Source organism: Copadichromis virginalis, linkage group LG6 (assembly GCF_057382275.1).
Source record: "Copadichromis virginalis isolate Kocher_CV1m ecotype Utaka linkage group LG6, C_Virginalis_male_GT1.1, whole genome shotgun sequence".
Taxonomy (NCBI): Eukaryota; Metazoa; Chordata; class Actinopteri; order Cichliformes; family Cichlidae; genus Copadichromis; species Copadichromis virginalis.
Window position 1 is genome coordinate 38982175 of NC_140623.1, and position 144179 is coordinate 39126353.

General features: G+C 41.5%; 1 protein-coding gene across 5 annotated transcripts; it reads right to left on the reverse strand.

Moving 5' to 3' along the window:
- Positions 1–19598: 19598 nt before the first annotated feature.
- Positions 19599–112267, reverse strand: LOC146708452 (axin-2-like). Of its 5 annotated transcripts, none has more exons than XM_085460337.1 (16): positions 112071–112267; positions 97195–97396; positions 83331–83545; positions 83102–83156; positions 78737–78854; positions 53484–53540; positions 33656–34599; positions 30982–31122; positions 28206–28308; positions 26260–26400; positions 25234–25655; positions 24999–25148; positions 24679–24912; positions 24439–24543; positions 23933–24058; positions 19599–21410 (listed from the first exon to the last, which is right to left on the reverse strand). In XM_085460337.1, exons 7-16 carry the CDS (start codon positions 34486–34488, stop codon positions 21284–21286), a joined length of 2382 nt encoding a protein of 793 aa, XP_085316463.1. In that variant the 5' UTR covers positions 34489–34599; positions 53484–53540; positions 78737–78854; positions 83102–83156; positions 83331–83545; positions 97195–97396; positions 112071–112267; the 3' UTR covers positions 19599–21283. The 5 variants fall into 5 exon arrangements, with proteins under 5 accessions (XP_085316463.1, XP_085316462.1, XP_085316465.1 ...); XM_085460336.1 differs by lacking the exon at positions 112071–112267 and adding an exon at positions 109789–110095; XM_085460339.1 differs by lacking the exons at positions 53484–53540; positions 78737–78854; positions 83102–83156; ... (1 more) ...; positions 97195–97396; positions 112071–112267 and adding an exon at positions 35998–36283.
- Positions 112268–144179: the final 31912 nt, after the last annotated feature.

Below are 144179 nucleotides of genomic sequence, written 5' to 3' on the forward strand. Positions count from 1 at the left end.
CAGTTGTCCAAACACATCAGGCCTCTGTTGCTCATAGGTTCTTTGATGCTCGTAAGTTCGTAGGCCAAGCCAATTAAAGTGACCCCCCTACCCCCCTAAAAACAAACACACTCGCACATACATACGTCCACGGGGCCTTGTTTATACACCCTGTCTCAGCAAATGTATCAATGTGTGTCCTATGTGCGGCAGCTTCTAATGATGCTGGCCCATCACGATAGCCCAGTCAGACACTGACAGCCAAGCGCTAAAGTGGAGGAACTCCAGCCGTTTCTATAGCTACTGTGGAGTTCAAAGGCGGCCATCTTTTTCTAAGCATAACAAGAAAAGAAAGAGGCCATCACAAAGCAGGAGACCAAAACGACCTCCGGGGTTACACGTCAAACCTAGCCCCCTCGACCCAGAGACCCTCGCGGATCCCCCCCTGCCTCCTCCCGTACCTCATGGTGTGAAGGCATTGTCCCGAGATGTGCGGCTGGGCTGTCAGAAGCTTCAGACGGGGTCAGCAGAGCCAGGTAAAGATTCTCCTATCAGTATTATATTAGCCCACTTTCTTAAAGCGCAGGCTTTGAAGTGACACCAAAGTCTGTTGCAAGTATCTCTCATCTTATGTCCTTTTTTCTAAAACACTGCAGTGTCGACATTTCAAGCATCTTTCTGCGTTTAATGTTGAGCCTTTGATTTTTTTTTAAGACACTAATTTTAACATCTTCAAGAGAGAAGTGAAGTCTCTGCGTTTGGGTCTTTTGTCTGCTGTCTTCTGCCCTTTCTCTCTCTTTATGATATGAAGCAAGCTTAAAAGCAGAACTTGTTAAAAGGCGGATCTCCATCAAAAGTAACGCAGAAAGCGCTTTTTGGTGACATTTTTGCTACTTGGCCATTTTAACATGATGCCTGTCATCCCAGGGCTACTTTTTCTCCTCTCAAAAGGGAATTTTTACAAAGCGTACAGACAAACACTGCATTTCAAGAGGCAAACAAACTTAGATTGGGAAATCTTTGATATATTATCATGCAAAGTTGAACAGCAACCGCTACAGACAAAGGCCGTAAAAAACCTTAAATGCACTGTGAAATTTTAGGTATTCAGCATGGAGTGTTGAGACATCTGCCGCACATTTGCTAGAGAAATCATCTCAGTATCAGAGGAAAATATGGATGTTGAAACAGAGAAAGTCACATCAAACTTTCAGTCAAGTTTCCATAACTCTATCTAACCACAATGTGAAGACTGAATGCTCACACAATAGATGTAGATGTATTATAATCTTTTATGTAGGCTGAAAAATCAGACTTTTCTCCTTAATAGCAGTAGAGAGATTAATCTCTCATTTTAAACCCAGTGAGGTCCAACTTGTAATAGGCAGCAACTCTAATCCAGTACTTTGGAGAATGTGAAAACTGTGACTTTTTGGCTTTTTTAAAAACAAAATGTGAGTAGTTTTTATCTTACCTAGAATCATTGTACTTGTTCCTTGATTTCCAGGATTTGGGAGAACTGTTGAAGAAGAAAACTACATAGGGTTCGAAACAGGGTTAAGCCTGGAGTCGTTACCGGTGTCAATGTAGATCTCAGAGGCGTCTAGAGCTTGGATGACCTGGATGACTGAGAACCTCCACAGACACGATAGATCTCAGAGGGTTTCTCCATTTTTAGGAACAATGGGACATCATTTCAGTCTATGATTTGTGCAACAGACTACTCCAATGATGCATCATGGACATCACCATTCACATATATTGAACAAATATTAATGGCATATATGCAAATGTGTGTTCCTGGTTCTTAAGGACAACACGGTATTTTTCTCTATAGCGAAAAGTCATGGTGATCAAATGATAGAAATTTTTTCCAGATTTATTAAATGCTGTGTTTTCTTTTTAGTTTATTGAAAAACTGACTTTTTACTGTCTGAAAAACCTTCATACTCATAGATCTGTTGTTCAAGCTGGAGTTCATTTATCACAGTAAATTGTTTTATTGACTGGTGAAGCTACAAAACTCCCCAGCAATGAATTCTTCTGGATTGTTTTGGGCTGTTTGTGGAGAACAGGGTACCTTTCACTTCCTTTCCCCTTTCCTTTTTAAGTCACAGTGTTTCCTTACAAAGCCACGGAGAGGGAGCAAACTTCCTGCTCGGTCACTGGATGGGGAGGTCATCGATAAAGCTCACAAAGTCTTGCAGCTGCCTGATCTGAACAAAGCAAAGCATTTGTATTCAGCTATTTTACAGTATAATTTCATTAGTAAAGGAATATTTCAAGGCCCATATGGAGATGACAAATGATTATAGTGATTAGTAATTCTTTCAACATATGTGACTGTTGGTGGGGGAGGAGCAGAGCTTTCCCTCTAAATCGTATTTGCCTTCTACTCTTGGCTCAGCAACACTCTGTAACAGGTGTGGTGCAGCTATAATGTCAGACCTGTCTTGTCTTTCCATCTTCCTTTCCCCTCTCTGCTCCTTTTCTCACTCTTTTCCAGCCAAGGATACCAGTTTGTATCTATGTATGAAATCATCAAACAAAAGTGAGCTTCACATCACATCAGATAAAGAAGGCATGCCTGGGCACTTCTAACAGCCTCCCAAAGATGCCTGTTTCAAGTCCTCACAAGAAGGCTGCCTCTCACTGAAGTTCAAATGGATAGCTCTTGGGCACAAGCTTTCCAGGGGGGAGGGAGGGAAGCGTGCTCACCTCTGTACCATACTCACACATCCTACCAGGGAGCTACGTGAGGGGGAAAAAATTAAAAGCGCAGCTCATGGGCAAACCAACTGATTCCCTCTTTTCTGTCTCTCAAGTAGCCCCCCTCCATCTCCTTTTATCACCCAGCTGCCCCACGCCACCCCCATGCCCTTGAGCTGCTACTGCAGTGTCAACAAAATTGAGTTTGAGAATATGGCCGTCTGATGAAAATCAGCTTTGCTCCATGAGATCTCTCTTTATGAGCCCCATCTATCACGAAACTGAACTAATCGCCTGGTTATTGGCCGCGTTATCCACAGTTTGCCCCTTCTGAATGGTCTTTTGCCACGAGGACATGCCATTGAATGAAGACAATTAAACTACAAAGGGCTCGATTACAACTGTACCACTTTGATGAGGGAACAATAATTCTGCCAATACGCATCCTTATGAGTTCCTCCGGGTTAAACATTTTGGGAAAACAGTGTTAAGCTGTATCAAATTAAGTCAGAAGGGGGAAGTTCATTTAATAGCTTGGAACTCCAGACTCAAGATTAAATATCTTTTCCCATGAGCCTTTGCCCACTGTGCCCCTCCTCCCTCCCTACAGTGAGGCCTAATTTTCCTGTTTTCAGCAGGAAGATTTCACGGTTCACAAGATCAAAAGCTCGCATAAGCTCTGTGTTTGTTTACATCAGCCTACACCCAGGCAAATAAAGCACTGCTGAATATCTTTCCTGGCTTGCGCTCGTCCGCCATCGCATATGACCGCCCACCTCTGTTCGCTGCACATGCTCTCATTCACTTTCATTTTGCACTTCTAACAATCCCAAGCGATAGATAGAATCTCAACTCGGTCCATATTCATGAAGGGATCCCAAAGAGTTTACAGCTAAGGCTAATGCTAAACTTGGATCCTCTGAAAATGCCGTCTCTATCCACGAGAGCGACTGACAACTTCTTCCCTGTCTCCACATGGTGCATTTTGACACAGCCCAAATGAGGTCCTTTGACATTTGAAATGGAAGTGTGACAAGAGGGACAAAAACAAGCACCAAATCAACACATGAATAAATAATCTGTTTGCCTTTTCAGCGTCCCATTTCGACAAACCGCAGGCCATCCCTCCTGAAAGATGCCTGTGACTCATTTGGTGCTGAACTGTTTTGAATGAACACGTCTCTTTGATGTTCGGCTGAGTTTTGACATGCCTTTATAGTTCTATTGTTTTATACAGTAATTTTCCAGTGACTGGAGTCATTTAAACAATAACAACCAGACAAGCAAGCATCTTGAACAAACTTGTTGAATATTACATATTGCAATAACTGAAGTTACTCACTTTTGCACATTTCGGTCCTCATGTGTATATGTAGTTGCTAGTCAAGCCACTTTTTTAACTATGGAAACTTAAGAAATTAAGTGAATCACAAAGAAATGTCTCAGGCTGCAGTAACATCTTCCCACAGTGCAGGTTAGAGCAATAAGTAAGTAAGTTAAAGACAACTTTTCAGTTTGCAAGACAAACTCTATTTAAATGCCTGTACGTCTGAGAACAAGGCAGCTAGTCCTGACTAGAGGACAAGCAGCTCTGCTGAGTTACAGCTGAACCACCTAACAAACACAGGAGGACAGGCATGATTACTTAACTCATTTCAAAGGTAGATATCAAGCAACACCTATGAAACAGTCCAATTTTACCTGCCGCAGAATAACACCTCCCGGTGGAGAAGGACTTCCAGCTAGCAGGAGACTAGGAGGTAAAAGGCAGACATGCTGTAGAGATTAAGTCTCTTGGATGACTTGGGATTTCTAAATAGGCCCTACAGCATATCAACACACTTGGGCTTGCTTTGCAGCCACAGCCATTGACTATGAACTCAGTATCAAAGTATAACAGGATATCATGCAACAAGATAATTATCCCATAGACACCACCAAAAGTACAACAGAATGGCTTAAAATGAAAGGAAACAAGGTGTTGCAATGACCCAGTCAAAGTCCAGACCTAAACTTGAAATCCTCTGGCATGGGCTGTAAATAGGTGAATGCCCACAAACCTCAATGAACTGAAACAATGTAGTAAAGAAGAGTTGGTCAAAATTCCTGCACAATAACGTAAGAGTGATGAAATAATAACCTGAAGTTGTTGCTGCTGAAGGTGGTTCCACTCGCTGCTAAATCACAGGATGCACTTACTTTTTAAATTCTATTTTTTCACATCACTGTTTGAGGATTTATTACTTTTTTCTTTCAGTCTCTCAAATTGATTTTAAATAATCCCAATTGTAGTTCAAATAAAGTATTATTTTGGACATGTACTTTTATTTGATTTATAAATTTATTTAAAGCAGTATAATACTTCCCAAATTTTGGTGTTTCAGTCATAATAATGACTTAATACTCTTGACCAAACTATCTCACTTATATTCAGGCTATGTAATCCTGGAGGCCTTGTCATCTCATGCAGCCCTCAATACTCTGCTTCTTACACAAATAGCCGTTACAGAGCTTTGAGATGTGATTTAGTGCTGGAAAACTAATGATGGTCCCATTAAGCTCAGACTAGATGGGATTGTGCATCCCTAAGCGGTGCTGTGGAAGCCATACTAGTTAAATGCTGCCTTAAATTGGCCTTAACCAACAGTCACAGCTCCTCCTCTACATATTCTACATATTCAAACGTTAACCTTCACCACTTCTCACAAAGACGCAGCATCTGTAACATGAAATCTCAAATTAGACCAAAAGACCAAAGTGCATGTTTCCCCGGCACAGATGTCCACTCCAGTTTCTTTGTTCTTCCTCAGCAGTGGTGTCTTTGCAGCAGTATCAGCCATGAAGGCCCGATCCGTGTAGTCTCCTCTGAACAGTTAATGTGTCGACTAACTGTGGAAAGCTGATTTGGGCTGTAATCTGAGGTGTTTACTTCTCATCAGAGGTAACACTTGTCCTTCTAGTTGTGGCCCTTGAGCCAGCTTCATCGCACTGTTTTATTCTTTTCTGACACTCAACTTGAGGAAACTTTGAAAGTTCTTGAAATTTTCTGTATCAGCTCTGTTAAAGTAATGGAAGAGATATTTGCTATTAACCAACACTACATGAATTTTCACAACTTTAATTCAAACAAGGCAAAGGCATTCACCTGTTATCAGTAAGAAGCTCAAAATTCTTCTTCTTTTTTCCCCCTTTTACATCTGTTGGTACCACATTTGTTAGCCTGACATGTCATCATCTGTTTTCAATCATCATGGATCTTTCTGCATGCAAACGTTCTTTCAGCTGTGAGCACGGAGATGTTTAACCCTGCCAGATTCCCCGAAAACAATCATTAGAAACAGCAGAATAAGCATTGCATGTGCATGGATGAAAATCACTGTTCACAAATGACTGATTGCACTGTGGTCTTTGCATTTCTGGTGTTTGTTTTGATTTGTGAATGTGTCAAAATGAGGAGAGTCATCTCATGCTGCAAATTTAGTGAAATAGGTCCCAGGTTGGTTCCATATCAGGTCCAAAAGATTTTACTGTCATTGCCAAAAACTGAAACTTTGACAAGTTGAAATGATTGCAGATTTAGAGCTTAACTGAGTGTAGACTGATTGTAGACTGTACATCATTTTCAAATTACGGTAAGTATTTTACACCTGGAAACAATGTACTGTTAATCGGCAATGACCTATTAGGGCTTTTCCCACAATAGTCAGCCAAAGACTGTATATAAAGGATGGATGTAGATGTGCATTGCACAAATACCTGCTAATTAGTAAAAATGAATAAAATTAAAAGAGGCCACCTGCTGGTCATTAAAGATAACACAGAAACCTTTCAGTCTCTAGTAGTAATTTTATACTGTCTAAATTTTGAAGCCAAAATGAAATACTTGCTTAAAAGAACTATATTTTTTAGCAGGTGTGAAATCTGTGTTTTATTCTCATTTCAAATTAGAAGTTTTGCAATAATTTCATGCATACAGTTCTGACAAATGTGACTGCAACTTTGCCATGCATCATACAGCTTTTGCTTCTCATCAATATCTTAAAAATAAACATATGCCTTTTTGTGAGTGTGTTAGCCCTCTTTTGAACAAGCTTTACTAACAAAGGCAACAAAGACAGGCGTAGCCATACGTGCCAGAACAAGCCCATCACCACTTCTCTCAAGAAAGAGACTCTCCTGAAACAGTAAATATACCACATTTGTTTTTTAGTTCTCCCGACACACTGATGGATATATTAATGATTTCTTAATCACAAACACTTTCTCTTGCCTAGGTCTAAAAACATATTTCCACTTCATCTGAAAGCCACTTGTACAAATAAAAGCTTTTCAGACATCAAAACCATGTGTAGTGAAATTATTTAGTGTCAGTCCCACATAATCAAGAACGGATGACTTTTGTTGACTGTTATTTGTGCTTTGATGTCTAACAATGATAAAGTGAGAACTCAATAAAAAGCAATAAAAGTATTGATTTTGATAAATGATGCAAAACAGCCACACGGTTAAGAGGTTATGACTTAAAAAGGAAATCTGGTTTGATTTAAGGATCTTGAACTTTGAATCATAAACTGCTACAGGTGAAGTGCAGTAGGTAAAGGGTAAATTACGCAGCTTTCCAAACACTTTTGCAACACTAACACCTGGAATGCTCAAGGCTGCACTTCCGAATGAAACCAGGCATCCAAGATCTTTACCTCCCACAATCGATTTAAAGGATCTCATTGCATGTAAAGTCTGGTCCTCGGCAGATTACAAGCCAATTGCACAAAGGAAGAAAGCAATGCCTCCCACGCCCCGACTCTCACTACCTCTCCTACAAGGCAACTGGACCACCACCGACTGGTGTGGATACACCTCAGACACAGGAGAGGAAGAAGGAGAGGAGAAAAGTGTGTGGTTCTCATGAAGGCTCCTTAATGGCAAGGCCAGTGCCAGCAATTTGAGGTGCCCAAGGCAAGTGAAAGGATTACAGCAGGGGAGTGTGAACCGCTGAACTTGAGCCAGAGAGCGAAAAAGAGACACTGAAGCAATCAGAGTTCATGATAAGAAAACATGTTGACTTCACAATAAAACTAAAATATGTCTTTCAACAGTGACAACCTAAATTTTGGGTGCTTTCAACAAGATATACATACATGTATATGATCTAATCCAAATATCCCACATTAAGGACGACTCTATCAATTGCCAGGGGAAAAGTCAGATTTGAAGATGATTAGGCCAACGTACTTCCCTCTGCTCATCGCAGGAAACAAACAGTCCGGCTCTGAATTTAATTCAACAAACAAGAACCATATGCCTGTCTTTCTTCTTCCGTCATCCTCTTCCACCGCCCTCTTTTCCATGAGAAACATGTAAATACTAAGACCTAGAAACACATGTGGTTAGTCATAAAGCTGGAAATGCAGCCCCCGCTCCCACCCCTTCTCTGTTTTCCACCCCCAGCCTCGACCTCCTCACCCAACAAAACCAACCCGCAAGAAAGCGGGCGAGAGAGAATAAACTTAAAGGAATCGGACAAAACCAAGAACAAAGAATGTTGGTAGAGCAATCACAGCATTGGGAAACTGACTTAACTGCCTGTGTGTGAAAAGCAAAGGAGAAGAGGGACAAAGTGGCGACAGAGAGGAGAGAAAAAAATAAATAAATAAAAAAATCACACAGGGCTGCTCTGGGCTCCTGCTGACTCTAGATCCATTTCCTCACTATGGTGGACTCTCGTTAAACTAAGGAGTCCATGCTGGTCCATCAGGAAGTTACGCGAGAGACGAGGAACATAAACCAGAAAAGACAGCGCCACTGCAATCCTCATTAAAAGACTGTTGTCTAGTTTGGACAAAGAAAGATTCCTTCAGAGACAGCCATTTTGTTCACACAACTTTCTACCTTCTCATCTAACTTAGTCCCTTCCCATCATCAGGGCCGATTAGCCTAATCGTTTGTGCTTCAGGGGTAGTTATCTTCTTGGGTGTTAGATGAAAATGGCTTGCAGCTGGGTTGTGTAGAATTCAATCTCTAACAGGTGCTGGGCTCTGTGGGTAAAGAGTAAACAATGGTGGCTAAGCCCTGAGCTTTGCCAGGCAGAGTGTTTAGGGTGGGAAACAGTCAGGCTTGAGGGCTCGCAACGCAGGTGGCTTTCAGAGGTTCATTTAGGCATGTGTAAACTCTTAGTGTGGCTTAACTTGTTTTGGATGATGAAAATCAGTGATAAAATAAATTTAAAAGGTAAGTTTAGATATTTTACAAGTTAAATCTTAAGTGTGAGGCAAAAGACAGAAGATGAAAGTGTCATGGAACTGTTAAACAAGGATCAAATCTGTGTGTGCTAGAATTTCTTGTAGATTATAATATTAAGGAAGTTGATGAAAATCACTTGTTGCCCGGTCTTTCCCCTCTTCGCTGGACTCTAGTTCCGCAAGAATCACATGACTGCATCACATGACAGAGGTTTTTTTTTTTAATCCCTGTGGTTTCTGGGAGGCTTCCAAACCTAGAGTGGCCTCACCACATTTCCCACAGCCGTCTAGGGAATGGACTGCGGACCTGAAGGTATGTGTGAGGCACAACACTGAAGGACTATGGCTGTCTTAGGATGAAAGCAGAGAAATTCCCCAGTTTCTAAAAACAAGCGCAGTTCAATATTTTCTGAGGCAGCCACACCCAAGCAAGACAACATGTACGGACAACAACGTTTGGTCGCTGCTGCAGATTCTTTCTCAGGATCTTGGAACACAAAGTTTTTTGACTTGTAAATCTAGAACGTGACCGCATCAGTGTTTAGTTCTTCTATGCTACTTATCAACAGTGTTCAAGGGAGGTGTTACTGCAGTAACATGCATTGTACTAAATTTAGTACTCATATTCTAGTTACTAATCGATGAGTTGTGTTCTTCTGTCTTCTACATGATGGATCAATAGAAAAAACCAACAACCAACAACCTTGTTTTGTTCTGTGTACACTGATGCAGCCATTGCTTGACCTTACGGCATGTAAGAGATGACAAAAATGACAGAGTCATCTACAACTTCAATCATTTTTGCATGTATGACTATGCCAAGGTTTGCTTGGGCCTGTGGGACATAAATTTTCCTCATCAGATGGTGCTTACTAATTTCTACGACCGTGAGGACTCATCCACAGAGGCTCCAAATATATGTCCTTCATGTGGACTTCAAAGAACAATAACAGGAATGACTTCTCGTCCATGGTGACTGCAGCTGTCTTTGTCCATGCCCCCAACCGAGTATATAATCCTCGTCTTGGGGAGAGAGACAATTACTGTTAATTTTTTGTGCAAAGGGGCAAGAACATGACATTAAAGAGCAAACTGTGCTCAGTCGACGAACAGCAATCCACCGCTGTGGATACAACATCAAAGCTCTAAGAGCAAAAGCATTATGGTAACCTCCTTTATGTGCAACTGATAAATAACACAACCACATGGTGGTAAGTTGTGTTGCCGGTTTGAATCCACAGGCGGGCTGGGACTCTTCTGTGTCAAGTTTGCATGTTCTTGTTGTGTTGGTGTGGGTTCTCTGTGGGTACTGTGGCCTCCTCCCACAGTCCAAAGACATGTATGTTAGATTAAGTGGTGATTCTAAACAAGCCATAGGTATGAATGGTTGTCTGTCTGTGTATGTTAGCCCAACAATAAAACCGTTCCCTCAAAGCAAGAAGGTCTTGAGTTCAAATCCACCAACACTGTGTGGCGTTTGGATGTTCTCCCTGCATTTGTGTGGGTTCTCACTGGGTACTCTGGCTTCCTCCCACAGTCTAAGGTTAGGTACATTCATAATTCTAGATACCCATAGATGTGAGTGTGAATGGTTGTGTGAATGGTTGTTTGTTTCTCTTTGTTAGTCCGGCCATACACTTGCAACCAGTCCAGCGAGTACCCTGCCTCTCCCCCTATAGCAGCTGGGACAGGCTCCTCATGACCCTGAATTGGATAAGTGGAAGAGAACGGATGGATGAAAACAAAATCCACCAACACATGAAGGGGCATTAACTGTTGGTAATTCAGAAGTAACTCCAATGAGTTACTTTCTCAGTTGGTAACAATGTAACAGATTATTTTCAGCTCTCAGAACTGTTACCATGTAACAAGTTACCTTTTAAAAGTAACTTTAGCCAACACCACTTACCATCCTGAACAGCTCAACAAAACAGAAACAGTGACAGGTAGTACAACCAATGTGTGAGTATACATATGCGAAGAACAAGCTGTTTTATTGTGTGCTTTTTGCACTTTTGATAAAGGTAAGCAAAACCATAGTAGTAATGTGATGATAGCAGAAGAAAACCAGTTTGCACTGCCATATCTATAGAGAAGTGGAAGAGTCCACATCTTTGACCTCTTTTCTCTCATGCAAGTGAAACATAATATATGGGTTTTCATTTTATTGTTTTCAGCCATACACGTCTCTCACACCTCCTCTGCCTTGAAGCACTTTTCTCAAGCTGTTAACATTTTTCTTTCAGATTTATCAAGTAAGTCTGGTGCTTTTCGGGTAAGAAAGTTTGGGTTTTATGGCTATTGACAGATTTGCTCCATGAGCTGAAGATATTCTACAAACTTGTTTCCACTTGTGATTCATTTATTTCCTCTGTGGCTATAAAAGATGCAAAATCTTTAATGACACCAGTGCTCTGACCATAATTGTCAACATGTTTCTATCTAGTGCTCAAATGCAAGACCACCCCAGTTTTTTCAAACATAATAACCAGGAAAATAAAGAAAAGAAAAAAAATCTTATGAGCAAGATGGCAACAGCCAAGATGATCATTTCAAGCAGGTCATCAAACCAGTGGGCTGTGTCCATCTTTTTTATACAGTCTATTGTTTGTACAAAAGAGCAAGAGAAACAAAAAGAAGAAAAAGACATTGTGAGTTGTCTGCAAGACAAACAAAACAACAACCACAACGGCAACAATGTAGCGAGTCTTGTCCAAGAGACCGCAGTTTTATTGTTGCTAAAGTTTAATGGCTTCTTGACAAGTGAATGAGTGTCACAGACATCTGAGTCAGCTTTTCTGCTAAACTTACAGCAAAGACAATTTTCTACAAGTGATTACTTGTCAATTACTTGTCAACCAAAAACGCTGCTAGAATCACAGAAGCAGCTTTTATCCGTAAAGGATTGACATTTTCCTTCTTGTCTACACCACCAATTCATGACCAGACTTCATAGGCGACAGACTGGTACTGGTTTATGGGTCGCATCCATCCCAAATATGTCTTTATTGTAAGAATATGTTTAGCTTCAAAGCCTTTTCTGACCCCAAACTCCAAACCAGTTCTCTGTTTGCATACCAATCTGCCCACTGTGTAATGTAGGCCAATGTGATAACAAGACTCTGGGTTGCCATGTATTGACACATTAACATACTTTGTATATGTACAGCGTCCCTAAGGGAGTTTGAGTCAAGCGTTCATGTGAAAAACCACAATACCTTAATCAATGTATTTTTAGAAAAGTGCCTCCCAATATTCAGGACGGTACAAGAAAAGAGTCCAACGGATTCAAAATACACCACACACCCTCCAAACTGAGGCCACAGGCGAAGCCTTTCGAGGGACTGCATTCCTCGGTCACTGAGGAATGTGGACAACGTTACGTGCCATGACTAACTTGTGTTATCGGATCATTTGGCCATTCTGAACTTCTAAACAATGGCGGTCCAAGCAGCGGTCAGAGTAGACCAACTTTGGGCCGCATGGCATAATTCTATCTGTTTCTGCTTTTGAGATCTGAGAAAGATACCGTCCTGTGGTGTTTACTGACGAAAGAACATTGCTAAATGGAGCTGTGGCTCACCAATCTGTAAATATGGCCCTAGCCAGCCAAATTGTTCCCCTTGTTGACAGTGGTTTTGGCCCGAAGCTGTATCTTGCCCAAAGAACACAGGCTTCCCTTGGGGGTGGTTGAGACCCAACAGGGGATAGTTAGACAAAATAGACAATGCCTATCCACCGCTGACACAGAGTTGGCACAGGTAGAGAGAAAGGGAAAGAGACGGATGGATGAGCCCAAAATAAATGAACGAATGCCATCCAAAAAGAATGCTCTTAAATCCGAGCCGAGTGGGCCGGAAAGCTGCTATACACTTCTTTGAGTTTGTGATTACTGTAGGCACAGAAAGAGATAATTAATGCCATCAAAAGAATTCTGGAGAATTTTTGTAATTGCATTTAAGGTTCAGGCTTCCAGAAATTCCAAGAAAAGAAATATATCAAGTTCCTCTTACAAGGACAAAAAGTTCATACTTGTATCTTTTCCAGTAGCGAATAAAGGATATCCTTTGAGGCCCAAACTTTCAGAAAAGTTGGTTAGTAGCTATTTTGGTCCATCAAGCTACTAATCATCTGCTGTTTTGTAAAACTGTTGAATCAGCTTTTTATTTTTCTTAGATCAGAATACGACTTTCTGGACAGCAAATTTGTCTGACAAAATGTTTTATCTCATGCACTCCTGAACTTTTCTGGGACTTATCTGACAGAGGTGCATGTAAAATGTCAGCAGCTCTTTTTCTCTGGCCGGGGGATGTCAGTTTGTTGCAAAGAGTGAGTGGGGCAGCTAATATTGTAGTGCATTCACTACTAGCAATTGGGGATTGTGTGCATGCTTTATTCTGGCAGCATCCTGGCATGAAGCACAAAGAGTATTCCCAGTTGTGCATCTAAAGTTATTATTTCCTGCTTTGTGCGCCACGTGAGTAGAACAACTATGTGAAATAATATCAAAAGTTCATTATCCCTTTAATTAGATAGATTATTTAGAAATGGGGTTGGCTGTACCAATGAAGCACATCAGCACAGTTGAAGTGGACTCTGACACCTCCACCTTGCTTACAGATTGCGTTAAGGCTTCTGTATTTTCCTGAAAATGTATTTGCTTGCAGGTAGTTAATGAACTATAAATCCGGGTGTCATTGGACTACCAGTTTATTATTTAACTAGAAAAAAAGGATTGTATCAACAGTCAAGAAAAATTCCCTTTCGTTCTAGCCTCCTGTCTTTCTCACATCATTGTACATACCAGGATTTATTTTTGGGTCTGGTTAAGTCAGTAAATAAAGTAGGGCTATGTACTTGCTCAGCAGGCATACTTGCTAGTCAAGGTTATGTTGAATCTAAATATTCCCTCCAGATAACAGAAACACCCTCATCACCCACATACACATCACCCTCATAGTAGAATGACAGAGAAACAAGATAGTTCAGGGAAGCTGGGAAGATAAGCAAACCTGACAACACAAGAGAAAAGAGGAGAGTGGGTGAGAGAGACAGACAGACAGACTGGAAGAGAGACAGAGAGAGATCTCCGACAGTGCCAGCCAAAAGAGGATCAAGGTGGTCTTGGATGAATTTCAGAGGTAAGCTGCAGTTAAAGCTGCTAGCTTGGACCGTTCACACGCAAAAGCCAAGTCCCACCGCACACATCATGAAACACGAGACAGCATTCAGGTGTTTGGTGACAGCAGCGAGGACAGCTTCCACTGTTTGGGGTGTTTCACGAATGCAAATGTTGCATTGTTAAGTCCTGCAGAGGAAGTAGTCTCATATTTTTCTCCACTGACTTGATGCCAAAATCTTCCTACTTTCATATCATTTCCAGTGTGTAAATGTTGCCAGCTGTAGAAACAAAAATCCCCAAATCGTATTTGTTTATTTTGATTGCTTTTTCTAAATGAGTAAAGCAAGATTTTAAATCTGTTGCTGCTGCACAGTCGGTGGTTTCTTACATGCTTTCACAATTCACCCACTTTTTCAGCCGTCAGCAGTAAAGCATAGAAAAATTGTAGCTTATTTAATGCAAACTTCTCCAAAATGTATAGTTTTAAACAGGTGACACATGGAGTTTTTGAGAAATTACTAGTTTACTAAAGTTCACTAAAGTTAATTAAAACCATAAAACCAAAATGAAATTTAAAAAAAAATACAAACCTTTAACTTAGCTGTACAGTAAGCAGATTTCAGTCCAATTGAGCACCTTTGGATGCAGTGGAATGGAAGATTGCCATCATGGATGCGCAGCTGACAACTGTGAGACAATATTAAAGTCATTATGGTGCAACACACCTTTCTGTGCCATGAATTAAGGTTGTTCTGAAGGATATAAGAGGGCCTTGTATATTCTAGGTAGCTGTGATGGTCAGCAGTGAGTGCACATAAGTGGCTGCTGCTCATTTGACTTTTTTGAAATCAGGTGTAATGTCAAATACTTAAAGAAAGAGATTAATACTCTAATCTAAAAATGCCAGAACTGTTTTAACCCTATTAGGTTACAGTTTGCAGCTGTAGCTGTTATTACATACCAGCCCTAACACCAGTGGAACACAATTACAGTCGCTTACAAGGCAAACTAGCTGACATTCCTGGACTTATGTTTGTGTCAGTGTGGCTTTGCAGCTGACTGAAGTTAGGAGGCACAAGTGTAGTCTCCTCTGCAACAGGTGTGCAACATTTTTGCCATACCGGATCCTTCTGAATTATACTCTACTGCATTTTATATACATACACCTACATCTACTTTTACATTAGCTGTGATATTGACTAAGATGCTGAGCTTGTCTTGAGAAAATCAAGCGACTGACGTTTTCTGTCAACCCTGCTGAACTGAAAACACACTTGTGAGTTTTAAAACAAAAGCACAGTGAAAAGCCAAAAAATTATTCAGGGCTATTTTAAATGTAAGCATTGTCATGATAGGCACTGCAGTGCCTAAAACCTGACTGACAGGTTGCTGTGGGAGTGACTTGTCAATCACAATGTAACAACACCCCAAAGCATGCTCTGTTTATCCAGTTTAGTCTAAATGGGAACAATCTTTACACATCAAACTGTGTTGCAGAAGACTTTAGCTTCCTGAAATTAGCACTCAACTCTACAGAAAATCTTTACTGTGGCAATTAATCTAGTAGCAGGAAGGGCAATATGCTCTCTTTCTGTACAGACGTCTTTTTGCAATCAGAGATTCTCTTCCTGAGAATTTAAAGGATGCAGGTGGAAAGCAGTACACACTGGCTTCACTCTTCATACCTGCGGGCTACGTCCACTTCTTTGATTGCAGTCTATTGAAGTTCTAAAATGTGGATCAAACAGTTAAAGTGCTCCCTTAGAAGATTCCCTGCATTTATGGATTTGCAAAATCAGTGCACGGGAAAAGAAAAAGCGAGGACATTAGTTAGCTGTGGGATGAAACACAACCCAATGTATTGTTCTTTTGGGTCCTTGTGACTTGTGATAAGTGAGCAGACGCTGATTTGAATCTTCTGGTCTTTTAACCTAAAGGTTTAATGTGCTGACAGTCTCCTAATCACCTCCAATCAGTCCATTTGACCCACCTCTTCTTCATTACTCGCCCTTCAGTCATTACAGGAAATGAAAGTGAAAGTGAACAAGCCAACTGGCTTCTCTCACTTTCTTTCTCTCTGTTCAACCCCTTCTATCTGGCACCGGGTTTCAGTGTTTATGCATTTACTGAGATGGCTGGCGGGATTGTCAGAGAAAAAGGAGGGTTTATTTTTTCTTCTCTCTCTTTCTTTTTTTTTCTCTGCAATCTCTTGCCTTCAGAAACCATTAATGCCCATTCAACATCAACATCAAGGCACGGCTTTGATGTCTATTCTGGCAACAGACCCCTTTTCTTTCTCCGCTGCCTGCTGCTCTCTCTCTCACTCTGTCTCTCGCCTTCTCTCTATCCCCCTTTATCCCTTCCACTTCCCTTCGCTCACTCTTTACGGTTACTGTACAATCAAATAATTAAACGGATTGTCGACAAAATGATTTTACCTGGCAATTAAATATGCAAAGCGAGTCGGCAGGCGGTGTATGAGAAGGCGATTAAAATGGGGCCCACTGCAAATCTACAAAGGCTTCACCAGCACAATAGGCAGCAGCCCCTGCCTGCTTCACACACTAGCTTAGCCTGGGGAGTGACTGGTGCCTCTTTATACCAGTCTCACACAGGCATGTTTACAATAGCCCCGACCGTGCTATGCCAATTACGACAATGCAAGGAGAAACGAATGCCAGTGTTTGGAGAAAAGACGGAGATGAAGGTAGCAGCGTATGGGACATATAGGGCGTACAGGGTGGCGGGAAAGAAAAGCAGTGCTGCCAACCAAAATCAAAGTTACAACTCAGAAAAGTTTCCCGCTGATGAAAAGATAGAAAGAGTTGCACGCTTCAACGAAATTAAAATTTGAGTTAAAGAAGTCTGAAGCAGCAGAAGAAAGGCGAGTTTCTGTGACAGCCGAAGCTTCAGAGCCCGTATAACCTGCATAGCACTTCAACAAAGCAACTATTAGAACTGGAATGTCATAGAAAGGCTGAGCGAAGATGACAGGGAGGGAAAAGAGAAGCAGGGGCTCCTGATGGGCAGGAGAGGGAATGCGACAGTCAATGTCCATCTATCAGCGCTTCAGTGGGGAAAAATGCAAGCAATTTTCCTGGATAGGTTTCCCTTCAAAGCCGGAGCCCCAAGAAGCTGTAAAAATAGAGTTGGGAAGAGTCGGCGAGGGCGGGGGTAGAAGGGCGGAGGCTTACACCTGCCCCGTTCCAGACAGTTCCTTATTGTGGAGTTTAGAGCATGGAGGAATTGATTTCAAGGTTGGGCGAGTATGCAATGCATTGATTATGTATTGAAGTTTCACAGCTCAGTGCCTTTGATGAGGCTGGAGAATTAATCTGCTATTTGCGGTGTTAAAAATACAAACTGCTCAGCTGCAGAAATGTCGTTTAAAGAAAGGGGCTTTGGGAAAGGAAAAGCAGTGTCTCGCAGATGTGGCGAGCATTGTCTGTTTTCCTTCTGCAGAGGGGGAAAAAATGAGAAGATCATTTAATGAGAAGTGAAAGCTTGTCAGTAATGACTGTTGTTATCTTTGTTATGTGGCTACCTTTCTGACCATTTCAAGTCTCTGCTTATGTCAACAGTTTCAACTGAGTTGTAACAAGTGAGTGAGTGTGCACATGGCAGACGCGTTCCCCACCATCGAGTTATTCCTGGTATTAAATGATTTCTTTCCTTCCCCCCACTGCTGAAATAACGCCAGTTAATTGAGGCAAACATGACTAGGCCCTCTGATGGGGGATGCAGGGTGCTTCATTAATGTTTGTGTTGACTGTCAGAGAGTAGCGCTGGTTCTCATTGCTCTTTAATAGGACCAATTAGCCCATGCCCTCATTTCCATGCCTAATGTCTTCCATTTAAGTGCTGAATACGGGACCCACACATTTAACCACCGAGGGTCTGCAGCACATCAAAAGGTTACAAGCTTTCAATGATTTCTGTTTGCGCTGTGAATTAGCAGCTGGCATCTGTGAATTTAAAGTTGTATTTTATTTTCAGCACAAAATTGTGTCTTTTAGGTTTTTGAAACTCCTGGAAGTGATGCGTCTGAGAAGAGACTACAAGAATAACTCGTTTATTTTGTTTTACTTTCGGCTCAAATTCAGTCACCTCTCCACCTTCAGTCTGCACCGCGCTATGATCACAGCGCTACGATACTGTACTTCTTTGATGGTGATAACAACATTTTATGTTCTTCATTACTAAGACGTGAAGGTTACAGAGAAGGCAGGTAACTGTCAAGACTCATTTTTGTGAGTATTTAACAACAGGTTCCACACTCTTGGCCTACTTATTGGAATCCTGCCATCATCGTTGTACATCATTTAACTGTACGGTGCTATGAGGTGAGATTTTCTTTTATCCAGCACTGGTTGTTATTTAAGTAACATTTTCTCTATTTCTAGTCAAAGAGCAAAAGCAGGAAGGAAAACTACAAAGACCTGAGTGTGACATTTGACCTGACCTCACATGCAGAGCTATGACACGCAACAAAGGTCTCTGACTAGAATCTGTTACGTGTTAAACTACAAGGTGACTCAAACACCCCGAAAGGCGATTTTAAAACCTTGAGCCTAAGGCTACCTTTTGACCTTGTCACCTCAAAAACATCTAGAAACTCAGTTGATGACGGTTTCATGTCTGTGAGGCCAAAATAAAGACCTTTGGGCGTGGGGGAACTTTGAACCGAACGCTGATGTTAACCAGTTCTCACAACTCTCGACTGCAACAATGCTAAAATGTAATTCAACCGAAATGAAGCACAACAAATTCTACACCCGTTTTATTTACAGTAGAACTCTTGGAGTGGTTTCACTTTCTTAACAGTTATTGCCTGGTTTCTGTGAAGGGGTCTCTGGGGTAGAAATGGTAAACTATACGATAATTTAAAAGTGTGAAGGTGCCGAGTTACTCAGTTTTGAGTTTTTCAATGAGCACAGCTTCAAGAAGCCCGGTGTCTAAGCTATGTAAATATGGCCATTTTCATCTCTTTGAGAGATTGCTAAATGTCAATGGGAACGCCTATTACATGTTCTTTGACCTGCCAGCTTTCAGGTACAAAGGCCATGTGAGAATAGAGCAGGTAACTGACTTCTTATCGAACGACAAGGCCCGCAACGTGCTGCCTCCTGCACGTTTTACTTAGGCAGCACACACTGAGAAAAAACACACCAGCAAAACAAAAAAACCACAGAGTATTTCTAGTAGTATACTTGACTAGAAATAGTATAGTCCGCATCAGAAGCAGATGCTCTCCTGCTGTGCGCTACACGTGAGAAAGAGCAACTTGGACAATGTCCCGACCTAATTCCCTTCACACTGTCCGAGGTTCATGTGTAAAAACAGCCCCTGTTTATGCATTACCACATGTCCCAGACCGACTGTAGCACTGTAATTTTCTTTAAGTGGACAAAACACTCCAGTCAACTTGTATCATGTCTAAATAACTGTCTGAAAAATATGGCTACGCTGTGAAAATAAGTCATTTTCACAGCGCAGCAATAAAAATAAGTTATTCTGAGTCAGGAAAGAAGCAGTTCCAAGCACATCAGTTTTCATTTGAAAAATATAAAACTTTAATAAAGGCTACATCTCTCAATAATTACAATAATTATAGGTCCATGTAAATCTTTAAATGAAACTCTTTATATAATGTATAATTTACAGTTTAGATAGAATGAACCAAAACAAAAAAAAGGCTGTGGTGTAAAAACAAAACACCAAAACATGATTACAGGATATTAAAAGCATAAAAATATCTTTTCAACATAAAACCCTTCTGAAAACCAAGGGATATATATTAAAACCCTGAAACAGGGTAGCACATGGTATGGCATCCATGTAGGCACAGGTGCTGTACTCATAAAACACCAGCGATCGTGTGTTTGTACGTGTTTTGTTTGTGTATGTGTGCATCACATGTGTCGGTATCCATACTTCAGAATGCATAATTACAATGTATACAGGAGCTCTGCTATATACGGTGTTATTGTAACAACATTCAAAAGATATTGGAGCCATAATTCTTCAACGTTCACTTTTTTTTGTCTTTTTTTTGTCTTTTTTGACACGCTAGCTGAACTCCTCAAAGAAGTCGTTCTCGGTGACCCAAACTGGTTCTCGTTAGCACAAGTCATTTTGGTGTGGGGGCTGTAAACACTGCCATTATTAGGTGGTGCAACTTGTGCTCCGGGTCTCGTCTCTGTGTGTAATCTACAACGGTTTCTACCCCCCATCCCTGTGCAATGCCCGGTTTACAAACAAAGGCACAACAAAAAAGATTGAACTTTGTCGATCGAGACAAAGCGAAAAGGAGGGGGAGGGAGGGAGGCCGAGAGGACGAGGGAGAGGAAATGCTAGTGTGAAAAACTTGCTTATTATAAACTATCAGCAGCATATAAGACTGGGATTGACCATTAAAAGAGTGGAGGGAGTGCGCCTCGGACAAGACCACCGCTAAGAGACGTGGCTACAAGGCTATAAGAAGTGCTAGGCTAGCGTCACGTCCTCTGTGTAACTTAGAACACTAAACTATATCACCACAGTATTCTCCCAATATTCAAAGCAGCTTACCCATTGGCTGTAAAAAAGGGAGGGCGAGGAACACAGGTTTAAGAAGACTCGGGGGAGGGGACAACAGGGGGAAGGTCATTTTCAATAAATACTTAATAAAAACTTTCAACTCATGACAAAAAGCATCTATATATATAATACATGTATATATACATATATGCATGTATGTATATGCACACGTATGGACGTTTTTGTAACGATGTTGGAGTGTAATGTTAAGAGCAGGTCGGTGGCGCTGCGCATTCACCTCCTGCAAGTCCATCAGTCTGTCACACATCACAAGACAACAGTCATCTACATCTTCAGTGGTTATATTCAAGAAGAGGCGGGGTCTCGCGCCCGCCACTGGCCTCCGGTCATCGTCGTCATCCTTGGATTGGTCTGTCATTCCCTTGTGTTTCTAAGGCTGATTGGCTGAGAAAGTCGGGGAGGGGCAGCGCCTCCTCTGTGTTCGGCATACTTCATTGGCTCGTCTTCCTTCAATCGCTCCTCTTGTGCTGGATATATTAACTCTGTTTAGCTTAATATTAAGAAAAAGAAACAAACAAAGAAACCAAAAAAAAGGAGTCCAGAGTGTTCTTGTAAATTACAGTCTCTTGCTCAAGTGATTTAGCTTTTGGTTGGGTGGGGGGAAGGGCATTAGTTGGTTGGCACAAAGTGGCCTTTAGTCCATCCTCTCCACCTTGCCCAGGACCTTGCCCTCATACATGGGCAACACAGTGGCATCCTCCCACACCTCCTCGAACACTGCACCGCACTCAAACTCATCACTCGCCTTCTTGAAGTAGTACCTGAGAAGGGAAAAACAAAAAAGAGAGGTTTGTGATTAGAAAACGTGGAGCGTAGGTGAGAACTCAAACAAAACCTGACAGAGTGGCAGCAGGATGCATCTGATGTATTTCATCGCGTTTTAAAGCGCTTTGAGGCACCTACACGACTACTTACATATACACGCTCGCGCACAACTCCCTTTAGTCCAAATCAAACACAGACACACACACTCTGAGAGCCAGAAATGGATCCTGCTCAAAACAACTTAGTCATAGCCTTCAATGCCATCCCTGCTCACTTCAAAGGTAGAGCCTGACTCCACATCACACCGCTGCGCAAACAGAGTTGAACCCTCCGTTTACACACTCCCTGTGATAATTCAAGCTGCTAGAAAAAGCCTGTTTGTGTGCGTGTTCATCTATGTGTGCTCATCCACTTGTTCATCCTGACTGCTAGCCATTCTGCAAATGCCTTTCTGTCCTGTAAGGCCTTATTAAAGTTGAAGGGTTAATTAGACGCTGTCTTAAGCCCCCCCCCCCTAGCCTCTCTCTCTCTCTTTTTCTCTCTTCTTCAGTGCCTTTCCTCCCTCTCTGTGTCTCCATGGCTTATAATTGGGCTGGCTGTCAAATGAAGGGCATTTCTGTCACACAGGTTGACATTTCAGGTGCCCGAGAGTCTGCTTGTGACTGCAAGACTGCGCTCTGCTGTCTGCACGTAAACACACACGTACTATGTTTCCCTGTTACGCACATGCACACACACTTCGGGCAGCTTTCCGATCACCAGCCGAGAACAGAGGAAAAAAGAGGCAACAGGAAGGGAAGAAAGCAGGGGGAAGCAGAGCAGAGGCCTTCCCTGGCTCGGTGAGTGGGTGTGATGGGTTGGATGCGTGCCGAGACTGAGGGGCTTTACCCTAGAAGGGGGAGGGACGGTGGCGACTGCTCAGACGGGCTCCTGGAGGTCAAGGGGTCACCTAGCTAACCCACTCTTCTTCTTCTCTCAAGCAGAGATAACTCACAGGGTATAGCTTGGTTCCAGTGACTGTGAAGTCTCCTGGAGCTCCTAATGATTTCTCCTCTCTACTTTAAACCCAGCAAAAGATCAGCAGGAGGGGATATAATGATAAGCTTTGTAATGGAAAAATGCCTCATTTTGCCCATGTGTGCCTGTGTTCAGAATATAAAAAAGGAGAAAAAAGGGGGAAACGGCTCACTGTTTTATGAGCTCAGCTTAGAGTCATTCAAACAACACATGTACAGAGGGGCGTACAAAAATGTACACATGCAGCCCTACTTTCCATGTTGATTGTTACACACAAATAAAAGAGAGAGGGGCCCGCTTTATCACAGCTGCAAAACTTAAAACTGTACTACAGCGTGCAGAGGTGCGACAGCAGCGATAGTTTTCTTTAATCATCTGACATTTATGCACACGTTTCCTCTGTTGATTTAACTTTCTGGTTTAATTCATTGTTTCATTCCTAGCTCTCGAAGCGTGTTACCCTTTTTTTAAATTATTAATAGAAGAAAACGCTACATTTTCACTCACAAATAGTTCAAAGTCATCACTTTGTTGCAGAGAGTGAGACAGAGAGACACAGGAGTCTTTCCATTGGAACATGTTTTATGTGGCAGGATTTTTCTCTCTTCACAACATCTGGCACCAATATCGTCTGGCAGAGCTGCGGCGTACTGTTCTCAGCTGTACTGCTGCCATGTCCAAATTAACCAACTCCACACATTCTGCTGCCATTGAAGCCAGACGCTTCATCCCCACCTCCCCCCCTTTTCACTCGCTCGCTGAAGAGTTATGGGATAGCAGGGGTGCAACGACTTGTGTTTTGCAGGCCTTCTTCTTCTTCTGTCTTGCCTAACAAGCAGATGTGACTAAAACCTGATGTTGATGTCACGGGCATGCAAGGCTACATTTGTTTTCAGAGGCACTGGAACAACTTTTTTGATAAATTAAGGTTGAACTTCCTGGACTGTGGAACCCCTGATTCAGAATTTTCTTTAAAACTGTCTATTACTTTTGAAACTACCTTAAGTCTTCACTATGTGAAGGAATTTCCCCTCATCATTTCAAACAGGAGGTATTTCTCCTGCATTAACTGTCATTAGAAGAAGAAGGTGCCTCCAGCATTTGATTCTAATGCCTGATGCAATAGTGTGGAGGAGGAATTTGAGGGCCTTGCAATGGTCTTTGTGCACAAAATAAAATGGCCCAGGCTTCAAAGCCATATTTATTAAGGCTGCCTAAGCATGGAAATCAGTACCAGATGTGAGAAAAAAAATTGCTGCAGAATATCCCCTCTGCTCCCCTCCCCGATTTTTGTAAGCTTCGAATACAGCGGATCAGCCCAGTTTCTTTTCAACTATCAGGCTCCAGTATTTCACACTCCCACTTAGCAGACAAGCACATAAAAGCACAATAACAAATGCCCATCCAAACACAGATGACTAGCCCTGTCGTGACGCTAAACACATCCGAGCATGTATCTGCAAGTGTGATCTGTGCGCACTTTCCAGTGGCGCATGCTTACCGGTAGTTGCCTTTCTTGCTAAGCTGTTCCTTGAAGTGGCCCAGGGTGAGGCAGTGGGTCTTCATCATGCTGCGATAAGGAATTTCCTCTCCACAGAAAAAGTAGGTGACCACCAGCTCCTTAGACCTGAACATGCAAAATCAAAATTGTAAGATTTAAAACTTGGTTGTTTTCAGTTGGCTTTAAAAATCCACCACATTCACTGACATATATATGAAGGGGGCTGATTATTTTGAAGAACCAGGGGCTATTGGGCAATGTGGGAGAGAGGTAGAATGTCACATCTAATCCTATTTTTCTTTAAGAAAGGAGTTCAAAGACAAAGCAAAGCTGACTCTCTAAGAAGAGAGGAGAATGAAAATCTGAGGGTGAAAACTCATAAATGACAGAATTACAAAATAAGTGAGTAATGGTGTTTGGAAAACTAGAAAGTAATTGTGAAAGTAATAAAGACTGAGCTTTAGAAACAAAGGATTTAGCAAAAGTACAAATAAAAGAGCTCTTACTCGTCTGCTTGGACTCCAGGGCTGGCTAAAGAGTTGCTTCCCGTGGGGAAGACAGCTGCCGGGTGGTTCCTGTCTCTCTGAAGGTTGCTGGCTCCAGTTGAATGTCTGTGAAAATCACAAGATTAATGACAAATCAATATTCTTCGTATAAATACAAAGAAAAGAAACTGGACTTCATTTATAGAGTGTTGTGTTGTAGCAAATCAAGTGCACAACTGTTTTGTCTACAAGGTTTCCTACCTTTGTTTTGGTGGCTTGGAAACCTCTTCTAGTCTGCGACAGGCTTCTTCTAGCTGTGCCAGGGTGTTGGGAGGGGGTAGGGGTGGCATTGCTGGGTCCTGAATGAAAGGGTGGCCTGGGTGATGGCCACGGAGGTGAGCCCCGTTGCCAATGCCACCACCACCCCAAGATGAGGAGGTTCGACCAGGCAGGGTCTTGGAGTCGAGCGGGTTGGACTTCTTCAGGCCTTGAGTGCTGTTAAAACAAATAAAGGGTCAGCCTCTTGAGCTGAGAACTCAGTGCACTTTTCTAAAGATCATTTCGTGCAAACAGACACTTACCTGTGTGGCTTGTGCTTTCCCTGCCTCTCACTCTCTAGGATCCACTGCCAAACATTCTGAGAGCGGTCGGTGGCAACTAGAGGAAGGCGTGGTGAAGACACGCCCTCATCGGAGGCCTTCACTGGCCGTTTGGACAAAGTGCTGCAGCGACTGGAGGAAGAAGGCAAATTAGCATCAGAGGAAGAGCAGCTCATCACAGGAAACATTTAAGGGACAGCTTATAAGTAAAACTCACGCAGGTGTGAAGTCGGAGTAATTGGCGCCCCCTTGAGGGCAGAGGCACTGCACACGCTGAGCCGCCTCGGCCTCGATTTGCTCCTTGGTCTTTGGCCCAGCGTGGTGATGGTGAATGTAGTGGTGGTGGATGTGCTTTGTAGACTGCCTGCCTGTCATCAGCACCTTAGAAGCCCCAGGATAAGCACCAAAGAAGGGCCCGTGGCCAGATGACACCACAGCACCAGTCCGGTCTGGCGAGCGTGAGCGTGGCGAGTGGCGAACCACTCCTGGTGACTGGCAGCCAGGTGTCTTGAGGACACGTGAAAGGTGCTCGTCTAGGATAGCTTGAGGATCTTCCTCACACTGGCTCGCAGACGGGAGCAGGGGGTGTTGGAGGGAGGTGCTGCTTATAAGGTCATTGCCCTCCTCCCTTTCCTCTTCCTGGACAATGAAAAGAGAATTTTTTACAATTTAAAGCAATTGACAAAACATTCATACAGTCACATGTGGGAAATGCAGCCAGCAGAGAAATTCATGTCTCAGCTTACACCAACTTATATCTATCGTTCTCTGAAGTCAGGGAGAGCAAACGCCTGGATAACTTGATTTGAGTTTCCTTTTTGCCGTACTGTTATCTTCGCTAACAGGCTTTGGGTGCGCTTCATCTATAATGCAGAGTGTGCCTGTGCTGCACAAAGAGACTGGCACTACACATATTCAGCAAACGTGCCACTGGAGAGTAACTAAGTACTAACTATTTGAAGGAACTTCAAGTGTGTCTAGAAACATAAGTTTGAAAGTTCCTCCAGATGAAATGGGGGAGGACATGGAGGAAAAGCGAAGTAGCAACTAAACCAAGACAGACTTTAAATCCCTTGGTCTGTACCCCGTTCTTCAACATGCTCAAACTGAGGTAAAGGCTTTTGTAGTGCAGCACAGAACCACTGCCTGAGCTAACTTGGATACAAGATACAATTTCCAAATAGCAGTAAGTGGAAGTAAGTGGAAGTGTCACGACTTAGAACATTTTTGAGAGCATCCATACCTCCTGGATCTGCTGCAGCCTCTCCTCCAGTGAGCTCATAGTCTCCTGCTCTCGCTTTAGCTTCTCCAGCCGGGCGATGAGTTGGGCAGCGAAGGCCGAGGGCTCAACGGGGGTCATCTCTTTAGGCAGCCGGTGTGTCCTCTGCAGGGTACACAAGACAGAGAAGAGGACACTTTAGAGTGTGTGCTAGTGTAACGACTTAGTGTTTCTGATGGATGCAATATGGTGCATTAATCCACTGCCCTTGCCCTAATCCTATCTTGTTCCAAAAATCCTGCTACTATTCCAAAGGCCTAATCCACATGCCCTTGCCCTCGAGCTAACCTGAACCTTCTCCGCTGCCCATCCCTCCCTAGATCTTCTCATGCCCAGTGCCCTTGGCAGTGCCAGGCTGCTGGGTGAGGGGGAGAGAAGGGGGTAGCAATGGCGGGTTAGCAGTTGGTCTCGCTCGGAGGGGAGGCCCCCTGCCTGCACCCTCTGTAGCCCGACCAAGCCATCAGCTAGGCAGCCTCTGAAGTCAGCACACTTCAAAGGGCCCTTGTCAAACATCAAACGCACACTAGGGGTGGGAGGGACATGCAGCTTTAAATCTCCGAATAAAAGCCAGATATCGACAGAGAAGCGAGAGCGAGGAGAGAGGGGAAGAAAAGGGAGAGGGGACAAAATTAACAGTGAGAAAAAAGAAGAGGATTGAGACGTACATTCGTGAAGTGGCAATGGTGGCAGAGAGAGAGAGGGAGAGTGCGAGACAGAGAAGGAGGGAAAAGAGGGAGGGAGAGGATAGAGGAGTCAAATACTGGGAAGATCTGAGGGGAAGTAGTAATTTATTTCCCGGCTGCATGCAGGGCAGCTCAGAGGTACTCTAGTCACATTATCCTCCTTTTTCTTTAACTATATGCGCCGGCTTCTCTCTCTCCCTTTCTTACTTTTTTGTTATTTGGCACACTGGCTTTCTTGATTTTGACTCTTTTTTTGTTGTTCCTCTCATCTCTTTGTAAACACGATGAAGGGAAGAAGAAGAAAGGCAAGCGGAGCTGCTGGCAAAGGAGCGCCAGCCCTGCACGGGGCCCCCGCTGCCTGGGGCTGGTGCATCATGGGAGACAGAGCCATCTCCAAATCAGGAGGGAGACATTAAAGGAGTGCAAGTGGGAAAGGAAAAGAGAGAGACTGAGAGAGAAAAAAGACAGAGAGGAAGAGAGAAAAGTGGGTGTGTGTGCGTGTGTGTGTGTGTGGGGGCGGGGGGGGCATTACTGTCAAATGCATGCACACACACACGCACACACACACACGCACACACACACACACAAACACACACCTGTGTTTGGATATGAAGACAAAAGAATTGAATATTTATTTTCTTGCCTCTGCTAACCTGTGTCAATCTGTTTTGACCCAGTTCCTTAAACCTTTTCACAACTTCAGAAGGTCAAAAAAAATATATCTTGAATTCATCAGCGCACACAACCTGACCCAAATACTGATGGGACAAGATGGGAATACAGCAAAACTGGAACTGAATAGTGATGTGTCTCCTATTCATGTGCTGGAATTTAAATCGTAGTTTCAATAGCCGTACAGTTATTACTATTCCAGAAAACATACAACACTATCAGCTTTGTGACCTACAGTGACAGAGACGTGACAGCATTTACATTAACAGCCCCAGAGAAGTGACTCTAGATGTGGGAAGAAGGGGGATTTGAAACAGCAGAAGAAGAAGCAAAGTAATAGGCAAACCCTGCCGCCTTTAATGTGAAACTAGCGAGGGAACGAAATATAGTATTCTGTCACAACGCGAGCTCTGAAAATAAATACATAAATAAAGTGCAACTCCTTGAGGGGATTAGGACCCAGTTGTCTGTCAGTTGTGTAAAAGTTTGAGTTCACCAGATTACAAAAAAAGAAACACTAAGACAGGAAGCGAAACTTAAGGAAGTAGGACTTACTGGAAAGTGGGGTAGCGTAACCTGGCCATTGATCTTGACGCTGCGGTGCATCTCTCGCTGAAGCTGCTTCTTGGTACCCAGCTTGTAAGGAGGGATTCCATCTCTGTAACACAAAAAGACGGCATACATTTACATTAACTAATAAAAGACAATGAAGAACACACAAAATATCCTTATTTAGAAGTCGCTGACTACAATCATCCACCCGGTTTTGGATAGTTTGCCGATACTCATCACACATGTCACGCTACCTCTACATTAACCACTGGTGCATTAGCACTATTAGCCCGTCTTTGCGGAGGAGGGCCATTTGGCAGCAGCTCATCATGGAAGTTACTGACACCACCCAGAAATCACTCACTGGGCAAAGTACTGCTAAATCAAAAGGCCAGGGACCCCTTGAAGCCAAGACAAATAAAAAAACACATAACAAAACTCACCAGGACAATGGCAGGGATATGCAAAACATCTCACTGTAGGCTTCAAAAGAAGAGCCCCACTGATAAGATTACATTGGCTCGTGTCAGCCCTGACTGTGGTTATTCAAAAAGCAAAACAATTATCACCAAACTGAGCAACTTGTTAAGAGTCAGAAAGTACAACAGACTAAAGCAGCCTAGCAAAAACTGTGATATATTAACATGAAAATAAAGATAGAGCCAGGAATGCTAGAAGTCTCGGGACAATTAGGCATTTATTCTGGGAATCTCATTCTCCGTTTTTCATTCTGTCTGCTTTTCCAGTCAGTTGCCACTTAAGCTGGGCCAATTATCTTGGCCGTTTTGGCTGCTCAGAAGTGCCTGACCTAGCCCAAACGCTACTTTTTCTGCTGCCTCTTTGAAATCTCACACTCATGCACATATGCACCCGCTGCCATCTTCGTTTGGCAAGCGCTCTGCTGTGAGCCTCTGATCTCAGCAACATCAAAAGGCTGGTTTGTAAGATAAGGTAATGTTTGAAGTTGGTGCTGCAGCATTCCCCAGCGTCCAAGTAAATCCATAAATAAGATATAAGCAAAAAGAGAAGAAAAAAATCCCCCTCCCACCCCATCTTCCACCCCCTTCCAAATCCTTCTCTTCTTGTTCTTTATCTGGGAAATGAGATTCAAATTTGCAGTGTCTTTTAACCACTATAAAAGGACACACAATCAAATTGTTCCCTCGAATGAGAGCCGGAGAGAGACAAGAGCTCAGGACAAGAACCAGAAAGATCTCTATGTCAAAGACTTTGTAAAGAACTGTTAAAAGGAGATGACTTTGACACATATCCTTGTTCAACAATTAGACATTTTTTGCATTTCTGTGCAAGATTTTCAGTGTGACATTGTCAAGAAGAGTCAGACAGTGAAGCCAGGCTGCCGATATCACCTGTGTTCCAGCGAACTTCTTGTAAGAGGGGCCTGCTTCCAAAATCAATGCTTCACAAACTGCACCCTTGAGACTACAAGCCATCATCCCTCAAGGCGCAGGAAGAAACACAGGAAACTCTTCAAAAGTAAAACTCAACAGCCCAGAGGAACTCGTGAGCTAACAAGAACCCCCAAATTAGAGGCAAAACATCCCAAACAAAGCTCGCCAACTTCCCCCTCGCTAACTATGTTTTTAACAATCCAAACTGTCCCCACCCCAGCGAACCATGTGATGGCTGAGCGCTTTGTCCAGGTTGGAGAAGAGAAAACATACTCTTTCATGGTTTCATGGGCCCTTACTTTATGGGGATCTCCTATTCAGTTGTGCAAGTCATTTTCAAAGCAGCCAGCCACCCTCTTATCCCGCTAAGCTCCCCTCACCTAACAATAGGCTGAAAGCGATTCAGTTAAGCCCTTTATACTCCGTGCACTTTATTTTCTCACTCCCTTGCACTTCGAGCCTCACCACTCCTGCTATTGGCTCTGGAGAGTGGAGGAGAGAAGCTGTGAAGCGCTGGGAGGTGATTTTTTTTCAGGGGTGTCCCTGCCTGGCCGTGAGGGGCGGGGGGGTTCCTTATGTCTTGTCCCAAGGTCTAGAAATGAGTAACCCCTGTGAAAGCCTCGCAGACACATGATCTCAGCACGCCACAGAGGCCAGTGGCAGGAAACCGACCCACCATGTGAGTAAGCCTTCTTTCATTTGGTGCCAACATTTTTCAATGAGTTTGTCTTGAGGCCCGAATGGCCATTTCCCTCCCCCCTCTCCTTCAGCTCTTCAAAGGGAAAAAGCGATTAGATAATATAAAAAAACAAGTCTGTTGTGGCAGAAGGGTGGGTGGGATGGATACATATCAACTTTGAGGAAAATGAGGCAACACCCCCACCCACATCAAGACGTTCTCATTTTTTCCTCTCCTCTCTACAGCCTGTAACACATCAGAATAAACTTCAAAAGGTCTTCAGACATAATGACTTTCCCAGAGTTATCTCCCTGGAGGCCACAGCAACAACTGCACATTAATAGAATTACCTGGAGTCAATCATAGAGGATAATTGAAATAAATTACAGACCATTATTTTGCAACAGTGCAGTCCCCTGGCCCCAAGAAAAGCTGATTCTGTTGAAGTACAAGGCCAAATATTTTTCTTCACACCCCTACACTTTTTCCTGGAAAGTTGATGACTGAAATCTGGACCAGGCACGTTCAGATACTGGTGGAAATAAGAAAATTCCCAGACCTTTGGCCACTGTGAGTTGAAAGGAAATGAGCTTTTTGAAGCTGCTACATCTCCAGAGCCAGCTGGGTTTCAAATGAAACTGAACGGGTTTTGATTCCAATTTTTTTTTTTTTTAATGCAAACACTTACACACTGCTGTCTGTCATCGACATGGAATCATCTGTTGTGGCATCGCTGGAGATCTCGCTGTCATTGGCACTGGTGGCAGGGGCAAAAATGTAGCCAGAGTTCACAAAGTACGGGCTGGCGGGGTCTCCTCGACGGTGGGACCTGTGAATGATCCGGGAAAACATTTGCCTAGAGTTATTGTGATGTCTCTAGATATCAAATCAATACAGTTAAAAGAGGTGACACCCCTGGGGTATGGGGGTTGTGTTTATTTGCTGTTTCCTGCTGTTGTTTGTTATATCATAGTTATAAAAATGATTTGCGTCTGCTTGGACTTTGTCTTGCCGTCTTTCTCTGCAGATATCTCTGAGTCACTTTACTGAGAGTTTGGGGCCTGAGGAATGTGACAACAGTGCAATAGATGGAGCTGTAAGTCCTCTTTTTCTTGCCTCGTCTAGTATCACTCTCTCTTTCATGTTTTGCCTCCCTAAAATACAAGCATTCAGTTTTGGGGGGTGGTTATGGTTGGAGTGGGTGAAATGAGCAGCCGTGCTGTGTGTGAATGAACACCAGCGTTTCCCTTCTTTCTCTCTCCTCTGCTATCCCTCTACTCTTTCGCCATACTCCTGCTCTTTTCCACTTTGAAACTCCACTCTTGTTCCTTGGAGTGTTTTCTCCTCCATACCCTCCCTCTTTTATCTCTCTCTTTCTCTCTCTCGCTATCATCCAGTCTGGGGCCCCTCCTCTACCAACTCTCCCCTGCTTTCCTTTCTAAAGTCTCTCTCTTTCTCTGTCTTTTTACTCTCTCCTGCTGTGTTGCATTCCTGTTCCACTAGTGAAGGGGGTGGACAAGGAAGAAAGAGGGAAGAAGAGGGAGGGGGAACGAGCTTTAGAGGGGGAGTGAGAAGGAGAGAGGGAAAGGGGGAAGGAGGGCCCCTTTCTTTATGAGAATGCCTTCTGCCGGCAGTGCTGAGGAGAACCCCAGCATGACTAAAGCCGTAGGCCCCAAGCACAACCCTGACCTTTGGAAGGTCCACGCAAAGAGTCAGGTATTTAGCACAGCTGGCTCCTCACCCCCCCCCCCCCCCCCCTCTTTCTCCATCTCTTTTCTTTCTTTCATGATCCCCCCCTTCCTGTATTCCCCCTTTCCCTCCTCTTGTCTCTCCATGTCTCCCTCCAAAGCATGCTTAGTCTCTGTCAGACAGATTTTTCTGTTAAAAGAGGAGAGATAAAAGTGCTGGGCAGAAAAGAAAGAGGAAGGAAAACACTGACACACACAATCTATGGCAGAGTGGGATTGGTGGTTGAAGCTGCGGAACTGAGCTGAGGATGTTTTTGTTGTTGTGTTTCTGTATCACTTTGGAGTTTAGTGTTGGAGGTTTCTCAAAAAGAAGGGGAAAAAAGAATCTGTGCAGTGGCAAAATTAGTTCCACATGTTTGAGATGGAAATTGGTTGACCTAAAGGGATGGTGAGGGGCAGGCAGGGGGAAAGGGGGAGAGTGTGGGTGACGGAAGGGAGAAAGGGGCTCTCTCTCCCCCCTGCTTTTCTTTTAGTGAAAAACAAGAATGCAGGGGATCACACCAGGAGAGCAGGATATGCCCACATGTCAACAAAACCCGTGCTTATTGGTTCCTAACCCAACAAGGTCACTTCCAAGCAAATGAGCAACTGTGCTAAGATGTTATCTGACATCTGCTCACATGAAGGCTAAAACCCTCGAGGGAGTCCTTAGGTAGACTTATTGCACTCAATCAATTATTTTTGTACACTGTTATTAAAAAAGTTGGGCTTGAGACAATTTTTATCTCAGCTCATTAAATGTTTAGATAACTTGACAGGAAAAGTATGGATTATCTATAAATTGCACTTTTCCTACCAAACCACAAGACATTGTCAAACCTCTAAGTAATAATTGCCTCCAGATGTGAGGACAAAGTAGTTGAGTGGAAAAAATAAGTACCCTTTGATGGAGGTTCATGCATAAAATCCACTTTTTGAAAATGTTCCTGGCTTGAAAAGATTTCAGCTGTTGGACAATGTGTGGGACGAGCTCTTAAGATAAAAGCACAAATACTTTGCACAAACAGTTCTTTCATCTCTGACCAAGAGAACAATATCTCCGCTTGGCATAAGACTGACTGCACAGTTCTTTTAACTCTCTATTACCATTTCTATGTATAAATGAGATTTGTGGCAGTATACACCAGCTCTATGGGTTATGGAGCAGAACAAAGAAGGAAAAAAAAGCTGAAAAACTTTACAATAGCACATCATACTGTTTAATGTAGCTGTAACAGTCATGAGGTTTGGTGTCTAAATTCATTCCTGAACCGGAGGAAGGGTTTCAAAGCACAGGAAACTTGAGCAAGCCAGCAGAGGGCTGCCTGCAAGACACCATTTACTTAAAAGGAAGGCTCAGATGCATTGATGTTTTGTACCCACCCCGCCCCTCCACCCCTCCAACCCCTTGACTAACTGCAAGGCAGGAGGGCACAAATATACAGGCATGTTCCTCTGAGACCCTTTGATCAAGTTCCTTTACCTCTCTCGCAGGCATTTGTGAAATACCTGCCACATATTCAGTGTAGTTTAACTAATGAGGGATCATGACCACAGTAAGCAATGCTCAATAAAGCAACAAGCACTGAGAAGTAATTACACAGGCATGCACTTCTAGGTGGGCGCTGCTCTTACCTGCAACTGTTTTCCAGCACTTCAGCTGCTGTCCGGATGGTAGCGGTAGCCCTCAGGTTTTTGGCAGACAGTCCGACCACAGACCCTAACGTTTTTGCCTTCAGGTCGTTACAACTCCATTCCTCTTCTTCCATGAGAGGAGGAAGGTATCCGCACATCAGCTTGAGACTGCCAAGACCGCCGTGGTTCATGTATGCCGCGTTCTCGCAGCCGGTGCGCACGTATTCGAGGTATATGTCAGAGGTCAAAAACATCTGGTATGCATTCTCTTCCATGTTGGACTGAATTTCCGTCTGTGCTTGGTCAAACATGGACGAGTCTATTTGTTGTTTCTTAATACTATCCCTTATGAAGGCCTTGGTGGCCGGTTTCAGTTGCTTGGCGACAATGCTGTTGTTCTCGATGTACCGCTTGAAAATAACTTTGGCAACTCGCAGCGTTTTGGTATCCTTTAAGTCCATTTGCCTGAAGCCGTTGCAGGCGAACCAAAAGTCCAAAGTGTCCACGCAATTCTCCCGCTCCAAAAAGGTCTTAAAGAGGTGAGCGCCGTCTTGGTCGCCCAGGAGAAAATGCAGCGACTTTGTCCACCGGACTAGAGGCGAGTCCGGGGACGCGCTGCCCTCTGGCTCCCCGAGTCCATCCTCGTTCCTCCGCGGTGTGGAGCCGGGAGGAGCGGAGGCGGCGGGGATATCTTTAACCTTGCTCTGGGCTCTCATTTTGGCAGATCTGCTGGGGTTGTAGCATGACGCCTCTCCCTCCTCCCCCGGTACCGGAGGACGAGGAGCATCTTCTCGGAAGCTACTGCTGATGTGCTCCGTAAGCGCCCTGCTCATGGCTCCAGCTCTGGTTGCCGTGTGAGAGTGCCGTCGTGCCTCCACTGAGCTCCAGCCTAATCCTCCTCACTCTCTAAAAGCAGCAGGGGAGCTTCTCAGCTCCTCTTCACTCTGAAACACAAAGTATTGATCTAATCAAAGCCAGATCCTGCTGAACTTCAAAGAAAGACATCAAGTAAACAGTCCCTTTCAAAAAAACCTCGCCGGGTTCACAGAGAAAGGAAATATGAAAGGCTTTCTTCGTTTCATTTATCTATTTATAATCTAAATGAGAGATCAACTGCAGCCTACATTCTCAACGTGCATTGATCTGCCACATCAAAACACATTTTACAAGAATAATCATCTCACACAGCCACACTCTTCACCAAACCGTATTCTCACAACTGTGGCTTACACGTGTTTTCCTAACGAGTCCATGTCACAGGCTTCAACTCCAATTTATTCCCAATCTGTTTCGGACGACCGTACTGTACCCCTTGCCTGCATCACGCACACTCGCACTCACTTCCACACTTGTCCTCACTATCCCAGAAATGAACAGCCAAACTGCACCTGATCTGCACCACAATGACCTTAAAACGCTGTAATGTGCGAGAGGTAAAAAGCCCCGCGGGAGAATCCGGTCGCCCATGCGTAAGTGGAAGCGATCAGTCGCCTAAATATCTAGAAGGTTATTACAGCACATTAATAAAGCCACAGAACCGGTAACGTGTTTAAACTACCAACACGAAAAGAAACACTTAATATTAGGAGGGGGAAAAACAAAATAAAAAAACTGATCCCGTGCCAGAGATTTTAATCGGAGCCTGAGCGTAAAAATGCAGACTACTAAAGCACTGCCACCATAAATGACAAACTTCTAAAAGGCTGTTGCAAGTGCTACACAATCATTTACAGTCTTAACAGCCAGTGTATACACCACGGTGAAACCGACACTAAAATCCAATGGATGAATTAACGAGCGTAAAATAACATACCATCGCAGACAGATCCAAACACAGTGAAACCCGTTAAAAAGTTAAACTGTTACTCCATTTTTTAGTTGAGACGAATACACTCCAAAAACTCCCCGAACAGTAATCCAGCACAATAGAGATAAAACGTCGTGCTATTTCAAGTCATGCCACATGTGTCCGCAAAACAAGCGCCGTAGTTTAATGTACCCTGTCCCATTCAACAACTGACCTCAGAGTAGGCAGGCTCAGTCCCTATGTAGATCACTGGGGGTGTCAAAATCTGGAGGTTGAGGGGAGGGGGGCTCCGACTGACGAATGCATCCCACTTTCTCTCCCCAGTCAGAAGACGCACCATCCGACAAATATTCGGTTTTTATCTGGGCTACACATTCATACGCGCGCGCGCACACATAAGCTTCTTATCTATCTCACCGTATTTCTCGCCCACAAACAAGAAACATAGCCCGCATTTCTCAACTTCAAAGCTCAGCAGCAGCACATCAAAGCGGCCAAGAGAGGGGGCCTGTGGAACAGCTTTCCTACAACTTACCATCCATGTACCCGAGTAGCCTCTTCGATTAGAAAACGTGAAAGTAAAGTAGTCCCAACAACAGGCTGCGCATATATACAACCAGCCCCGGCTCTGCTCCTTGTACCGTCACATCGGACAGTTTTTTTTACCCTTAAATGCGAATAAAGGAGAAGAGCTTTTCTCTCTCTACTTTTCTCCCCAGGTAGTGTTTCAAGAAATCATGGCAGGCGGTAGAAATCCTCCGGGCTGTTTCTACACCAACTGGGCTAAAGGTTTAACTGTGGACTTCAAAGTAATGAACCGCTGGCCTGGTCCCGGAAGATACATAAAAACCCAGCGCTCCGGCTTCGCAATATTCAACAAAATAAAAAAAATAAAAGCGAGTAGGAAGACGGATAGTTAAGTGGGATTGTCTGATAATTTTATCGTGTATTTTGTTCTGCTGCTCTTAATCAGCAGACTTTAGCGTTTCGACGTTTATTAAGGTTTATTAAACTTTTCTAGACGGGGACGGGATTTAGTTGTGTGCCAGGACCTTATCAAAGACAAGCAATCTCGAGCCAACTCCCCGAGGCTTTGGAGCTTGAAGTAAGTGATCTGCCGCGCCAATGGCGTTACTCTCACAGTCTGTCTGTTACTACACAAAGTTTCAACAGAAACACAAAGCAAACAAAAGCGATACTTTTGTTGTATGTGGCTCCTTGGAGTGACAGCAGTAGCAGAAGCCATTATAATGAATACTTTTCTGTGCATACTGCTGCAGCCTTTATGTATCACCTGTTGTACAGCAGGATATTTCTTAATTATTCCACCAGTTTGTGGCACTATTATACTCCCAGTTTTTCCCATATTCCGTCTAAATGACAGATTCCCCAGAGTACAGGGAATGACAGTAAATAAGTTATGCTTAAATATGACTTCAAACAATGTCCACGATGATTTAAAACTTATTCTTTTGGGTTATAGCACTGCTTTGATAATCCCATGGAGTGTAACTGTCAAATAATTTACATATTAGTCACAGGATTTTAGCCACAAAGATGTCAACCTAACTCACTTGCCAGTTCCACATTCAGCTAAAATGGCACAGCATGACATTTTGATTGAAATTGGACACAGAGCAAAGGCAAGAGCTGTTCTCTAGTCTTTTAATTCACATGACTTCCCTAATGTCATTGTGACAGAATCTTAAAGAGTGGGTTAGACAGTGATCCAATCCCATGGTACTTCAAAGGCTATATTGTCCCTTTGATGTTGGAAATCAACTTTAAAGGAGAATATAATTATATAAGTCAGAGGATTCAAATTCACAAAACTCTCATGATGGTACAGGACAAGAGAAGTAATGAAATCCAACTTCTCTGAGGTCCCCAAGTGGTGATTAATTCATGTCATACATCGGGAAATAAGCATGCTTTGTACCAGATCCCATGTGGATTCACCGTTGTGTCTGCATGTCTTTTGTATTTACATTCATTTATGTTCCCAGTTGGCATTACTAATTGCTGAGTAAGATCAGCAACCATAAACCCAAGACAACATATGTATAGATATGTATATGTGTGACAATCAAGACATCACCTGCTGGTTTCTGGATGTACAAACCCAATTCCCAAAAAGTTGGGACTTTGTGTAAAATAGAATGCAATGATTTGCAAATCTCACAAACCCAGATTTTTTTCACAATAGAACATAGAAAACATATCAAATGCTTAAACTGATACATTATAATACTTGTGAAAATTGTAGCTCATTTTGAATCTGATGGTATTTAATGTCTCAGAAAAGTTGGGATAGGTGCAACAAAATGCAGAATAAAGTAAAAAAGAAACAGACATTTCCTGAACACAGAACCTTTTGAAATTAATTAGCACAGTTACCAACAGGTCATTAACATGATTGGGTATAAAAAGAGCATCTTAGGGACAGAGTTTCTCAGAAGTACAGATGGGCAGCAGTTCACCAATCTGCAAAAACCTTCAAACTGGGAAATTCTGAATAATATTGCTGAGTGTAAAACTGCAAAGCCTTTGAATATCTCGTCAACTACAGTAAATAATATCACAAATATTTGGAGAAATCTCTGTGCGCAAGGGACAAGACCAAAAATCAATACCTGATGCTCCTGATCTCCAGGCCTTTAGGCAGTTCTACATAAAAAAAAACCAGTCATTTAAATCACTGGATGAATTCAGGAACACTTACAGAAATCACCGTCTGTGAACACAGTTCACTGTGTCACAAAGGTTAAAGCTCTATCATGCAAAGAAGAGGTATGGGGAAACACTGTAATCTTGTTTAAAATGGACTGGGGAAAAGTGGAAAATTGGAAAGACAACATTTTAAAATCCTTTTGGAAAACATGAATATTGTGTTCTCTGGACAAAATAACAGAGGGACCCTCCGGTTCGTTATCAGCACTCAGTTCAAAAGCTTGCATCTCTGCAAGCTGAATGGGCGCGCATTAGTGTCTATGGAATTGGCAGTTGCACATCTGGGGAAATCCCATAATTGCTGGAAGGTATAAATTAGTTTTAATGCAAGATTTTCTCATTTTTTTCAGGGGTGACTTTGCATATTTTTGCAAGACAATACCAAACTAAACCATATAGTGCATTTATTACAGCAGCATGGCTGTAATATGGAGTGAAGAAGAAAATGGGTGAAAAATGGCAAACGGGAGAAGTAATTATTTTAAATGACACATTTTTAATATCATAGGTTATATCATAAATGATTTTTTTGTCGTGTGTTGAGTATTGCAAAATCACTGTATCATAATTCCATTCATCCATCTGCAGTAGTATAAGATCGTACTGTTTCTGTTATACTTGCTCCCTGCAACGATATTTTGTTTCTGACATATTGTGTTGTGTATTTTTGAAATAGTTCAGCTTTCTACAGAAAACTAGTACTTTCTTTTTTTTTTCTTTACAGCAATGGAGTCCAGCTGATTACATTGACATCCTGCCAACCACTTCCTGAATGTTGCATGTTTTTAGGAAATTTTCACTGGTGTTATCAGAAAGCTGCATGACAGCAGACAGCAGAGTCTCTCTCTTTTGTGTGTGTGTGTGTGTGTGTTTGTTTGTGGGTGTGTGTGTGTGAGAGAGAGACAGTTTGAATATGAAGAGGTCATTCATCATTGCTTTTAGTTTACTACTGGATGATTCTGTAAATGGAACATTGCACAAATCCAAACAATCCAGCACCCAAAATGCTCCATAAGTGCCTCAGTCTGCGAGATGTAACGCGAAATAGGTCAGCAGCATTGGCACTATGACGTTCAAGTGACATTTGGCTGATCGTGAGGTCCAAATTAAAGCCATGAAATATGTAGCCGTAGTGTTATCTGCACACTGACATCTTTAAAGTCAGCTTTGAAAGGAGAATTGTGATATAGAGGGGTTATAAAATGTAATTTTTGAAGTGCAGGACAATCTTAAAAGTAGGATATTTCACATTTTGGATAAGATGCTATCTTCACTCAAATTAAATTAGGCCGCACATATCACTGGGAAATGGAGAAAAAATGAAAAAATGAATTTTTGCTGACAGGCCGAGAGCCTGCTCGTGCTTTGCTAAGTCTACTTTTAATGACGTGCAATGTTAGGCTATTGAAGATTTGTTTGTTTTTAATCCGTTTTCTATGAGTCAGACTGCTGTGATCAACAAAGATGGAAGAAAAACTGCAAGCTGCTGCCTACTTTAATTCATTTGACAAGTGTCATGAGATTCTAAGCCCATGAGACCACACCTGCTGACCTTATGAATGTGCGCTCTTCTGCTTAGCAGTGTCAAGAGAGAGAGGGTGCTGTAAAGTGGCCGCAAGAAGCCCCTTTTTGAAGTTGACCCTGCCCTGACCCTTTTGTTGAGGCCCTAACCATTTCACAGGAAGATCCAAATGCTTTAAAAGCACAATACAGGACGAGAGTGCTGCCACTGACTTGCTATAAAGCCCCAATAAAACAGGGTGACCTGGAGGCTAATTGGGAGCTCGTGGTTCCGAAGAAATTAAAGGCATCTGGTGCATCAGCATAGAACATAGATGAAGATCATCTTAAATTGTAGCTCATATTAAAGGCAGAGACAAGGTATGTATTTTCACAGGAAAAAGGACATAAATTTATGACAGTGAAAATTAAGGAATGATTTTTCTAAAACAACATTATTTTAGCTTTTCATTGCATTAATTGCATCACTCAGACAGTAGGCCTCTATACCCACTTTTTGTCGCTTTTTCATAAGAAACTTTGGATTTGCATCACATCACAGCGAACAATAAATTCTATACAGCTCATTTTTAGTCCTCCTTCCTCTACTCAAAATCCTACACTTGAGCTAAAATAGCACAGAAGCAAAAAAAAAAAAAAAAAAAACAGTACAGAGGGAGGATAATTGCAAATAACCCAATATTTGGGAGTTCAAAGGCTGTGGTGGGTTTGAGTGATAATTTTGGCTGAAGCATCACCATAAACACTAATAAAATTAAGTGCGTCGGAGGAAAGAGGGGGCGTGGCCAGGCGTCCCTTTGAACAGACCCTGTGATCAGTTCCCCCTCTCAATTAGCGTATTGTCCACTTCTCCTTTCAGCTGGGAGGGAGGGGGCAGTCTCCCCCTCAGCTTCCCTTTGAAGTGATTATCCCTTTATCTCAAGCCTGAGCGAGGAATATCTTGGGGGACAATGGCAAATTAAAGCCCATATGGAGAGAAGCGTGAATGTCTGTTTGTAGGCTCAGAGAGAAATACCAAAAAAAAAAAGAATAAAGAAAGAAAGTGGCAGTAGAGAAATAAATAGAGCGGATGAGCGGGAGGCAAATAGCATCATTCAGTGTGAATGAGCTGATGACTGAGTGGTAGATGTCAACACTCATCCAAAAAAAGTAATTTGGGGCTCGTGCTTGAGTTGACACTTGTAGCAAGGAGACTTTGGAAGAGCTGGAAGTGGGGGGTTGCAAAGTTGTATCTGCCATGACAGATGGAGAAAGACGGAGAGAAGAGTGCAGCGATAGAAGGATGAGCATGAAGAAGAGAGAAGAATGTAGTTGTCAGCAGAATCAGATGGCGGTCAGGCAGACAGGCTTGAAGAAGATACAATTAAAGTGTGGAGTTAAGACGGGCTTTGAAGTCGGACATGGTGCATAACACCCTTAAAGTTTGAGAAGGCAGCCATTCATCTGCTTGTTATGGCTTGTTAAGACCATTCCTTTAAAAAGAACCAATTTGAGAAAATAAACTTTAATTTCAACTTCGGGGAGAGTCTAAATAAATCAAGGGTGACAACAATCAGGTTAGGCTTCCAACAAGGTAAAAAATAAGAAATAAAACTTGAATGGTCATCTTTTGAAAGCTGAGTGAGGGATTTGCTATAGAAGCTGTGGGGTGCATGTGAGTGCTGAGGATGAATAATTACTTTCTCTTCCCACTCTCCCCGTTTTTTTTCTTACAATCCTGTTTTTCGGTGGCTTAAAAGTTTAATAATGTATAGAAACAATGCTTGTGATGCTTGGCCTAATCCGTTTTGGCTTGGCAAACCTTTGTGGTAACCCAAACTCTATCTGATGTGAGCAAATGTTTGCCAAGCCAGTCTGTACAGACGGACAGAGTGTGCGACTGTTTGTGTTTCTTTCATTCTTCCTAAGGTGGAAGACAGTTTGCACAGCTAGAAAAACAATCTGCTTGCTGGATTGCTTTGTTATAAATGTCTACAGAACTATAAAAAAATTACCCTGCTAAAAAAAACCCCCCAAAACAATAATAAATAATAATGAAGGGACAGTTTGAAATCACATCAGATCTCAGTTTGTGGAAAGAAGTCATATCTATACTGATATGAACTGGGAACTGAAAGATGCCACATAGTTTAATGGAAATTAATTTATCAATCTATAGAGGGGTGAATTCAAAGGTACCCCAAAAAACAATGTGAAAGAATGATGTGGCATGCTACTTCATTGCAGCACAGAGAAATGCAAAAGTAATGTAACAAGTAGCGTAACAAATTACTTTCTCCTGGGAGTAATTAAATAATGTACTGCATTACTTTTGAGAAAAATGTTCTGTGTAATATGTGTAATACATTACTTTTTGGAGTAATGACCTTAACACTGATCACAACAAAGAAAGCAAAGACTCAAACATGGACAAACATGTGACAACATAACATGCAGTTAATTTGCATAAATGTAATGTCTTTGATGTGCTGCTTAGAGATAGCGGCAACTCTCAAATTGGAGCTAATTAGAACCTAGTAAGAACTGATAACAGAATTGATAAGGAATCTAATCGATGAGTTCTTATTAATTCCCATCTCTACTGATACCTAATGACAGTCGGTGCCGTTGCGTAGCTCATGGAGCTCTTTAAGTCCCTCCATGGATATGTCTCCCCAGGCCATCACTGACCACTGACGAACTGGACACGCTGTACAGTGTTACAGGCAGTTTAATGTTCTCCACAGTGTTCTCCTGCTCTCATCTGTGAAAAGTACCGAGCACCAGTTGGGGACCTGCCAGTTTTGGGATTCTATGGCAAATGTCAACCGGGCTCATGGTGCTTGGTAGTGAGCACAGGGCCCAGGAGAGGATGCTGAGGCCACCCTCATTAAGTATATTTGAAAATGTTTGGTTAGAGACATTCACAGCAGTACCCTGCTGGGCGTCATGTTGTAGAGCTTGGGCAGTTCTCATCTTGTTCCTCCTTGCAAAAATGAGCAGATACAAGTCCTGCTGATGGGTTAAAGTCCAGCTATAATAGAGGATAGTCTCCTGGAATTTCCTCCATGCTCTTGTGACTGTGCTGGGAGACACTCCAAAACTTCTGGCAAAGGCACGTATTGATGTGTCATCCTTGAGGAGTTGGACTACCTATTCGGCCACATTAAAGCGCAGGTATTGCTCAGTAGTGACGCTGACCTTTGCAAAACGCAGAACTAATAAAGAAAAAGTCAGAAAAGCTGAGAAAGAAAAGAAATGTCAGTTGCGTCCACCTGGAAAACCATTTGTGTTTTGGCAGTTGTCTCATTGTTGCCCCTCTAGTACACCTGTTGTTAATTTCATTAACATCAAAGCAGCTGAAACTGATTAACAACCTCCTCTGCTACTTAACTGACCAGATAAATATCCCAGAAGTTTAATTGACTTGATGCTACACTCTGTGCATACTGTGCTAAATTTGCTGTGTCAGTTGTTCCTGCAGTTGTAATTCCATAAAACAATTTCATGAGTATTAATTATGTTTGTTAATTTATCATGCATGAAAAATCAAGTGATTCTCGATTGTGACTGCGAAAGCAAGGCAAATGTTTGAGTGTTCACTTTGAGCTCATTTAGCCGTCCTTAATGAGCATCAGACAAATGATACTGAAAAGTGCTTGATAGCAACGAGCACTAAGACCCATTAGAGGCCAAACAAAACGCTAGTTCAAACTGACAACTGCTAACTAACCGAGGCTCTGCTGGACAGCAAATTCAATGCACTGATAAGGAAAATGAATTTGCCGCATAGATCTGGCACTCGGCTGTTGAATTCTGGGCAGAACAGCAAGAAGAGACAACAGTACACAAGAAAACCAGCAGAGAAATGTGACAGCAGTTCATTGTTTAATGTACAACATTTATAGCCATTGTGATTTCAGCACATACACATCTTGCCAGTACCGACACGCTCCAACAGACAAGTATGGCTATGTCCTAACACAGTGTCAGACTCTGCAGCAAAACGAAACAATTCAGTGTGGCTTAGCATTAACCAGACAAATATTTCATCACCTGTGTGAAGGACTGGTGTTATATTAAAACCCTTTTTTTAATTTCTACTTTTAGCTCTGCGAGGTTGGAGGTCCTTCCTACTGTTTGTCACGAAGCCTGTCACAGCAACGAAAGTGGCACTCACAGGATTTAAGGGAGCATAATTACTGAAGATCACATTAATGCAAACACCACATGAAAAAGGACCTAAACTCCGAAACACATGAACCACAAGTTGTAACACAGATACCTGACGAGCTGGTTAGCTGATAAGCTAATGTGAAAGTTAACCGACACTGCATAATCTGGTCTCGTGAAAAATTAGAATCTTCCACAAAAAATGCAACGTAATTACTTTTTTTTAATGGCACTTATTATACTAATGTTGTTTGTAACTGTAACCACATATATTTTGGGGACTTCTTTGAGGGGATGTTTGTTATACTTTGACATTAGACTAGAAAAACAATTGCTAGTGTATCAAATATATAAGAAACATCAATTGTCATCAGTGACTTAAGATCAATTTATGCCAGCAGTTGTTGCCATTGCAAATTGCAGCTTCACTGAAGATGACAAGCCTTGCTTTGGTGTTTCGACTTGTTGTGCACTTCTGGATTTTTGTGTGGTTGTCCTGTTTTGATTTGTTTTGATTTCATTGATATATCAGTTATAGAAATTGTAATAAACAAGGCATTGGCCCTCAGAGGTTAAAAGCTACAAAAGTGGCTTAAGTGAAAAGTAAAGGAAAATTATGGCTTCAGTCATTTGCATAATGTTAGGCAACTACAACACTTTCATTTTTATGTCAGATTGCAAACTACTGCAAGAAAGCTGTAAACCCATTCAGCAGCTTGGAGAGTTCAAACACACTTTGTGCTCTGAAGTACATAAAGGGAGTACTACTTTCTGCCTGTAGTCTCTAGTTTTACTGGGCAAATTCATTTCCAAATTGTTTTTTGCTGTTCAAAACACAGCCTTGTTGCATTTGAGTGTTCAACAAAAGTCGTTTGAGATTTAAAAAAAAAAGGAGAAAATCAGAAAAAATATTTCAGTACAAGAGATCAGAAACTCAGAAACGTAAGTCTCTGATTATCTCTCATTCAAATGCAAATTACACCAATAAAACATGAAGAAACAAAAACGCTTGCCAGAGAGAATCCATGATTTATTATAGCTGTCAAATAGAGATTTTGGCTTATGAAATGACTTACCTGCCAATCATGTGATGATGGTTTTTGTCTTTTAGTTGTCCTAGAATATATTTTCACCATGATCTGCTAGAAAAGCGATTAGATTTCATTAAAACCTTTTCAGGTTGTTTTTATTAAAACATATTTTCATTGCAGTTGCTGAGGGTTTGTGTTAATATGCATGAAAGTAGCACATCTGTAACACATGCTGATTTTTTTTCCACTGTAACATATAAGCCTGTGTGCTAAACTTTGCATAAACTCACCAGCCGTAACATCAAATTTAAAGTTAGAGAACACAACAACGACAACAACAAAATTCCTTCAACTATAGCTTTTATCGTGCTTATGCATGCTTTCATGGTTTCAGTGTGACTCACATTCTTTTAAGATTGTGCCTCACACTCTGAAAGTCCCCAAAAGTTAAATCACAAAGTGCACTTACAAAGCAAAGCCACCCAAAAGCCTAATTTGTAGCATTCAGTCATTTTTAGTAAGAAGCCACTGTGAGTCATATGTGCATAAACAAAATGTGATGAGAAAAACAACTTTTCCTTTTTTTTTGGTTTGAAATTCGTGATTACAGTGGAAATCAAATCCACTAAGGCTAGAGCTCTTAGTAGAAGGCTGTGAGGATGACGATCATGTTATTAGTCATAATGAAAAGCTGATTATATAATAAGCAAGTTTTCTGGAGGATGTTTGAGAGGAAAAATGCTTTGTTCACAAAGTGATGAAAGAAATCAGGAAAAACATCCACATGTTGAAATAGCGATTACCAGATGTGAAACTGCAGTCCCTCCAATGGCCACTCGAGGTTGGATCTAAATGTGGGTCTCCCATAGAGTCCACAATGGCTTCAAAACACGACAAAAACCACCAAATAACCCCGGTGGCAATGTCCTTCTTTTATATACAGTCTATGCTACAGATCACTAACAATAAGTAGGCCGTGTGATGTTTACACAAATACTAGAAACTGACAATGGTCACTTGCACATATGTGTGCATATTCACACATATGTGCATATGAAGTTTTCTCTATAAGTCTGTGTTTGGGTTCACTATAATATTCGGGGCTTTGAATGTTTCCTTTGGGGTTATAATATTTTTACTAAATGAAGAGTTAAGCCCACCTACTGTGAAAAAAGGAAGTCCCAGATGCAGCAAAAGAGTGCGATCGTCTGGGACTTCAACTCTGGCCAGCTGCATATTGTTCATTTATTCCTGAGAGAGTTTCTAAACCGATAACCAAAACTAAGATAAAAGTGTTTTGACCCTTTTGTGAGATGTTTCCCAGTGTCATGCAGCTTCTCAGCAGGTGTGCAAAGGGAGGGTGAGTTTCAAAACACACTGCACAGCAGATAGGCAAAGAGGAACATCAACAAAGCGCTGCTGCTATGCACCTCACTGACTGCTCTGACAACCGATAGGGAAAACATTCCCACAGAGAGAAAAAAAAAGATGGAGAAAGGGTGCGTAGCAAGAAAAAAAAGCTGTAAAGTGAAGGCAGAGGAAAGGAAGAGGGGGGAGAGGGCCAAAGAAATAAGAGGAAGGCATGGAAGAATGAGAGAAAAATGAGAAGAAACGTGTCTGCTTCTCTTATTCATGTATTATGTATTGTTTATATGCTTTAACTACAGCGAATCTGGCATCACAATGTACATGTCATTCCAGAAGACAAGTGAAACTTGATGTTTGAGGAGAACAGCAGGGAGGAGGAAGGAGAAATATATAAACACTGATATTGATGTAAAACGCTATAAAAGCAAATGTTATTGAAGCCTGTGATTTTTTGCTTTCAATGAGACTCTATCTATCTATCTATCGATCGATCAATAGATCTATCTATCTCAGTTTTGCTCAGGCAGTGTGAAATACTTAGGAGCAGCTGGAGGTAGAATGAGTCATCCAACAATCAAATGATCCTCCATTTCACATGTTTAGGTATCATTTTTCTGTTTTGTTTGTGTGTGTGTGCCAGCCAGGCTATGCAGATGAATAACTGACTGAGATACTAGGACCTGAATTTTGAATAAATGATTGATCAATAACAACACTGATGTTTAGTACATTTGTTAAGCATTTTTGGTCACCCCATATATATATATATATATATATATATATATATATATATATATATATATATATGCTACTCTATTCTACTCCATTTATTCTGAAACCTGAATAAAGGAGCTTTCCATGACTGACAGTTTAAATTGCTCCTTTTTTCTCCATCAGGTCATCCTGTTTATTAAACAAGCTGTTTTAGCTTTCTTTCCAGCCTACTCCTGATTGGCTGCTCCTCACAAAAAGAAGGTTTTAATAGCAGAAGGGTGGAGGCTCTGGGTGACCAGTAGAGCCGTGTGCCTCAGATGACCATATAAGAGATATCTGTTCTCATCCAGACAGACTTTTTAGAGCAGTCTGAAACCTAACAGGAGATGTATGCTGCTGGATTAAATCTACACCTATGTAGGTATGTCATAACCACAAACCCTTCTGAAACGCTGTGCTATTACTTACGCACACATTGCACTGATGCAGCTATCAATCACTGTGATTGGCCCGTTTTGTACCATTATTCCCTCCTGTGCACGTCTGGATGCTTTTTGTTTTGGTTTTGGTTTTCAGGTCAAGTATGACAAACTCCACTGCCAACTAGTTTAGAACAACAGAGGCACATTGGGACAAGTATAAATACTAGAAACTGACAATGGTCACTTGCAAAACTGTTATTGGCTCTCCTTAGAGTCCACACAAGTAAAAATTAAGTTATGATTCATAATCAGTACTTGTAAAAAAGCAGACATCATTACTTGAAACTTTGGCTGTGTTTAATATGACTTTATCATCGGATAATAGACCATCCCACAGAAATGTAACATAATTGTACTCATGTGAGCCAAGAGACTGTGTGCTTTATTAAAAAAAAAGGCTGAATATAACTTTGCCGCTATTTCCATTATTATTTTGTCCACCTCATGTACAGAGAAAAACATACAACAAAAAATAAACACAGTAGAGGAAAGGGCACAGCAAGAGAAAAACAGCAGTAAGAAAATTATTTTCAATGCGTTCCAGTTCCTGAAGAACAAAAATAAATTAATATACTTCACCCTTCAGCATTTTTGGAAACACTTCTGAAACTTTCAGTCTACTAATGCTAGCCAGTAATGCCACGTCTATTCCAAAGATGCAAACGTTTTGACTACTGGGAAGCCCTAACGGTAAGCTGGGGGAATAATAGATTGTGGGAGTGAAAAGGTCATCAAGGTTCACCGGGACCCATATCAACAAGCAAAACCACCTTGGAGTTGAGCTGAGGGGAAAGCAGGCTGTCAGTTATTACTGCTCCTCCGGCGGCACCTCAAATGTGTCAACAAAGCAGTGCGAAAGGAGCATGCTCCGCTGTTTGCCCTCCCACACCTGAAGACGATGTGATAGGTGAAAGTGGAGTAAGAGAAAAGATGTGAGAAAGTGTGGTGGGGTTGGGGGATAGGAGCCCACCCTTTCACCCTTAACTCCTCTACCACCAATCCCCCCCCTCCTCAATCTCAGAATAAAACCCGGTGCCATAAAATGTAAGAGCGGGCAAACAGCTCCTCCATGGCTTGTCGGGGGAGTTTGTTTTAAAGTGGAAATGAGGCTGATGCGGCACTTGGTGATTAGCCCCCCAGCTAACATGAAAGGAGAGGAAAAGACAGCTGCTAATTTTCTCCTTTGACCTTTGGCTCCTGCTGGTATTTCATACAAACGTTGATTTATGGAGGAGCCTGACAACTAACTGCTACTAGAGGGATTACCGTAAGAGAAACGGAGCGAGAGAGAGAAAAAGAGTCTGACCTCTAAGGACTCCCAGTATCTAGATTTTTTATTTCTATCTCTATCCTTTTTATTTCATTTGTCCTTCTCTGCTTTCCCATATCTCTTTGTTGATTTTCCTTTGCCGTTCTGTCTGCCTGTGGATTTCCAACTCATTTTTTCCATCTTTATTTATATTCTGCTTCTGTCTGCATTTGTCCTTCATCCTGTCCATCTACTCGCCACCGTCCCTTGAGTTCTCATACTCTTCTATATATACACTCTGAAATAACCATCAGCGCATTAGTCTCTTCTTTGCTCACTCAGATTATCATTACAAACTGCCCGTCTAAAAACAAACCCAGACATCCTGACGCCCTGTGGTGCAAAAATGAGAAGGATGACACCGTGCGGAAGCTCTTTGTCATCCACCGCGCAGTGCCCACTACTTTAGCTGCAGGGAAATCCCATCTAAGTTCAGTTTCATTTCAGTTCTGAATCCCATGCGTGGATCGGTCCCATATAAGGAGGCCCTGTAACGGCCTCTGGGGCAGTAGACACCAAGGAAATGAAGATTCGGCTGCACATTCTCTTCTTCTTTATTATCGTCTAGCTTTTGTCCCCTCTATTGTTCTCTCAGTTTGCCAAAGGGGAAAATAGGCGCAAGGGGCACAACTTAAAAAAAGAAGGCAGTTACTGGAAAACCCCACTTTAAACATTCAGGTTGGATATTACCTTGCAAATCACAGAATGACTCATGGTTAGGAATACAGGGATCCATGCTGTCCACATAAAATAAACAGTTATATTAATGCTTAACTGTGTTTATATCATAGCCAAAAGCTCCAGACCCATATGCTAAACGCTTCATCTGTTAAAGTAGCCTGAAATGATCCTAACAAGTCATTTGGCTCACAAGATTGTTTTATCTTGAAACCAGGTAAAAGGTTGCCAATGTGTTAAGTGGTTCATATGTTGACTTTCTATCAAAATAAATGTTTTTTTTTTCTTAAATTTATTACACAACATTGTTTCCATGGAGCACGTTTTGCCCTCCTCTTTCAGTGGCTTCACATTATAAGTAAATGTAAATTTAAAATAGTTTAACTATGATTAGAAGCATCTTTCTGGTGCTGTGGTTCTAAAGTTGCTGCTCAGTATAAAACCTTTTATATCCTATTATTAATTTACGCTAGCCCAAATCAGTTTAACTACATTAGAAAAGTTCAGTCCATTTTTGGGGGTTGGAACAACTAAAATAAATACAGGAAAAAGGTGCTGGCTATGGCGCCTTTACTCTGTTACTCAATATGAAACATCAAATGTGTCTCTCATCAGTAGTTGGGCAACCAAACTTGGTACACGGGTCCCTAAAGGTTCTCATTTATATCAGACAGTATATTATCATCGTGTCGACTAGCATTTATGCATTGTCTTAATTTCACAACAACATCTCATTTGTATCCACAAAAGTTAAATTATGCATGATGTTTAATGATGCCATCACATTGCATAGAACCCACCTACCAACAGGCTAAAGTTACTCATTCAAGACAAAACCCACCAGCAGCAGACCAGATAAATAATGCTAGAAGTAAAAAAACAGTTATATCAAGATCAGGTATTTTCTGGCCCCACACAACAAAATCTGGACAGCTCAATGAACACAAGCAACTGATGACTTCTAAAATACATGCAACAGATCTTTCTAGTTAAAGTAAAAGAGAAAAAGATTCCTGGGCTTTCAGACAAGAAATAAGAACATTTTAATGAATGATTTTGCAATCACATGATACACTTTTTGGAATATGGCTGTAACTTTCTAAGTAATACTGGTTAGGCTTCTACATTTCCTTATACGATGCTTAATGGGTAGCCTGCACAGATTTACATACGAACAAAACCTCTTGTTCAGAAGTGGGGGTTGTGGTGGTGACATGAATGAATCAGCATGACTTTTTCAAATTCATCTCTTATTATTCAGATGATTCATCCCTTTAGTTATTACTACCATATTCTGTTTGATTGGGATTAGACAAGGAATCTTGTTGTGATGATATCACCCCCTAACCGAATAGGCTGGACATTCTACACGCACTTAATCACGCCCATGTAAACAGCAATCATCTGATTTTGTTTAAAAGTTGACCAGTTTGTATTGTTTTTAAGCTGAGTCCAGGTTGAAGCATGCTACAGTTCAGCTGGTGATTCAACAGTTCAGTGTTCATCTTGTAGTATTTTAAAAGATAAAACCTCTGTCTCTGGTTTCCAGTGTTGGAAATTCATTCAAACTTTAGCCAAATTGTCAACTGGCAGGGACTTGATTATACACGATGGAGTAAAATATCTAAACCAATTACAAAGCCAGTACCACCAAAACTCTCAGATTATTAAAATCTAACAACAAACCACAATAAATCTTTCCAGCCAGCTGTGTTCACATGCTGCATGACTTCAACTGTAGTTCTCCCCACCTTTTGTTCTCACCCTCTGGGTTTCATTCAGAGTTCAAGCAGGTCATTAGCAGAGTGGAAGAGAGGCCATCCATTAAGAAAATGTGCATATATATACATATCTGTGTAAATGGTAAATGGACTGGTTCTTATATAGCGCTTTTCCACTCTTCTGAGCACTCAAAGCGCTTTACACAACTTGTGCATTCACCCATTCACACAACTGACATTCACACACATTCATACTCCGATGAATGCATCGGAGAGCAATTTCGGGTTAGTATCTTGCCCAAGGATATTTAGCATGCAGACTTGGGGAAGCCGGGAATCGAACCACCAACCTTCCGATCAGTAGATGACCTGCTCTACCACCTGAGCTACAGCCACCCGTGTGTGTGTGTGCATTTGCATGTCCCTTTCCCTGTGTGCACATGTGCCTGTCTGCATATGTGTCTGCCTCTATGTAACCATGGTGTGTGCCTGTGTGTGTATGTGCCTGTGTGTGTGTGTGCTTCTGTGTGTGTGCGTGTGTGCATGGGTGTGTGTGTGTGTGTGTGTGCTTGTGTATCAATCACTCCAGTGTGGGTGACTACGAGGAGCTGTTTGTCTTTCTCATAAAAGGGAAAGGGATCAAAAGGGCTGGTCTACCAGCTGGACCTTCAATCACACTGGGACAACGTGACTTTAGAGCCCTGGGCAGCTGGAGCTCTGGGGACTAATGGTGTGTGTGTGTGTGTGTGTGTGTGTGTGTGTGTGTGTGTGTGTGTGTGTGTGTGTGTGTGTGTGTGTGCACTCACGCCTGTAAGAATCCTCTTAATCAGGGTCCCTGCACATTTTCCATCACAAAATTCCAGACTTATCATTTATTAGAAAGCATTTCTTGTTTAGCACAGCTGTAACCTTTGAGCCATATTTTTGGCCATCATGTCTCATGGTTATTACTTTGTAGTCAACAAAACAGTTATATCATAATTTAATATTAGTAATACATGACACTACTACCTCAAATCTGCCAGTTATTCATCAAATAAAAGCTTGAAAAGGTTTCTTTAGGACTGAGCATCATTTCAAAATATGACAAAGAAATGAATCAAATGCCAATATTTGAGAACCTGAAGCTCAACTGACATCATCAAATCACACTGCACTCTATATATTTCCAGTCTTAGTTGGTTACTGTTGCGAACTAATCTATTGAAACATGGATGTAGCTTTTGGGTAAGATTACTTAAAATGGTTTCAGTTGACAATTCCTGTGGTTGCAAAAATAAGTCTAGTTGTATAGAAGCTTATGGGGAAGCAAGCCTTTCTTTCCTTTATCAAAATCTTCATTTTATAAACAATGGTCTGCATTTAAGTCAAAAGGGCTGTGGTTAGAGTGGGCCTACCTTGTGATTGACAAGTTGGTAGTACATGTCATCATCTCAGACCTCATATGTATGTTATCCTAATGGAGTACTTTGCCCTCAGAGGCCTCAGGCCTACTTGTGGTTCCTAAAGTTCCCAAAAGTAGCTTTAAGCTAACGTGTAACTATTTTTTTTTTTTAATGGAAGCCCAGGTGCTCCAATTAATTGTTGGGAAGAGCTACACTGAACTCTCTATGAGTTGAAAGTGGAGGCCAGAAACAATAGGTCTATTGTATGAACAAGTGGATTTCTTATAATGGTTTTACCAACTTTTCCCAATTAAGCAAGATACAATTAAAAATATGATAATACCCAACAATATCCAACATAAGATAAAATGGACTCATACATCAAGATAAAAACCTTGAAATGTTCAGTTTGTACGATACTTAAAGTTTGTAGCTTGACTTGAAGCACTGTGATATAACAACAGGGGAATGTGGTAGTCTTCAAAAAAGTATATGTCAAATTCATCTGTGTTAGAATTTGTGAAAAGCATATTAATAATGTGCATTTCAGTCAAATGACTGTACTGCATCCTTGGGGTTTAAAATGCTGATTATAAAACTCAAGGTTTTGAGTCATCCACCATCTTTCTCTCCCCTTCAGTTCACGTCGTCCCTTCATTGCAAACCAGCAGCACAACGAAGAATGACTGTAGTTCCAAACTTGAAATCAAAGGGGTTAAACAGTTATGTGCAGTTTGGCGAGAATGAAGGGGATTCATTTGTCAGCGTGACAACGGATGCATATAACGTGGATGACAATTCATGTTCCAGAAATAAGCTTTTTAAAAGGGCTCATGATGCAAATTAATTGTCTCAAAGACTGAATGCCAGTGGCATCTTAATGTGACAACAACTTCAAATCCCAGAGAAAAACCATAGACATGGACTTACCTATTGAAGCATTTAAGTTCAGTTCTTATGACGTCTTCCCCCAAATTTAGCCGACACCTATAAAAAACAAACACAGTCAACAACAAATTAAAAATGCTCTTTTGCTTACAGCATGTTTTATCAAAGGTAGTCCCATATAGAAGGCCTTGTGTAGATGCTTCTGTAAGACACTGAGCTGTGAGATAATCTGTGATACTATACAGACTTGAGGGTTTGAAGAAAATCTAGATTCAAGTTTTCAAATGCGCAGGAATGCCTGAGCGATTACAAAAAGAGTTCAGCAGCCAGCAAATGAGGTGAGAGTTCAAAATGTTTGCACATTGTTGCAGAGACATTCCACAGACATAACTTATCATATTTCCTTTCGGTGCCCCCTTTCGAGTTTCAAAGTTCCAAAAAGTCGCTACGTGCTTTTCTGCCTGATAAAAATCTCTTTGCTCTTTCACAAAAAAGAGGATTTGACCTGGGCGTGTGTAAGTGTATACATGTGCATTCATGGGAATGCATGAATGTGTACATCTATCAGTGTGACGAGATCAAAGCAGTGCAGGCATGACTGAGTTTTAAGATCTAACGCGAACAAAAGTTCAGTACATTCTCTGGTGTCTGTCTGAATGGTGAGTATTTACTTAGAGCATTATAGTTAATAAAAGACAAAGTTACAAAAGCACTTGTGGGTTCGGCCATTTTTTCCTCGACAGCGGAACGCAGTTGAATCAACTAAAATTAAACTGGGACAGTACTGAGCATACTTTTTGCAAGATGTACAAATTCATGATCTTAACAGAATATATTTTGCCAGGGTTTGTGCTATACCAAGTCTGACATGCATTATCCCGTGGAGCTATAAATGTGAAATGTATGAATCAGTTGGCTCTGACATTAAATGGACTTTAACCTCCCAGCATATGAGTACAGACTGCATTATGTGTAATTAAGTCAATGTGAGAACATAGCAGTTAAAGGTAACTGTGAACAAATGATTATTTCCAGTGTTTTTCTCGTGAACAGTCTCCTGTTGTGACAAATGGAAATTGAGGACAATGTGCAGACAGCACACAGTCATGGACTCAATAGACCATGCCAACATGCACCAATCAATAGGCACTTTTGATATTAATTAATACTTTAACAAATCTCATGTGCATAAGCACTGGTGAAATTCTGTCCACCAGGTTTTAAAGAGTGTCATTTTGGTATTAAGTTAATCAGAAAAAGCTAGGAGCTAAAATTGCTACACGCCAAGGGTTTTGCTGTTGATTTGGCATGCTCTTAACAACGCTTCACTTTTTTTTTTTTTTGCAGAAAACAGAAAAATGGAAATTTCCATTAAAAAATACCCACATACGTGCAGATTTAGACATCATTACATTACTCACCAAGCACATTGGGAAAAAACGAAACAAAACTCTGACTTTTTCAGACACATACTTGTCCTGAAATGTATATAAACAGAGAGAAGATTGTGTTTTGCGAAAAATTCATCCTAAAAAAATGCAAACAAAATGATATCAACATCAAGTGATGAAGATCTGGTCCTAATGCTTCTAAACAAGAAAAGTAATAAACTGAGATTCTGGGTTCATCTCATGAGAAGTTCAGCAGCAGAGAGAATTTAATGCTTTGATCCAGGAGTTGTATCATGAACTCTTTCATACATTTTTCAAGATGTCATTGGGGCAGTTTGAACGCTTGTTAGCAGAGATGGGATCATATCTGAGGCAGAGAAATAATTTCAGAGGGCCGACTGACCCAGAGCAGTGTCTAGCTTTGAGTCTGAGGTAAAATAGCATTATTTTACTCGGTCCACATCATTGTATATTCAGTGCATACCAGTGCACATTCTGAGATATGAGCCCACTTGTTGCCAGATGTAGTGATCTGATTGGACCGATCTGTTTATTCGCATTAAAAAACAAAAACAAAATTGAGCTTGGAGCAAAATAACTAACTAAATTCATTTGTCCAGCAAAGTTATGCAGTTGGCGTGAATGACTGCATTAAGAGTAGGTGAGCCACAAACATATTTGATGCACAAAATATTTGCAAAAGCTTTATATGTTCACTGTGTAAAGGACTTTATTGTGTCAGAGCTAAAGCTTTGGATTTCTGGGCCTTAAATACAATATCACCATGTGATCAACTAGGCTGCTATTACTTCGGAAGAGTTTATGGCTCATACCATCTGTGGCATATTGATGAAAAAAATTAAATAAATAAAATTAAATAAATGCATTACTAATTAGATGCAAATTTAGGTCATTTTCATAGGGTAACACCAGTGACCTTTTTGTACCATCTCTCAGTTCACCTTAACTGTTTTTATGACCACTGAAACCAAATGACACCCAATCAAACCGGACAACTAGCTAGTCATTGTTGCACTTTTCTATCGCACTGTCTTGTTTCTGTATCGTTCTGTTCTGTCTGGTGTTGCACTGTTTTTGTTTTTTGCAATTTTTTCACACTTGCACTATGTAGTCCTGTGTTGATTGTCTGTTATATGTAGCATCATGGTCTTAGAGGAACGTTGTCGTACGTTTCACTGTGTACTGTACCACTGCTCATGGTTGAAATGACAATAAAGCCACTTGACGGACTTCCGGTTGAGCTTTGATGGAGTAGGACGCGAGTCTGGGAGCTCCCGCCGATTTCGATTAAATTGTTATTTATTCGCGCGTTTTGGCCGTATTTTCAGTCCTGTTTTGGTTTGTGGATTGTCTTGTTGAGAAGTTTTACTCGGGCCGGCGTAAAATGGCAGCAAAAAATGTTAAAACCCGCAGTACTATTCAGACACAACTGAGGCCTAGTTTGCAAACCGCGACCACACCCTCGAGTGAGCCGTCGTCTCCTGCAAAGCCCCCCACATGTCAAGCTAATCCTGATATTGAGGCTCTCAAGGTCGAGTTGCTGGCTTCGCTGAGGAAAGATATCGCCGACATCTTTAAAAAGGAACTTCAGGATACTCTGGGTGATGCTTTGTCTACCATTAAGTTCGACCTGCAGGCGGTGAAGACGCAGCTGGCGATCGATAAAGCTGCAAATGACGCTACCATGTCTGAGCTAAAAGGTACGGTGAAGGAGATGGAGCACGCACTTACTGTCTGCTCTGATGATATAGCTGAGATGAAAAACACTATCAAGGGTCTCACAGCTCATGTAGCCAAGCTGGAAAGTAAGTGTGAAGATTTGGAGTCCAGATCGCGGCGCAACAATGTTAGGATAGTGGGAGTACCGGAGGGCCCTGACACGTGCACCACTGCCGCCGTAGCTTCCTTGCTAAAAGAAGCATTTGATCTGGGGAAGGAGCCGCTTTTGGATCGTTCGCACAGGACCCTCCAACCCGCACCTAAGCCTGGCGACCGTCCACGAGCCATTGTATGCAGGTTTCATTACCACACTGACTGTGTCGACATTTTACGACGTGCTAGAGAACGCCGACAGATTAAAGTTGGAGATCGGACCATCTCAGTCTTCCCCGACTACACCGCCAGGGTGGCACGGGCTCGTGCTGCATTCAACACGGTCAGGCAGCAACTCCGTGGCATTGACGGTGTTCGGTATGGCCTGCTTCATCCAGCGCGACTCCGCATCACATATAAGGGTGTCGAGAAGAACTTTGTTTCGGCAGAGGAGGCCAGTGATTATGTCAAAACTTTGATTTCTGGGTGAGCCTCGTTAGCTCCTCAGTTTGATACTGTAATGCTGCTAAGGGTTCACGGTCTCCTTAGGTTTAACGCCACCTGTGCATTGTTTTCTTAGGCCATTGTGCTGGTTATTGTACTGTTGGTGTGCTGGTTCCTTTTATTTTCATTGTTATTTATTGAAACTGGATCATATAATATACTCTTGAACTTCGGACCAGTCCGGCACAATCTTCTCCAAGCTTGCTGCATTGATTTGCATAGGACTGAGTTGTTTTTCGTTTCTGTTAAATTTTTATTTATTTTTTTGTTTGGTTGTTTTTGTTTTAATTGTTTATCTATTTATGTATGTTGTTTTTGTTTTTTGTTTTTTTTTTAATTTTATGCACTTTCGGTGATTTGTTGGAAAGTTCTCCTTCTGAGGAAGTCATATTTTGTACTGTGAGATCTTTTTTTGGTTGGTTGGTTTCCTTTTTATTTTTTCCCTTTTTAAAAAAAACACGTTTACTGTTACGCGCACACTGTTATGCTGTAGAGAAGTTGGTGAGAGGTTATTTTCCCCTCTCTCGCTTTTATTTTTATTTAGACAACAATTAGTCCAGTCACTTCGGTGAATCATTTTTGCTACTTTGGGGGTACACTGCTGTCTCCTTTGTTCTGTTCTGTGGAGACTTGGGGGTGTATTTGTGTTCAGGGTTGGGTTGGGGGGGGGGGGCTGTCCCATTTCGGCTCTTCATGGCCACTGGCATTTTGGTTTGGTCTTTTTCCTCTTCCTTTTTGTAAATGGTTAATGGAAATATAGACCCCAGCATTGCTGGGTCAGGTATGCCTCTTAGATTCATTAGTTGGAATATCAGAGGTATGGGTAACCCTGTTAAGAGATCTAAGGTTTTTACTCACTTGAAACGTCTAAATTCTGACATAGCATTTTTACAGGAGACTCATCTTCGCATTAAGGATCATTATAGGTTATATTGCCCTTGGGTAGGTCAGGTCTTTCACTCAAATTTTAATTCGAAGGCTAGAGGAGTGGCCATTCTCATTAATAAGAAAGTTCAATTCACTTTGACCAATGTTGTCGCTGATAGGAACGGTAGATACATCATTGTTGCTGGTACCCTAATGCAGAAAAAGGTTTTGTTGGTAAATGTATATGCCCCGAATTTTGATGATGCTGAATTCGCTAATAGATTGCTGAGTAACATCCCCTTTCTGAATACACATTTGCTTATCCTTGGTGGTGATCTGAATTGTGTTTTTGATCCAATTTTGGATCGATCTAGTCCTCGTAATTTGACTCAATCATCTATGTCTAAAACATTCTCAGATTTTATGAAACAGAATGATCTTGTTGATCCATGGAGATTTCGCAACCCTTCAATCAAAAAATTTTCATTCTTCTCTCAGGTCCACCAGTCTTATTCCAGGATTGATTATTTTTTCATCGACAGAACTCTTAATTCATGTGTTAATTCTTCCGACTATTCTGGTATTGTAATATCTGATCATTCTCCTCTGCTATTGGATGTTCATCTTTCTACCCATAAACGTAGCCCTCCACTTTGGAGATTTAACTCTCTCCTTCTGGCGGATAAAGAATTTTGTGAATTTATTTCAGGCTCTATTGAGGAGTTCTTGTCCTTCAATCAGGATGATTCTGTCTCATATTCTCTGCTATGGGAGACTCTTAAATGCTACCTGAGAGGTCAAGTTATTTCTTACTCTGTCCGTGCTAATAAAAAGATTAATGCCAGGCTTAAAGAACTTATAGCTGCAATTAGTAACCTTGATCAAAGTTATACACTGAACCCTTCTCCAGAATTACTGAAGCAGCGCCTTGATTTGCAAGCAGAATTTGATCTTATGTCAACCAAAGAGGCTGAGCACTTATTACTACGCAGTCGTGGCTCATATTACGAATATGGTGACAAGGCTAGTCGCTTGTTGGCGCATCAGTTACGACGTCAGGCCTCCTCGCGTGTGATCCCCATTATTAAACACTCTGATGACAATATTACTACAGATCCCTTGGAAATTAATTCTACCTTTAAAACATTTTACTCTTTGTTGTACAGGTCCGAATTTCCCACGGATAAAGCTAAAATGAATGCATTTCTTCATAATCTTTCAAACCCTGTTATTGGTGCTAATGATGCGGGGCAATTGGACTCCCCATTATCTGTTGAAGAAGTATTAAAAGCTATTACAGCTATGCAGTCTAATAAAGCCCCGGGCCCGGATGGGTTTCCAATTGAATTCTATAAAACATTTATTGGTAAATTGGCACCATTGCTTTTGTCTGTGTTTAACGAATCCTTGGAAACCGGTTCATTACCACCTACTTTCACACAAGCAACCATAGCGCTCCTTCTCAAAAATGACAAGGACCCAACCTCCTGTGGTTCCTACAGGCCATTATCTCTGCTTAATGCCGATGCAAAGGTATTGGCTAAAGTAATTTCATCTCGCCTTGAGGATGTGCTTCCTCGAATTATATCTGAAGAGCAGAATGGCTTTATAAAGGGACGGCAATTGTTTTTTAATACCCGTACACTCTTTAATGTTATTTACTCAAAGCGTCTATCTGAACTTCCTGAACTTGTGATTTCTTTAGATGCTGAAAAGGCTTTCGATAGGGTGGAGTGGGAGTACTTGTTTGCAGTTTTAGAGAAATTTGGTTTTGGTGATAAATTTATTTCCTGGATTCGGCTTCTTTATTCGTCCCCTAAAGCCAGTGTTCATACTAATGATGTTTACTCTGATTATTTTGCGCTGGGTCGTGGTTGTCGTCAAGGTTGCCCTTTGTCTCCCTTACTCTTTGCCATTGCCATCGAGCCTCTGTCTATTACATTGCGATCTTCTTCTGTATTCAGGGGAATCATCCGTAATGGAATTACACATAAAGTATCATTGTATGCGGATGACTTGTTATTATATATGACTGACCCCGCATGCTCCATCCCTGCTGTTTTAAGTATTCTGGAGAACTTCAGTTCGTTTTCAGGTTATAAATTGAATTTGGGGAAAAGTGAGTGTTTTCCTGTTAATACGGCAGCACGTCAACTTCAACAGTCCGATCTACCCTTTCGTCTCAGTCCGTCTGGGTTTAAGTACTTAGGGATTAACGTGACTCGCTCTCTAGCTGGCCTTAAATCAGCAAATTTGTCTCCTCTTATATCTAGGGTCACATCTGATATTCAAAGATGGGGTAATCTCCCCCTTTCTTTAATCGGTAAGATTAACGTTGTTAAAATGAACATCTTACCAAAATTTTTATTTTTATTTCAGTCAATTCCCTTATTTTTGCCGAAACATTTTTTTGTTTCACTGGACAAGATTATTGGTTCTTTCATTTGGGGAGGGAAGCCACCTAGGGTCTCTAAAACTTTGCTGCAGCGATGCAGATTTAGTGGAGGACTTGCATTACCTAATTTTTTAGTCTATTACTGGGCCGCTCACGTCCATAAACTTTGCTACTGGCTAAAATCTTCTGGTTCCTCGTGGTGTAAATTGGAGCTATCATCATGTAAGGGCTCTTCTTTACCGGCTTTGCTCTATTCCTCTTTACCCGTGAGACCCTCTCTGTACACTGATAATCAGGTGGTTCTTAACACACTCAAAATCTGGTTTCAGTTTAGACGTCACTTTAATTTTGTAATGCCGTCTTCCTCGGGTCCTCTAAGCGAAAACCATTTGTTTCCCCCTTCACTTTTGGACTCGACATTTTCAGTGTGGTGTGACAAGGGTATAAAACAGTTCAAACATTTATATGTGGATGGTGTTTTCGATAGTTTTCCCAACTTGTCTTCTCGTTACAATCTCCCTGTTACCCATTTGTTTCGCTATTTTCAAATTCGAAATTTTGTTGCTAAGTGTTTCCCAAATTTCCCCTCTTTACCTCCAGAACAGCAGTGGGAAACTACGTTATCATTTGTTCCTCATCACAGAGGAACCATTTCGAAACTCTATGATGCTATTCTGTCTTTTAGTAACCACTCTAATGTTAAGCTTAAGCGTACATGGGAAGAAGAACTGGGATTTCGAATACATGAGGAGTCTTGGGAACGGGCTATAACGAGGATACGATCTTCCACCTCCTGTGCTCGTCTTGGACTTATTCAATTTAAGGTCATACACAGGGTGCATTTCTCTAAGTCTAGACTTTCTGAATTGTATCCAGAAGTGGAAAATAAATGTGATAAATGCCATGGTTCTCCTTGTCACCTTAGCCACATGTTTTTTCTGTGCCCTGAGCTACAAGGTTTCTGGACAAGGTATTTTGCTATTATGTCAACTGTTCTTGGGGTAACTCTTCATCCTTGTCCTCTGATTGCTGTGTTTGGGATTCCTGCTCGCTCACTTACACTTGATTCCACACAAAGGGATATTATAGCCTTCACATCCCTATTAGCGAGACGTCTAATATTGTTGCATTGGAAGTCTGCTAAGTATCCTACTATTTCCCGGTGGCTTAAAGATGTCATGTTTTTTTTAAAACTTGAAAAAATTAAATATACGTTGAGAGGTTGCACAGCCAAATTTTTTCACAAGTGGCAACCCTTTATCTCTTATTTTGCTAGTCTAGAGGTATTGCCTGTTTAAATCTACTTTTGTTACTGTTACTAATATGTTTGATGGTTGTGTTGATCTGTGTGGGACTGGGGAGGGGGGGCGTTGTGTTTTGTTTTTTTGTTTTTTTTGTTGTTTTTTTTTTCATATATATATATATATATATATATATATATATATATATATATATATATATATATATATATATATATATATATGTTAATTTACTTAGAAAATTAAGAAAGGTTGATTGTATTTCGGTAACTGCAAGTACTGTTTTCTTTTTTCAATAAAAATATTTTCAAAAAAAAAAAAAAAATAAAGCCACTTGACTTGACTTGAATGTAGCCGAGTATTTACCATGGAAGAGGCAGCTTTCCTTTGGCCTCAGAAATCAAAACGCGACAGATGGGGCACTGTAAACTCCAACACAGCAAATCTGATGGTATTATCAGACATTAGCCAAGATAGCTACTAAAGGGTGTAAAATGTTGTAAATAAAACAAAAATGTTTCAAAATATGGACATATTTAGTCAGAGAAAATGTTAAATGTATTATTTTTAAAAAGAATAAGGTTTTTGGGTTCAGTCAATCGACTTCTGAATTTGCTTAAATACCAATGAATCTAAATTTTAAGAGAAGTTATGAAGATAAAACCTATAAATCTCTCAGTCACTGGTTGACAGACATTTAGGTTTCTGTTTCCAAAAAGTGTCCATGAGGGTTCCTAAACATACATTAGATGAGGAGGTGTGTTGCAAATTAAGTAAGATAGGACGTAGATGACCGGTGCAATGACTGCAACCTTTCTTAGTATCTAAATAGATCTCATTTTGTGTGCATATACGAGCACCTCGTTCTCACTATGTAAGTCTAGTTTAATGGAACTGGTGGACTGAACGATTATGTCTTCTCTGGATTCAGAACATTTTTGAAGCAGAGGCACAAATCTTCCCAAGCATGTTGTGTAATTTCAAAAATGCATGGTCACCAAAGAAAAACTTAGAATACCGAGAAGCCTGTGGAGGGTTTCTGAACCTGCAGCAGTGGTAGCTAAATGCATGAAAGCAGCTTGGGAATAATTTCAGACACATTCTTTAGGCAGCCTCAAAAAAAAAAACCAACAAAAAAAAATCTTGCTCTTTTTTAGTCTCTTTGGAATCTGAATGATATTTCAGTCAAAGGCGAGAGCAAAAGCCTGTGGTTGTGTGGGTGAAATTCGGATACCATCCAATGTTCAAAGCCTTGAAATACATACGCCACACAATGTTAAAGCATTCCTTTTCACAATTTACAATGCATAAACATGATGGTTTACAGAGGCCCAGGGTGATTATTTGCACAGAGGTCTAGTTTCAGCTATTTCAGGTTTTTCTCGAGGCTGCCCGGCGATGTCGCCCCACAAAGTGATTCTTGAAAGTGTTAAACCACAGTCCCCCAATCCACCCCAACCCACCCACACCCATCTTCTGTGAACATAAAAAATTGAGTGTTTAGACTTCAAATATCTAACACAGACTGACCAGACAGCACAAGCTGCATAGAGCAACGCACGGCTGTCAGAAAAGAAAAGAAAGTATCGAGTACTTATGTTGCTTTACGTGATAAGTGCGCTGATTCATTGCTCTCGTATCACACACAGTCCTATGAATGAGGGAAAGGTCTGTTTCATTTAAAGTAAGCACTGCTTCTGTGATTTCATGACAGCAAAATTGTTGTTTCACTTAAAAGAGCTGACATATAAATCCAGGTTGCACCTCAGCACTCGGTTTTGCTCCAGGTCATGTATTCATTGCATTGTCTTCCTGCACGTACAGAACATGAACTTACTGTCAGCCACTCTGATATCACAAGAGAGAATGCACCAATTTCTCATTTTTCAAAACTTGTGAAAAACCTAAGCAGAGCAGCATCTCCACAAGGGCCTCACTGATGTATCTTAAAAGACTGCGACTTCTCAGTTTGCATTTGATTCTGTGTCTTTTCAGCAGCCGTGCGAGAAAGCCAGTTATGGGAAAACTGCAAAAGGGAGAGACAGGACGAGCTCGTGGGCCTTCAGAAGTCTTGTCAAAAGCCTTTCCTTTCTACGCTTTGTCCCACCGATATTCATCTTGCCAGTTGAAAAGTGAAGACGGCAAAAACTTTGGGCTTGAAAAGAACTTTTCAACTTCTAAGAGATACCTCGCAACAGGATTGAGCATTTGAAAAAAAAAAAAGAAGAAATGAAGAAAAAGAACGAAACAGTAGGAATGGAAGGGACTTCCAGACCGAGAGGCATGTTAAAAATCAGATACCACAACTGAAAAATGGAGCAAAGATGAATATAGCATTGTCTTCTGGTGAAAAGACGAACCAGACACACCCTAGCACGCTCTGTGTACCCACATGCTTAAAATCCATTTGACACATCCCAATAAACATATACTTAATCTTCCGATATTTCCTCGGTCGGCATGTGCCTTTGTGTACGCGTGTGCAGCATGAGACGGATACAGACATAATAGAAGGAGAGAGATTGTGTGGGTGGGGTGATGGGCATATGTTTATGCATTAGCCACAACCGTCAGTTACACCTTGTTAGACACAATCCTCCTCAGATGTGTCATCCTGCAGCGTGCCGCTAAAAGAAAAGTTTAATAAAGTTTGAACACCATTTACTTTATCTCAAAGATCAGTGGGGCCTTTCAAAATTTGCCGAGCAAAAACTTTCGCTCCACATCTTTTTACCTCAACTCCGCTCGTCTCTGAAAAGAAAGCTGACTTCATCACCGCACCTCAAGAGTTTGACGAAAATGAACGCTAAGCTCTTGAATCCTTTCTTTCTTTTGCTCAATGGCAAAATGAATAAATGATATTCCTCCCTTTAATCGACGCACTCAGCCATAACAAAGAGACTTTGAGACACTTTGAGGACACCTAACGATCAGAAGCATCAGGAGGTGCTCTTCGTTTTCGTTGATGGACAGGCAGATCAAAAAGCAAGCCCCTTAAACGCTTCTACCCACTTTAGAATAATCGCGCCTTTTCCCTCTTTCAAGCACAAAGTGGGAAGAGAGAATAATCGTTTCATCTTTTCTCTCTTCTCCGCTTTCAAAGTTATTTTGCCCATGATAAAGCAGTCTGTATTGACGACTTCGAAGGTGCCTTGTCTCTTGAAAGAAGTGACATTTTATCTATATATAGTGTTAGAGTGTGCTTCAATTTAACTTTGTCTGGCGCAGAGCATGTCTAGTGTTGATGTGGCTGACAGCTGCTGCTTGAAAGACACAGAGAAAGTACTGAAGATTCAAATGAAGTTTTTCTATGACGACAGGGGCTTGATGTATGCTAATCAATCGATGGTGTAGAAAATATGCTTGCTGGTTGGGAGAGAGAAAGGAGAGAGCGTGAGTGACAGAAACTTGTCAGACAGCACTCACCAAGATATCAAAAAGTCACAAAGTTTGCGTCGCCACACAAGAGCCCAAATCGCATGTGGTATCTGCTACAAAAGGTCTAACTTGAGAAGTGCTGCATTTGATTTAAAGGAACAGAAATTGGGACAATTCTCCATATGGTGTGGCAGAAAGCAGGATTCTTCTTTTTTTTTTGAGGAGGGAGGGGGGCACGCTTTGTCTGTGTGACACCTACAGTGAATTCCTGAGAAAATTCTCTGTCTAGGTCTGTCTGAGTCTCTTCCATCCTTCAAAGGACATGGGCCATAGGATGTCGAATTTACATTACAAAAGACCCCAAACTGTCTCAGCCGGTTAAGGTGTAACGCATGATCAAATGGACACGTCAGATCAAATATATCAAACATCGATATCGAATAGAACAGATCATGAAAGAAGGACAAGACATCTGGTTTAAAAACACTCAGTTGGGGCTCAGAAACATTCTTTTCCTATACTTTTTCAGAGCTGTTTAGAGGCTTAGCCAGATGCTTGCAAGTTTACCACCTTGAAGCTTCTCTCCAGGCTACCTGACAGTCAGAGGGTTTGGGTAAAATCACAACGTCTGAGTTGCCGCTGCTCATTTCGACTTTCAGCTCAGACTCCCGAGTTTTCATAGTGCAGTAAAAGTAAAAGAAAAAAAATCAATTCCAGATGTGGATCCCTGCGGAATTCCAGGAAACAAATACTAAGCTGTTCATCTGCACGTTTCAAACTGTATGCTTCAAAATCAGCTGGGTAAGATTCAATCATCAGTGAATATTGACAGAGATGCACCATACTGGCCTCTTGAATGCAAACTTTTTAGACAATTCCAAGCCTATACATGGATCTCAATCACATGTGACTTAGTAATGTACTTTTGTTACTCAAAAGAGACAAAGAGTGTCAAAAAATGTAAACATCAGATTGAAGCTGATGCATATAACCTCTCTCATATTTACAGATTTGATGTGTTCATGCTGGCACAAATGTAGTCACACACACACAAACCACAGATGTGTTATCACCAAATGTGATTAACACTGTAAAACGATTAACATCATGGTATTTATTCAAATCGCAACATCAAACAAATTCTTTCTTCTTTTTTATCTGACTGATCAGAGAAGTTACTGTCAGGGGAGAGAGGCGCCTTCCGATCAGCTCACCATCGTGCGTCCAGCGCGATCGGCCAAACAAGGCCTGCGCTTTCAGCTCAACTCCCTCGCTCTCTTTTATCATTTACAGAGGGAGCGTGCCACACCAGCGCCGTCCTCGGCCCGAACAAGGCCGCTCACTGTCAGGCGGACAATGGACAGTAGAGCTGGAGGTGGCAGCGGAGTCATTGTGACAGATGATGTCAGGAACATCAGACGCTGATGCTGCCAGACACCAAGCAGAGGGTGACGGGGTCAAGAGAGAGGGCGGACAGCAAAATGGTAAACAGTGACACGGGGCTGTGGGGTCGAGGGGGTGCAGAATGTGAATGGAGAGAGTGTTTTTTGTGTGAGTGTTCCTGGTACTGCTGAAAGAAATACACTCTCTGAATAAAGAAAACAGTCATGCGTGCAGTCCCAGACCAGAAGAACTTTAACTGCAGCAGTGCAGTGATGCCATTTGATAAAGCAATCGTGTGTGCTCTGATATTTGTGCATATTATCTCAGAGCACAGCTTTCAATAGTATATCCCACACTCTTCACTTCAGAGGAGTAGAGCAACAGTCACTATACTCAAATATTTCTTCACTATATAATCTATAGCCAAATCTTTAATAATGCAAATTCAGCTGGTTCTAGGAGGCAGGATGAGCTCATAATCCTATTACATCATGATTCTGAGAGTTTCATTTTATAGCTTTATAGACTTTAAACCAAAGGCAGAGCACGGGTGAAATAAAAGTGCCAGATACTCCTGAGGAGCATAAAAAGCATTTGAAATCCCTCTGTTAGGAGCCTCGCCTTAGATTTGGACTCCAAAGTTTGGAGGACCAAAAGCATTTTGTGCTTCAATAATGTATTAAAACAGTAAATTCATTTTTAATCATTTTATTTATTTAAACATTACTAAAGTAATTTATTATTTAATTTAAAATGAAAACCCATCCATCCCATCCATTCTCTTCCACTTATCCTTTCCAAGGTCGCTGGGGAGCTGGAGCCTATCCCAGCTGTCTTAGGGCAAGAGGCAGGATACATCCTCCACAGGCTGCCCCTCTATTGCAGGGCTGACATATAGACACAGACTACGTCCATACTAGCCCGGATAGATTTGAAAACGGCGTTTTCATCTGAAAACGCTCCGCATCCACACTAGCGTTTTCAGTCGTTTTCACAGAGTCGTGTGTCCACAATGAAACAGATGAAAACGCTTACGTCCTGCGCATGCGCAAAAGTGAGTGAAACTTAAAGAATTTGAAAAAAAGCTATCTGGAGCATGTACAAACTGATATTCATCTTTTTTAGGGCAGTCAAAATTGAGAGCAATCAAAACAACCGCTGTATAATGCACTGCACTATCTTTGTATATTTGGTCACATGACTGCATCACATGACTAAAATACATCATCGTTTTAGAAAGTCTGCGTTTTTGTGTGTCCACGCTGCAACGAGACAGCCGCGTTTTTCCTTGAGGAAAGCGCCGTCTCAGTGTGGACGGGAGGCCAAAGCGCAGAGAAAACGATGCGTTTTCAAAGGAAAACGCATTAGTGTGGACGTAGCCACAGACAAACATTCGCACTCAGATTCACACCTGAGAAAATGCTGTTTTCGCGTTGCAGTGTGGACTGCGAAAACGGAGGCTCTCGAAAACGATGATGCATATTAGTCAAATGATGCAGTCATGTGACCAATTCAACTGAGATGGTGGACGGCATTGTACAGCAGTTGTTTTGTTTGCTCTCAAAACTTGGCACTTTTCCTCAACATTTTGCTGCGACGTTTCAAAGAGCCGGAAAGTAAATAAACCGCAGACGGAAATGATGCAGGTAAATGGTCTTACGTTTTACGCATGCGCAGTACAGGAACATAGTGTTTTCAGTGTGGATGAAAACGATCAAAAACGATAGTGTGGACGTGGAGCGTTTCACTTATCCTGATTAGCATAGACGTAGACTTAGAGTTACCAATTAGCCTATCCCCACCAACTGCATGTTCAAAACCTCAGTTCAATACCCCAAATAGATTTTCAAAACCTGTTTTTTAAAAGAGTACAATTTAAAAAAGAGAAATATGTAAACGTATTCAAAAATCAAAGATTTATTTCTGACATTTAAAATGGCGAATCCACTCCTCATTTCCAATACCATTTCTTCCCTGCACTTCTCTTTACTCTCTTTACTCAAACTGTGTTGTAGTGATGTCATCAAGGTTTATCCAAAACTCAGGCTTAGACAAATTTTTGTGTCAGCCTTTGTTAAAATCTTGCGTTCTGATTTTGAAAAAGCTTCTACGGAGCAGTATGGTGCTAGTAAAAAAGGAAAAAACATGAAATAGTAATGTTTGCTGTGTGATATTGAACATCCAGAGCTTTTAGAGGGTGCACATCTATGAGTTGTTTCAATTCTTTGTGGCGGGCATGCTTGACGTGTGACACCACACACGAGGCAAGCTAAAGTGGGTGTCCACATATCAAGCAACCAGAAGCGACGTGGGCCCAGAGACCATAGAAAATCAATGACATTCAGAGACTTCAAGCAGCAACAGGAGAAGTAACCGCTGGCGATGTGAAGTTTTGAAACTTTTCTCAACTTCAAGGTGGGCAATTGAAGCACTGCCAATTACAGGAGAGGCTACATTTGAGGAGGTGGTAAATACATTGCAGGGCTCCATCAGGGCTGGGCAATTAATTTACCCAAGGGGTCATATGAGAAACTGGGACTGTTGTGGAGGGTTGCACCCTTAGCGTTAGAGCGTTACCTAGGCAACAGGAGTCAGTATGTGGACCAAGCTTCAATCAGCAGTTTGCATAAGCTAATTGCTATTTGGGCACTTGTGTGATGACAAAAATGTTTTGATATTTCTGAGTGCTGTTATACAAATTACTGTCACACATTTTTTTTCTTTCCACCAGCAAATAACCATGAAAAACAGACAATTGTGGAGAATATCGGGTATTTAATTTGGATTTAGCACAAATGATCCTTAATGCCAATTACTAACATTGTACACAGTCACCACAATGATCAGTTTCCTTTTCTTTTTTGGGTCTGTGTCGCAGGTTATTTCTGTAAAATAACACAAGTCCAGTCTGAGGGGACTCAAAGTCAGGATATTACTGCATTTGGTGAAGTGATATTCACAATAAAAAAAAGTCTTCCTAATACGAGTTCCTTGGCATTATGAAACACTGGCTGTATTTAGCAGACTCACCAGACTGCACAGTTTTGATCATTTAAAATGTGTAATTATGCATCTGGTCTCTACTGCTGCAGGGAAGAAGAAGGGGAAACTACCAAGAAAGGCATCAGAGTGTGTTTTGAGGTGCATTCGAATGTGTATTTTTAGAGCTGCTGTTGTTGGAGGAGGAAACACTGTGGAACTGAGCAAAAACATTTAGACAAGCTTGTCTTTATGTTGAGACTTCACTCTACTGGTTGCCTCCACAGTCATGCTGTGGGATGAAACAATCTGTTGTTGCTCTGACACCTGTTTTCATGGCTAACTCCTCATATTAGTTGAACTGGGTCTGGGAAAAGAAGACACATCGAACCACCCACTCACTCTAAACCGCAGTTCCCCTCCTCGGCTTCATGCTCACACTTAATTGTCTTAGTAATTAGAGACACAGCTTTGTCTGCTATACGCAGTAATGCTACAGTATTTGCACACGCATTTGGACTGGGGTCTTCTTTAAGCCAACAACCTTCCCCCTGCACATCTGTTGTTGTTTGATGGCTTAAGGGCCACATAGCCACGCTGGGCTGACAATGATGACAACAAGATCGGCAAGAAGGTCTGCACAGAGCAGTAGACACAAAACAAGTCATATTAATACACAACCTGTAAGGAAACTTTAACAGCAGTTACATAAAGTCGTGATTTTGGATATAGAACTGGATGGGACAGACAAATACTGTACCAGTTAAAAGAAGATGTTGGCTCATTATGTTGTGTATCCATGTATTTAATATATCATTTAATATGGAGGACATGATAAGGCACGCACTCAAAGTTCTGAAACGCTAACATTTCGTTAAGACCATCAAGAAGAAAATGGTCGAAACAAAAATACACTAACTCTTTGTTCCCCTGAAGCATGCACACAGGCGCACCTCTGGAAGAGTTTCACAGTCATTTAACATCCAGGCATCCATTAAAAAACAGATTTTAACAGAGTTAGAAGTTAGCAGGAAGTTAGCTCGCTAGTTTCCACCCAAGCATAATATGCCACGCTCTGAAAAAATTAAAACGTATAGCTCTGCTTTTGCTTCCAACATAAATGAAGACAGAAAACTAAACAGCAGTGAGGTTTGTAGTGTTACTGAAGTTTGGCAAGCTTAGGGTGACCATATTTTGATTTTCAAAAAAGAGGACACATGAAGAACATGAAGAAGAAAATTTTAACATATTTAAATGATGCCTTCTCTGTGTGGTTAATGAATGGTGAAACAAAAAATGTCATATAAGCTTTTACAAGTCAACAAGGGCAAAAAACTAACTTGAAAAACCTCTGCAGAACAACAACTCACAAAGCAGCAGCTCGGGGATGACATCACACATATGAGTCCTCTGTAGGAAAACCCGGACATTTTCATCAATCTCGAAAATCCGCCTGGACGCCTCGGACAGAACATTAAAAGTGGGGAAGTGTCTGGGGGAAAGAGGATGGTTGGTCACCATAGGCTGGCTGGTATATAATGATGTGCTACGTGATGGCTACCGACACAGCTATGTTAGCATAATATAAACACAGTGAAGCTGGAGGAACGCTAACTTTTTTCCACCTGATAAAAGTTATCGCGAGGATTCCCGACGGTTAGGGACAAATGCAGTTGCATGGCAGGATGCTGTAAACGGACCAAACTTCAGTCAGGAGAACAATAATCCATCCACAAGTCATTAATATAATGCTGCATGCTGGGCTGTGGTTACATCGCAAGGTTTTAAAAACTGAGCTTTAAAATGAACAGTAGTAATAAAATCTGATAGAGGCGGACAGTGATCATTGACCTTTAGGGGCTTGTACAGGATACAGAGCATTAAAATATGTTAAAAACACAATAGCCTTAATAAATGCAGAGTAGTTTGGACCCAGAAGCAGGGTTCATATGCCATCACTTAAAGACCAGATTCTTAGGTAAAACTGACAGAAACCTTTGAAATGTTATCAGATCTGACAGGAGATTCAATGTCGCTGTGCCCACTGAAATTAAAATGATGTCTATCACCAGATTTATTTAGATACAGATTTCAAGTTAAATTCCCAGAGTCCACAGATGATGACTGTCAAGTTGTGAGACTTGCTTTTCAAGGGACTTTGCCAAATACTCATCATCAACGTTTCTATATGATGGCTTTACATTTTGTAGATAAAAAAAAAGCAAAATTGATTTAAGTGTGCAATGAGATATGAAGAACAATTGTAATTCCTCCGCACCAATCAGCAAAAATAAGAATCTGAAAGAAATGAAAATAGCAGTTTATCTGCAGTATTTGTAGCTTGAGGAGTTCTTGAGTCTTTTTAAAACGAGTTATTTCCTTTATAGCATCTAAGACCTGCTAAGTAAAGCCATCAAAAAATTTGGACGTCTCACTCCCGTTACACGACAGTTTATAGAACCATTTTCTGGATGGCATGGCGTAGAAATAAAAGCGAACATCCAACCTAGCTGCTACGTGTCTCTTCACTCGAATACTTCTTCTTGTATTCAGGCAATTGATTCGTCTCTATATGGCAACGCAAATATGAAAGGCCCGCTTGTGTGTATGCGTGGGAACATCAAAACAGTTTTAATTGTGGCTAATCCTGGACTAAGATTCTTTCTAATGGGAAATCTTCAGTGAAGATGCTCCGACTCAATTTCCATCTGGGATTATTGAACTCTTTCATTCACAGGCTTACATCTCACTGTGGATAATCATCCATGTCCTGGCTCACAATTATAAAAAATGGAAATATATATATTTATATGGTGCAAACGCACATCCACAGTCACACACACACACACTTGCAGTTGTTTATCTACTGTAATGTGGTGATACTGTAACCTTGCTGAATGTAGCCTAGTGTGAATTTCAGATGTGTTCTTTGCTCTTTTCTTTTTTTTGCTTTTTGGAAGGGAACACGAGGCCTAGGACGCCCATGTAGGTCAAAAACAAATCCTGCGCCTCAAGCTGGGAAGCCAGAAACTTCTTTGAGCATCTGAGGGAAAGGAGCAGGAGCACTGAGTTTCTTCCAGGTGCTGCTTTTCACAGTGGTAATCCTGCCACGGCGTGACTGTGATTTTTACAGAAAATCTCTCCAAACAGGGCCCAGATGGTGGGAGGTAGAAGTGCGTGCGCACACACACACACACACACACACACACACACACACACACACACACACACACACACACACACACACACACACACACACACACAGAGAAAACACATTCATTCACAGACACACAAACACACACACATAAAAGCATAGGACTTGTATACAGACACAGCTGTACACTTATAAAGTACAAACCTCACACACACACACACACACACACACACACACTAAAGGTGAGAACTGACTTGTTGCTCCTGGGTGGTCTCTGTGTAAAGATAAGGCCAGGCAGGAATAAAGCCTGTTACGTTACGTTGAGGCTCAAGCTCGGGACTGTTTCGTTATGTTCCTCTTTCATACACATGTGGAATGTCTGCGGCAGAGAAAGAGCCTGCTCCTTTCTAAGTTTAGCTCCGATTACAGAGGGCTTTCTTAATGACAATGAGTCAGGAATGAAGCTGTATAAACCTCCTCCTCGGCTCTATTTCTGCTCTCATCAGCTCTGTTTGTGGAGGAGTTATACGTGTCCTAATACAGAAGACACCTCTCCTTTGTAGTAGTGTTGGTCAGGCATGACGATCCTGACGGTGGTTAGCATGTGGAGGATGTGGAAACGGAGGACGTTTGAAATGAAGAGATAAAAGAGTTAATCTTCCACCGTTTCTAAACCGATTCCCTCCATAGCTTCCTATTTAAGTACAAGGGAAGAAAGAGGAAAAAGAACTTGCTCCATCTCTCTGAGCCTTTCTCCATCTCTCTCTCTGTCTGTTTCATGTGGTTACTGGAACAACAATGTACATTCTGAGTGCTAGGCCTTTGATGTTGTTGCATTCACGGAGCCGTCTTAAACCGGAGGAGAAAGAAGAGGGTGAAAAAGACGCAAGAGAGATTCTGTGGTGTGTTTTTGGTCTCTCTCTCTCTGTCTTTCTCTTTCCATCTCTCTCTCTCTCACTGGCAAGGCATCTGACATCTCCCGGCAAAAGACAAATTCGGTTTCGCCTGTTAAGTCGTCAGTCAAAGCTTCGTAAGACTTTTTTTTTTCTTTCTTGCTCTCTCTCTGCCTTTTTCTCTCCCTCGCGCTCTGTCTTTGCTTCATTTCCGTGGATGCGGTATTGTGTAGGCCGCTTACACGCTTTTCAAACAATAACAGTTCACCCCCCCACCACAAGTTTCCTCTCTGCCAGAACCCTACACATGCCAGCACATCCTTTACAGATCCTTGAACCAACAACAAACGTTAAGCATTTTCACCGCCGAGAGAGATGAGGGGCCCATCCGCAAGCCCCTGTGTAATTAAACTAGATCTAATACTGTTATATGTTTCTTTTAGAAAGGAGCGTTTCGGGGGTTTCTTTCTCACAGTGGTGAATACGAATTCCCAGGTCAGCATAATGTTCTGCGTATGGGACGATAGGAAAGGAACACTGCAGGTCTCAGACAGCCTGCAAAATTGTGATTCTCTGAGCTTCGACGGCCTCTGATTATAATTCCTTTCTTACAATCACAGTGTTTATGTGCTTTTAAAGGATACGATTATACTAAAAGAGGAAAAACATAGGAAACAAACGTGTGTTTTTATCCCAGAGCATCAAATACTACACGCAAGGTGAGTTGATGCAATTTCCATGAAAATATTTAACTGACACATGAAAATGGCCCCCTTTTAAAGAACAGTGGAGGTCATATTAAGAGGCTGCAGAAGTACTGTGGAGTAAATGACAGGTACAGCAGCCAGGAGATCTTCTAGAAGGAAGGCTCACCACTAAACATGGATCAAAAGTAAATGTAATTTGGATGCCTCTATCTAAATAAACGACCACACGTTTCGTTTCAAGGATCAGTGAAACATAAAAAAATGCACAAATAGAAATGAAATTAAAATCATAGAAAATGTCTTTCCATGTTTAGCAACTTGGTCCTAAAATATGATTTAAGAAGTTTGTTTCTGCCAAATGTTTCATAGCACTGCTTCTTATACGGCTGTGAACCTCTCCTGTGTGTGTACGTCAGGACAACAACATGTTTGGTTCATTTTCAGCTGTTGATTGGCTCTTTGGGGACATAGCAACTTAATTTAGTCCTAAAGTACTATTTAGTTTATAGGGATCAGGCATTTTTTCTCCACAATAAAACTTGATAAAACTGTCTTATTTGAAGCCTTGAGAATGAGGATGAACTAAACTATCACTAGTCTCATCCTATTATTCCAGGCTTTCGACAGCGGGCATGTGTCGGAAGCACCACGAGAAACAGTGAGCCAAGTCTATTCTTGCACATACAGTACTACCTCGCACTGAAAGATTCCCATCTTAATGCTTTTGTACATAGCTTTTCCACGAGGGTTATTTGGATTATTTCGCTGTTACATCTATGAAAACAATAAAAACCAACATCCTTCCAGTGCCTCTGTCCGTCACACTGACAGAAACACATCTCAATCTTCCCTCCATCGCTTGCCATCGCTTCACCTCCACCTCCAGTGCTGCTGCTTACACCGACGGCAGGAGGAGAACATGAAAGAGACAATCAAACGCGAGGCATCAGAGCTGTCATTGGTGTCTGCAGAATGCAAAGTGTTATCAGAAATATAGCTGAACCTGATCCTCTGGTGCTCTGTCCTTCCCACAGGCAAAGTTATCCTTTCAACTCACTGTGGCTTTCAATAACATGCAAACAAAAAAACATCGACAACTTCATAGAAGGCTGTGTGTGTCTGCGGTTATTCAGAGAACGCTGAATGGTCCTCTGCTAATGGTGTGGTATCTAATGCATGTTCTGAAAGAGAGGTTTATAAAAGAATACATGCGATCCTGTATTCTTTAATTAATGCTTCCCTGCAGGCCTTTATTTCAGTTTATCATCTATAATTTATTGTTATAGATGCCTCGAAATCATTAAAACTCTTCTAAGTGACAACAGACATAAGTTGCTCACAGAGTAAGTAGGTCTATAGCTTCTTTGAAACGCTGAACACAGTGGCGCTATTGTCACAATAAAGGGAGGTGTGAGGATGTGCAGGGAGAATACCCAGAAGCCTTAAAATACCCCACTGTCGGGGCAGATGAAAGGGCCGCACCAAGCCAAATCACTTTATCAGCCCAAACAGCCTCTCTTATTGTTAGGCGCTTCTCAGACGTTGGGTGCTGAGATGTCACACCACTAATTGAGAGTCACAACAAGGCCCCTTGTTTGGCCTGCTCCACCGGTTGTGTACAGCTACTGTAATCACCACAATAATTTGGCTCCCTGAAACATCAAATGGCAGCGTGGAAGCTGCAGGAATTTGCATTGCAGCCTTTGATGTGGGAAATTTAAACAAAGCAAGCTCTCGCTCTCTTGAACGGTGTGAAGGTTACAACGTCCTGCCCTCCACTGTCTGTTATAACCCAGGGTTGACCTAAGGGCTTGTTTATCTTTTACACACAAAAGGAGACAGACATCGTTATTAAGACATACTAGCAAGAGCCCGCAAGTCTTGTTGATGGCGGTTTACATTGCACAAGAGTAGGAACCTTTACTCAATGCTCGACTTTAATCCAAAGCCATGCTAGCCGCTCCGTGTGGCTGTGTTTAAACACGCTCATACTCTGGGCAAAATGTTAACATCATGCTAACATGCTAATCTTTTACACGCACAATAGTATATTGAACGCAATGCTTAGCATATTAGGGTCAGGATGTTAACATTTAATATAGGTTAGAGTTATGGAAATTTTATTTCTCAAAGGTTTATGATCAATCCATGGTGGGAATACTATAACTAACTGTATTAAAGAGTCCCTCTTGGAATATTGTTGATTGACTAAAACAAGACTTTTAGAGGGAAGTTTGGTTTTTTTGACTAATTCGAGGCCAAAATCAAACCCATAAGTACTGATACTCTACAAGGTCACCAAGCAAAATGTCTTCCTTCTTTAAAATGACCTTTACTGCATTTTCTTATTTTGTGTTTTGCACATAGAGTATAGGTATAGTTACATATGCAAATACAAGCACAACAAAAAAAAATCCAAAATTAAAAAAAAATCAGAGCAGCATACAATCAAAAAGTTTTTGCCTGGCTTTATGCAGTCCAATAAAAATATGTGTACACGCTTAATGCTTCAATTGAAATCAAAAGAAGAAATATCAGCCAGGTTCACTTTAATAACTGATCAACAGCAAATGTCACCACCTCTATGAAAGCTGAAGCATTAGCTGTTTGCTTGTCTGGACCATCCAAGTGTGTGTTAACACAATGTCACAATAATAGAACATCAGAACATGCTATGCTCAGAAAAACTACAAAAAACACAAGAGCTACTCCTTAAAGTCTGCAGGTGTCAGACAACCAGATAAAGATGAAGACGTGTGTCCTGTCTGGAAGGGTTATAAGGAGAAAGCAGCTTCACTAAAGATGAACGTGGCTATACGGCTTAGGTTTACAAAGTTGCTGAACAAACCACTAGATTTCTGTAATAATGTCTTTTATATAGATAGGACCAAAGTAGAACTGTTTGGGACATCAGCACAATCATCCTTCTTCTTAGAGTCGAGCATGGTGGTGGAAGAGTAATGGTTTGGGCAATAGGACAGGGACACAGTGCGGTGCCTGAGTTGGCCCTGTACTCCTCGGTATATCAGAGAATTCTAGAGTCAGACGTGAGGCCATCTGCTGGACTGTCCCGTGAAAACTCAGCAATTCCTCAAAGTGCAGAGTTGAGACAGCTCACCTGCTGTTCAAATCTTCTGTTTGCAACAGTATAACATAACACTGCTTGTTCCAACAGGGGATAAACTTAGTGGCTGAATCAATGACCACTATAAGATATTAAATGATCATATTTAACTGACTCGTTAAAGAGCTCAAGAATGAAGATGTGGAGTTGGAAATGAGCATATCGATGAGCAGATATGAGAATAGATTCCCTTTAATTAACAGTTTTTATATGAAAAGGAAGCAGCACACTGATTAACTAGAACACAAAGATAGCTGAAGACAGCAGTTTGCACACCCACAGATATTTCCTTAAAACTCAAATGAGTTGTGATGAATAATTAATTTAATACATTTCCGACCAATTTCAGATATTATTAGATACATATATAAATGTGCTTTCACAACAACCAGTTCTACGTTTGTTGTCTGGACAATATTGAGAGCCACACAAATTTAATGGCACATAGCTGGATGGATGAATAATACAGCAAAATAATAAACAAATTTATGAACCAAAGCCATCGGCAAACACAGCGACAGTAACCACACCCAAAGACTTATAAAATACGTCGCCTCATTTATATTCCTAATCTGCTTCCCAGCCACCTAAACCCACAACAGAAGAACACTTGACACTGATCTCATATCGCTATGTGTGAGTGACCTCATCCTTTCCTCTTCTCCCTCTGTGGCCCCCTCAGTGAGATCTGCATGCTCACTCAGCCATGCATACTGACGTCTAATCAACAGCAATTAACCCTGGCCTCTTTCATAGGCCGTGGAGCTCGGAGATAATGAAGACACCACTGTGTATTTATTTTCCTTTTTCCCACACACAGCGTTTGTCATCTGGAAACTTTTTTCAAGGCTCACTGACTTTGGAATGTGACTGCCAACACCATAAAAGCGTCCCCTCGATATTGCTGTCAATGCTGGGTGAACATAATTAAGACTGTGAAGAAAGCGATAAGACACGGAACAATTTGGAGATGGTTTTGATTTTTTTCTACACACCTATTGCAATATTGCAGTTCTGGATGTTTTTCTAGGCATTATCCAACAGAGGTGCATGAGAGACTCCAACTGCTGGATTGTACATTGGCCAGACTTTAACATGCCAGCCCTCTAACACAAAGTCTGTGTCGTGTAGGGCTGAGTTGATATGCTAACAGTACAGAGAACAGTCTGGTGCTACCTCGGGCAAGATCCTTTCAAGTGGTTTCTTTACCAGATCCACACTGTGTATTTCCAATAATGCAATAGTGGCTGAAGCAGACTATCTCCTGCTGTGTGCTACAAATAAGAAAGAACAACTATGGATTTCTTTTAAAAAACGTCATTCTCCTGATATCGTCTTAAGTTCATATGAGAAAATGGCCATAGCCCATTTTGTATAGTGTAGTACCCTCTGGAAGATAGGAGCCAGCGTTGCTGAGGTGTGACAAACCTTGTTTCGGCTGTTTTAATTCCATTTCTTATTCCTTGCTGCTGAGATAATGGAGTTCTTCCTCAATCCATCCACTGTATCTTTGGTCTCGCTCCAGTCTATCTGACTGTAGGCTGAACTAGAAAACAAAGAGACACAAGAAACATCCAAACAGTGTTACGGTCTGCTGTTTCAGACAAAGGTATTTGCATTAGTTTGCAGGGAGATCTCTTTTTCGACAGAGTTTTGGAAGCCACGTTGTAATCTTAAGCAGAAGAATGATTCAAGTGTCAGTCAATCTCCCCTGTGAGAAGCAGACAAGCTAGTTGGAGCCTTGGATGCAAAAATAGCATGGGAGATGGAGGACACCCTTGCTCTACCCCCACATCTGACCTTTGGCTCTTTGAAGAAAAATGTCTACATCAAATACTCTGAATTATCTATTCAAATGCCTGGAAACAATCTTTGGACAATGACACATCAATCAAACGTTCTGTGAACCGGGGGTGGTTGTTTATATAAATGCTGTCCATCTGGGGGAGAGATCTCAACAATGTTACATCTCTTTTTCTGTGGGGAGATGGCAGTAAAAAGAAAGAAGGAAGTTCATAGAAAAACTTAAAATTCGGCCTTTTTTTCTCTTCTTCTTTCTTTCCTCAAATCCCAGCGTGAATGTGTCGGCGAGCTCGTGGTATGCACCAAGATGAAAAGTAGAGGCCATCCCTTTGAAATCCTCCTCAAGTCAAAATTACCATTTCATTTCAACTCCAGCCAGGAAACGGAGAGCGGGGCCACTGCTAACTGCTTTGGGCATATCGTTATTTATTGTGTGTAAACTTTGTAGGAACATTGTTGCCTGGGAAAATGTGTTGTGTGGGTGGTAGAAGTGAGCAGTTGGAGCAACCACAAAGGGAGAGATCAGGCCTATTTTCTCTGTAGGAGGAACACATAAAAGTGAAAATAATGCCCATTATTACAGAAAAACAACATCAGCCTTCTTTGCTCATAATTGTCTAACAGCTGAGAAGTTACCACTGAAGCTAAACAACCAACCAGTTGACCCTATTTAGGTAACTGCATTATAATTTTTCTGCTCTTTTAATTAGTAAGCTCTCTGTGCTAAGTGGGCCATTATCTGAGTTGGAACTAACTGCTTTTTCTATATTAAGTCTGCCATGTTGTTTCATTTAATTAACTTTATTGACCTCTACGCTGCAGGGGTTAACATTTTCTAAGCTATACTGTGAACCTACTCATGTAGCAGTACTTTAAAAAGTCCTTTAAAATGTGTTATTCTTATTGTGAAAAGTGGATTCATAGTTTGCTGTTTTACATATTTGCCTAAAAAGAAAAATATCCCTCATTTAGTCCTGGGAGGAGGTCTAAAAATCCCTCAGGCTTGTGTCAGGAAAGGAATCTGGTGTAAAAATCTGCCAAATCAAACATACAGAGCCCTGCTCTGGTGTGAATAAAGGAGGAGTCAAACGTACTTTCTAGTTTGAGCCAGAAAAGATTACTAAACATGGGATCTTTCCAAAATACTCTGTAACACATTATTTTGACCATATTAGATTTAGTTATTCCTTGGTGTTCGTAACAGTAGCTATATTTCATGTATTTAGGAGACTACATTTGCAGTTTTGATTCAAACTGCAATAATCTTTTTTTCCCCTTTCTTCTGGAGACTATTCTAGCGGATATTGTATGAAAGAGATGACACGCCTTGGATAAGTTGCACCAAATACCAAATTTAGAATCATCAGTTAACCTAACAAGCACGCCTTACTTGTTGGAGACTAAAGGCAGTCGATGGCATCATCAGAGACATAGAGAGCACATACAAACCCCACAGAAAGGCTACAGCTGCTGAGGAGGTTCAAACCAGGAATCTTCTTGTTGTGAGGCAGCCGTGCCAACCTCTATCATGGCTGCCCCAACTGTAGAGAAAGTAAGCCAAATGAAACCACACAAATTCTGAATTTGCCATTATTTCACCTTCCAAATGCAATTTTGTAAAATTTAGATCGTTAGTCTTTGAGTAGTCTCATGGAAAGACACCATGGGTTTTGTTTTTAGACAGTGATCTGGGTCAGTACCTGAGTTTAATAGATTCTGCCTGTGATATGAGGGATGTGGCTCATATCACAGGCAGATTTTTTTTTGTTAATCCAATTTTGGCTGAGTTCATAATATCGTTTAAATAGAAGTGATTATATTTAATACCACTAAAGAATAACAGTGAAAAGGCTGTTCTTGGTGGACAAGGGTTGATTGAGGTTGAGCAACAGTAGAGTAGGTCTATTTAACCAACAGTGCTCTGCCAGCTAGTGACATTGGTAACTTTGCTAAAAGCATACAAATCAAGAGTTGCACACCTACTAAGACAATAAAAGGAAAGCCTATAAGGTCTTATTGAGGTGTTAGCAGTCTAAGTGGCATATCTAGGAACATATCATTAAAGTACAATAGAAATACAGATATGACGACACATAAAGAAAGTGGCTTTAGTGAGGTAGGCTTCTGGTTTGATATCTTGGATGTTTCATTTGAGCTGGTTTCAAGTAAATGGGCCGATCATAGGGATCCACAAACATATAACTAACTTCAATTATTTGTACCATCCTGTTAGTTTTAAAGGCTGGATCATTTAGTCCGAACTGTTCTTGTTTTTGTGACCCACATTCAGCACCATCAGACAGCTGTTTGCATTACAAACCAGGCGAACACTACCTGGCCTGCCTCTAATGGCAAACAGATAAAGTGTGTTATCTAGCTAGTAAACACAGTGAAGCATTTGGAAGCTAAAGATCCAGTGTATTTCTTTTAAACTACTAGGGATTATATATTTTATGAGACAAAACAGAGCTCTGAAGCACGGTAAGAACTAATGCTGACTTTGCTGTTTGCAAATCTCTGTTTACAAATTATTCTGTGTGTTCTTCTCTCTTCAAGAACAAAGGAAAGGTAACACGTTACTGATGATTGAATTCCCATTTTCAGTTAAACAAATGATATAATAACAGATAATATGTCAGTGCTGGATTATCAATTTAATCTGCTGCCCCCAAGTGGCCAAGAATTCAAATAAATAAATTTTTAATCACTGGATCATTTACTACAACTTTTGTAATATGTAATTACTCTTAATTATTCACATCAAACAGAACAGGTAGCACAGAGTGTGGGGGTGAAAGCACATACATACGCACAATAAGTATCAACAAAACAGTCCAGTCATTCTAATTTTTCCAATTCTTCTCTCAAAGTTTAAACACAAACATCCCCAGAACAAAAACACGTGCCCACAAATATTAAGAGGAACATTATTCATGCGATCATCATCATCGTACTGTAAATGTGTTATCATTGTGTTTAATAGAATTAAGACCATAAGGAGAGAGTGTGGACAGAGCCCAGTTGATTCATGACCAGAGGGAGAGGCAGCAGAACTTTGTTGACTGTGTTCTCCTCCAACAAAAGAGTACATCTAATCTTAAACATATGGCTGAAGCCGGGGATCCACAGATGACAGCATGCAGAGTATGGAAAAACACTGCAGTTGTCTTTTTTTCACCCCTATAAATCCATGTCAGCTCTTTTATGTCCTGGATGTTTTCGCTGTTTCAGACACTTGTACATTCCCCAAACCAGTTAAAGTTAAAGATTGCACCATGTAATGTTTACTAAAATCATAAATTCACTCACTTCTGGTCACATAGTTTTCTGTTGAACTTTTCTGCTCTAGAAATTCCAGATAATAGTATTTTACTATTTTAAGTAATGATACACTGAGATATCTAAACAGAAATACACAAGTTAAGTAGGCTAGCTGCTTGATTCCCAAATATAATTAAGGGAAGAACTGGATTGTCGAAACAATATGATGGTCACACACTGTGATCTATCTCAGCATATCGCAACTGGCGCAGATGTAACACAGATATAAATGTGTAATGGATTTTTAATAGTCATGATTCTGCTGGTGAAAGAGATGTGCACAGTGGCACGCGTGACTTGTTGAAATACAGAAAATAAGAATTTGCATGTAAAACACGTGGACTATAGCCCTGCTCTGACTCAGTAACATCATCTTGGCCACTCTCAGACAAGTTCTGCAAACGTGTCAGTTGAAGGAGTTGAAAAGCAAGCTGGGTGTTGCATATATATTTGGACTACAAGGGCTTGTTCATTTGTTTTATCTGTCCCACATTTTGTGTCCTCCACAAGAATTTATTTGTACTGGCTGCGGCTGCATCGGACTTGGCTGCAGGACTTATATATTTAAACAAGGACTGTTGAGAGTAAGGGGAAGTGTTCGACTAAACTCAAGTCGGGTCTTCTTTAACATTTAAACATGTTTCTGTCCACAAGGGCAAAAATGTTTACCTCTGCTGGTTCTGTTCCCGTTGTACAGCCAGACAGTTTCTTTCAGATCCATACTCTGGAACAGCAAAGAAAAACAGAGTCAGAGAAGAAGAGTGCACGATAGGTGAGGAAGGAAACAAAGGCATAGCAGTTGCAGGAAGTAAACAAACTGACAAACTGAAACATGAATATAAGACAAAGACAGATGGGAACAAAATGGAATGAGTTGCACGAGGCTAGATCGTCTTACAGGAAGCGCACGCTCTGATACTTTAGCCGCTGACCTCTCGTATGCAGCAGAGGGGGTGGAGGCGACAAGGGCTCTGCGGGCCCCATCTGCACGGCTTGTCCCTGGCTATGTGGTCATGTGTAGCACCTGGCCCCAAGCCAGCGCCCAACGCCCCTTTGTGGTGGTCAGAATGGCTGGTTGGGGTCTGCCTTTGATCCCGGGCCAACTATTCATCTCTAAAGGAAGAGGAAGAGCAAAAAAAACAGAAGAAAAAGATAAACAGAAAAAGAGGGAGGGGAGTAGAGGGAAAAAAGTCAACCTCTGCTGCCAATTATTGGAAAAACATCAAGGTCTTTTCTGCTTTTCTGTCTGTGTAAAGAGAAAGAAGAGAAAAGAGAGAAGGGGAGGCAAAAGAAGAGATAGCTGTTTGATGGCTTGGCTCAGTGTTAGTTGGAAGATTGTGGCAAGTCAAGGCGAGGCAGAAGCTGACCTGCAGGAGGTGATTAAAGGTGGAGAGAGCTGTTTGTCTGGCTGCTAAGGCTCTCTCTCTCTCATTTTTTGGTGTGTTTTCTTTTTCCGGCATGCCCTTTTTTTTTTTATCTTTGCCTCTTTCACTATCTGGCGCAGACTCCCCTCTTCCCCTTGTTGTTGCCATCCTTATCTGTGCCTTTCTTTCTTTTACCACCACGTGCTGTTAAACCAGTTCATAAGGACAAATAAAGGTCATTTTTCTGTCCTGTTGAGGTGTTTCTGTCTCTGTCTATTTGTCTGTCTGCCTCTTTTTCTTTGGTCTCGAACCTCAACACATATCTATAGTATATTTACAGATATTTACAGTGTGAGGAAAGCAGAAAGCAAGTGTGAATGACAGCCTGTACACTGAAGAAGCATGTCAGACTGCTGATGAGGATGTCACAATAATAAACAGAGGAGAGGATTAAAGTGTTGTCAGTAAGAAACACGCATTTTAAAACCCGCGAAGAACAGAAATAATCACATAAGTGATGCAGTTTACACTTTCACACCAACTCCATCTTAGCCTTTAGGGCTCGGAGCTTATTTTTATTTATTTATCTATTTTTCAGGGAATAATTTGGCTCTACTATACATTTCTGTATAAAACTGCAATACACCTACTGCAAATTCTGACATAGGGTGATATATAGGTACCAATGTCTGACATGAACTAAACTATAACACCAAACATGAGTATCTAATACTGATAATAACACAACTACAGCAGGTACAGCAGGTTAAAGCTGAAATTGAACGCCAAACTAAGAAGTATTTATGACAAATTATTGTTAATTTGTCTTCCAGGCAAATTTCAGCAGCATGGAGGTTGAATTTAAACTAATCAGGAAGTGCTCATATTTCTTTCTTCTTCATCAGCTCATTGTCAGTTATTATTTGGCTCACTTCATGAATATTGGTGTGTGTCTCATACATGACCCTGCCAAAATCAGCTAATTAGTTTTTTGTACTACAACTATGGCAAATTAGACATTATAGAATTGCAATTTTTTTTACCATTATGTTATGATTTTTTTTTACAGATCCTGAAAGTATTTATTTATTATATACCTGTTCTGCTGCCCATTATTGGCTAATCAGCTAATCTTATGGCATTTAGGAATGTAGACATAGTAAAGATCAGTGGCCCCCACCCCCCGGGCCATGGTCCGTGAGTCGCTTGGTACCGGGCTGCCAGAGGTGTGAAATTTATGGTTTTCAGGGTTTTTATCGCTTTTATCGTTATTTTTATCGTTTTTATCATTAACTCTGTTTCCCTGCATCTTTTCCTGTTTGTTATGAATGAATTTATTTATTTTTGGTTTGGTTTGTTTGGTACTGGTACTGGTTTTATTTTGTTGTGTTTATCCGCGACACCTTAAAGCCTGGCCTGAAAATATTGTCGGACATAAACCAGTCCGTGGCGCAAAAAAGGTTGGGGACCACTGGTCAAGATGACCTGCTCAAGTTCAAACTGAGCATCAGATTATGGGAGAAATGTGAATTAAGAAATTTTGGCCTAGTTGAGCTACTGGGATTTTTCCCACATGACTATTTCTAAGGTTTCCCTCTTTTGGAGAATCGTCCCATTAAGCAAAAATATCAAGTGAGCAGCAGTTCTCTGGACACAAGAGCCTTCTCGATGTCAAAGGTTCAAGGAGAATGGCCACACTGCTTTGAGCTGATAGGAAACCAATGGTAACTCAAATAACCACTCTTTACAACCAAGGTAGTAAGAGCATCTCTGAATGCACAACACATAAAACCTTTCAGCTAAGAACATGAGACTGAGGCTACTATCCTCACACGCTCACCAAAATTAGAAAACAGAATATCAAAACTCCTGGTCCACTCTCACGAGTGTATTTAGTGGTGTTGCAATGGCGTCAGGGATATTTTCTTCGCTCATTTTGGGCCCCTTAGTAGCAACTGAGTATTGCTGAAACTCCACAACCTACCTGAATACTGTTGCCGACCATGTCCATCCCTTCACGATCACTGTGTACCCTTCATCTCAAACTGGTTAATTGAACATGACTATGAGTTCATAGTGCTCAAAGGACCTCCCCAGATATTTTGGGATGTTGTGGAGCAGGAGATTCCAAATACAAAAGGGGTTCCAGCCTGGTACTTGCATGGTTTACCTGTGAGTCGCCTGTTAAATCTCCTGTGAGTGTGGTTGTCAATTCAATTAAAAGACCTGAATAGCAGCGACAAAGTCTAGCAACATTTTCATACATACAGTATGAAACATGTCCTGACACAGAGACACACCTAAACACTAGCAGCAGTGCAGTTACTTCTTTTTGTGGTCTGGTCAGGAATTTATTATAAGCCCCTTAAAACCCTGTTCATATGCATCACTTGCCTCCTCTCCTCTGCTTTCGTCCTTGCAGGCAAAGAAACAGAACAGACAATAGCACATGCATTGATCACCAAGGACGTATTTCTATCACTCTCCCTCCCTCGGCCTCTCCCTCGGTCTGTCTCTGTAATTTCTCTTTCATGGCTGTTTTTCCTGCGGTCTCCTTCTTAGTCGACGAGAGAAAACATAAACTGAACATTAAAACGCCCCGCAGCCCTTTAAACACTTGTCATTTGTCCTTTGTACAAATCATGGCGAGAGTTGCTATAGAGACTGCGCTTTTTATCTATCTTGTTGTGTTATTACTAATTCTTTTTTTTTTTATTAACTTTGCTGGTGAGAAAGAGAGAAAGAGGATGAGAAAAACAGACAGTGAGAGAGAAAACCAGTCGAATATGAGTATGGGGGAATGATCAAAAATGAGACGTTTAAAAATCCAGTTTGCCACAGGGTGAAAGATGAGAGATGAGTGAAGGACATGTACTGTGGATCTTTGTGGACAGATTGGCTAATAAAAAGCTTTTTTCCCCGTCAGATGGAAGACGTGATGTTTAGTTCACAGTTTAATGTATGTATTTTTCCGTAATGAGGCTCTGATTCTCACAGTGGTTTTACCATGTGTGTCTGCCTAAACTGCGTGTTTCTCCCATTGTTTTAGCGTACGTAGTGTGTATGACTGCCTGTAAGACTGCGTGTTCATTAGATTCCTGGTACCTGCACCCAGCCATGGGCATTTAATTCAGCGAGCAGGCAGGGGCATTATCACACACTACCATCACTAATCCCCATGGAATGAAACACCGACACTTTGATGTCTGCCAAAGAACACCGCTGTAGTATTTGGAGGCGAGACCCTGCATCACGTACAAACCGCAATTAACAATCTATAGCTGGACTAGAGCCAGGCAGAGTGGTGGAGGTGCAAAGAGGGCGGGAGAGAAGAAAGAAACAGCAGAAAGACACTGATGATAAAGAGCCAGAAGCAGGATGGTAAAGCATAAAAGGATGTATACTATGCATTTGTGTGAATATGTGTGTGTGTGTGTGTGTGTGTGTGTGTGTGTATACTGTCAATGTACATATACGGGGGTTGAAGTTGCTCGCAGACATATCATCAGTCTTTGCCAATGTGGAAGTGCTTCTTCAGTGATCAATGCAGGACACACACTGACACATACACGGCACTGATTGATACACATGCATGCGCTGTAACAACAGTGTTTCTGTCTCAGTAACAACCTGCCTGGAGCTTAAAGAACACAGGACAGTAAAGGAAGTCCTGGACAACAGAAATAAAGGCAAGCGGCTGCTGGGTAGAACACAAAACCCTGGACTTTTTGTACTTGACGAGGACGCCGAATGAAAAATTCAGGCCCTCCAATGCCGACAGGCTCTGAGAAAAGTCCTTCAAACACACACGCACACATGCGTACACAATGTGTGTGGGAATGTATGTGAATGTTTTACTGTTATATCTTATTAGTATTTTAAGTATTCTATCTATTTTATTTATTGAATTTTATTGTTTTATTTATATTTTGATATTGCTAGGGATGATGCAATGATCGGGGACCATTCTTAATTTCGTTGTTCTCATGACAATGACAATAAAGTTTCTGATTCTGATTCTGAAAACACAATTCCTCATGACACCTACACACATTCTGGTGAGAGAATGATATCGGTGCGTGCCAGTGTGAATGCGTGTGTGTTTGCGTGCATGTGTGTGTGTGAATGCGTCACACACTGGAGCACGCAGGCTATAATACATACACCTCATGTAAGAGGATAAAACACCAAAAAAGTGAGAGAGGATGTCAGAGATTTTTTCAAAAGATGAAAGAGAGGGATATTCTCTCATTTCGGCTCATCTCTCCCTCTCTCTCCCTCTCTCTCTCTTTCAAAATCCTTGAAGTATCATCCATGTTTCTATGACGAAGAGAGAGCGAGGAAGAGAGAGAAAGGGGGGTAAAAGTTATTTACGTCCCACGCTGTGTTATGTGGCCTGTCACTTCTCATTTTCTCCCAGGGCTGTCCAACTGGAAGACTTCAGTCAACTCTCTCCAAGCCTGTATTTGCTGAGGTAATTACAAAGTGACAGCTTCAAATCCTCTACCACACACACACACACACACACACACACACCCAAATATGGGTAAATATGGGAATATGGCTCTGTGGCCTCTCAGATTCTGTTGTTATTATTTGACTCACTTGGGTATAACACGAGATGAGCATCTCTTATTTCATTCCTTCAGCAGCTCTTGCATGAGTGACCCTTAAGTATTCCAAACTGCACTCAACACAATCCCTGGCCGATGATTAATATTCCTCAAAGTTTATAATAAATGAAGAAAATTGATGTATGTAGTCAGCAAAATGTAAAGCCTTTCTGTCGACTATCTGCATTCCCCATAAAACACGTGGGCTGCAACACGCACATGCATGAAAACACTTCCACCTCCTGTATCCACTTAGAGGTGATTGTAAGAACATCTTTGATCTTTTTTTTCCCTCCTTTCTTCTTCAAGGAGATGTATTGCCTGTACACATAATCCATGACAGACATAATGTGATTTGGTAGTATCTCTAAATGGCAGGGAAAACCAGCTGACAGAAATTAATAAGTTACTGCGGCTGTAAAGGAATCAGAGTAGGAGGGGTTGGGAGGAGATGGTGGAGGTGGTGGGATAACCTGGCAGCAAAACACACAGATCATCAAATTATCTTTTGAGGCATATTGTCATGGTGAAACTCATACACACACGGAGCTCAACCTGCCCTATCTGCAGCGGCACACAACGCCGGTCTGTCGTCTCCAGTTTGTATCATTACCACAAAACACGACCCTGATAGAAGTCATTGGCTTGATCCTGTGAAGACCTGAAGACCTATGAGGACTTCTGTGTCTTGTTTCTGTCATTACGACCCCAATCTCCAGAAGGAGTCATCAACTTAAGTGCATCATGAGGGCACATGAGTGGACACTAAGCTGCTTACAGGTTCTCGTGAACTGCAGTTTGCATGTATGCATTGCTATTTTCACTCTGGCACTTTTTATTATCTTGTGTAAAATGTAGTTTTTGAGGACATTTCTAATGTTAGATTAGTTTATATGCTCAGTTCTATCACTGAGTAAAGTAAGAGTGTTTGACTTGTTTGACTGTTTTGCAAAGTTACAAAACTCATCACATGTTATACTCACACAAGTTCTCACCCAATCTGGGAATATTTGTTGCTGGACAGGAAGATACCATTCAACAAACACGTTGTTCAAAGCATACTGACTGCCAAAAATTCACAACTTTTAAAACCTAGATTAGTATATAACGCACCTACACATTCTGAGATTTCAGCAATCCAAAATCTGCAAACAAAAGTTGCAAGATGGATCTAATAAACATGTTTGAGACATCAACTTTAATGCGAGCCTGTAAGATGACAACGCTAGACTGCGATGCACCTCAGCAGATACTCCAATATATACTTCATATGACATATGATAACAAGGATGTTTCTCTATAGACTTTCTTCTTTGCTGGAATTGCAGACAATTTTTTGCATGTTTTCCGTCCATCAAGTAATTTTAGTTTTCCTCTTTTTTTTTATCGTCTCATTGTTTCATGCTCTACTTATTGTTGAGTCGAAGATTTAGGTTGGAGGAGTCATGTTATTATTTTTATTATTATCCTAAATTACTGATAGTTTCCCAATCTCTGGTTGCAAGTGGCCAACTTTAAACCTAAGAAGTGGTCTGCTGGATTGGTTAGTGTCGTCTCACAGCCAAAGGTTCTCTTTTTGAACCTCTTAGTTACCGGGGACATTTCTGTGTGCGGTCTGAATGTTCTCCCTGTGCTTTATTAGTGATTTTAATTTGACTGTAGATGTTGAAATAAGAGTAACTGGTTGTCTGTTCCTGTTTGAGACTTTTACATTCCCAAACTTCTCTGATTTGACTCGTGAGGGCTGTGTGATTTGGTTACATGTGATTGATAGTGCTGGCAACATTAGCAAACAGGCCACAACTGTCATCAGATGTTTACTCAAATTTCACTCTGTCCTGACTGATGCACTGAATGATATCACATCATCCTTTGCAAATGAGCTAAGCCAAGTTCAACACGAGAAAAGTCACAAATACAGAAATCACTTAATAACCAAAACTGTTCCAAATTAAGAAGAAGATCAAGAGGTCTCAAGAGAAAAGGGTTTTTCTGGGCCACCAAGGTTCCAGCTTCATCTATTTCATGAGGATGAGTAAATACATTTACTGCTCCATATTTGGTTTGACAGCCCATTAAATCTGGAAGGGCTTCACCTAAAAAAATCCTTACTGAATCTGAATCCAGACCAGAGAAGCACACCTAAACCTACCTGACAGATGGTCTGAGACTGGCTCATCACAAACTGTGCTAGTCACACTGTAAATTATACTCCCACTGAAGAAATCTTATTTCAGAATATGTGTCAAAAACATCTTTAGGGATAAACATAGAATAACTAAAAAGTCTGACTTGATGCAAACTCTAGCTGTGGATTAGACAGAAGATGCTGTTTAAGGCTATTGCAGACTATCTAGATCGTCAAACTCCCATTAGCCATGCCTCTGTGGTCCTACCCATTGTTCCTCTATTCTCTAAATCAACATTGCACCTCGATACGTGTGATGAACAGCTGCACATAGATGAGGAAAGCATTACGTCAGTGCAAGTTTGAACGCAGTGCAGTCTGATCTAAGTGCTGGTGGCGGCAGTTGAACTGTGTAAAGCACGTGTGCACATATTTGCATGCATGCATACTTACATACTTGTACAAGTATATCAGCCAATACGAGTGGTGCACAAAGCCCCCCCGTACAAGTCAGAGCAGCTCGATTACATTCTGATATGTACATTGACGTACAAATAAATACACTATCTTGATTCATCTTGCCATAAGAAATTTAAAAGGCAAAAACAAGAAGAAAACGACGCCGGACCGATGCTGAGAAGTCAATGTGAGCATCGGTGAAGGGAAAGGATTTTCAAGGTGGCTGTGTCGTTTATGTCCAGTGGGGACGGCTAGGACAGATGTGGCTTTATTTACTGCTGTTAGTTTGGATATAAGTGTGCGTGCATGTGTGTGTGTAAAAGAAAGAGGGCATGAAGAAGACAGACAGAAAGAGAGAGTGCGAGGGAGGGAGGTATGTCAAGCTCGCCAAACTACTCAGCAAGACTGATTTATTTGGCAACTGTTGGATGGTGGTCTGACTACAAGAGGCCACCTACTCCAGTGTCTGACCTGTGACCTGCTTCAACTTCTGAAACGAACTCAGCTGTCCTTGCTAAATCTACAGCTGGACAGGAGGGATGAATTCTTGTTGGGGAGAACACACATACATAAATACACCCATAAAACACACACACGCACAAGAGTACGAGCATGTGTCCTACCACCCTTATTCTTCCCTGTATACAAAGAAAAGAGAAAAAAAGTCTTTTAAATCGTTGCAGTTTAGTTGCGCTCATCAGTGCGGACTGATTCAGATTGATTGTAGCGTGTTAACAATCTGTCTGCGTTAACTTTATTAGATAGCAACAATTTGTCGACCTTCTCCAGCCTGTCTGAGAATGACCGCCATCGCTCCGAGTCAGACCACGACGAAGACGGGTCGCCTCCCACTAGGCAAAAAGAGACAGACAGATAGAATATCCATTGTTGCCAGTAAAAGCCACACACAGTAAAAGGCGGGAGTAGTTTGTATCTGAAGAGTAAGGCTTGTGTAAAAGTGCTTTAAGACTTCTGACCTTTGTAAACAATTTCCTGATGCATTTATAGTCTCAGTCACTCATTTTGGTTCATAGTAAATAAATTGTTCAGCCTTTTCAGTGTCAAAAGAAGGATAATGCGCATTGGCTAAAGTCATGGTGGCTATGTACAGATTTTATACTGTGTATGGCAAAATGCAGGTTGGTTACTTTAGAAATCCCTCAATCAGCTAACGTGATCCCTGATGCTACCTCATGTATTAACCCTGTAAAGCCTAAACTATGAAATAACAGTCAGAAAATTCTACTGGAGTGTTTATGAAACTTCTGACAATTAAAAAAAACACAATTTGTTTATCTTAAACACACAAAGACATACAAGAGGGTTAAGATTAATGTTAAGGAAATCCTATTGACAAGTATGACACAGTTGGTGCTACAGGGTCAGTCTGGTCTCACAGTACAGCACAGTGTTGAACAACTGAGACGCCAGACAATACATACAACAGTACAATATAACAAAGCTAGCACTACCTGCAGTTCACTCTGCTGCAGGTACCATTAATAAAGGGTTTTTTTGATGCTATGCAGAAATTCTTTGTTTACTTTTCTTTGTTTGGTAAATTAGATTGTAATTTGCCTGCATTGACATTGTAACGTGTTTACGCACTGCCTGTTATTCACCATCTCTTATTCTCGCCTTTTGCTATACAGATGGTTCTGGGCTGTGACCTTGGACACGCACACACCCTAACACACACTCGTGTATCCATCTGCTTGCACTTAGATTGGCTTAACCCTCATTCTCTCTCTCCCTCGCTCTCTCATTCTCTGTAGTTCTCATCTTTTCCTCCCTTTGTCATCCCTATTGTTGTTTCCATTCCTTTGAAACTTAAAAATATCCCAGCCCGATTGTGTTCTGTACATTGGGTTACCATGGTGATTGCCATGCAGAACAAGCAAAAGGAGTTTGTGTTTGTGTATGCATGTGTTATGTGTGTTCGTGTGCCAGTAGCAGTGCTATCAGCCAAGCACAGAGTCCAAAGCTATTTTCTAAGGAAGCAAAAATAAAAGGAGAAACACCCACCATCTCCTCTCTTTGGTTTTCCTTACCCCCTTTTCCTTCTTCTCATCTCTCTCAGTCTCCATCTTATTTTCTGTCCCTTCTCCCTGCCCTTCATCCTTATCTTTCTCGCCTGGCCCGTTCCCCTTTCTCTTGCCGTTCCATCTTTAACCCCACGTCTCTCTGCACCAGCCTTCAGATGCCCGCCATTGCACTACCGCACCCCATGGCAACAACCAAGAGAGGGAGCGAGGAGGAGAAAGCAGAGACAGATTGACAGGAGACTGCTCAGAAGGTCTTTTGGGAGTTGTACTGTACATGGTGATAGGGACTTAATGGCAAACCTCATCTGGCCGACACATTGCAGCCCTCTGACGACAGCAGCATCACAACATCAAGGTTTCAGCTTACACCCAGCTTACACCCAGCTAAAACCAGCGGCCTGTGAAACCAGCGCACACCACACCATAGTTTGCAACTGACTTTAATGAGGGAACCCACTCTGTGCTCGTCTCTGTCTCCTATTTTACGTTTTCATGGCGTCTCTCCTTGAAATATGAGCATCTAACTGTGACTTTATGCACATGTATATACATACTCGGTGAAGAGTGTGTCATCAAATTCAGTTGATATTATACTGCCATATGACATTCCATCGTGTTTTGTGTACATGTAATCACGCACATATGTTGTTCTCTCTGTGTGTTTGAGTATGTTTAGAGTTCATTCCCACTGATCAAGGGAGCAATAGGTTCCTTTAATCTAAGGGTGGTCCCCATGTGCATTCTCCACCCTGGGTTGATCAAGGGCAGAGCAGAGGGAGGAGCAGCAGAAAGAGCCTGGTGGGTCTGTTCGACTGACTGAGTCAGCGTGTTAAAAAGTGGATTTCAGCAACCTATTACACATAGCCAGGGATTACCAAAACCACAGCATGATATTGATTGATAAATTTCTTCCTAGTTTCAGTCTGTTAGGTGATAATGTACATCCCAAGGGAGTTATCAGATAACAAAGTGCTGAAACAGATTCAAGAAGAGAGGCAAAACAGAAGGCCTGATGCTTCTGCCCTATGGTGAAATAAGTAGAGAGACTTCTGGCTTGCGTATTAACAAATACTTTTAGTTTATTAAAGGCTGTGTTTTTGTCGTTTTAGTGATGTACTGTGTGAATTATAACTACGTGGCAAGAGTGAAAGATTCAACTCAGTTCAATTCAGTTTTATTCGTATAGCTACAAATCACAACAATGTGCTTTATACTGTAAGGTAAAGACCCTGGAGCCAAGACCGAAGCGAAAAAAGCAGCTCATTGATTAGCCACCTGTGGTTGGCTCCATAAGCGAGTCAACCCCCAGAGACTCTCATGTTAAAATGTCTGCCTCACTGGCATGAATACACATATTTACAATCTGACACAAAAGCCAGAAAATGACTATAAGCACGTTTTAGTTTGTATGACCAGTTTCTTCATTTTTATAACTATGCAGAGCTAAGTCTGTCAAGGTTCTCAGTCATCGCAGTCTAAGGAGCTCCACCTTTGACCTTAAAACTGAAGAAGCTTCTCGGATGAAAGGTGAAATGTCTTCAACTTACCGAAGTCCAGCTGCTTTTCTTTCCAAGCTCCTTAGACTATACAGAGCTAAATTTTTACAGGTTTAAATTGTAATAAGATGACTATCTATTTCAATCACAGGGAGGTGTGTGTGTACCTCTTTTTGCCCAGTTCCATGCTAGTGATTGCCAGCAAAATCTTGCCACCTCTTGCCAACTGATTGCGGAATACACATTTCCCCCCAGCGATCAGGATGGTCAACACTGTGAAAAGACGTATGCTGCAATAAACCACAAATATTCTTTAAATCTGACTGACTGGTGTGTCTTGTTGACTGGATACCATTCATCAGGTTCAATTCAATTTAGTTCAATCTTATACCAATAATACAGAGAAAATCCCAACAATCAAACAGTCAGACGACCTCCTAGGACCACCTGGCAACACTGAGAAGGAAAGACTCAGGAAGAAACCTGGCCCCTCCCTGAGCCTGGTTCTGTTATTTAAAACTGCTAAAACTCTACAGCACTGTTAGATGATGTGATGCTAAGATAATTACTAGTATTCAAGAGAAATGAAAAGAACAGAATTACCCCAGCTTCATCTTTCACATTACCCAGTTAATCCAAAATTATTAATCATGGCATAAAAAAAAGCCAGAAAAGAAAAAGAAGGACACTGTGGTTAATATGTAAAAAGAGAGGGATAGTGTAGCTCTGTGTTATCAGTCCTAGCTTGGCAGTCACATTTAAGAAAGTGGATGGTGTCTGGATTCTGATAAGCTTCTTCCAGGAAGTCCCGTGTTTCCTTGCTTAGTAATTACCTCTCATGGAGACTGACCAGGGTGAGAAATAAATCTCATCGTGTGTGGACTGGATAATAGGAGATCTATAGGGATAATGGCTTAGCAGGTGGTAGACACACACACACACACACACACACACACACACACACACACACACACACACACACACACACACACACACACACACACACACAGTTCACACACAGTTCACACACAGACTGAAACTGTTTCTCAGTGAAACTGGTAACAAGCAGAGAAATACAGAGTTGAGACAGGCGCTTACTACTCAGCTCAGTGATGCAGATTCCTGCAGCCAAATAAAGTCTCCACCTTGCATATGTGTACACATGAAATGCATCCTTATTTTCTAAAGCTTGTAGCCCTTTGCAGCCTGATCACTTCTGATAAGGCTGTTCCATATCAACCTCCACCTTCTCAAAGAAACTTGTTTTAATGAAAGTACTTTCCTGAGTTTGGCCGATTTACTGGATTTTCCTTTTGCTCTCATCTCACTCTCTCTCTCTCTTGAGCTGGAGCAGCAGTGGCAGCAGCCCATTTTAAGAAGTGCTGACGCCAGGGCACCCAGCATTTCTGTGTGCATTCAAGGAATGAGGAATGTATCTCCAAACAGCTTAGAGAGAGGCTAGGAAGAGGGGGTAGAAGGAGGGAGAAGGAGAGATAGCTAGAATGAGCAGAAGGAAGGTTAGGACAGAAAATTAAATGGAAAAAAACGGGTGGTGGAGAGAAAGACAATTTTGTAAAGAAAGAAAAAGCACAGAAGTGAGGAAGCCCTGATGCATTGTACGGCACCTTCACTGTGAATGCTCCTCTGCCCTGACAGTAGACTGCTGAATCCCGTTTTTAAATGCTGACATTGAGCTTAATGTTGACAGCGATGTGCATATAAAGTTCAGAATGTTATGCAGAAAGAATTTGCAAACAAGCTGAAATCCATATGTGGCGGGTTATACATACGGTACAAAATATGTCAAATTTATTAGAAAGGGTATAACAAGTGACATATGGTGACAAAATGATGGGGGCCAGATCAACCCACAGACATTCCCAGACCTCGCTAATCCACAGCAGATGATGCCTGACACACACGTGTGCTCCATGAGGACAGTGGCTTTGATGAAAACCACCGCAGCCACACTACCATGAATATTACTTCCTGTGTGCTGATTTACTGTACGTGCATCTGTGGCATATTTGTACTGACCGATATCACGAGCTGGGGGAAAACCCTTCCTAAATTCGCCTTATTTTGACGCAATCTCAGAAAAATCAAACATCCCCTCGTCAGCCAACTGGCAGGAGCGCTGCCTTTGGTCAGTTAATGTGAAGAGTGACAGACTCTTCCGAAACAGCAACAGGTCAGGCCAAACCGCAGCTCTAGCTTTCTCACGGCTGCTCGATCACCCACTATAAACACCACATCCTCATCCATCCGTCTATCTGTTCGTTTATCCATACTTGCATCGGCACTTGTCGACCCTCAACAACCTCACAGATTCACATGTTAAAGTGTTGACCTCTTACACAGTCTTGTTGGGGTAAGCCTGACAGGCCAGAGGATGAAACGGGGGAGCTGTCATTGATTACAGGTGATTGGAAGCAAACGGTTCATGGAAAGGAGACTGTTGTGGAATACTATGAAATAAAAACACAGACACTTGTTCAGAAAAGAGGGAAAAAAACATTTAAGACAAAAAAAGAGCCAAATGCTTACACTAAAAAATGCAAACACAAATTTGTGATGAGTTTCATGTTGGTGGGGGAGTTTGGAGATTGAACAAATGGGAAAGGAGAGCACACTGAACATCACTTGGTGTCTCTCACTGTTGACTGAAGTCCACTGAGTCTGCTCAGAGAGCGAAGTCCTCCATTCCCCCGGTTCTCCGTTGTCATCCTTTGCCATGTTTGACTCTCCACTCTCCTCTTCAGGCACTCCTTGGCCGTTATGGGAACACTGGGCACTGCTAGCTAAGCCACCTTGTTGACATCCTTCCCATGGCTCGCCACCATCACCTCGCTTTGTACCCTGAAACGGACAGGAAGAACACATCACCCACGGAGGTAAGCATGGGAACATTTCATCATAGGAGAGCACAGGTGACAATGGTGGTCTGAGACAGGTAGATGTATTCTATTATTCACAGCCCAGCAAGGGCGTCAGATCTCCCCGGTGATCGCTACAGAGGCTGGTGTCAGAGGTGACATCAAACAGACAAGAGCTTGGTGACAGCCGCCGACTACGCCGCCGATCAGGTAATTCCCAGGTGCCCCCGCAAAGGTCTCCACTCTGGAGGCACCAGTGGGATCAGGAAAGGCCACCTGGAAACACAGGTCAAAGCTTTGATCCAATCAGAGGAAAAATCCAGAAGGGAGAGGCTTTTATGAATGCGGGCAAGAGGGAAATGGTCGGCTGTCATTTTGTATTTCGGGAGCGTAACATGCAGCCAAAAGGAATCCAGCACCAGCAGTTGCTCCATCATTATTTCATATGCAGCTCACTTTAGATGCTTCTAGACTAACACACAAGGTGGAAACAAAAAAGGGCCCATGATAATCGTTATTGTTAAACCGCATATTTTATGAGGTCCCTCCCGATTAGAAAGTCAATTGCTGGTTATGTATTCACGCAGGCTGTGAAAAGGCACTGAGAGAATGACCCTCAAGCTTGACCTTGCACGCTTTGAACTTTTTCTCCTCAGCCCCCCTCCTGTCTCTCTCTCTCTTTTTCTTTCTCCCTCTCCTTCTGCCTGCACTTGGTCCCAGGGAACGAATGCTTTGATTTGGCCCGTCCAGCTGCATAAGTAAACCACATTACATTTTAGGAATGTAAATAACAGAAAGTGCTTTTGTGAAAAATTCATTGGATGCTCCCAGCTGGACCACATAATTATTTAGAGAGCATATGTAAATACCTCTTACGATTATGGAGGAATGCATGCAATTTCCCTTTCAAGGCCCTAACTGGTCATTTGGTCTGGAGATAGGAGGTCACAAAGACAAAGAGGGAAACTATAGAAACACTGTGTGCCATAGCAATAAACCACGGTGATCTGATCAAGAGTTCCAAGTGCTCTTTAGACCCCCAAAGCGAGAGCCAGCGTCTATAGCTGGAGTGTCATACATATATATATATATATATATATATATATATATATACACATATATATACATATATACATATACATACATATATACATATACATATACATATATATACATATACATATACATATATATATACATATACATATACATATATATATACATATACATATACATATATATATATACATATATATATATATATATATATATATATATATATATATATATATATATATATATATATATATATATATATATATACATATATATATGTATACAGAGCATCCTGCGAGAGCTCCAGGCTGACACAGCTGCAGAAATGCTATGATATCATTGCAACTTAATACCATTCGTCAATGTTATGAGAGATAATTTGTCAGTACTGTCAGCAGAACGCATCGTCATCCCCGCTCACTAGGAACGCATCCACGTCAAGCTGAAAAACATACATGGTTTGTGGTTGTCAAACACAGTTCTGGACAAGATAACCCTAATCTTGATAGCATGATATCCTTAGACGAGTATATTCTGATAAGATCAAATGTATACTTTACACCACACAGCACATCTGCCAGATGTCGAGACGGGGATGAGCTCAGATTGGCTGCCATCGCTCATCACTTCCTCCTCGCTAAGAACTGTGCACACAGGCAGGGCTGACTTCCTGACTGTCTGGAACATTGCTTGTCTGTGCAGAAGAAGGGACATGTCTTTAGACTGACAGGGCTGCTCTTTGGAAGCAAGTATCTATTCTTCTATCGAGAGTAAAATATGCACACACAAAAAAGAAAAATCGCTTTGCTAAATACAGTGACTTTCAAACTTCTAGCTGATTTTCTTCTCATGTCCTTCTCATGTCCTCTACCATATATTCTGCTTTCATGCAGACTAACAATGATACAGACTCCGAATCCCCCCCGCTTTCCCATGATCAAATGTTACAACACTGACAACCAAGCATCTCCTCAGCAAACACACAACTTCCCCAAAGGTAGGCTGATATGATATGAGTGAATATGTGGATAGCTGTGATCTTTTTCTCTGTCAAACATCAGTGTTTTCTCCCAAGACAAGAGAATGGTGACAAGACAGAAAAAAAACACACTCAAACAATAAACTGTGTCATTGAGGAGGTGATCGAGGAATAATAATTAATGATGGCCATGCAGCAGGACAAAGATACTCTCCAAAGACCAGACTGCTTTCCCCCGAGGGACAGAATGGGGCTTCAATTAACTGACAGGCGGACGTATTAGAATTTCTATCATGGGCCTTGGCGAGCTAGTGAGATTCAGGACTACAATGCTTTGAAAACCAGTGTGGTTTCCCCATCAAACGCGTCCTCTAGGGCCTTTGATCTGCTGGGTGGTATGTGTCCTTGGAGATATGCGTCTACTTCCTCAAAGCTCTTTGTTGCCAGCACCTCATTTTCCTGTGCTGAGGTTTAGTGCAACAGCAACAGCAGGCTCTGCCGCATTCATTCTCAGACAACAGAAACGGCACATCCACATCATGACACACCAGGTGATTTTAAGCATGCATGATGCTTGACACACTGGTGTGTGTGCGTGTTTGCATAAACATACAGAATAAATGTAGTCGATGAAGTACGATCATCTGAGGACAGTTTGTACAGAAACTATTTCTATGAGTTTTGAAATTTACAACCACCTTGTCATTAATTAAACCATATCAAAACAAGATCGAATTATTTTTGATAATATTTGATAGCCAAAGTCATCCCTTTAGCTTTCTATACATATAATTCAGTGGAATCTCTTAATAGTGATGTACGTGGACATTTTTTCTCATTTGACACTCAGTTTATCATCTCCAGTCTACAGCCAGTCTTTTGAAGCTCGCTGTGGAGTAAACTGATATCAAGACTTCCTTTTTCAGTTTACTACTACTAATAATAATAATCATAATAATAATATTCTACTAAAATTAACTTGACTGTTTCCCTGCATGCAATCAAAAAACATGTTTCTGCTATCCTGCAGATTCATATCCATATGCATATGTGTGTTAATAGAGTCTATAGTGTTTGACAGCTGACAGTCTATAAAGAAAGAGTTTCACCAAGAAGCAAAAAGGGGAAAAAAAGAGAGAGGGATGGCACAAACAAAGCATCCTAAAGTGGATGCTACAAGTGTGTGGTGCACTTTAACTGTCAGAGATAGAGATCTGTTGGATATTGATGTCATCTTTCTATTTCACTGCCAAGGCACATTCTCAAAAACTCTCAATAGAAGAATGGCAGCGAACATGGAGACGTGATCTCTGTTACGTCTGCGCTAATTGTTGCAAGGATAACCTGTAGAAAAACAAGTCTAAAATTTTGACTCACTGGTGAGTTAAATCAAAGGAACTCCCCTCCCAACATGAACACATGTCAGACTGAATGAATGAAGTGAAACAAAATAGGGTTAGTGGTGGGGCGATCGTGGCTCAAGAGTTGGGTGTTCGTCTTGTAATTGGAAGGTCGCCGGTTCGAGCCCCGGCTCAGACAGTCTTGGTCGTTGTGTCCTTGACACAAGACACTTCACCTACCCCCTACTGGTGATGGCCAGAGGGGTCGATGGCGTGATATGGCAGCCTCGCCTCTGTCAGTCTGCCCCAGGGCAGCTGTAGCTACAACTGTAGCTTGCCTTCACCAGTGTGTGAATGTGAGAGTGAATGAATAGTGGTATTGTAAAGCGCTTTGAGGGGTCCTGAAAAGCGCTATATAAATGAAATCCATTATTATTAGCCTGATAATCAGACAGAACTGCTGCATCCACACCTAAAGCCGGATGTGCTGAAACACACAAGGTGCATTCACCAACATATGAAATTTTGTTCAGTGTAACCCATAACTCTTGAGTAGTTTCCAGTGTACGAACAGGTTAATAAAAGACATGACTGAGATACCTGTAGGATTAAATTTGCTTGTCCCACAGTAGTGACAGCGGTTTCAGGTTTGTACAGGTTGCTTTTTGTCTCTTTTGAATCCCTCAACTTTACAGAAGTCCAGCACTAATCGCAGTACTATGTAGGAGGACTCCTTTGATCCACAATCAGCCTAAATGTTTCACAAGGTTTTGCATTAAGTTTAACTAAACTCAACATTGATCCCAAACCTGCATTTCTAAGAGGCCAAAGTTATTATGGTGGAAGTTTCATCACAAAAATTCAACATCAAGGGATTTTTCTGCATGAGGCTTTGAAATCTTGAAATTATGTAACCCTGTTCTACTTCCTACTCTCCACTAAAATATCAAGCATGGCAAAAAAAACCCAACTTGCTACAATCAATCTAAATGTTGGCTGTAGCAAGATAGCTTTTGGGGTAAAAGCCAGGCAGCCCCCTTACTGCTGCCAGAAACCCCCCCACATGTTCACTGACGTCAGCAGCCACTCTCACCGGCCGACTCTCCCTTGAACTGCTCGGTCAGTTTCCTGTTAGGTCCCGACACAATATGCACGAATGCTCCATCTTGCAGCGTTGCTTCCCTGTGAAGTGGTGTTCAGGTTACATTCCTCCCAGCTAAAGCCCTCGGCCCTCCCCAGCCACAGCCAATCTGTAAACTGTTTACACTTCACTTCCCACACCTGGACCGGGGCCAAGGCAAATCTGGAACAAGGCCCACAAGAAAGAACCAACAGATAGGCCCTTAGACTTGAGCAGGAGAGGAAAGATTGTGTCTTGGGCTGGAGTGGAATATTGACTCACCACCAACACCGCCCTGTTCTCTTTTTCTCTCTCCTAGAGTACAAGAGGAAGTTTGATCTGGAAACAGATCCATTTGTTCAACAGTCTGCTGGCCCACAAAACTAAGACATGCTGTGCTCTCATCACATAAATATCTTATTAAGATTTCTGATAACTTTTCCGATCATACAGCAACATCACATGGGACAGACTCCAGTGTTTCCTTGAGTTTTACTGATAGCGTGCTTCTCAACGCTCCGTGCAGATAGATTATATTTATGTATTTATGCACCACCCCTCATATGCCTCCCTTTTTGAAGTGATTAAAAGTCCCTTGAAATCACACGACTGATGCACCGGTGCTCTGCTGTACATCACTGCATAAGAGAGGATATCATAGATAACTTGTCTTTGAGTCGTGCTACTTCTGCCATGTCATTTTTTGTGCGCACTACAGCTCGTGTAAATGGAAGCCCAATCCCTGATACATTTTGTAAGTGTGATGTAAGACTGAGACAGAAAGAAATCTTCAGTTCCCCTGTGTATGTGGGGGAAAATTAGGATTAGGAAAACATTCAATTGAAAGGATAAGTGAAAATCTGTTGAGTATGTATTATGACGTAAGAAAAAAAAACCACAAGAAATTTGTGATTTAACAAAGTGAGGTACTGCTGACACACACTTCGTGGACCCATTATGGTTTTCCTAATTTTCCATCGTATTCCCCCAACAATGAAACAACCCCCTTTGAGCAAGCACTTGGCAACAATAGGAAGGAAAAACTCCCTTTTAACAGGAAGATCAAATTGTGACTGGTTGGGCGTTGGGGGTGGGGGCAGCACAAAAGACATACTATGTAAGAGAGACAGAGATTAATAATAATTAACTATGTGAGACCAAGGAGTAACTAAACACTTGACACACTAAGCAGGAAAGTGCATGAGGGACGGGTAAAGAGGCCATGCTGCTAACGAGTCAACTACTAATTAAGCTAAGTTAGCGAATCCCTAGAAACAGTAAATGAATACTGTGAATATAATTAGCAGGTTATTCACCAGAGTGTGCTTTGGAGAAAAAACATATGAAAACTATGAAATAAGCCATTATCTAAGTTTTTATTTAAGTGGGCTACACTGTACCGTTTGTAAAAGGAACAGGAAGCGATACTATACTGCAGAGAGAGTCAACACCAAGTTCATATATAATATATATGCACCGTTACAAAGGTGGATATTCATATTAAACATGGGTTTAATGTGAAGTGAACTTTAAGCTTCAAATAACATCAGCTTAAAGCTCAGGCTTCAAACTGCTCAGGTTTTCTACAGGAGCACTGGAGCCCCACCCACCTGCTGTTAAAATCTTTTGTGTAGGAGGGGCAGCCAATCAGAAGACAGTTGGATTAAAAGAAGGAAGAAGACCTACATTGTCCTATTTCAGACCAAGGATGACAGCAAGTCCCATTATTTGTGAAAAAAGGATTATTTTTATGCAGTGACTCATGCAAAGCTCCTCTAGCAGAGTCTAATAAAAAAAAGGAGTTGATTATTATGTAATATATGCTCTTTAAATACTATGTTACTGTGTTTACTATATTAAGCTATGCTATTAACAGAAAGTCTACAAAAGTACGCCATGTGAATAACAATTACTATGGGTGATGATTACATTTATTTCTGAAATAATGAGAGGGCAACATGAATTAAATACACTGGGGAATAGAGACCCACATTCTGTGTTATGCTTTGTAATAAAGTTTCACTAGATGAAGAGCAAAAATGTAGCCTTTTACTCAGCAGTGAGGGGAGAAGATAAATCCAAATTTAGTCCTGCTACAAAATACTGGCCACATTTACGGTACAAGACTGGCTTGGACTATTAATTGCCCCTTTGTCCGATTTGCTGTCGCCTATGTATGTGGCAGTGGTAAAGAAAGACATTTTTAATAGCTGGAGTTAGAGCAAGATGAGCAAGGGAGAGTAAAAGCTAAAGTAAACCCATAAAACCAAACTAGTATGTCCTGCAGTCACATGTATATTGAATACCAATCAGAGGCATGGGGCTTGCCAGCATCGGCGCTGCACTCATTTCCAATGCGCACACTGTAGCTCAATCAGTAGAGCCCTGGCGGATAAAAAGGGATCGCTTGCCTGGCTCTCTGAATATTAGCTAATGCCACATTTGCAAGTCTTCAAGAGCAAAGGGTGAGTGGGTAGAGGGGGAATAAGAGGGAGATGGGAGAGATATGAAAAGATAGAGAAACAGAGGGATGTGAGAAAGGGAAGATAAAGACAGAAATAGTGTGAATGCAAGAGAAACATTTAAAAAAAAAACTCTGCTCTGTTTGGGACTGTTGGAAAAAAAAGATTATTTCTTGCAATAAATTGAATGGCTTTGTGGAGCACAAGTGATGGAAGTGACGCCTGGATGGGGATTATGCTCTTTTCATCATAAAGCCCCATCTGGTATACTAGCAAGACCACGTCTGTCCAGGCCTCTCGCCCTTTAAAGTGCCGGCTTGGGTTACACATCAATCCAGTCCTGTTGCAGCTGTGCTGGGAAAATAAGACAGAGCGATTCTACACATACATGGCAGAGCACATGCTAACACGCACACAAAGAAATGCTCATCAATTACAAAAGTGTGTGTACACATGCAAATAGACAGATGGAGGAACAGGGAGGCACACAGAAAGAAAGATTTCACGCATGCAGACACACACACACACACACATATATACCCCCCTGCTCCCATGCCCCAGTGCACAAAGTCCCAACAGAAACAATGGCAAAAAACCAAAAAGGACATCTCTGTTTTTGAAGCATGCCTATTTCTAACTTGAAAGAGCCAACCATAATTAAAACCAATGGGCAGCAATGCGAGATAAATGAATAGCAGAGCATTCACCAGACCCCTCCTCATCTTTTAACTAAACCACTGGTCCGGTGTATGGCAGATGTTCCAGCTCCATTTGATGTGTGCGTGTGTATGCCCATGTGTTTGTGTGTACATTTCCACGAGTTTGTGTGTCTGCACTGACTGGCGGGACATTATCGTTTGTCATTTCCTTCTCCTCTGTCTTTGCAGATCCATCACGGCTGCGCTTACATACATAAACCTATCACGAGCTCAATTTTTCTTTTTCCTTTTTTTTTTTTTTATAAGAACCAGATTTCCCCTCTGCATGTGCAACACATACAGTCACATGACTCAGAACTAGTAAAATAAAATACCTTCTGTTACATTACCAGAAGCCATTTGGACTTGTGTTACATCTAAAGAGCTGTGTCCAGGGATCTAATTAATATAATATTATTGAACATTAAATCAAAGTTTGCATGTTTTTTGAGGAACCTGTGAGTTGAAATCATTAAATGTTTTAGTCAATATATCTGAACAGCATTTAGACTTGTATTGCAGAGAGCTGAAAATGCAAACGTGATTCACAGCCAATAAAGAAAATAGAGTTAAACTATATAAAACCACCGAATTATCCTTTTTTTCCCTTTACAACTTCTTTAAAGGAGACAAGATTTAACTGATGGGTCACATTTCTCCCGCAGATGTAAAATTATTCTTTTTAGACGATTTCTGCCTTTTAGCCACAAATGATATTAGATGTCACACATTACCTCGGAGGACGTGATTCACTCTAGCTACGTAAGACCTTTAATTCTCCTGTCTAAATTGGCTCCGGAGGATGATTGTTCATCTTTAGACCGTGTCATCCTCACATTGGACCTCATCAGCGGAAGAAAGGCCCACCATCATTATCTCGTGATCTGCCTATTTCTGCTCATTCCTACACCAATGAGGATATGAACAAAGAGGATAATACTACAAATGGATAAAGATAAATGGAAGTCAATTTCACTGGAATTAAAACAAGTGTTTGATTCATTTGGAAAGGAAGCGTTAAAGAGGAATTTAATTTGATTTGTTTGGCAGTTTGGTCTCGCCACTGACCATTCTGAATGAAGAAGTTAACGCAGCCTCTCTCTCTGTGCTTTAAAATAATGAACAATGGAGAAAGAGAAACAGAGGGAGATTGGGATGGGTGGGGGGAGCAATGTTATGACTCTATTGAAAATTGTGCTGTTAACAAATTGGTGGGCCTCAGCTGTTTTCCAAGACTTCAGCCTGCAGGTACATTTGTCTGCCTGTTTGCTTGTCTCTCGCTTCATTGTAGTGTTTCTTTCAATGCCGGACTTTCAGTTATATCTGGACAGCCCAAATGACAACGCTGCCGGCAAGAAAGAAGTAGTTGATGGACGAGAAGTGAATAAAAGGAGCCCGAATCGCCGCTCCAGCGCTCCCCCCCCACTTTCCCCTCCTCCTCTGTCAGCCGTTCTGGACAGCCCCGAGGAGATCAAACCTGTTTGTAATCCTGCTCTTCCTCTTCATGTCTGTGTGTTTACAACCTGACCACATTGCTACAGTACACTCCCTCACAGCTCTGTCTGTGCTTCACGTCTCTCTCTATTAAATCAGATGTAGGAAGGTGGGGAAGAAAAGGGATGCATTCATTGTCCTTGGCTGACAGATTTTCAGAAGGACGGTTGCACAGAGCTTGTTTTTCTGCACTGCACTGACAAGTGATAGGCAATTAATTTCCACAACCACTTCCCCCCATCTTCACTTGGTCATCAGAGAAATTTCCAGCCTGGGGTCTGAGTGAGCCGTGAAGTGTCTGCCGGATGGCTGTCGTCAGATGGTTGGTTCTACTTCTGGTTCACTCTTGGGAAGAATGCAGGCTGACTGGTAGGGAATGACGTTTCCTCTCGAGCAGTCTGAAGGCCTTGTTTCTCTTTTGTCCATGCTCGGGTTCTTTTCAAACACAGTAATTTGCGGAAGGGGACCCCAGCCACAGATCACAGGATCTGGATCTGTGGGGTTGGTGTGCAGGGGAACGGCCTTTGGGGCGCAGTCGTGGAACTTCTTCAATGGAAACCACATGGCTTTAGATGGGCAACCTCTGGGTGGTCCAATCAGCATCAAGAGGACATTTACTGACACATATGTCTCTAGCAATTGACTTCAACCCTGTGAAACATTCGCTTTTTATTCGTCTTTTTTGAGATGTTTCAAAATGTGATTTAGTGGAAGACATTAGCAGTTAATTACATGATGCCATAAATGAATTGCAAGCAGGTTGCTTTGGGTTTCCCAAGGGCCTTTGTGGCTTCTTTGACAACTTAATCAAGCCAACTTTTATGGTACTTGAGATCTTCTGAAAAACAGAGTTGTAATAGCCAAAACAAAAATCGAATAAACACTAATAACATTTGAAATAAATCGATAAATCTTTTCAGACAATACAGAGTTGTTAACATCTCCCCAGGCCTCAAGGTCAGAAAGAAAACAGGACTCACAGAGTTCACCACATCTAACCCCAGTCACTAAAACGTTGCTAATCTGCATCACAAGAACAGCAATCATCTCACTTCAGTGGCTTTCCGACCAAAAGCCCTCTCGGCCCGCAACAATCTGACATCATTGTCTGCAGACTCTCCAGAACTTTTGTGGTGTGTAATTCCAGAGCAATGGGAAAATCCCTTCCCTCCAACTCGGAAGTGAGCGTGAATAAGCAACATTTCACTGGGTCAGCTGGTTTCATGTGTAACTGACTATTTTTTCAGCAGAGACACACACTAAGATGCTTTAGAGCACAGAGGGAGGCTAATAGGAAATGTTAAGCTTGGATATTATAAAGCCTAAATGATATTGCATATTTATCTACAGGATTATTCTATTCTAAATGAAAGCATTAACAATGATACTGGGCAACTTTTGATAAAAATATCGATGACATTGTGAAGTTTTTTTGAAGCCGTCGCTGTGTTAATGCTCGAGTTCACAATCTGCAGTTGATCCCATTATCTCCATTTTAGTAACAAGTTGTTTGGATTGCAGTTGGCTTGGGGTTGCATGAAGGTTAAACAAGTAAATAGTGTTTTCCCCATGCCTTTAGCAGTGCTGATTATCATCTTAAATGGCATAATAGTACAGCAATCAGTTTGTAGTTTAGATCTTTGCCTGGATCCAGTTTCCCATTATGAGGCTGGGTCTGCTTCGGCCAAAATGCTTCAAAAGCTCATTCTAAATGGACAGACCAGGCCCCATAAAGAATAGTAGAAGGTGAAGGTTTGGCCACTCGGTTGGGCTGGATTAGAAATAGTGGCCTGGAGGAAAAAGTGATGTAACCTCTGTTTTACTTAAAGCCTGGCATTAATCTGAGTAGAGCCAACATTCTTAGCCTCTGACTTTGAATTCCCCTAAATGTGGTTCTGGTTACACAAGATTTTATACTTTCTCCTCAAGAAAAGAGCTGAGTCAAAATTAGTATGTAATAAAACCTACTATTTATCAAAAACAAAGAAAAAAAAAGAAACCGTTGTATCCACTGCTTTGTCCCACCATTGCTGACTGAAAAAGCCACACATGGAAAATTAACCAACAGTTGTACCCACAGTTAATTGGACCCACTTCATAATTTTCAAACAAGCAACTTGTGCAGTTTAAAACAATGAATAGGAAATACTTTGTAGTTCTCCCAGTTTTACATCATCAAGTGTTCTTTAGAAATGAGATGCCAGCACTTTCCCAGACATTTCCACACAAAAAACCTAAAACTGTCCCGCTGCATCACGCTGTTGAGCCGTCATTTGTAAAACTGCTAAACTAAAGTGAACATTTTAAAGAGTCAACTATGCTGATAAATGTGCTTTTTGCCATGCTGACAACTTTCATTTAATTCTCAAGTTTGAAGAGTCAAACACAGGCACTACTGGGGGTCAGTCTGTCAAATGGCGTCCCACAGAGACTCTGCGATAGAGGGACTGGAGCTGGGCGAGGGAGGGGTAATGAGAGGGCAGATAAGGTTTGGTTCTCAAATGAACTGCTAAAAAATAAATCCTAATTATTGCCATCTTACGGACAGGACAATATTCCAAAGAAAAGCAATATTATTTGTGAACGGCTCTAGTTTCTGCAGGTTTTTGAATAACAAGCTAAAGAGATGATGTCCGTAATGGCTACCTGCAGTGCTTGGAAAAAACCAGAGTGCGCCCCCACCAAGCCCTCCATCTTTCACAGAGCTACAAACAGCTTCAGCTTCTCCTTTGGTCTGCCAGCAAAAAAAGAAAAAGAAATGAAAAAAATGAAAGAAAAATCCTCCCCGCAGTTTGAAATAAAAGGCCTGGATCAAACTAACACCAGGAGAGTTTTTCGTCCACTTTGCAACCTGCAGTTTCTGCATATTAGCCTCTTCTACTCTTGGTCCACATCCCGCAGTGAAATGAATACAAAATTGCATTAAAGTTAATGCTACATGACATTTCCCCCCTTCACAAAATTTGCCTTGCTTTTTGAAACGGTTCTTGTGGCTGTGGAAATTTTGTAAAAACCACCTGCAGGAGTGATTTACCAATTTGCTAAAGTGCACCTAAAGCAATCCGATAGCTCCATCCAACAACCTGAAACATCATGTTAACCGTGCTAATGGCAATGTTGAACATGGCATACCGGCAGTAAAAATAAATAATGCATTAATACTTTGTATTAATGGCAGAAAAGAATCACGACTCTAAAAGCATCAGACATGATGGAGACCCCCTACCTGGCAGCCCCTGTATCCACGACCCCCACTGTTTGTGTATTTTCGAACCATGGCGGCCCATTGACTGCCTCCCCCGGATTGCCAATTTCCTGCTGGTGGTCCAAGGTTTCGCCTGTCCTTTCTCAGCATTGTGCAACTGGAATCGGTGCGTCCTCCCCTGTTCACGCTGCGGTTGTAGCTCCACGATCTGATTGGACAGCGCTCAGCGAGACTTCATCAGCTGAACATCCCTGTCGTCATGACAACTTGCCAATATCCCAACAGGGGTGTGTTTGTGGAAGGGTGGGGTGGCGGGGCACGGCTGCTCTCTTGCCTCCGAACGCCTGGTACGCGACAGCGATTCATTTTACATCATCGTTACCTCACCGCTGCTCGCTTCCCCCTTCCCAGACCTAGCGGGTTAAGCTAATCTGTGTAGCATGCGATGTTGGAGAATGCATGGGCCACTGTGCTTGCCACAGTCTGTGAGTCTACAACCAGCTGTCCCATCAGGGTTTCTCAGACCAATGTCTCGCACCACAGGATGCCAAATCAGCTTAAAACGATGAGTATAATCACTATTCTGTCACATGACATTGAGAAAATGGATGGCAAACCCAAAGTGAAGCTTCTAACTCTAACCAATGAAAAAGTTTGCTTTTCTTTTCAGTCTTAAGCCTGCTCCCCATATTATGATTTCCCATCCACACACAAAGGCAAAATTACAAAGGGAACTGAAGTTTAGACAGTTTTTTGGAAACCATGGAAACTTGACACAAACTTTTGAGAAAGACATTTTACTTTCTATTCTCAAATGGCCTTTATCCTTGTATCCCAATACTTGTCACTGACATCATTCCCATGAAAATTTGAGGCCAACTTATGCCAGACTAAAAAGACTATTGTACCACTTCATCGTTCTGCTAACTCAGCATACAGTTAAGTTCAAAGAAAGTGAAACAAATCTCAGAGAATCAGGCTGGAACAGAGCAAAAGACATCAACAAAAGACAGAAAGAAGAGAGAAAAGAGGGGGAAAGTGAGAGGAAAGTAAAAGCAAGGCATTATCTTGTTGTCAGCCATGCTACCAAGAGCACAAACAGATGAATGTTTGGCGGGTGAGACACCCGCTGTGCTGCTAGCCTGCTAGCCTGCGATTAGCACCAAGCAGACGAATGGTTCCCAGGGTTCTCTCCCAGTTACCTCCTGCCGAGCTGGAGACGATGACCTTGGCCGCTGCTGGAGTTCTCCTCCCCTGCTAGGAATGAATGGTGAGCCAGGACAGAGAGCCCTAGCCTCCGTTCGCTTTTGATTGCTAATCCCCCAAACATTGTACACCACCCGGCACCCTACCTGGCCTTCTAGCCAGAGGCTGCTTGGTGGTGGCCATTGAAAGCAGGTGATGAATGGGGCAGAGCTGCTGGAAGCCAGGCTCCCTGGGTAGCAGGGAAACTCTGTAGGCCCACAAATGTGTGTGGCTCTCATCTGTTTTTGTAGATTTCTGAAGATAAAAGGATGCCCCGGATCAGTCCTTGGTGTTTAAGTCTCGTTGAGTGGATAACATTTTGCCAACTTAGCCATATGATAAAGTATCAGGGTGCTGATGAAATGTAAACACAACTATTCACAACCCTTGTAAGGGTGGAGATACCAGTCCGTGCATGCAACACATTTGCTGCCACAAACTCATTAATGAAAAAACAAACAAACAAACAAACAAACAAACAAACAAACAAACAAACAAACAACAAAACCCTAAAAGCCAACAACTGGAAAAAACAATAGCTCCTCTGCTAACCAGAGGAGCTAGCATACGTTGATCAAGTGTGGTTTGGGAGATTACGGAAACCTCTTAAAGAGATAGTATCCTTTTTTTTCCCTACCACCACCCAGCATGGGTTTGAGCCTGAATGCAAATCTATATCAGCATTTTAATGGCTCTCAGTCTTTTTATCAAGTCGCTAACAGAGCAATCTGAGCATTTCGGGAACCATTCCAGGATACAATCTATAGAAAATTTGAATGACATGCATAATAACGCAATAATTTTCCCATGGAAACTTTTCATAAATATTCCTCGGTACATAAGCTATGCATTGTATGGCATTCACCGTGACGAACAGAAGGCACCAATACAATAACACTTCTCCAATGCGGTAACACTCGATACTGCTAAATGCTAAATGTTGTTGCCCCAGTCACATGGAATCCCAAATACTGCTAAATGCATTTCGGCGGCAGCAACACAAAAAAAAGAGTAAAAAATAGAGCAATGGCACAAAGTGAAAAAATGAAAACACAAACCTTCTCATTGTAACGTCAGCAGCATGTTCACGAGAGACTGCTGGATGCCAGACTCTTAAGGGGACCGAAGCTGAATTCAATGCCTCTTGTCAGGGGAGCTTGATGTGATTATCGCCCCCTGCTAGGGCAGCGATAGTGAAGTTGTCTGGCACTGGCAGGGACGCTCAAACAGCACTGCGGGATGCCCTCCTCGCTGTCCCACTCCAGGACCATCGCTCTGGACGCAACAGGGGGTGGGAAGCATGTGTACATGTGGATGTGTGCGTGCATGTGCGCATGTGTGAATGAACGTTGTGTTGATATTATTGTTCTGCAGGTTTTCACTCTTGTTACTGCTGCCGTTTAGTAGCAAACAGGACTTCTGAGATGGGCTCCCATCACTGAGCTAAAAACTGCTGTTCAAGGTCAAGGTGCTGCCGACTGCCCACTTCTGGGCTTTTTTCTTTTATATATATATGCCTCAGCACACAAACCAATTTTAAGATATTCCCCAGCGTGTGTACATATTTGTGTTTGCCAGAGAGTGAATAAAAATCATTGTTCAGGCCGCCTAAGGATCATTTCCCTCCCCCTCTCTTCACCGAGGAGTCCGTCCCTCCCGGCTCATATCGACAGACACACTGCTGCTTATTGATCTATGAATTTGTACAATATGATAATAACAATACATCTTTTTTCGTGGCGGTATTGTGATGTGTCTTAATTTTTTTCCTTGTCTGTTGCATTTGTCTTTATCAAGTATTGTACCAAAGGAGTTGGATACAACATAGAATGCATCTGAACAGCAAACTGGGCCAAAAAACTCTACAAACAATGTGAGTTTTTGTTGTGCTACAACATATATGTTTGCTCAGTTCTAGGCTTGAAGGCATACATGAATTACAATAGACTTGATTAGCAAAAAATGTAAAAAGAAAAAAAAAAGCATAAATAAAAGACAGGGAAAAGAAGGCCTCGGGATAATGAAAGTTTCTCCTAAGGATATGTTTATGCATGCAGAAAGGAACACGAGTACAACAGCAGGCATAAAAAGATGAAATCTTGCAGCACAAACATGCGACACAGCAACAAAGATGACAGGTTTGATGGGGTGATGCATATGTGATTTGACCACCCAGGCACGAGATCAAGACTGCACTGCCTTTTGGGTTATCAGGGCATTTCAGTAAATTTCCCCACATTGTACCACCCAGCCCCCCTTTGCTTTCTGTGCTGTCCCCCTGGAGGCAAAGGGGGTAAAATAAGACTTCAAAGCAACTCCAAAATAGTCCTGACACAAACTCATTTCCTCATGTTACATGAAGGGGGCTGGCAGACTCGCTAGACTGTTCTGACTCTGGTATGTCTCAGCCTCCTGCTCTGTGCTACCTCATAACAAGCAGCGGTGACAGAATGCCATTTTGACAGCGATTATGGATAGTCTGACATAGACTTAAAAGGAGCCAGATGGGGGTAGAATTTACAAGAGCCTATCTGTGGGTCATGCTGGGCTCAGATGAGATGAGGAAATGGGAGCTCATTTAAGGGGATGCTATTAGCAGCGAGGGACCACAAATGACTGCAACTTGGAACTTTATTAAGACAAAGCAGCAAAGTTTAGGACAGCCTGCACATTTAGGCTGTAAAATTGCTATTCTTGACATTTTGACCACGGAGTTAAGGAAGATCAGAGGAGCTGTGTTTGTACTAAAAACATGGGTTAAAGGGTCAGTTCACCAAAAAAAAAAGAAAAAGAAAAAAATGGCTTACATACAATAATACAGCAGTGCAGGTATTTCATGTCTGCTTTTAAAACTTGTTTTGTCAAAGCTCCTGGTATGACACACAAATTGGGACGGGACACAAACTACGAGGCAAACAAACCTTTGGCGCGTGCCACGCTTCCAGCTTTAAATTGTTATATTTTCCAATATTGGTGCAGTTTGTGCATCGAAGGAGTGATGGCAAATCACACCCTTGACAGAATAGAATGCATTTGGTTCAGAAACTACAGTCATTATATTACCCTACATCTCTCTGTCGCACAGTCAAAAAAATAAACATAGGTAAACATTTCAACAATTTTAAAGTAGAAGGCTAGCAACATGTGACAGAATGACAATATTTGAAACCCTAGGGTGAGAAAGGGGTTAAACATAATTGTATTTCTTCACTATGTGAAGTTCATGTTTGCCGCATACTGAACTGAAGCATGATGAGCGCTGCAGTGAGCGTGAGGGATGGGATAAGATACATTATTCACTTAAAATCTGAATGTATTTACTACATTCCATTCTGGTAATCCATTTAAAATTATTAAAAGGATAAAAGCAAGGATATATGACGACATGTGCCTGTGAGTATGGACATGACCCAAAAAGCTGCGCAGATTTACACAGCCCTGAACTTAACTTGGCTGAAATTCAAGAATTTGACACACTTATTGCTAAGAAATTATAAACTGGCTTCAGATCTGAAGTATCATTTGGAAAGATACTGCCCTCGCTGGAGCTCTTCCCATCAAAAAGACTTTTCCATTTTAAAGTTTCTGAATGTTTTTCCTCCTTTTCTCCCCAAGTCTGTGGTGTGATAGAACCGATAAATGTTATTTTATCAGACATTTGATGGTTAGAAAAGCATCTGCAGGCTGCAAATGGTAGGAAATGGCATTATTTGGCCAATGGGTATCAAAAATATGACTGTTCATCGGTTGATGAATTTTATCCCGGGGTGGGGGGCAGGGGTGGGGGGGAGGGGGGGCACTGAGGTAATAGTTAGAACTGGATTTTAATAAGGGGTTTTTCCATCAAAAGAAGCAATTTTCCCAAACAATAGAGCTACTTTCTACATGACACCGAATCATTACAGAGTCATCTGCATGATATATTTCAATCATAGAGAAAATGAGCTAAGATTATTAATCAAGATTGGGCGATATTAATATTAGATAAGTCCAGGATGTAATATAGCTTGTATAATGAACCTGGGTAAATTCATAAGCCCATAATTGGTGCAGGCATTAAGTCTCCTCTGTAAATTGATATTGTCACATTACCATCAACGGCATCACCTCCAATTCTAGCTCCCGGACATAAACCCAGACCTATGCATTCTTCTTCTATTTGCCAAAATGAAATAAAGTTCATAAAAGTATGATTCATACAGTTCAACAACATAAAATAATGATTGATAAATAAATGTGTGTAGAAAAATGGATCGCAAATTTCAGGCGGGCGGAACAGAGACTCACTACATCACTCCACACTAAATTTAGATTCTATGAAAGCTATTGGCTTTTTTATTGCTTGAGGATACATTGATTTTTCTCTTTGATTGTTTTTTCCACAGACGCAGGAAGAGGAAAGGCAGCTTCAAACTGATGCGTGGATAGCACAGACATTTCCATGAAGAAAGGATCCAAAAACAGATACCTGGCAGGATGGAGCAACCAAGGACACGCGGTGAAAAGCTGCAGTGTTAGAGGAGTGACACAAACCTGTTGAGCGACTCTTCCGCCCTCCTGCTCGGCTGCTGGGAGGAGGACACTTGTTTCTCACACGGAGGGATTTTTGATCTTTTTGCATTGGCATCCACTTCCTCCATCTACAAAGGCCATGAAAGGGAATGAGTAATTCCTCTATCTGTGTGTACGTGAGTGTGTGACTGTGCGTGTGTGGATGCTTGACCTATTTCTGCTGCACTGACATGAGGCTGGCATTTCTGCCTCACAAGTACAAATGGAGACATGGGCACAAGGTGGTTGTTGAAAGAGCTAATGTTTTAGCTCATGTGAAAGCATAAAATATGTGCGGAAGAGCATACATTTTTATCAACGTCATTCAAACTGTAACATTTCCTGGAAATATACATGCCCCGATAGGCTGGCTTCTTCCTGTCACGCACATGAAATGTGTGTTTGCAGCTGTAAGCGGTATGAATATTTTGTTTTCTGCGGTGGTACTGAACACTTGGAACACTTCAACAAAACCCACACAAACAGTTAAAATACAATAAAGCTAACAAAACGTAATCACCAGCCTTTCAGCAGTTGGGAACAAAGCTAAACAATCTCAGGTTCAAGTCATTATTGTTTAAGAGCTCAAACTCTAAGGCTTCGTCCACACGTACATGGGTATTTTTGTAAACAGAGATTTTCCGTTTTCATTTAAAAAAAAACATCCCATCCACATGTAAACACAAAAAACGCTGTCAAGAACATGCCAAAGCAACAGGTGGCGATATAATCCTAACTGTGAAGAAATATTGGCCAATCAGAAGCCTTGAAGCCTGGGAGGGAAAGAGTAAACAAAGATGGTGCATAGAAGCAGTCTTTCTACAGTGGGGCAAAAAAGTATTTAGTCAGCCACCGATTGTGCAAGTTCCCCCACTTAAAATGATGACAGAGGTCAGTAATTTGCACCAGAGGTACACTTCAACTGTGAGAGACAGAATGTGAAAAAAAAAAAATCCATGAATCCACATGGTAGGATTTGTAAAGAATTTATTCGTAAATCAGGGTGGAAAATAAGTATTTGGTCAATAACAAAAATACAACTCAATACTTTGTAACATAACCTTTGTTGGCAATAACAGAGGTCAAACGTTTACTATAGGTCTTTACCAGGTTTGCACACACAGTAGCTGGTATTTTGGCCCATTCCTCCATGCAGATCTTCTCGAGAGCAGTGATGTTTTGGGGCTGTCGCCGAGCAACACGGACTTCCAACTCCCGCCACAGATTTTCTATGGGGTTGAGGTCTGGAGACTGGCTAGGCCACTCCAGGACTTTCAAATGCTTCTTACGGAGCCACTCCTTTGTTGCCCGGGCGGTGTGTTTTGGATCATTGTCATGTTGGAAGACCCAGCCTCGTTTCATCTTCAAAGTTCTCACTGATGGAAGGAGGTTTTGGCTCAAAATCTCACGATACATGGCCCCATTCATTCTGTCCTTAACACGGATCAGTCGTCCTGTCCCCTTGGCAGAAAAACAGCCCCATAGCATGATGTTTCCACCCCCATGCTTCACAGTAGGTATGGTGTTCTTGGGATGCAACTCAGTATTCTTCTTCCTCCAAACACGACGAGTTGAGTTTATACCAAAAAGTTCTACTTTGGTTTCATCTGACCACATGACATTCTCCCAATCCTCTGCTGTATCATCCATGTGCTCTCTGGCAAACTTCAGACGGGCCTGGACATGCACTGGCTTCAGCAGCGGAACACGTCTGGCACTGCGGGATTTGATTCCCTGCCGTTGTAGTGTGTTACTGATGGTGACCTTTGTTACTTTGGTCCCAGCTCTCTGCAGGTCATTCACCAGGTCCCCCCGTGTGGTTCTGGGATCTTTGCTCACCGTTCTCATGATCATTTTGACCCCACGGGATGAGATCTTGCGTGGAGCCCCAGATCGAGGGAGATTATCAGTGGTCTTGTATGTCTTCCATTTTCTGATGATTGCTCCCACAGTTGATTTTTTCATACCAAGCTGCTTGCCTATTGTAGATTCACTCTTCCCAGTCTGGTGCAGGTCTACAATACTTTTCCTGGTGTCCTTCGAAAGCTCTTTGGTCTTGGCCATGGCGGAGTTTGGAGTCTGACTGTTTGAGGCTGTGGACAGGTGTCTTTTATACAGATGATGAGTTCAAACAGGTGCCATTCATACAGGTAACGAGTGGGGGACAGAAAAGCTCCTTACAGAAGACGTTACAGGTCTGTGAGAGCCAGAGATTTTCCTTGTTTGAGGTGACCAAATACTTATTTTCCACCCTAATTTACGAATAAATTCTTTACAAATCCTACCATGTGAATTCATGGATTTTTTTTTCACATTCTGTCTCTCACAGTTGAAGTGTACCTCTGGTGCAAATTACTGACCTCTGTCATCATTTTAAGTGGGGGAACTTGCACAATCGGTGGCTGACTAAATACTTTTTTGCCCCACTGTATATGGAGGGACAGTACCTGCGTGTGTATATGTAAGTGTGTAAAAACTGCAGATAGCAAGATTAACAGGAACAGTATTTTGTGTATATTCGCCATTGTAGAAATTTAGCTCATGCACAGCATGACGTCAAAAAAGGCGCACACCTTTGACGTTGTGTGACTAAATCGCACACACATAAACACCAGTTTTCAAAAATCTCGTTTTTAAAACAATCTCTGTTTTTAGTCATCCAAAATGCTGTTTATGTGTAGACGAAAGGCTCAGACGCGTGGAAAACGCTGTGTTTTCAAAAATACCCGTGTACATGTGGGTATAGCCTGACTCTTTTTTATACAGTCTATATAGCTTTGGTTTTATCTGCAGGTCTAAATAGTTTAATTAGGACCTTTTTATTCCATGAACATAATAGAAGGCTGTCCACTCTTGACTGGGAATCAGTTGCTTCCCCAAACGGATGAGTTCAAATATTTCAGGCTCTTGCTCACAAGTCAGGGAAGAAAAGAGGCAGGCAGATAGGCTGGTGTAGCATCTGCAGCATTGCAGATGTTGTATTGATTTGTGGAGACGAGGAGAGCTGTCGATTTACGGGTCAGTGTAAGTTCCTACTGTCACCCACAGCCACGAGTGGTGGTCTTTGAATGAAAGAATGAGCTTCTTCTGAAAGATGTCTCGATTCTCCTTAAGAGATACGGTGAAGAGTTTGGTCATTCAGGAACTTCTCGGACTTGAGTGTTGAGTTGTCGAGTTTATGTGGTTTGGGCATCTAAGTAGGATTTTTCTTAGTGGAGGTGTTTAAGGAATGTGCAGCTGGAAGGACACCCTAGGGAAGGCCCAAGAGGGCTGCTGCTTAGACTGCTGTCACACCAACTCTCTGTGTGTCCTTCAATAAATCCAGAAACCTTCTATGTGATCTTCCTCTTTTCCTCCTTTAAGCCACATATTCATTATTATTCATTTTCCAATGTATCCATTTGCCTCTTCTTTGTCAGCCTTGCATCTCTAACTTTGTCTTTGTCCAGTGTGTGAATGTGTGTGTGAATGGGTGGATGACTGGATATGTAAAGCGCTTTGGGGTCCTTAGGGACTAGTAAAGCGCTATATAAATACAGGCCATTTACCAGGCCATTTGTCTTCAGACCCCACAACCTGAGCTGTTCCGTTCCTCTGAATGTCTAACCTTGTCCATCCTGGTCATTCCAATGAAAACCTAAACATCTCCAGCTCTGCCTCCTGTCCTTTTGTTTTAGTCCATGATCTCCAAACTATCAATCATAGCAGGTCTCACTCCCATTGAGTGGCTCAAGAGTTGGGAGTTCGCCTTGTAATCGGAAGGTTGCCGGTTCGAGCCCCGGCTTGGACAGTCTCGGTTGTTGTGTCCTTGGGCAAGACACTTCACCCGTTGCCTACTGGTGGTGGTCAGAGGGCCCGGTGGCGCCAGTGTCCGGCAGCCTCGCCTCTGTCAGTGCGCCCCAGGGTGGCTGTGGCTACAATGTAGCTTGCCATCACCAGTGTGTGAATGTGTGGATGACTGGATATGTAAAGCGCTTTGGGGTCCTTAGGGACTAGTAAAGCGCTATATAAATACAGGCCATTTTTACCATTCCCTTTGACTCAAACTGCTATTGTCTCCACCCACTCCACCCTACCTTTACTCTCTTCTTTGAAAAGAAAATGTTGTAAAAATCTTTGTAAATTATCAATTTAATAGAGTTTTGTTAAAATTGGGAAAAGTCATGATGTATTATGGTGGAAAAAGCTGCTTCTATTATTCTGCCAAATAGGCTCCAGGCTCTCCAGCCCCCCTCAAACAGAGCATTGTTTTCATTTGACAACGTAAAATGTGCACGGGAAACAAAAGAAAACAGGATCAACTTCTCATCATCACAATAATGAGAGAGGTAACGATTCATAATTGGGCCCAAATGCATGTTTTGGCCATCTCAGGCTTAAAAGCACACACTCACACATGTAGCCAGCACTTCACCTTGAGAAGAGAAAAGAGGAAGCCTGTATCAAAGCGTTGCTGTGGAGCTGGAGACTGGGGGGAGTTCAAAGGGCATGTCAGAGAAACAGAGGGAATATGCGAGGGATGGGGAGGGGTAGGTGACATGGAAGACTGTCTTTGGGCTTCTCTGGGGTATAGCAAGGAGACTCTTAATAAGGACACCAGCTAATGAGGGACAGGTACATTCGATACACACAACCGTTCTCAACAGTCTCCATAACTGATGATATCCCTTTTTCACCATCAAGAGCTGAACAAGGCGTTCTCCGTGATCTCATAAAGAGAGCAGTCTGGACTTGATATAAAGGCCCCTAACGGGAAAAGCTGGACCATGTGAGGAGCATGTTGTTGTTTACCAGCTTTCAGTTTCCTTCATAGCACAATGTTATTCAAAACAGGATGCTTTTTGAAATAATTATGCCGGGAAGTTTGCAATTTCATCTGGTCATACAAAAACAATCCCTTCTTTGCAGCCAGATGGAACAGATCATTTCAGAAGGCTTAAGAATGGAAAATGCACTGTCCCACTTTTTTTTTTTTTTTTGGATTGGGAACTAATTTGGGGAAGTTTTGACATGTCAGTAGGATACTTTTCTCATTTTGCAGACTAAAAATTTGGCTCCAGTTTGCCACGCTAGATCATCGGCTCCAGTGGAAGAAATTAAAACTGTTTATGATTTGGCTAATGATTGAGATTAATTTGTGGATAAACTTTCAGTTTTGGCCACAACGGATGGAAAAATGATTTCAAAGAGGATTGGTTCTACCCTATCGCTCTGCAAAAGCCTACAGGGAAAAAGGTGTGGGGTGAGAACCAACATTCCTGCATGTAGCCCTCATTAAGCCAAGTGTAGTGGGAAAGGCTGGTTTAGATTCATGGCCATTCCCAACCTCAGCTCACTTGGTGCATCTGAAAAGACCTTGTGATAGAAACAGCATGCTTCAGGAAATTAAATGCAGCTGCATCCCTGTTGTTTGTTTCCCAATTATAGCTTTTTTTCCTCCCTTTTTCTTTTTTATCCACATTTTTTTCAGGATTTGAGGAAGAAAACATTGTTGCTCTCATTGTCATCCCCTCTCACTAGGTTGAAATAAAGCTTTCCTGCACATATATCCGCTGATGTTTTCACACACCTGACAAGATGACATTAACCCCACCCCCCCAACCCCCGACACACACACACACACACACACACACACACACACACACACACACACACACACACACATTAGAATTGCTATGGGATTTTTGGAGAATGTCTTTTTCAGCCATTACAGGGAAAACCAGGAATTTCACAATCGCAAACCCATGTCTTTGGAAATGGATGTCAAGCTTGCAATCAGTGCTGCCTCAGTTTGATCTTCAGAGCAGTCAGAGTGTGACTAATGCTGCTGACACATTTGTCATTGCCCCCATTATATCTGAACCCCTCCCAAAAAAACCTGGAAGTTGACTTGTTTATGTCAACTTTCACAAGTGGAAGTGTTTCTGTATCTACGCACTGTATTTTTCACTCGTTTGTCCTATCATGATTGAGCAGAATGATGTAATTGAATGGTTTGTCCCTACGTGACTGCTAAAAAAAGGAGTTTCCCTGTGTTCGCCTTAAATCTTTCAACTATAGGATGAAATTTTTGCGGTCAATCTGGGCCAGTATATTGACATATATTTTGTCAAGACAACCAGACACCATAGCAACCAAGACAACAGGGCTTTGAAAGAAGTGCAAGTTGTGGTATGTTGACTCAAATCGCAGCCTTCTTCTAAACCAAACCAAGCGGTGTCTTGATGCAGGCTCAGTCATCCAGGTAAGGAAATCGCAGAAAGCGCATTCTGTTCAGCCAAACAGTATTTAATCATAATTCAGCATGAATTTAAATGAACATATCTAACATATATCCATCCATTTCAAACATATGAAAATAATACAAGTGAAGCATAAAAATGCATCACATGTATGACTCAAATATTGCTTTCTAGGGTCAGCCTTACAAGCTCATGATTCACTCAACTACCATCCCCTTCATCCCCCAGATGTGGACTTTTTTTAACCTGCCATGTGCACATGAATCAGCAGATACCAGTCTAAAGAAAAGAAAACTATGAACAATGGATGTGGAAAAGATCATTGTTTTCTATATCAGTGGGTAACAAGGACTCTCTAATGCACTTCTGTCAGATTGCATTGGATATTTTGAACTACATTAAAGTTAACTTCTATCATAAACATTCACAATCTGTTTATCCATCTCTTCACCAAAAACTGTAGTTATAAGACAGAGCTACTATGATGCTATGCATTCGTTTGTAGACTTTGGCATTTTTGGCCTGTTTCAATCTCAGATTTTTGGTTCCAGGTGTGATAGAGGACATGAGTGTGGATGGAATACCATATTATCAGGTAATGAATAAAGTAAAATATCAGCACTTCACCAAAAACTGGAGTAAAGGTTGAATTGATGGTCTGTTGGTGCAACCTAATGCACAGCATGTCATATTTTTCAATCAACTATTTAAATAAATAAAAATGCTTCCAAAAACATCCCAGCAAGCCTTTCTGGTTTTATACGGACTGGGAAAACAATCTATTTGGTTAACTCCATCTCAAATTAGTCTAAAGAAAATATTAAAAATTAAATATTAATGACCGAGTTGCATCACAGCGGGTGCCCTAATAAAAATTTAGAATGTGGAAAAAAAGCTGTGTATTTGTTGTGACTTGAAATTACGACTTGAAATTACTGAATTTTGAATGCGCACATCTTCATATGATGTGGCTCCGTTGTGCATACCAGCAGGGTATTACAGATTAATTTAGCTGAGCTTTGAACCTTGACTTATCATCCGTCGATGGGAAGACAGAAGTGCTCAAAATGCAAGAGCTTATTGTGTTAAAAGTTAAAACCTGGAACTTTTTCTTCCCCACCTGCTGCTGCTCATCAGCTCCCTTACTGCCCGGCACTCAGACACCTGCTGCATGTGGTTTCACTGCTGCTCGTACCTGCTGAGCGAACAGCTGCCCACACTGCCCATAAACTCAGCTCCTTCCCATCAGCACTGCTCTTTAACATCAGTGCTCTAAGGGTACTAGCAAGCGGTTTATTTGCATTTTTATTCCTATTATTCTGCACTGCCTCCTCTGCATGATATCTCATTTTCTAAGTGCAACTTTTAAGCACTCATAATGTTCAGTACTAAAGCTGCATGCAGTGATATAAAAAGCATTGGAAACCAACCTGAGTGACTGAAGCATCTACAAACTTACAGTCTGTGTTTATGACTATCAGAGGTTCACTGAGTCTGTGATGAACCCTTTCACCTCAACTGTGGTCATCAGATGGACTCCATGTGGCAGGATGTTCCAGAATATTTATTTTGTTGTATTTACAGATATAAACCAGTACAGTAAATAAAAAGAAGATGCATTATAACTTTCACCGACACTCCAGATGACTGTACATCTGCCGTTGCGTGCCGGCATCCGTCGAAGTGGGCGCTCGCTGTCACGATTCAGGCACGATGTGGCTTCTCCTCTGTGTTGTCTTAGCTTTGACGCCTCAGCTCCACTTGTCACAGTTAAAGCACACAGTGTAAAACTAGCAGTGGTTTTTTTTTTTTTGGGGGGGGGGGGGGGGAAGAAAAGTATGGAAAGAAAAGAGAAGTCTTTCCATACTGACACCTGTCACACTGACTGCGCTGTCTGTAGAATATCTGAAGTGGAGAGGCAGGTTTAACACTGATAATGTCAGCACTGCTGCTTCTCCCACATGAAAGACTCCATTGAATGTGTCGACTACTGTGAATAAGATTTGGTTTATAACTCTGAAAACAATAGTGTACACCTATATTATCTTTGGGCTGTGTCTCTTGATTAAGACCACCTTAACAAAGTGACTCCAATAGACATGATTTAGAATTATTTTCACTCTGCATGTCAGAACAAAAGCAAGCCATAAATTTCAAGGAACTCTCTGTAGATCTCTGCAGTGCAATTGTGGTTAGGCGTGGATCGGGGCAAGGGTACAAATCCATTTCTAAAGCTCTGAGTGGGACCACAGTGACCTCAACAATTGTGAAATGAAAGACATTTGGAGCCACCAGGACTCAACAATATATGAAGCACACTGCCAAGACAACACTGGAGGGCAATCAAGTCTCTGACTGTATTCGAATGACCCAGCCAAAGCTCAGATTTAAAACCCACTTATGCAGAGACTTCAAGGTGTGAGTTCACAATTGTTTGACAGAGCCTCAGATGATCAGTCTTAAAAGAATAAATGATCCAAATGCAGAAAACATTAACTGTAATTTCTGCAAAATTACAGTAAATTAACAGACATTAATGGTGTGCTATTGATGTTTCTAGATTGGACTACTGTGATTCATTGTTATCAGATGGGTTTGAATAATTAGGACCTATGATATCTGGATGGATCAGGTGACCCTGAATCCTCCCGTAGTTATGCTGCAATAGGTATAGGCTCCTGGGGGATTCCCATGATGCATTGAGTATTTCTTCTTCAGTCATCCTTCTCACTCACCAAGTGTTAACAGACCTCTCTGCATTGAATCATACTTGTTATTAATCTCTGGCTCTCTTCCACAGCATGTCTTTTGTCCTGACTTCCTTCTCTCACCCCAACCGGTTGCAGCAGATGGCCCCGCCCCTCCCTGAGCCTGGTTCTGCTGGAGGTTTCTTCCTGTTAAAAGGGAGTTTTTCCTTCCCACTGTCACCAAAGTGCTTGCTCATAGGGGGTCATATGATTGTTGGGTTTTTCTCTGTAGGTATTACTGTAGGGTCTATCTTACAATATAAAGTGCCTTGTTAGTTCATATTGCTGTAATTTGGTGCTGTATAAATAAAATTGCATTGAACTGAATTGAAATGAAGATCTTAAAAACTTATTTGGACAAATTTACCATATTGTCCAAATAGAGCATGCCACTCTTAGACTGTAGGTTTGCCTATCATCTTTGGGGTATTTAAAAGCAGAAAGGGAGGCAGAGGCTTCAGCTTTCTGACAATGCTTCAGTGGAACCAGCTCCTAGCTTTGATTCAGGAGACAGACACCCTCTCTACTTTTAAGATTAGGCTCAAAACTTTCTTTTTTGATGAAGCTTATACTTGGGGCTGGATCAGGTGACTCTGAACCATCTCTTAGTTCTATTGCAATAAGCTCACACTGTTGGGTGCTCCTATGGTGTACTAAGTAGCTCTTCTTCACTCATTTACATGTTTATACACTTACTGTTCAAAGGGAGTTTTTCCTTCCCACTGTCGCCAAGTGCTTGCTCATCACGGGTCACACGATTGTTAGGTTATCGTGATTTGGCATTATATAAATAAAACTAAATTGATCTGAACTGAAATTAAATTAAATGACACATTTGAGACCATACTTTCAGTATGTTATAATGTTTATGAACTTTCATCATGAATTGTTCTAGCGAGAAGTGTGCATATTTGGATGAGAAAGAGGGATGCTATCAGTCAGCATCAGACAACTGCATTTCATTATTGAAGCACAGATTTGGAATTCTGGTTGTACTGCACAAGTCATATTTGTTAGATTAATGCATTAAAGGGAACCAAAAGACACAAATACTATAAACAGGTAAAAGAGGTCCAGCTGACTATTTCAAATTAGCTGAGGTGATGCCTACTATTGCTACTGCAATGATGTATCAAGTTACCCCTTAATACAACTTAAGTGGATGATTTACAAACAAAGTGAGCCCTTGTGCAGTTGTTACACAGCAAATAGCTATAGAGACACAAACCTTTTTTATACCAGACTCTGTTTATTTGTGCTGTAAAGTTGGACATTTTAATATGGAAGTATATTGGACTGACTTGCTATTAGAGCAGCCTCAAGTGGCCGTTTAAGGAAATGCAGGTTTTAACACTTGCGCATTGGCTTTATTTTCAGCCCTGGGGATTGCAGCTTAGTCTGAATAGTTTCTGAATCCAATACAAGACTTCAATCAGCCCAGAATAAAGAATCTTTTGTCTGAAGAGACTCTCTCCATCTCTCCGGAATTATCTTTAAATTACGGTTGTGTTTTTGATTTCTTATTATTCATTTAATATTGTTATTAAAAGCGCATAGTAATCATCCATGTTTGTCAGGGTGCATATTCTGCAATACGCAAGGCAAAAAAAATGGTTTTCTAAAGTACAAGACAGGAGACACTGTAAATTGTCATTCCAATGATCCGTGGCTTTTTCACTTAAAAGGAGTTTTATAGTGAACCAAAGGAAAGTATACAGTAAACCTTTCAATTACAGCCCATAATCATAACTCAGGGCCGTGACAGCTCTGTCCGCCTATATTTGGTCATGGTTTCTATTTATCCTAATGCCACACTAAACAAACAATATCTTGCTGAAGTGCCAAGACATAAAACAGATGGACCAAATCCTATGAAACATTATATATAGCTTCATGACATTGTCATACAGAATAGTTGCCATTCTCCTTCTCAAATGTGGCCCTCCAGGGGCAGATGCCTCTCTCTTTTAAGTCCTGCTTAATGTTTTTGATGCACAGCGAAACAGTGGAAAGCAACAATAACAGGAAGTACTGCCAAAAGAGAGGGAGACAGAAAGAAAGACCATCTTTCAAGACCTTTCCTCGTCATCCTTTTTTTCTTTGTAATTTTGGTTTCTCTCATGTTTAACATCAAAGATGTTGAAATTGTTTTCCCCGATGCTGTGTACTCTGTAATTATTAATCTGCCTTGCAAGACGACTGCCTTTGGGGCAAAGTCAGACACAAAAGGCCCCTCTCTAGATCTCTGATGTGGAGCAGCGCACAAGGAAGAAGAAGAAGAAGAAAAGAGGAAGAAAATAATGTGCAAGGCTGCCACCAAACTAGAAGTGTGAACTTTCAGACAACAGCTGTAAACTTCGAACAACACAGAGAGAGAGAGACAGAGAGAGAGCAAGAGCAAGAGAGAGAGAGAGAGGAACAAAGTAAAATACTGTTAGAAAGAGAGAGGGTGAGGCAAGGCTTTAAAAGTGCAGTGCTGTTATGACAGTGCCAGGTAAAGAAAAAGTGACTAGATTCAGTAATGAGGTACTCATTACTATACTACCACACTCGCTCAGTTCTGACACACTTTTTAACACCTTGAGCTGATTAGTCACCATTCACAAAACTTCAGCTTGTGGATTTTCGACTATTCTACTCTTTATATAACTGGGTGATTTCAGCCATTCACTGGCAGCTGTTGTGTTAGATTGCAAGTTTCATTAATTCCACAATTTTACTAATTTCACAGTGGGACAAAAGTACATTTATTTTCATTTCACCTACATATCTTCTCACTTAATTTCTCAGACCACTTTGTTTCTGCCTTTGTAATAATAGCAATATTAGCATTACAGCAGTGGCATTCCATCAGGGCAAGCAAGGCAAGCAGTGCTTGCCATGTCAAATCTAAAAATAAATATTCATTAAAACGTGCCAAAGTAAATCAGTCTCTCTCCTTTCATCTCACACAGTGCTTTCATAAAGCGCCTCCCCCATTTGCATCAATTCTTTATGTTAGAGCCATCTTGTGGTTGCAGTTAGCTATTTTTGCTAAAACTGGTGTTTGTTTTCTACTCATTAAAAATTGTAGCTGCTCCTGTTCTACGGGCATGTCCATCTCTTGTTAACAACGATAACTTGAGCTGTGCAAGCTGAGAGGCTAGCAGCTGTTTGTGCATGTGCATTGTAGATAAGCTGCTGGTTTTTGACGGTAAAATGATGGAAGACCAGCTTGTGAGACAAGCTTCTGCTGGCTCAGCTTTCACTGTTCTGAGATCAGTTACAAACTGTGCTTTGTATGGAAACACAGCTAGCGTTAGCAAGTTGATGTGCTTCCTCTTGCTAACCACTTTGACAAACTGGTGTGATGCAGAGAAGGTGGAGTGTCAGAAAATTAATAACTTCTTTGGTACATTAAAAAGGAAAATTTCAATGATTATAGAGGGAGCAGCTCTACCCACGTCTGGTCCAATAAAACAGGCACGGTTCAGGCTCATTAGCACTTTCAAATTAGCATCTATGAGACTGTAATATGTTCAACCAGCTTCTTTGTCAGCACACCAACTGAATTTTTCATTCATATTTTAATCTTCCCTGTAGATATTGACAGTTAAACACGTCACACACTGCCCAGTCATTTAAAAGCAGGAGATTCTTATGAATATAGTTTAATATCTTTAAAAAAAATCCAGATATAGGCCTTTATTTCTGAACTCATGAACAACAGGTTTTTCTTTCAGAGATATTGGTGTACCTCACAGCACAGCCTTTGCAAACATATGATTTATAAAATATTATGGTGAACATCAAACAAAATATAATTTAGTTTAAATGTGCTCAACCGTAAAAAGCACGTAGAGCAGTAAAATCAATTTAATACTTTGTGGAACGGTTTTTCTGCATAATAATTTGTTTCGCTTTTCATACTTTTCGGTGGCCCTGAAAGGCCAAACAGACTGCAACTTAAGAAAACACCAGCAATAGGAAAAACGCTGCAAAAGCACAAAAAACAGAACGGAAATAGGAAAAAACACAAGGGAAGAGTTTCTGGGGAGACAATAACCCGACGGACTAGTTGCAGGAACCCAAAACATGGTAGGCGTGTTTTATCATGATTCATATTATACTGATGACGTATGTTTAGGCTAATAGTTAGGCTAACACACGTATCTCTCATCTTTTCTTTCCTCACAAAAACCGATAGATCCTCATCTTCTTTTAAGTGTCTCCCAGCGTAATTCTTAGCATATTTTGGTTCCTGCAACTTGTCCGTCGGGTTATTGTCTCCCCAGAAACACTTCCCTTGTGTTTTTTTCATATTTCTGTTTTGTTTTTTCCTGTTTCCGTTGTTGTTTTTCCTATTTCTGTGTTGTTTTGTGTGTTTTTTCAGCCTTTTTCTTATTGCTGGTGTTTTCTTAAGTTGCAGTCCGTTTGGGCCTCTCAGGGCCACCGTATTTATGCCCAAATTTGCAGTAATACAGTTTTATGTATAATGAGGTATTTTCATAGTTTTTTGTGCATCTTTTGCCAAAAGTATTATTTGAAAAATTTATATTTATTTCTATTCAATAAATATAAATATTTATATTATATTTATTTCACTCTGTTAATGTATTAATATTTTACAATTCTTCAGCCAGAAAGGAGTGCAGAAGAGGATAATGTCCATGCAGAGTGAGACAGGCAGCTTGTTAAATTGGTAAGTAGTGAAAGATGTTTCTGTTTGTTTTGTTTGTCACTTCTTGCCTCATGGCATGCCACTGATATACAGTATATAAACACTATTGCTACGTTAGGAATCGCAGCCTGTTCTCATTTAAAGGACGTCATATATTGCTGTTTTGTCAAAGCTGCTTGTGTCTGCTGGTACCATGCTTACGCACAAGGGGTCATTTACCAGCTTAAACAATGTCAGAAATTGCAGGAAAAAAGGTGGTCTATTAAAGATGGACAAAGATTGTACTTGAGCGGAGGAGACTGTTTCATAACCCCTTTGGGGTCTTTGTGGTTTGTACTTTGTTTTTGCTTGCTTTTTATTTTTGCTTTTACTCATTGCTTGGTTATGTTTAGGAACCAGAAACTACTTGGTTAGATTATGGTTTGGGCTTTGTCGAAGCCACTGGCGTCTCAATGATACACGCACGGTTCTCTCGGTGGAAATTAGGCACGCGCATCGTGCAAAAAACTTCAGTCCTGTCCTCGTTCTCTGTCATGACATTTTGTAAAAGGAACTGTCAAATTGAAGCACAAGGTGTCCTTTGGCACTAGTGCGTGATGCATCGAGCTTAAGGCAACAATAATTAAAGCATATTGAGGATGACTAAGCTTCAAACTTGCACGCATTGAGTCACATTGAGTTTCATTGCATATTTCTTTGGTCTTTTTTCTAAATATTAAGTAGCTTTGGTAGCTAAAGCAAACACTGCAAAAGCAAACGAGTGAAACAAACATAAAAGTATCCAAAACGGCCGTTGCTCTTGGCTGACAACCTTCTGAGTTCACTGCCACGTTACCAATTTCCCAGTGACAACTTAATTGCTCATTAGGAGGGGACAGTGACCTTTCTACGTCTAATTCTGCTGTGGCCGGTTGTGTCATGTCTGACACCATATGTTAATATCTTGCACGTACCTTTGCATCTAACAGCACAGCAGTATTTTCAGAACCAAAATGGAAACCAGTTGGATATCTACAAGTCTCCCACAAATTGTGGTAAGCTGATAATTCGTTTACAGATTGGTTTACTTTTTGGTACCTGCGTTGCTTGTTACTCGGTTTTCTTTTCAGTGCCTGCTTAAAAAATTGCATTATGTTGGGCCCAACGTCTTATGCCTTTCACAGTGAGTTTTTAGAATTCCAAGCTGAGCAGTTTTACCTTGCTTGACTGTGCATAGCTCTACGGAGGAGGGCGAGCTGACATGGTGGCTACACTGAGGTGCTGATAGTGAAATCCCATTAGCTGCCCTCCTACTGACGCCAAACTGACATCAATAGGAAGAGCCAGAGCAGGTGGGTGGTCTGTCACTCTCGCAGCGCTCACTGGCAGAAACAACCAGCTTGTACGCGCACACGGCTGGGGGATCGCTAACACATTGCTGCTGTTGTGCCGTGCCTGTCACTGATAGTGCCTGTGTGTATGTGTGGAGTGCCGCTGACGATGGTGGTGGGGTTTTGTGATTGTAAAGGAAGCCCACGATTTCATTGTGATGGACAATAATACAGAGCAGAAATAATCGTACTTTCTAGTCATAGCCAAGACAGAGGTGGAAGGAGACAGATAGAAATAAAAGAGCCACAGAATTGAACAAACCATTAAGAAAGGAGGAAAAAGGGGAATGCCAGTTCCTACGTGGCCACCAATTTAAAATGGTTTCTGGTCAGAGGAAGTGGGAAGAGTGGATGCCCAAATTAGAGAGGTCCTGGTTGGATCTTAGGAAACCCTGTCATCCTCAGAGCGTCGGCATTCCAGCGAGCGAGGAGCATGGAAGCAGGAGCCACCCGGACAATGTTTGGGACAGACGAGATGGGCGGGCCCTGCTTCGTGGCGGATTTTCCAAACCTCCAAAACCACGATGCAGCTGGGAAGAAGTCTATCGATCACGGCTGAGGCTGTTTGCTGGTTCCTGTCAAACATGCTGCCAGGGAGGTCCCCAATAACATTCGGATGTAACTGTTGAGATGAATATACTCCCTGCCCTCATAAAGTTTTTGATCTATGTTTACACTAATTCCAAATGAAGTACTGTGGGGCTTGGATTATTTTCTTTGGAGGGTGAATACCTTTGGGTATTATACAACAAATTTAAAAGGGCATTGAAGAGATCTTTTCCATCTTTCTTGCCTCATATTATAGCGCCTGCATCATATTAAAGCTCTGCTTTTATTTTAGCCATACAGTGTCGAAAATAAAGCATCTCAGTTGTTCTTTGTTGGAAGCAGTTTTCCTCCAGGTACAACTGTGTTGCTTATCATGGTGAGCAAGTGGGAGTGAAAAGTATGTGGTTTAAAGTAAAGCATATGAACATATGGAATATGTGGAAAATTATTGAAGAATTTGTGGAGCAAGACTTATCCAGAGTGAACTCATCCAGATGGAACGACATTCAAACCGAAGCCAGATCAAAAGAAAATAAAGGAAAGAAGAAGAAAAAGGAGAAAAGGCAGACAACTCAAGCAGAGTAAAGAGAAAAAAGTTATATATTCATCGCCATCAAAACAGGCTTCTTTCTTCCACCCCGTGAGACTACACACTACCACTGTCAGCTCTGCAAGGCTTTTGCTTTCAAGGCCCACGTGTATATATGCATGCATACATTAGCCAAATGACAATCACAACGATAAACAGCAGAGCAGAACAAAAACATAACAACCGGCTCGCATCTTCTGCCTGACAGCAAAGGTCACGGGAGTCAAGATGAAATATGACGCAAGCATAAGGCGACGAGACAGCTCGCCACAGATATTACATATCAGATGAATAGTCAGGGGGAGAAAACAAACAACTCCCCTTGTAATGAACCAAATCTTCTTCTTCTTGTTTACAGCTGAGGGGCCTCGATTTACCAGTGGAAGGGAGATGAGGGCTGGTAATGGCGAGAGGGGGGTGAGGCGGGTGATTTGAGAAGGGGGGGCAGCGAAGGAGCTTATGTTATCTGTTAGGCTTTGCCTGTCCAGTGCATTACAAGTCCTGCATCGCTCATTTCATGGCAAGTGTACTGGAACAGATTATCGCTGGCTGGAGAGAGTGAGAAAGGGAGAAAGGGAGAGGGGGGGATCGGAGGGGTGGTCGGGCCTGGTTTTGTAGTCAGAAGATGAGCAGCAGAGTGAGCAGCCTCCAAATCCCTGATTATGCACACCCCTACAATTGCTTCACATTATCCAGCGATTTATTTACTTTTTTTATTTACTCTGGCATTCAGCAGGTTTCTCTCGCTCTCTCCACTGTCCATTTTCTAAAATCATTTCTCCGTCTGCTCTACAGAAAGAAACAGAGTTTCCTCCAAGTGAATAAGCAATCTAACTTTTCTACACACACCCGTAAACACCGACGCTGATTCACATGCTTAAATGTTTGGAATTTCGCCCTGGCGGTTCGTTCACCCCACCTGTATCTGCTTATCTGTGAGACATTTCTCAAGAAAGTACACATGGTACAGCATAGTGTGTTGTATGTTGTTTGCAGAATCAAAGGTTTACAATCACTCAGGCCACATGGGCAGCTCGGGAGGAAGCCATTTTGTGGGTTTTCCCCCTGCATCTGTTGATCCCCGTGGATACATCCTGCCACTTGTGCTCTATGAAAGATGAGATGACTGCAGACCACCAGGGGTGAAGATGGGATGCCTTCGCCCCAGGGGGAGGCAACAACTGGAGTCATTTGCTGGCCTAAACTTGGCCTGGAGAGGTAATACGATTTTTTTTAGGTTGAAAAGCCAAGGATGACCTCTCGGTCTGTGGCCACTCTCGTTTTGTGGTCAGACCTCTCCCCATTTCTCAGATAACATGGCTCTTTAACGTTCAAAGCTCAGACGATTGCACAATGTTGAAGCAACAGAGCTGATATGGGTCAAGCAGATCTTCAGTGTCCTGTGATCAAAAACTAAAAATAGTAAACCTACTGTGATCACTTATGTCAGTGACAGCTCGTTTAACTGCCTTGTCTTTATACTAAAGCTGAGGGGTTTTATTCTCAACATTTTCCACTGACAAATTAACTTCTCATTAGAGAAATTATTATCAGTTTAACGAACAAAGCCACACTCCTTTTCTTTAAAGTGAGAGGTGCTCAGATGACAGGTAATGTGCTTTTTTTTATGCATTCGTGAATTCACAAAGGCTTCACGTAAAGACAGCGTAGGCTGAAGATGTTCCCTTTAATGATATAAATGATGATTTAACGTGTTGTATTCAGGCGCCACACTGGGTAAATTTATCCCCCAGCACGTTTGACGCATAGACGCTACTATTACTGGAGAGCATCAAATGCAGGAGTTTCAGTCACAACCACTGGCATCTTCGACATACGCACAAGGCGTCCTTTTACATCAATACGTCGATGAGGAAAAGTCGATGCCGAGAGCCCACGTTCACGTTCTTCATTAGATTTTTTTTCATGCGCCGTGTTCAGCGTATCACCAATGTATAACCTAAAAGACACCAAATTTGTATTTACAGTAAAATTATATTCAAGTCAAGACTAAATATGACCTGGAAAAACTGCCTGAAGGGCAGGTTTTGAAATGATACATGACGTGCAAGATAAACAACCTGCACTTATAAATTTGACCTGAGAAATCCATCAAGATCAAACTGGGTTTCCACATCAACCTGATTAGTCTTGGTTTACCTGCCTCTGCAGCACTGCATAAAACTTGGGGACAATACCTTTTGATTGGCAGACTGTCCTTCTGTCCCTCTTTTCAAGAAGGACAACTGGAGGGTGCCCTCGAATCTTAGTAGGCACACACCCCTCAGCCTCCCCAGGAAGGTCAGGGTGCTGAAGAGGAGAGTTTATCTCTTAGTTCATCCTCGAATCCAGAAGAAGTGGAACGCTGGACCAGCTCTTTGTCATCTTGACGTTGTGTGAGGGTAGTGGACATTTGCCCAACCAGTCTATATGGATTTTTTTTCAGGAAGGCATTCAGTCACATCCTTTTGAACATCCTGTGGGGGTGTTTCAGAGTATGGGGTTGCTGTTCCCAGTGAGAGCTGGACTCCAAAAGGATCAGCCTTTGTCACCAATTCTATTCAAAATGCTTATTGTTAGCTGCAGCTAAGTGGTGGAGGTCAGCCACTTTGGTGGCCACAGGATCAGCAATAATGTGATCATCGTGTTGTGACTTCCATAGAAATAAAGTATTATATTCATATGTTATAACAAATCCGTGACGAGATTCTCATCGTTTCATAAGCACAGGAAGATGTTTCTGTGTAATTTTACATTTTTCTAAAGAAGCGCAGAACGTGTAACACTGGATGTAGAGAAGACTAGATCATCAATGATTCTTACATGATGATCATACATAATGTTTGTAAGTGTCCATGATATAAGTAAACTGATACACGGTGGTTTTTCCTGTGCATAGAATAGTGGTCTTAATAATAATAAATCTCACGTGCATTTAATTGCCCATTACGCCATGTTATAAATGAAGCTCGCCTCCACAGGCTAGCATGAACCATTGCCTTTTTGTACGAGCACCCACCACAGGGGTGTGCCAGTAAGACAGCGCTACTCTTTCTTCTCTTTTTTCTCCTCGATCTGGCCAGAAGACAAAGCGTTCAAAGGAAGAGAGAGGTTCTTATCTGAGGCAGGGAAAAGGTTTTAACCTGAGAAGCTGGAGCAAAGAAACTTAGAGGTTGTTCTGCTTTCTCCCCTTTGTGTCTTTCTCTCTCCCTCGCTCTCTGTCTGTCTATGTGTGTCTCTCCCTCCTTCAGTGTTCCTGAGGGAATCACGCAGTGGGCCGCATATTTGTGTTGCTGTGTGCCCACTTTATGCCGCGCTCCCCCGCCGAGCGAGGCTACGCAGCATGGAGTGAAAGGCCATGCTGGAATGCCCATAATGCAGTGTGGAAACTGTGACTGCTTTTGATTTAAATGGTTTCAGATGCGCCTTTTGGAGGTGCGCAGTAAGAAACAGCTGGTTGCTGTGGCTATTGATATGCACAAAAAGAGTGTTGAGGCTGTTAAAGTCGCCCCGTAGGCAGGATTCAGGCAGGATTTGCCAAAACATCACTTTTATCCTTATGTAGTATCATGTTTTGGTATGCAGAAAGATGTTTTTAGTAGATTATCATGATTTGCACGAGTTCCTTCACATAACACCTTGTCTTTTACCCAACCCCCTGAACTAATATATTATACTGTCAAATTGCAATGTGAAAATTACAGTTGAGCTTTGAACTGCAACAATAAGCATCCGTCTGCAGCTCAGTTCTTTTTAAGAAAAGTCTTTGAAAAATCTTCTGAAAGATTGCAGATTGCTTTTGATTACGTGGGGTTTTAGTAGATATCCCAAAGGATGAAAAAAAATCAAAACTCACATAATGGCAACTCAGAAATATACCATACATTAGTGCGATTTCTATATCATCAGTGCACTTGAAGGCACAGTTGGAACATAAAAGCATTTTTCATGATGCTTAGACTCTTATGGGGAGCACATTTAACAAGAACATAAGCCCGTGAAGTTTTTAATCTACTTTTTTTCTCATCTAGGGTTCTTTTTTTCTGGTCTTTGACTTTGACCAAGTGAACTGTGTGTAAGTGGGAGCAAAAAAAGATGCCACCACAGAAAGAACTCCAGCCAGGATGTGTGTTCAACCATAACACTAGGTCATTTTAGCAGCCAGCTGATTGAACATACAGGAAACGGCGAGCTTAGCATCACCTACTGAGATGTTTTTTAATGTTCACATATCATCGGAAGACAAAGAAGAGATAGAACACAAAGAAGCTATATTTGTCCTCATATGAAAGACGATATGTATGATCGCTTACTTTCAAAGAGGGTTGTTGTCCAGGCTTTTTGTGATGTGGTTTTGTGGGCTGGTCTAAAAAAATGAAGGAAATTAAATGAGATTTACGAAATACATTATTTTTTTATCTATTTTTTATTAAACAGCAGGCTTAACAACACAATGAATTCAGAAAGAAGATACACTGTAACTGAATTTGCCTTTTCTTACAGATATTTGTTTCTGAGCCAGGCATTATTTCATGGTAGCCAGTAACTGAAAATAATGTCTCATAACATGCTGTTATGATGAAAAAATACATTTTTATTTCATTTATTTACCTGTACCTGCTGCAATGTTTTTAATGGTAAGTGTATACTGTAATGAAAAACGTATAAAATCTACTTAGAATTAGATTTTAATCTGAAAAACTGAAACAATTTGCACTCAATTTATAAATTTGTCATTCTCTTTTTTGAGTAAATTTAAGTAAGTAAATTTAAGTTGGAGCCAGATAGAAACAGGAATATGATTAAGTCACAGCATGTAAGGTGGACACGGGGTTTACAGATGCCCTGAAACCACGAGGAATGATATATGTTTTTGGTTTTCTTTTTTGCACACTTGAAGAACGCTTGAAGTCCTTTTTATGATCCTTTTTTAATGTGCTGACAAAACAAAATTCACTAATTAATCCAAATAATTGTGATTTGAACTATTTTAATCAATAGTGAATCTAGTCAATGTAGTTTGTCTTGGAATTTGAACCCCAAAGTCACAGAATGTGTCTCGTTTTTCTTCATAAAGACAAATTAATGAGATTTTGAATGAAAGATTATACTGATTTCCAGGACCCAGAGGAGCAGATGCAAAGTTGGACATAAAGTCACGACTTCAGCCAGTGGAAACAGCTGTGAATGGGAGGGCTGGAACCACTCAACCAAATGTGTAAGCATGTGTCCAGAATCAGAGAAAAACTGAACGGACTTCTCTCGCTTTCAGTTTGCTCGCTCTCATTTCAAACTGCTTTTTTTCTTTTTCTTTTTTGTTCTTTTTGTCTGCTACACAAAAGTAATTTACTTTGCCAAGTGGTACTATTGTTATGTTCTACACGCTGGGAGATACTGTTAGTGTTAAGCTCACATATACCCGCAGACACACTCACAACAACACAAGCGCAAACCTCCCTTGCCTGTACCTGCAGACAGTGTGGAGAAGAGATAAGGCTGCATCAAATGCACAACACAGTATTGATTTCCATGCCAACCAATCTCACCCAATCAAAAAAGGTCACGCTGTGTAGAAATCAAAAAGGGGCCTCTTTGTTTCAGAATTGCATGCCGGGTAGCCTTCAGGCAGACCAACTCAGTGAGTGAGACAGTTTGAAGCGGAACGTTTTTCATCTGTGGCTAACCACCTCGTGCAGCAGGCAAAATTGGAAAACAATATTGATATCTGACCAGTGTAATGGCTGAGATACCAGTGTGAGGAAACACTTGTTTTTTTCCGTCTCCTTTCTTTTGAGAAAAGTAGTCTGGCTTTCTCTCCTGCATGGCAAAAGCACACCCATTACAAACACCGGTGTCAGCGTGAATCTAATTTTGTCAGCTCCGTGCCATGCCTTCCAAACTCAATCTGTAACCCTTGTATGTTTCCGTGACTCACTGAGACATGATTAGCAAGGCAACAATTCAGATCTTTGGGGCTGGTGGGCGGATTTCACAGCCTTCCTATTGCTCAGTGTGATGACGGTCAAGATGGGGGCTTTGGAAGTTGTTTTTGATGTGTTTGTGTTGTTCCATGCTGGGTCCGGGTCACCCCTACATGCATTAATGAGCTGATGCGGCGTTTGAAGTTGGCCTTCAAATCTCCTTTGGTGTTCTGGCCCTGGTGTCCACCCCTCTATCCTCAGACTTTCTTGCTCTCAAATCCACTCTTTACAGACACAGTCAACATCACAGGCGCAGGCAGATGCTCAGTCATTTACATCGCCAGCAGGAGACGCGCGGCCTCACTCTCCTGCAGCGAGCTACTGATGATGAAATGAGGAAGAATGTGCATCTCTGTTTTGTCAGATGTCACTGGCGCGGAAGAGTTATGCACAAGGTATCGCTCGGTATTGATGCCTGACACAGAGTCTACACTTGAAGGCTGGAACGTGGAGCAAGTCACAAGTTAATCATCCAGATGACTGCGGTTTGTGTTCTGTCTGGGAGCTCTGTGCTTTGTCCTTTGCTTTCACATGCTTTATAATGTTGTCTTTGCTTCGTGGTTTAGGCACTAAAAACTACTTGGCTAGATTTAAGCAGTAAGACGATTAACAAGATTCAAAAATGTCCCTTGACAAAAATAACCATGCTTGTTGAAAAATGAGCCTGGCCCACTGGCTTTATAATGTGACCCCAAGCGCTCTTTACCAGTGTCTGTGTTTGACAAGTCAGAAGTATGAGACATGTCTTACTGTGACCCCAAAGGATACTTCTCAGTAATTTTGAGACCCAATTAGCTTTGACAGCATGTGAAAATAAGGACTAGTATTTAGTTCAACCTCCTAGGACCTGGCATCCACATATGTGGACATCACATTTTGGGTTGAATAGACCAAAATACAAAATTTCGCTCTACCAGAGCCTGATGTCCACTGTTCCATCGAAATTTAAAACAAATGTCCTCATATGTGGATCTCGTTTTTCACCGAAACAAAGATCTGGTAAAGAAAAAACAAACAAACAAACAAACAAAAAAATCAGGTAATTCTTTGTTTTTCCTTCATCAGTTCCCAATCAGCCCAAATAGCAAAGAGAAAGTAAAAATGCATGCCATGAAACAGTTTGGGTCTTAGGAGGTTAATATAGAAATCTGTGACAATCCAAACCAAGCCTAAGCCTAGCCAAACAAGCAAGATGGAAAAAGCAAGAGGAATCAATAAAAATAATATCCCAACAGGACATGAATTCCCTTTACATCTACATTTGACTGGATAACAAAATTGTGACTTGGAACATCACTACTCCTTCAACCTCCAAAAGCAGATTTTGTCACGTCTCTTTGTGATGCCATCAAATGCTGACAGAGGAGCAGTATTTGACGCCCTGGGATTAGATTGGATGGCACTCACGCAAACAGTGAGAATATCAAATACGATTAAATAAATAAATCCTTTTCCTCTCTTTAACTTTCAGCGAGTTGTTTTACCCACTCTTTTGCCAAGGCCCCCTCAAAAATCCCCATTTTTGTTCAGGCAGCCAGTGTGGCCTTCCAAATGCACAATTGCTTTCCTCTGTGAGCTCCCCTGTTTCCTGGTATGCTAATTTCCTGTGATGATCAGAGGGACACAGGGATAAAAGTGCTGTGCTTTAAGCACTTTGTAGTTTTTATGTTGTTGCCATAGTAACATGAAACTGGAGGCCAAATCAATGTGGCTTCTCTCATTTGCATGGAGAAATAGAAACCTTAAACAGAAACAGAAGGAAAAGAAAGGGAGGGAAGAGTGAAAAGAGGCAAAAAAGAGGGAAAACATCCCACACTGCAGAGCATCAACTTTCTTTCTGAACAAGCTAGTTTAACAAGAGTAACTATTTATGTATATATGGCAAACACTACTTCAACAACAATTGCTTATTTAAGTGCAAAAACACAGCAACGCCCCAACTCTTTCTGCTATCTGAGAGCATAGCTTCCATTCTGCACAGTTCACTTGATATGCATCCCACATGCTGCTCACTCCACTTTGAAGTTGTTCACGGGGCTATGAGGCTATGATTATCCCATCCCTGACAAACCTTCCATTCCCGCTCTGAACTATGTACTGCCGACTGCAAGAGCTACGAAGCAACAGCCCCAGCCCTTACTACAACCGAGTCCGAGCCCCATTCTGATTCAGCTCATGAATGCCTAATTAGTTGTTAATTAAAGCTTGGCTCCTCCGTATGCCACTCAGGCTATCTCTGCATTTATTAGGTTCCCAGACTGGGCAGCTGTTAATGAATGGTGTATTTATTCAGACCAATCTGTTTGTCTTCAGAGTGCACCCCTGCATGACGAATACACGTGTGGGTATGCTTGAAATGATTGCGCAGTCAAAATGTGTGCAGGTAGTGCAGATCTATCCTCTTCCACTTGCTATTAACACCAAATCCTTCTGTCTAATTACCATTCATTCAGACAGATTGGAGGTGGCACCAAATATGTATGCATATTCTGTATGCAGTCTCCTCCCATGCATCCATTACTATGCCCAGCTGACTCCAAGGGTTGTTAGCGACACAAAACGGTTCAACTGCGCCTGCATCAGCTTTATAATTTATCGTGCAGCAGTTGAGGTTAGTGACAGAAGGAGGCTGATGTCAGATCAGCATTTGAGGAGCTCCCACCCATGAAGAGAGAAGGGAGGGATGTGATGCATATGAAAGGAGGAAATAAGATCAGGAGTTTCTGGGTGATATTTGTAGAAGAACTCAGATGAATCTTGTTATCTCTGTCTGGTCAAGAAGTCCTGCTTTTTGTTGGTGCTGGCAAGTGATGAAAATAAAGACTTAAAAAAACTCATTCAAATTCAAAATCCACAGGATAATCTTAAATATTTAAAAGAAAGAGTTCAGCGGCCTAACATTAACACGGATCACATACTGTATATCCCCCCCTCGGGTTACAGCCAGAGGTTAAGTCCATTTAAAGAGAAAAACTAAAGCAGATTTGGCTGCATCCCAAGGAAACGTGGTGTTTGTAAGGCTGGCATGTAATTACCTCCCAACAGCAGCCCACTTAGCACTGGGCTTAGTCTTTATAGGCGCCCATAATGCATTGCAACCATTAGTCATTCCACATAGGTTGTTAGTCATCTTGTTGCAGTCAAGAAAACTAAAGATCATTTTGAAAAAGGAGAGGGGACACATAACTGGAATACTCGCAATCCCAAAGGGGAATCTCTGGGAATTTGCAGAAGTGGAGTCAGAAAGTCACTCTAAACTGGGTCTGCAAATGGAATTTAGAGATGAAAGCCAACTCTGTTTGCCATTCTTCGCACAAGGGGGCAAATTACCAATGACGTCGCCATTGTTTTCTGTGGCCAAACACATTAGCTTTAAATGAGGCTCTGGCTCTGTGACTACTGAATCCTCTCATCAGGCTTGAGTCCTCGTGATATCCTAGTGTGATATCTCTCAGGCAGGAGCCGAATAAACACAGAGTAAACACTGACATCATACGTGGGAGCCGATCAAGAGTGACATCAGCAGGAAACGTTAAAGAGCAGTGCCTAGTTTCGGGCGGAGGCTGTGTTTAGTATTAGCTTTTAACTCTCCCCTTCATAATTTCCTTTATGCAAAAAGTTACACTGGCCTCATTCTCACAACTAAGCATGCATTTTTTTTTTATCACACAGTGCCCCTTTTTGCCAGTGTAAAATACCTACATAGCATTTTCTGTGTTACAATAGCTTTTACTTTTCACATCAGGAGCTGTCTGTTTGGTGTGCCTAATCTTGGGCTTTTATTTCAGTTCATTTTAAAGAAGGTAAAATAAGAATGTAACTCTATAACTCAAGGCAAGTGAAAAGATAAGGGAGGGTGAGTAACAGAACTGTAAATGAAAGATGGATGCCGTTACTTGGTCTTTACCTGCTGTATCTGTATGGAGTGTAAAGTTATCAGCTAACACTAGCAAGCTTGGTTCAGGCTGCACTGAATAGGTAGACACCTGCGTATCAGTGCTAAGTAAATAAAAAAACTAGGATCAAACTCATCAAAAATAGAGCATAGTTTATTACTACAGTTAACCGCACAGCAGGACGTACTATTTGTCAGATTGCTTTTAACAGGCTCCAACAGGCTCCTGCATAACTTAAAGCCTTAATACAATTTAAAGAGGTGAGGTGTTTTTACACCATCCCCACCCACCCAAAGGTGTTGTCAGCTACAGAAACCACCAGACTAATCATGGCTGCTTACACAACTAATACAAGTCTGATGTGGGAACATAAAATATAATGAAAATTTTAGACTTTTGAGGTATAATTTTAGTTTTTTTGGGGGAGGAAAAAGTATGTTTGAGAAATAAATTCCTTAAAACACGTCTTCAGATAATTTTTTTTAACAACCCTACTTCTCATTTTTCTTCTGCCGAATTTTCCCAGATCTCAAAAATTACTTTTAGACCCGAGTTTTAATAAACCAGACGAGTCCTTCAAATCAATCACGCTGAGATGTAGAGGAGGGGAAAGGTTATAGTGCAGGTGTCATCGTACAAGAAGAAAGGCAGGTGTGCAAGCAAGAACAGACACACATACACACGTCTCCGTTACAGCTTAATTGACACTGCACCTCTGGACATTGACCAGGTGTTGCCTTCATGCTGTTCACATACCTGTCCCCTCTCAGCCACCTGACTGTGGTGAATAAAAGCCCTAATTAATTTAGGCTGGAGCTTCCCCTTTCAAACCTGTCCGCTGTTTGCTTTGATCTGTTTGCACTGCATTTGATCTTTAGTGAGGCTGTTAACAGCACCACTGAATTAGACCATCAGCCCCAGACGAAGTCTGTCCTAATTACCGTCCTCTCTACTTAACAAAAGGCCCAGGGCCTGAGGCCTAACCAGCCCGTCTCATTTATAACCTGACGGAGGTGCTTAAAACTGCAAAATACACCCCTGATGTTGATTGTGTGTGTTTTGGCTCATGTTCATATTCAGCAGCGTCACATTTGACACTATAGTATGTCTCAACCTTGAGGTATGACAGTTTAAGGGTTTTTTTTCCTGCTTGGATTTTATAATTATGTCTGCATTTTATAGTTTTATTTGCCTTTTAGTTACAGTTAACATTTTAGCACTTATGGGGGAAAAATTGCTCAGATGTGTGGCAGTTATAATTTTTAACCACTTAATATTCAGGACCACCATAATGCTACTGCTCCTTTGAGATGGAAATCCCCTCTGGGTTATCCACAGTGAAGCCATTGTTGAATCTCTTTATTGGACATCTAAGCATTTCCCCCAGAGCGATATATCTGTATTTGTCCATAAGCTGTTACAGACACACAGATAGTGTTATTCAGCTTAACTGCCACACATCTTGTACCTACTTATAGTAAACAGATTCCTAGTAAAACATGTCTCTTTGTTTTTTCAACAACGTACTCATCTGCTTATCTAACCGATTCCTGTTTTTGTGGTGAGCAAGCAGTCACGACCTCTTCGCTGAAACCTACATGTGTGAATCATGGGACAGATCACAGGCATGCTTCGAAATCTGCATCTTATCTGATTATCTTTTTTAAACATGGCCTTTGAGTGCAACTGCTTCAGCACATTCCCACAGAACATGAGGGCAGTTAAAACGAAGCGGCACAATCACGCTGTCAAACCCTCATTGTCTGTTTAACAAAAATCTGCCACGTTTCCGTGTTCCTCTCATAACCTGAAGGCGCTTGGAAAAACGGTTGAGCTGGCATGAAAGACAAAAAAACGTTCCAGGAAACAGCTGCAAAAAATGTAACGTCGTTTTCATTTAACTTGATGTTAATTGTCAACACCTAATTGTTTAAAAAAAATACATATGTCAAAAAAAAAGAAAATCATGCTGACTGAGATAGCAAAAGGCTTCAGTAGAAAAGCTGATACTAGACTGTTGTGTTCTACTGCTTACATAAAACATTTTATGCCTGAAAGTGATATTTTAAGCATCATTTTTCACATTAAAAGTGAAGCCAATGATTCTTCACATTTACATCAGAATCAGCGACCTACACAGTTTCCTTCAGCTCGTGGAGACTTTAAGCATTTTTCAACTCACTGTTTGGTTTTGCTGTAATTTTATTTTGTTTTTATTGAATTCATTAACCCTTTTACCACAGAAAAAAGAACCAAACAAAAAACACAGGTAGGCAACAAAGTGGCGTAGCCAAAGGACCAGGAAACAAACAGGAGAAAATAGACAAAATAATGAGTGCAGAGCTGAGTATCTTGTCATGCTGGTACAAGAGAAAAAATGACAAATTTACAACAAATCAACCCCCCATAAGGAAACACTATGAAAATTTGAAATACTAGAATAACAATAAAACCCCAAATCTTTGGATACGTGTAATTTTTTTTATAGTTGTATGTTACTTGGCAGTAATTAGAAGGGGTTTTTTTGTATCCATGTGATGCATACAGTCAGCTTTTTACCCAATGTTCTAGTTTTAGTTAAT

What these genes read in the sequence shown, in the direction of transcription:
- LOC146708452 (XM_085460337.1), bottom strand. Translation starts at nt 34,488, where the DNA reads ATGAGCAGGGCGCTTACGGAGCACATCAGCAGTAGCTTCCGAGAAGAT. An exon ending in GGCTGCAGCAGATCCAGGAG is followed by an intron (nt 25,656 to 26,259) that starts GTATGGATGCTC and finishes TTCATTGTCCAG; the next exon opens with GAAGAGGAAAGGGAGGAGGG. An exon ending in TCCAAGCCACCAAAACAAAG is followed by an intron (nt 24,544 to 24,678) that starts GTAGGAAACCTT and finishes TGATTTTCACAG; the next exon opens with ACATTCAACTGGAGCCAGCA.